Raw genomic sequence first — 117,333 nt, 5'->3', positions numbered from 1 at the left:
ACACATCTGGTGTTCATTGCTGCTTCCTGTCAGTAGAACTGTAGGTATAATATTCATTCACTGTAAGACTTCTGGTTAGACTACATGATACGTATGAGTATCAATCAACCATTGGTTTCCTTGGTAGTCAATGAAATTGGAATTTGGAGTTGAATTCCAACTAGGCAGAAAGTTTGAGGTACTTCTAAATTCTTTTTTTTTTAAATGTTGCATGTTTATGCCGAGTGATATATTAATGGGATAAAGTTACTGTGATGTACTTTGTGTTATTGCTTAAATGCAGAGAGATCAGCTCGTTTCTTTATGTCATTCTTGCCTCAAACTTGGTTAGATGGACCGCAAGGAAGTAGACGATCATTGCTCATTCCTCATAGAAGCAAAATACCATTATGTTATCACTCCATCTACTAGGTTGTTACTAATAAGCCTTCTTTTTTTTTGCCAAAACTCACATATTACAGATACGTATAGGAGCAACTTATGTGAGTGCAAATCAAGCTCTCTGTACTTAAAATGATGCATCTTGACATGGATATTCTTTTTCAAACAAATTCATTGGAAGACTGCTCTGTACATCTCATGTATCTTTGCAAAATTAGCTTGCTGATCTTTTACCAAACCTCATTGCAAGAGCCACACACCATCTTAGACTCATATCACGAGCCTGTTGGAGCTGTTGGAGCTCAGGACTATGTATGGATTTGGTGCAAACATGCTTCTGCAAGGATTTCATTCGGATTATGATTGTACTGGTTTTGGTTTTCAAATTGCGAACAAGCTGGGTTAATGTGGTACAATGATAATTTATATATTCTTATTATATTAAAATAATTTTTGTAAATGTAATTAGATTATATTATTTTGTAAATTTATATAGTTAAACATTATAACGTAACAAATGATTGTATTTATTACATTAAATTGTTATTTTACTTTATGAAATAAGATTTCATAGGTGACAATTCATTCCATGAACAATGATAATTTATCCAAGAACAGGTTAATTCTAATGCTCATTTGAATTTATCCTTCCAAGTAGGAATTGTATCCAACTCATCAGTGATGCCTCGAGCAAGCTGGTTCTCCATAGAACCTGATCCATGGGTGACAGAGTACCAAGCTTCGCATCGTTGTTCTGGATCTTGATAATGCTCATCAGACTTGATAGGAGAATCACAGACATGGTACCAGCAATGGTTTTTACAGTGGCTGGGCCTTTTCCCATCTTCACCTAATCCAAATTCTTTATAACCAGCTGCCTAAATGGACCAATCTTTACCAATAGGAGGAATGCTATAACACTCTCGGCAAGAGCCAAGAACAGCAACTGAATCATATCGGCTTCGAAAGAGAGAGCCACCTAAGACCAAAGAATCCCTTAATTTTCCTTTACTGGGTATCAATCTTCATGGGCAGAAAATGCGAACTCACCACAAAGAGCGGTTTTTAGCTTCCAAGAAAGAGGATTTCAAAGCTAATGGGTCCGCGGATTGAACGAAAACGTGAAAGAAAGTAGCATTTTCTTGTTAAAACCCGTTTTGTTTTTACATGAAACTGACCAAGTACAAGCGGATCGCCCCGGTTGCTAACACCGCAAGAAACTGAAGGAGGAAAACAAAAAAAAAAAAAAAACTAGAGCCACGGCACCGAGGCTATGATCTTTCCATAAAATGGGTTTAAGTTTAAGGAAAGAAAAAACCAGAACACATAATTCAGACCAGGAGATATTATCCAAAGAAAAATGAAGATTTGCAACTAAAGATATGCTTATTAATCCTTGAGCAGAAAAGAAGAAAGTTTTTTTTTTTTCTGGAGAAACCCATTTGTTCTTTTAACAAGATTCTTTCTTTACGTGTGTGTATATATACAATCAAATTATAAATAGGTAAAGATAGTAAAAGAGCTAAATTACTTAATTTATATTTAAATTACTTAAAATTTTAATTTTTTTCTGTTCTATCAGTAAATAACAAATTAAAATTTAATTTATTAGATAATCGTGTCTTGGGTGTTGAATTGGGTCCAAGATTCACTCATCTCTGGCTGATCCAAAGAAAAATGCTCAGTCCATCTCGGTGTGGCAGATTGGGCCGGACTAACCCAAAGGGAACCACCAAGTACGTTGCCTACCCAGCCTGATCCGTGAAAACTGAAAAGCCATGAGACCAGTTCAACATTTCCAGACCAACCCAATTGGACCCATTAGCATCTTTGCCGTCGACTGTTGACACAGACCATGGCTCTGTTTGATTGGGGAAGACTCTGGACCTTTTCTTTTCTCTTTGAAGTGATTGTGGGGGTTTATGTGGATTCACTTCAGACCCACCAGTCCAATTGTCACGAGACTTACTTGTCTTGCTTCATCGTAAAATTATTGCATGGTTTTAATTGTAGTAGATTAAGAACATTGGAGTTTTTAGAGAAAAAAACAAAAAAAACAAAAAAATTAGATTGAATTGTTATTAATTATATTTAATTGTTACATAATGTCGATTTCACCTTTAAAAAAATATAATAATTTACTAAATTTAAATCTAATTTAATGATTACAATTTCATCAATATATTATTTTATTTAATAAAATGAGAATTTTTATATTTTTAATAAAAATTTAGATTTATAATCTTTTAATATTTTATTATTTATTAGAGAATTATGAGTAACTTTCTAATATAAATTAAATTAAATTAATTTATTGCTATGGGTCAACTGCACTGTGCACATGATCCCAACTTGAGCAATCATTTTTTAAAATAATTTTTTTTCTTGTCTCTTCTATATTTTTTAAAATCAATTCGACAAACCCATTATTAAGTATAATTAATTTGAACGTGACTTTTATTGATCAATTTACTATAGAATATTCAATTTAATTCTTAATTACAGTGCAGAACATATTCATTGTAATATGTTTAAAATAAACTGATTTTCATAAAATTAAAGAATTTAACTTTAGAAATGTACAAATCTTTTACAAATTGACAACCTAAAAAAAAAAAAAAAAAGTTATATAAGATATATATACAACATAATTAAGAAAAAAATATATCTGACTTTTTTTTAATTATAAGAAAATTTCATGTACATTATTTAAATTTCACTCAAAATTAGTTTAGAAAATCATTTTTTTACCATCTTATAAAAGATTTATACTACCCAAATTATTGACAAACAATATGCAAAATCACATATATTAATAAATGTCAATATATACACACGTACATATATGTTTACAACTTGACTTTATTTTCTTTTACTACCTCTATATTTAATTATCTCGAGGAAGAGCTTGATTGATGACCAACATATATACATATATATAAAATTAAGTAGTGGTTGGCAAGTAGGCTTATTAGGTTGTAAGTAGGGCAAGCCGGCCAATATTCTGCAGGAGAAATTTAGATATATGTACATATGCATGTATGTACATGTCTCTAACTTCCGTACTAGCAGTATGTATGTATGTATGTATGTATATATGTATATGTATATGTATACGTTCATCAGCGACAACATCATGGTGAAATAAGAAATTGAAATTCCCAGATTTAACGAGTCAAAAGATGGGAATCATTGACATTGTAAAAAAATTTTAATACAAATAAAAAACGTTTAATTACGAGCAGAAAATATCAAACGCAAGCCTTTTCATTTTAACACCCGGAGAAACAGAAAGGCGGAAACAAAGACACAGCTTTGCGATCGTGACGTGTTAGCCGCCAGTAACTATAACGGCGTTATTTTACCCAGTCAACCAGCGTTTTGACCAAGACTTGTTATCACCCCTCCAACCATTTCCACTTCTTCCACTCTCCCTCTCTCTGGAAGCAGCAAAACGCCTTCCACAAGGAAGTTTTTTTTAAAGACTTTTGCGGTATAGTCAAGGAGAGGTGCATTTGAAACTGAGAAGAAACAGAGATTTTATTTTACAGAGAAGAGAGAACGGTCAAATATTACCGGTGGCGCCGGTCAATAGTTGATAAACTCCTCTCCGTCCTTCCCTCTCTCTAAATTCCCTATCTTTCTCTCTTTCTCTTTCTTAGCTCTCTCTATATTTCTTGCTGGGTCGTAAGATATTTTTTTCTCTCGACTGATCTTTGGCCTTTGATAGTAATCATTCGCAAAACTTGAATTTGATTGAAGGGTCTGCTGTTTCCAATTTTGGGTTCCGTTTTCAAGTTTGGCGGAGATAAATATGGCAGTAAGTATTCCTTTTCCTCCATTGTTTTGTTTACAGTTCGTTTACAAGCTTGTTTTTTTCCCTGCTTGGTTACTGAGACAGCTGTAGGAGAGAAATAAAGATGAGAATTTTGAATCTTATCTTTTTTTGTGGGTTTCCAAAGAGATCAACACAAGCTAGGCTATGTCGGTATTTTGAGCTCTTCATGATCTATACAAAAAGATTCTAGATTGTGGGACTCTCCATGTTTCTTAGCTTGTTCATCTGCAAATTTGCAAGCATACCTTAGTTTGTTTTCTGTTTTTGTCTTCTTTTAAGAGAATCGTTTCGCAGAATCAAAATTTGAGCTTTGGGTAATTTTTTTTTTCTATGCTGGGTTTTTCTAATTTGTTTCGTTTAGATTGAAAATGCCCGGTTACTTATTATGATATTCTCTCTTGAGTTATGAATTTCTAAAACAAGATTTGTATTCTACTGATATTTATTCAGTTCTCTTTAACATCAGTTATGGCCTTCTTCTTTCCTTTTTTTTTTTTTTTTTTTTTTGATGTAGAGATAATTACAACTGGGCTTTTCCAGATTACAAATCTTAATGTCATCTTACTTGATGAAGGTTAAAATATCGAATTTTTCAATTGAAGAATGTACCAAATGTAGAAACTTTTAAGTTGGAAATTTAGCTACATTTGGTACTTTGAAAATAAAAACAACATTTAGAAAATGAGATGCTAGTTAGAAAATGATAATAAAAAAGAAAACTTTTTCGTGTTCGTAGAATTTTTTTTTTAAATTTTATACTTATACCACATACTACAAATATTACTATACAATTTTTTTATGTAAACATTTATTTATTTAGAAATTAAAAATTAGAAACTGTTCTATGCCTTCGTGTATTCATTGAATTACTTATTTGTGGATTGAAGACAAAAGCATTCTAAATTTGGAAAGCATCTGTGGAACTTAATCAAATTCCTTCATCTTTAGTGGATACAATTATAATATAAAGGATAGGAAAATCCGTACTTTCTCAGCCCCTATTTTCTGTATTTCAGTTTACATTTATCAAAACTCTAGAATCTCCCAAACGTAATTTTCTCAGATTCTGGTAATCTAGTACAGCAACTTATTGGTTAAGAAATGTACTAAAGCCTTGGCTGGTATTAGTTAATGTATTGTATTTATGTCCTAGTGATTGATGGTATGTATTGGACAATGTACTCGGTTTATGTATGGAGTTGCTCTTTCTGAATTTTTAAGCATCTAAAATATGCCATTTGTTCTCTTAATCTCTAAGGTCTATACCTAGGATGTAAAACATTTTGATGTATAATTGTGTTCAATGAATATGGTATCGAACGTTCATGTTTCAACTGTCTTCTGGTCGATTGCGTGACTTCTTTGAACGGATCACTTTCTATCTAGTAAGTAGTATTTTACCAGTGCGAATGGTTCGTGCCCCCGATTCCTTCTACGGGGCTTCTTCCTCTTCATCAACCAACCTACTTCTGTAACTCAGTCATGAGAAGTAATTTCTCTGAGATAAGACAGATGTTGATTCAGCGCTCTTACGACACAGTAAAATCAAGTTCAGAACCTGTTTACTCCATTAACTACTTGCTCTGGAGAGGTTCTTGTTCCAAAACATTTTGAGGAATCCTGAATTTGTCAAATATTTTCAGAAAACAAAGAGTAAAGATGTATTGGCACCACTTAATGTGTATATACGCAATTATCTTAACATGATCTTGTACTCTTTCTCTGAGTTTTAGTTTCCTCACTAGGAAGCAATGGCCAAATATAAGCTTCTGGTTCTGTGATATCTGTGCCTGCCAATGCAGTTTACTGGGAAGGAATCCATTAATATTTTGAGTCATCCATCAATTGCTTAACAGCAACTGCAACAGGTGCCTTTTTGTTGTTGATGAACCTTGTGATTTCCTTTTTTCTTTTTCTTTTCTTAAATTACCTATTATGACTTTTCCCTTCCACACACCTAAGAAAATAAGGAAACATATTCAGACTATTGTTATCTACCACAAGCAGTATAGTTTGGAGCTAAGTGTCAAGCTTGCATAGTGAATTTTCATCCTTATCTTAGTTACATCTTTTAACTTGTCTAACTGAATTTTGAGTATTTTGATAAGGTATTTGTTTCTTGTTTCTATTCCTGCTCATTTTAAGGCCACTGTGACTCATCCAAATAGTGCTTCCATTTGTTAAGAGGTATCATCTTTGCTGTTTTTTCAAATATGAAACTTGAGATGGATTGGATTGTGTCTATGGATTAAAGATACTCTGTCAATAGATGGCATGTTTTCAAATTATAAACAAGCTCTTTTTATTGCACAGCAACGTTCTCATGTACCAAAATTTGGCAATTGGGAAAGTGAAGGAAGTGTTCCTTACACGGCCTACTTTGATAAGGCCCGGAAGGGTCGAACTGGACAAAAGATGATAAATCCTAATGACCCAGAAGAGAACCCAGACGTACTTTCTGATCATGCTCCTCCAGCTCGATATCATGCTTCTAAAGACAAACCTGAGGAGGAATCAGTGGGACGGGTAGGAGCTAAACAAATGCAAGAGCGCCAAAAGAGCAAGGAAGATGGTGAGCTCAAGTTTTTTGGTGAGTCTCCAGCACGTCTGGATAATGCAAACCGCAGAGCAGCTGCAGGAGGACGAGGAACGAGTTCTGGTGAAGCCCATAAAAGAAATGCAAGAGCAAGTGCTGGATCTGAAAACAGCTTTGAGCGATCGCCACTCCATCCACAGTCGAGGGTCACAGGGAGGGGAGGTGGGGTTTCATCCCCTTCATGGGAAGGAAGGGGTTCACAGGAAAACAGCCATGGCACTCCTGGAAGATCTCGACTCAGACCCAAGGGCGATAACAGTGTAAACTTCTTCCTCCTAGATTGTTCCATTTTCATATCTTATAATAACTTTGAGAGTAATACCTGGAACAGCTTGAAAAATTCTAAAGCATTAAGCATCTCACTTGCAATAGCATGTGCTTGCACACACATTAGGAAATTCATCTACACACAAAACAATGAAGTGTTTAAATTTCATGCTTTTTGGTTGGTTGGAGTGGGGCCAAATACCTTTACCAAAGATCGAATTTGTTCTGATTGGCAGCCTACACATGTTCGAAAAGTCTTTTCACGCCATTGAATGTTTCTGTAACTTCTTTTTTTTTGCTCTTGGGAACTAGCACTAGGTAATTGCCTTAATTTTCTTTTACATGACATCTCTTGTTAGTATTACTGAAGTACAAAGGCATTCTTCAAAATCATGCTTAAAATTTGTCCTTTATGTGCTACTGGTATTTTAGCCTGATAAAGGTGCTGCTGTTCCAAAATTTGGTGAGTGGGATGAAAGTAACCCTGCATCAGCTGATGGTTATACACATATTTTCAACAAAGTGCGGGAGGAGAGAAATTCTGGGGGAAGGGTACCAGGCATGCCAAATGAATCACCTTACTCACACGCCCGGCAGCCTCCTCAAACTGATGGTGTCAAGGTATGTCATCAATATATATTCCTGACCGAATATTTTTGTCTTTTAGCTTTTTTATTTTTGTTCTAATTCCATGAGTCTTATCAATTGTGTGTCAATGTTTTCAGAGTTGCTGCTTTTTTTGGGGCAGAAAATGAGGTCTTCGGTTTTGTGCATTATTATAAAAGCGAGTGCAATATGTAAATACCTCAAATGACTCTCCCATCTCAAGGCAAGAGTAACTAGTTCAAAGCCCTTTTGATTATCAACCACTTGTGCCTTTTGTCATGACAATAACTGTCCTTCATATTATTTATCTTCTTTTGCTCTTGTATGTTTTCTTTCTCACATTTCTTTGCAATCTCTAGTATACAATGTATTTTGTATTTGGCTGGAAAATATGAGAGATATGGATCTGTTTATTCTATTCTTACACATCTGGTGTTCATTGCTGCTTCTTCCTGTCGGTAGAACTTTTAAGTATGATATTCCTTCATAATAAGCCATCTGTTTAGATTACATGACATGTATATTAATCGATCCTTGGATTCCTTGGCTGTCAATGAAATTGGGATTCGGAATTGACTTCCAAGTAGGCAGATCGGTTAGAGGTACTTCATTGTTGAACTATGATTTTATTTTTACTCTGTAATCCGGTAGGCTTAAATTAGATCGATTTAAATGGACTTTATTCGAAAACAATTTATTCCGATAAAAATCACTTCCAAATTGTTTGCCAATGTAAAAAAATATCTCATTCCTCGTTATACAGCACGACGATTTTATTTCTAATTTAACACTTCAAATTTACGTTCAAATCTCAATCTCAGCCTGTCTTCAAAAAAGAAAGAAAGAAAAGAAATTTGCTTCAACAATGCTAATATACAGATCAACTCTAATTCTCATTTGAATTTATCCATCCAATTAGTAATACTATCCAACTCAAACATGTACGATCCATTATTGTCATCAGGCCAAGCCTTGTTCAACCCCAGTCTGTCCATTTGTCAATCAAGTGCTTTCATTAGGCCATCAGTACACGATACCCTGACATTTGATTTAGTTCTCCCGCCCTTTAGGGGTATACACCAGGTTATATACTCGGTCCAAACTTTCGCGCCTTCAATCTGGCAGCTCACTTTATTGATCAGAGTTCAAAGAGATTCTCTAGTCTCTTCATGATATAAAAGAGAGACTCGCAGAAAGCTTTAGAAGCCAGGAGGCAGGGAAAAGAGTTGCGTGATTAACAATCGTAGACAAAGGTGAATCGCAATATCAAGGATCCCTCGACAATCTAATGAAGTTCGATAATGCAATATGTATGGACGTTTGATGAAGAAGCGAAGCACAAGAATCGAACTCGAACAAGAATTTAGTGTTTGTTGCAACAACTGAATGCGCTAGGAGGAGAAGAATTAGGTGCTAGAATTTCACGATGAATGCCAGCAATGAAGCTGAAGGGAGGAAGCGGCTGAAGTTGGAGGAAACGGCACATGAAGAAGCCAGGGTTCTTCAGAGAGAGGGGGAGGAAATTTTGGAAAAAAGTTCCTAGATGTTAATACTGGAGATGGCTGCTGCTTTAAGAGAAAGAACACGAGGTAAGAGCAAAAGGAGAGGATTCAGGTTCCAAAGACTTGAGTGAGAAAAGCAGACATTTTGGGAGCGAAAGAGTGATTTATTTATTATTATTATTTTTTTTGTGTGTGTGTTTATTTTTCTGGTTAGGCTTGGGAAAACAAGGCCTGGAGGTGAGAGGAGCTTCTGTAATCAAAAGGATAAGACAGGATTCTGATTGCTATGGGTTTATGCTCCAACTGGTAAAGTCTCTTCACATCTTTTTTCCCCCTAAATTTCCCTTGTGATTAATGAAATTGGTAACAAGATTACTTCTTGATGAATTTGCTTTGTTTCTTTTTTAAGTTTGCATACGATCATTATATTCTCTTTAAACCTTGAGAAAATGGTGATTCGTGGTTGGTGGGAGGCATTCAATGGATTTTCTACATGCTCCTGTAAATCAAATCTGCTTGCATCAAAATACTTGGCTTTGATCTCTTCACTAATTGTTTCCTACCCTTCATCTGATAGTTACAAAGCTCTGAGGCAGACCTGGGAGTTGTTTGGGTGTATTCTTGAAAGTTTTGGGTACATGCTTCTGCCAAAAAACACAATCTTCCATCAATTTCACAGGTTATTTCAACCTCTTTTGGCATTTCTCAAAGGTGGATTGTTAAATCTGATGGGGGTAATAATGCCTGATCGCCTCTAATCTTCCTTGTTTTAGAGTTGATAGTAACAATCAAACAGGACCTTCTAGATTTTGATCTTTTCTTTAATTGTTTTAATCTCTTTAGGAGGTAAAACAAATTAGGACAATTGCAAAATGGGTTGAGAGGTGTTTAACAATATGCTTGTAGGAACCACTCATATTTATGTGTATTTATATATATATATATATATATGTTTGTGTATGTGCATATGCATATCTATTAAATCAATTCCAAAAATAGTTAACATACATGCATGTATTAGTATAAATAAATATGCTAATGTGGTTTAATATATATTTGAATATTCCTAAAATTAATTTAATACATGTATATATATTAACTGTTTATACTAATATAGTTTACTATGCAATTGTTAATAGTCATTAAAGTATTGACTTAAATAGATAATAACATTCATATATTAGTATAAATAGTTAATATATATTCATGCATTAAATTACTTTTAGGATTATGCAATATTAATTGGTAATGTGATTTAATATGTTACAATATTTGGGAATGATGTGGCTTGTGTGGTAACATTATCACCAAATTATATATATATATATATATATATCATAAGTAAAACAAGTCTCAACTTTTATTTTTTAAAAATATTATTGATATTATTGGTGTTTTTTTTAAAAATATTAAACAATTCTGAGACTAATTTGCAATAGAAATTAAATTAAATTTAAAATCGAGTTCAAACTTGAGTACTAAAATTATAATTTAACCATATATTTAAAATAAAAATGTATATATAAAAATCAGATTAAAAAAAAAACATGATTTTTTTTATAATCAAGATGAAAATGTGAACTTATTACCTTTCAAAGGGACTTCCCAGAGGTCCAACGGCACACGTGCGTCAAATCACGAGCGTATATCCAGTAAACACTGTACACGTGTTGAAATCAAACAAAGACGTGCCACGTGGACAATTTCTTGGCCGCACCGACCTTCGTGCTGCCATACCCAAAGGCTGTGTTTTTCCCTTCTCTGGCTTCTTCTCGTCATAAAATCTTGCCTATTTAAAAACCCTAGACACACAGAGATTTTTCACTGAAAGGCTTTCCATTTTCCTCTCTCTCTTTTGAATTTTATGTATCAGGAACAGAAGAGGCTTTCAATTTGATGCGGAATTGAACTGTTTTGATCGTCGAAGTGTCGGATTGAAGGTAAAACCTCCGTCTTGAAATCTAACGTTCGATCGGATTTCTGTTATTTTTTTATCAATTAGGGTAGGCTTCAAATTGATCGGTTCTTCTTGCTGATTTCGTTTCTGTTACTAGAATACTGTTTTTTTGTCTTCTTACTTGTCTATTCGGTGTGGGTTTCTGATTCGACTTTGTTTCCTTGCTTAATATTAATTTTCCTCAAGTTTATCATCACTTTATAATCTTAATCTCTACTTTGAGTTTGATATGCCGGGTTCAGAAGATGGTAATTTTGTTGCAATTTGTTTCTTAGTTTTTGGTAGGAATCGTAAACAGTCTTAAGCAAGCAAGAAAAACAGCTTTCTATAAAGTGAATTTAAAGTTTCAGTTATATTGTCGTTTTTAGGGTTTGAAAGCATGAACTTATCGACGAAAATTGTTACATCCAAGTATGTGTTATTCTCATGTTTGTTTTTGAACTTTTTCTTTGAATGTTAAAATTTGTACTTAAATACTAAACTCTTTTTTTATTAATTTTACTGTTGAAGACCAAAGCTTTCACAATACTTGCATCGAAACTGTATAGAGCTGTTCCTTGTTCATTTGAGCACTAGTTGTTCATGCTGGTTCTTCTGTTTGCTAACTTTTGAAACTGTGAAAGCTGACTGTTAATGATCAAATCATATGGAATGTAGCTTGAGATTGGGACAGGGTTCAGTGACCCCTTAACTCACATTCGAGTATGAGTACTCAGGGTGTGAAGGTGCCTCCATTGAGAGGTTATCGGCGGAGGAAGGTGGTGCTAGACTTGAATGTACCACCAATTGAGAACAGGGATGTAGAGGGAACATCAAATCTGCACGGGACACAACATGTGCAAGCTAATGAACAGGGGCAGCACGTAACCCCAACTGCAATTGATGTTGAGGCTCTTGATGATGATGTCATTGAATCATCTGCCAGGGCTTTTGCAGAAGTATGTGCATTGGTTTTATCTGTAAAATCAGCATTCATTATCATTTTTCTTTTTCTAGATTGCTTAAGTTGTGACAGAGCTAAGTTTTTGATACTTTTTTCTTCTCATGTTAGGCTAAAAGCAATGCCAGAAGGAATCGTGGCAGAGCTACTGTAGTTGATCTAGATTCAGGTAATTGAATTTTCAGTTATCGTTCCTAGTATATGTCTTTTGGTAATGTTGTGGCTATTCTCGTATATGTTTCCATATCTTTTTGTTATCTTCTTTTTGGCAGTCTTCATCTTTTATCATTCTGTCGCTTCTAGAATGAAAGGATCCCATATTCGTGGATTACCTTGTTTTGGTCATTTTAACTACTTGTTCCTGAACAATAGGTAATGCATTGAGTTGTAGAAAAAAAATCTTCTGACATTTCTGGATATGAGAGGATAAGAACAATGCCCAATTGTTATATCAAATTACTGCCTCTGAAAGCTTGTCATATCACATCATGTGACAATCATGTGTTTTCTTTTCTCCTTTTTCTTATTTGATAGTCAAAAGAAGAAAGCGTCCAGCTGGAAAGAAAATAAACTAGCTCTGGACAATTTCATAACAATCCAAATCTAAATCTTAGAGAAACTAAAAAATTAATGAACAGTACCTGCTTTCTAATTGCTGTTCTAGGCAGGTAAGTCATCAAATGCTTTATAAGAAAATCAGGGGAAAGTAAATTAAAAAAACTATATTGTGCAAATGATATCTCTTGTACCTGGTTTTGATCTTTGTCATACCTTCTGCATTGACAAATTGATCGCACCTCAGAGCTGTCTAACTGAGCTCTGATCATTGCAGGGCGAGTGGCTGGGTTGCCTAATAATAACCGTAGCAGGCGCATAAGAATTCCTCCAAACCAACCTGTAATTAATTGTGATCATTACGTTAATTTGGAAAGCGGTGATAACTCAGTGGTAATAGATGCTCTCTTCCTTTATGTTTGCTTTTTCCAAATGATATGTCATTTCCTTTGTTATTAAATAATGGTGTATGAATATTCACTAAATTGTGAATAGTTGCTAGACTCAAATTATTAGCTTTGCGGGTGGGTGTATCTTTTTTGTTTGTTTTGTTTTTATTATTGAGCTTAAATGTGTAAGTTATAGGACTTCTAATTGTTTAACTGGCAGAAAGAGATTGTTAAACCTCCAGCCCCAACTCCGAAGGAGCCAACATTCACTTGTCCAATTTGCATGGGTCCATTAACAGAGGAGATGTCGACAAGGTGTGGGCACATTTTCTGCAAAGGTTGCATTAAGACTGCACTAGCTACCCAGAGTAAATGCCCTACTTGTCGGAAAAGAGTGATTGTGAAGGAACTTATCAGGGTCTTTCTTCCGGCAACCAGTTGATTATAAGGTTCATACCCAGCAACTGCCGTGTAAGTTTTCCTTTTTTTTGGGGGGGGGGGGGAGGGGGGTGGGGGAGAGGGGGTTAATGTTTCAGTCTTATGGCTGAGTGAGCTGTTGAGTAGCGTTACAATTGTAATATCCTGTTATGCGTTCAGATTTTGATAAATTATTGTGGAACTCATCTCATCCTCGTACATTGTGAACTCAATGAAGAAAGCTATGGATAAGTTTGTGTCGAATTTGTGCAAGTATAATCCAACTCGAAAAATGAATAGGAAATGGTCATCTGATGCTGATACTGTTTGTGAACTTGTAAGACATGCTACCAATGATTATGTACATGATAAGAAAAGCAAAATTGCCCATCAATCTAGCTCTTTTTGGTTAGATTGTTCATGGATTGACTGGATGGATGATGAGTTGAAGTGAGAAGATCTGCTGTATATCCAAAACTCGCTGAATGAGCTTCTCCATTGAAAATTTTGCAATACAATTCAAGTTGACTACTTGAGCATCCTCACGCTATGTTTGGTCCTTACAGAAAATGCTTGATTATTATAAATTAACATGTTATGCTCTTAATACTTTGATGAGTTTGTTGTGCTACTCATGACAAAATCCTGTTCCAGGTTTACAGTGGCAGAACTTGTATGTCATATTTTTGGCCCTGGATATCGGGTATTCTTAAATTGTTATAGAAAATATTATGCGCTTCAGTCCATTTGAGCATGTGTCTATTTTTCAATTTAGTTCAGTTTATTGCTGCTGATTACATGTTTTTCTTTTCCAGTTTCTCCTTCATTGCACAACGGGGTGAATACAGATTGGCTTGGCCTTGGAGGAAAAGGAACAATGATCATGGCATTGAGTCTCAATTCTTGAACTCTGTAATGAAACTTTTGTATGATGTTGTTGGGTTAATATTGGAATATAGGTAAATTTCAGTTCGTATGGTCTGATTAACCATCCTAGTTTGCATTATCGTGGATACATCCAAATGTCATGCAGGTTATCAGACAACTTGGCTGTCCATCACTGGCTATGGGCGGAAGAAATAAATTATTTTTTATGAAACTTGACCATATTGTTAAAGTCTAGTAAGTTACTTTTAAGAAGATTTCAATTAAGAATAAAAAATAATATTATTCTAAATTTTATCAAATCAAGAAGTTAACAAAAGTAATTGATTTGTTCCAGACAGGTTTAAACAAACATATAAGATTACTTGGGTCCTAACTAAAAAACATTTTCTGATAGCTCGTTGGAGTTTGATTGAGAGCTATCGGTTCTTTGTTGCATCTTTTTGTTTATGGATTCTAAAGAAACGAAAAATCTGCCAAGAGTGAGATCTAACGGGAGAACATTTATTTAAGTAGCAGTTAATTCTTCAGTACAAGTAGAGGAGACGTTTATTCAAGTACACAATTGATAACTTGATCATGGGGATTTTGCAGTCTGTTTGGGGTTAGCACGGAGGAGAGGGAGAAAACCACCCCACCCGAAAGGACCCCCCAATAGGCCACCAATCCCTAGGCCGAGCAGCTGTGGACTATTGACCTCATCGTCTTCCTTCACACCCAAACCTCTGCCTCCTTCACTACCAGCAACCATTCCCAGAACCAACACACTTAAAATGAGTAAAGCTCTTAATGTTTTCCACTCCATTGCCAGTTTTTTTTTGCATGAAGAGAGTTGGTTCAGTTCTGCCCTGTATATATATCGGGAGTTGGTGAGAAGGGTATGTTTTCTTTTCCTTGTTTGGGACTGACACACAAATTGGTTCGTGGAAGAAGAAATCTGATTTTGAGCTAAACAGCAAAATAATATGGTGGTTCTCCATGGCGAGTTACCATCATAATTAATTTTGCCACTGCCCGTAGTTTCTTTTAAATGTTTTCTTGGCAAGTTCTTCTGATGCTCACATATGGAACGTTTACCGATGATCTCTGTGAATTCAATGGGTTTACCAGTTGCTTTTAAATTGAACATTGCCAATTTCTGTGAAGATTATTATTTTGTTGCATTTTGAAAAGAAAATACAGGCTAGAAATAGTAGAGAAATTGAGCAAAAAATTTCTGCTGGCCTAGCTAGAAGACTGAGAAGTGGGATGGTAAATATACAATGAGAACAGAAAGGCATAGAATTGCATGTCTTTGTAACGAGGTAGGTGATTAATCTGTTGGAGATCGAGATCAGATTGTCAAAGTATGCCAGGCTTGTAAATATGGAACAACAGAGGTGGCAAAAAATTATTTTCAAGCGTGCACATTTAATTTTTCACTAAATAGAATAGACCATTCACGAACAATCATCATACACATTGACTTCAGTTTTAACAGACTCTACTCCACGCCATCAAATAAAACAGTTGATTCGTAGAATTCTGAAGGAGATAATTTCCTTATCAGAAAGACAACTCCTGATTATCTACAATGTGATTCATCATATCCATCACCCAAACAGCACCAAATTCTGCAACCCGAACCACTTACCCTATATTAATCTTAAATATCAGAAATACATATTGAACATGAAGCCTCTGAAAGAGAACTACAACAAAAGATTCACTAAGTCTGAGGATTTATAGAAAGATTATGTTTAAGTTGCGTCTTCTTCTTCCCCAAACTCAACCAATGAATTCAAGTTCCTCAATCTGTCCCTTGCAGGCCATGAATTAGGATTGAAACCCGTTGCGAATGAAAAGGCAAAACAAATAGATAGAAAATCAACTTGGAAGAGAACATAAACTAACAAAAAGGTGTGGCAGAACCAAACAAGTTCCTTATCTGGTGGATTTCTTTCTCCATTCAGTCCGACCCCTGTTTATTTCTTGCCCATCTGCTGATAATCTCAACAAATGTGAGAACTGAAGGGTGTCTTGTTTATCTTCTCTTGCAGCTGCAGATCCATTACTTCCCTGGAATCCTGAAATCATTTCAGTATCCCCATCTTGCTCTGGACTTGTGAGGGAATCAACTATGTCATCCTGCTGGCATTCCCGCCTATAATCTAAAGTTATTGTTTGCAGTTCATGGGTGTCTATAATATCTTGAGGTATGCTCTGCCATAAATAGATATATTCCATTAGATCAGCAACAACAATTGGTACAGAACCACTTCAACTTTGTAGCACAATACTAATTTTGTCATCTGAAGTCTATTATTATATACAAAAACTGCATCATTAATTAAAATTAAATAGAAAAACCCCCACAATATATACACTATTATACACTTTTAACGCCTAGCTATCTACTATGTTGACGATTCTAACAATTTTTCTGTTACTCTACAATGTACAAATAATATTGAAGTATCCACCTATCATTTAAAATTCCTGAAAATTTTGAAAATTGATTATTAACAAAAGAAAAACTGTTGTTTTATTGCTTTTTTGCCAGTATAGCTCTTTTTTCATTTTGTGCCTACTGATTGTGTAATTTTCAAATTTTAGACATTTTTTAGACAATTTTCTTTCATAAAATGAAAGATGGCAAAAAGTTACATAATAGATAAGATGTTATTTTTTCAATTTTAAAAAAGTAAAATAGTTTTTTTGTAATATAGCAAACTTCATGAGACCAAATGTAATTTGCCCAAAAAAATTATCAATGCAAAGAACATAAACCTCAAAATGAGGCAATTCTTGTGAGGTGGGTTATGTTATGGAATAAGAAATGGAATGGAATTTCCACTCACCTCCAAAACCCATGCAATGTAGGTGACATTGTTAACATGCTGATTCATGTCAAGATCAGCTCTTCTAGGCTGCATGTTCAAGGAGAACACACTGAGAACTTAAAGGAACATCAAAAGAACTTAAAATATACTGTAGGATCTTACCTTAAGACCTAGCATGGAATACCGAGCAGGGTCCTCTAATTTTGAAATTTTCTTCAAGCTGTTATTGTTTTCCTCAGGAAATGCCAACCTAAAATATGCCATAATAGAGGCAAGCAAGCACAAGAGCACAAATGAGAATGAGAAAACAGAATTCTAGATCTAGGGGCCTGGCAGAACCAATGATGGTAGAAGATGTGCCTTAACTAGGATTTTGTGAATTGCATTCAGTATGATTTTGATATTTCCCGTTACGCTAGTTCTAGACCTCTCAAAAATTTCAATTTTCCATACAACGTATAAATTATGAGATTAATCTAACTTGAACCACCAGCCATGGTAGAAGGAAATTTAAAAGTCCTGTGAGTATTTGCAGGTCTAAATAATTGCTAATACATCCACTTATTCCAGTATATCCTAGCTTTTTGTACCCCAGACTCCAGAAATCACTTTCAGAGTTATTTATTTCATTAGTTTCTTATTTCCAAGTGCTCTTATGCTACTTTTTAATAAAGCAGAAAATGTTCCCATTCATTTTTAAAACTCTCAGTGGTTATTAGCACTTCCAAATTTCCTCATCCTCCATGGAATCAGCAGCAAATAAAAAAAGCTTCCAACCAAGTGGGTCATAGGGAACAGCTGAACTCGAACATAAGGATTAACATCCACAAATGAAGATGCCTACACCAGTTAGTAAATGAATAAGTTCAAGCTTTATATAATAAATTAGTAACTCTTGTAGCATTAACAATTTTTTAAGCTCTCCAGGTTTAGTTAAAACTTGTGATGCAGCATTAGGGATTAGAGAGAATGATTCAAACAAAAAGGAAAAGCCAAAACAAGCTAAAGAAGCCATCTCATAGAGCATAATATCATAAAGCATGCATCAAATTGCTTATGTAATTATTGACATAACAACATAAAACAGTTCTTGTTCAGTCTTGATGAAAAGAAAAGCACTCACCTCAGTTCTTTAGGACAGAAAACCAAATACTCTTCCTTGATTTCATCACTGACTTTCTGTAGACGCCTTGTGTCTTGGTTCATCATGACCCACTTGCTGTAATCATATCATATATGAGAATATACCTTGATTAGGTAGAACTGTTCAAATTGATAGACACTGTTAAGCAAACCTAATACAGAAGGAGATAACTGCAGTACCATCATGAGGGAGATCTTTCTAATAGGATAATAATTGCTTTCTCTTATTACTTTCAACAGATTTGTAAATTGATATATGCATATTACATCAAACAGCCATACGAAAGAACATAAATGACCATAATGCAAAAAAGTCTTAAAACTTTGAGATTATTCTACCAGCAACATATCTAATGTGAATTTGGTTTGCAAGTATGAAGCAAGGAATTTTAGTATATGAACCTTCAAAGACAAGATACTTAGGAGAAATAAAGAAATATCAATTTTGGAGGATTCTGTGTTGAAGGAAATATGGTGACCCATGGAAATTTATCAAATCCCAATTAAGTGATATGGTTACACAGAGAACAATATCAACTGCAGGGAGAAATATTTTTTTTAAATAATAAATATCACCATCAATCATTGATTAATAATGAAATGAACCTAGCTGAAGCAGAGGAGCAAAGAAAACAGGAGGCTTCATAACAACAATTTCCCTATCAGATAAAGGCAATGCATAGTTTGCTATAATGCATGTACAACCTGGTTATAGTTCCTGAAAATCCATGATTAATATGTTTGTCTTGATCTTTCGAAACCACAGGGCTCTGGAAGATACACAGTTCTGGATACAATGAAAATGCATGTGTATCTTTTCCCTCAAAAGACATATACATTATTGGTTCTATAGGATTATGTTCAGCACACAATCAAATGGAGGAAACAGGTTACTAACTTTGAATATATGCTTTGAAGTCCACTACAAAAGAGACCACCCAAATACCTATATCCTTGTGAATCTTAAAACATACTTCTTAACTATGTTCATGTTTAGGATTTATCTGAACACGTTTTGGTATGCATGAAATTCAATGGTACCTAGTAGCCCAAAATTGTACCTAGTAGCTCTTCCTATAACTTGACCAGTGGCATAGTCCTTGAGAATCCAATCACGCCTTGTTCCAATCCTTCCTTCACTTTGGCACCATGTTTCTATTTCAATCACATCACTCCTATACCACATCACCAAGGTACTAATTAGTCAAAGGGAAAACAAAAAATAAAAAATGATAAATGAGCATTTTCAGTTGATGCAAACAAAAAAGAGAACCCACCAAGCAGGGTATTTGTATATTTCAATGTGCATGCGTGCAGTTACCCATATGAGATGCAATTTCCGCATGGTGGGAGTTGTTGCAAATCCATCTGTCGAAAAGCCAACACTCTGGGCATGGTTACCCCCAACTTCCTGCCATGTTTATTTTCCCAGGTCATTAAATTAAATTTCTATCAAAAGTATTCCTGAAGAACACTAAGAAAAGAAGGCATTGCAAAAACTTATTATGTCCCATTTTACCCCAAGTTATAAAGTCTCATTAAGAGAAAATTAATTTTAACAACCTTAAACATACATAAAAATTTATCACCCCCTAGCAATCCACAAACGCATGATGACTTCCTAACTTTTTTTTTTTTTTTTTTTTTATAATGATAATCCAATAATTGTGTGTTAATTAATTGACACCGTGTAGTAATTACTTACTACATAAAGCTAATGGATTGCTACACAAAATTAGTGGATTACTAAGTTACTGATGTTTTCAGAGCGATTCTTATAACAAACTACAAAATTACTAAGAAATGTTATAAGATTACTTAAACTACTAATTACTATGCAACCTTATAAAGTAAGCCTCAGAGAGGCCATAGAATTTCTCAGCCCATAAAGGTCGATTGGGGTAAAATTCTGATTCTTTGATGTATAAAAAAAATTTCTAATTATGATCAAATGACGAGATAGTAAGAGAGAGAATATCCAAATGCTACAAAACCAGACCCTAAAACGTCAATGCCCATGGGTCCTGGTGAAAGAGAGGAAAACCACAAAAATAGCCAGATCCCAAAAATCCTCAAATTTGCGCAGAGTCCAAATATACAAAAAAGGTGAAAGAAAACCAGTATAGCAAATGAAACGCACCCAGAAAAGCCCAAAATAGAACTACCACCAAATGGATGCAGATGAAGATACACCATGACCGAATCGAAGTGAACACCATCAAACTTAAAATACAAACCTGCAAGAGATTGGCTATGGTTTCAACAGTTGCGGTCTTGTTAATTCCGACCTCATAGCACCTCACAATGAACTTTTCCTTGTATGACAAACCGTTTTCCGTCAAGCTCCCAAACCGAAGTCGGTCGGCCAAGCTCCCCGTGCCCACGTCGAAGAGGTTTGTGCTTCCCTTATCAGACACAACCGAACGGAGCGGAGCAGGACCCCTGGTCCGCTCAGGTGTTTGGCAAACTAGAGCTTTCCATCGGCGGTTGGGATCCGGCTTGGACTCGGGCTTCCGGACTCCCGGGAATCTGCATTGGGCCATGGCCTGCAGCGAATCCGCCGCATTGCATGGAACCTTCAGCATCTCTTCCTCAGAGCGTGCGCTTCCCTCTCCGTCCCGCTTCTCCGTTTAAGAACGGGAAGAAAGAAGCAAGAGTTCGTTTTCTGCTGTATGTCTGTCTGTTCTTTTTCTTTCTTTTTTGGCCCTTTTTAATTTCCGAAAAAAGAGCGTTTTATAGGGATCTCAGGCGATGCAACCAATGCGGAAGATGGAACGGCAGCAAATAATAACTAACAAACGCCACTAAACTTGGACTTAAATTACGGAATTGCCATTCCGATTTCTCCTACTCTTTTGAGACTCGACTGACTTAGTTCTGTAGAGACGAGTGAAGCACGTGGAGATTGTAACTTCCACGTGTACACATCACGTGATGGTTTGGTTTGGCTTGGCTCGTGGGCCCCATTTTCCCTGAAACCTTCAGTTTTAATGATGCACGCATTTCTTTCTTTCTTCTTTTCTTAAAGAGACGACGAAATCATTTCTTACACATATTTTCTCAAAATACTCGGTTCTTCAACCATATGAAATTTGTTCAAATAAATTTGTATAGAAAAATTTAACTATATTGGTAGAGAATTAAAATTAATTTTATTTATTTATCATAAGTTAGAATGATTAAAATAATTAATTAATTATAGTATTTTCTTTTACACTAATCATTCGGTAGGAAGACTATAATCATTATTTTTATTCTATTAAAATTATTATTACAATCGTCTGAATAACTAATTAATTGCTTACATTTTCGGAGAGAAGTCAAATTTAATTTATTTATAACTATAATTAATTAATTCAGAACATGGTTGGATAATCACAATAGAAATTGCACGTATTTCACTCTTATCGATCATTTTCATATTATTGTTAGGAAACAGATATCTTATCAACAATCACCCAAATGCAATTTATCTTATTAACCTCATCATCTCAAAGTAAAAAAATAATAGGGGTATGTATACCTCGCTTCACCTTCCTCATTCCTCCATCATTGATTCTGCCCTGCTACTTCCTGGGAAAGAAAACAAAAAATTAAATTTACAGTTATAGTTACTGTAACGACACCGAAAATTTAAAAGAAAATACATATAATAATCTAAATGCGGAAGCAAAATAAAATATTAAGGTTAATATCTCTTACACAATAACTTAAAAGTGCCAAACAATATCACGGAATAAGTTCTCTAAAAAAAAAACGATAAATAAGAAAAATAAAAGAAACTATAAGGTATCTAGCATCTACTCGCCGTCTTTTTATGGATCGGGCTCAGGAACCAGGTTCTCCTGATATGAAATGGTTAAATAAGGAATGAGTTACACTAACCCAATAAGTATCACATTAATCACCGTCAAAGAAGTAAAGGTTAGTAGAAAATTAAAACAACCATTGGAGCAGTAGATTTAAACAAATTCGTTTATCAATAATCAAACCATTTACTGTCCATTTACCGCAGTGAGATTTATAGAAATAACCTATGGAAACAATAATATTATAAATATCATGAATTCATATATCATCTGTAACATAGCATATATCACACTTTTATATTCAAATCATCAAACAACAATTGCCCATTTTTATCAGTCTACTAGTATCCATGGGAATCCATATGGGTCCCCGCTACACGTGAACAATTCCCTTAACAAACTTAATTCCAAGGCCGTCTCCATACTCCGTCCGGTATGAGCGCCAAAACAATAAACCTCAATATCCCGTCCGGTATGAAGGTGAAACAGGCCGTCCCCATACCCCGTCCGGTATGAGTGCCAAATGACCAAGTCTTCATACCCCGTCCGGTATGAGACAACGTTCACGGTAGGGTTTCCTATGAACTCGGTCCATTCACCATCTCCTAGGATATCTAGTGAGGCCGTCATCTTATCCACTTATCAAATCTCATCCCATTCCTATTTGTCCTTAATCTCCGTTACCAAATCAAATATAAATACATACACAAGTAACGTACATCCAACAAAGCAAGCATATCTTAGATTCCCAAAATCAAACAATAGTGAAGTAAGCAGTGATATATGCATTCAAAATCATAGAATAAATAAACCAGATACCATAATGCATTTAAACTGTAAAATAAATCAAACAGGAATTGATAGAGAAATATGTCCGGTTCGGGCTCCATTAGCAACCGTAATTAATTATGCATATGTATTTAATTTGTACAAAATACAGTATTATCATTTATTTAGACTTCAATTCCATGATAGAAAATAGGGTGAGGGGTCCTTACTTGATTTGACGCCGAAAACTATATTTTCACTGCACCTACGGGCGGTTCCTGGGTTTCTTGAATTTTTACCCGGGAATTGAAACGCACTTACGGTACCTATACATGTTCCAAATAACCTAAAAATCAGACCCAGGGCCTACTCGGCCAATTTCGGAATACTGGTACTGCGGCTCCGCCATGCTCCGGTGACGGTGTCGCCGCGAGTGGCGGCGATCCGCCTTGGGTTGGCTGTTTTCGGCCAAATTCAGCCAAACTTGCATCGATTCCTATGAAAAAACACACTTAGGGACTTCAGTGGGCCCAAAAAACACGAAAAATCGAAACTTACCGGCGGATGGGCTCTCCGGTGAGGCGGCTCCTCCGGCTCACATTGCGGTTGGGTGTTTTGCTCCGGTCAACCTGTAGAGGAGGAAACGGTAATCACAACGGTGGAAAAATCACATCGAACGAGAATTGGGAAGAGTCTCATCAGAGGCAAAAACCAAGACACCCCACGGCGGCCACTGAACTTCGGCGACATTTTCCGGCCAATTGGCCGGTACTTTCGCTCCGATTTGGCCACAGATGGGTTTAAAATCAAATATGAGCAAAGGGTAGAATTTTTACCTTGTTTGGCGACCAGAAATTGCTTCGGTACAGCGGCGAGTGGCGGCGGTCGGCTCCTTGGCGATTGGGCTGTCTTCTCCGGCGAGGGGCTCTGGCGGCTAGGGTTAGAGTTTGGGTGCGAATGAAGTTATTTATACTCATCTATTTTGATCTGAACCGTTCATCGCTTTTAATCTGAACCGTCCGATCGCGATTAAATAGAGAATGAATCTGGACCGTTCATCGCAATTTAATCTGGACCGTACGTGCGCGATTCAATCTGGATCGTCCATGCGCGATGCAATTTGGGCCGTCCGTGCACGCGGTAACGGACCTCAACCGTCCGATCGCGCGCACACAAATTGCCCACGTGGCTCCCTCCCGCGTGGCCTCCTGCGTCAGCATCTCCGCCACCTGACGCGTCCTGGTTGGCCAGGGCTGCTGACCGGACAGCTGACGTGACACAATTTTTTTAAATTACGTTTTGACCCTCAATTTTCGATTTTTCTTTTAAAAATACCTCCATAACCCAAATTTTCACCCATTTTCTTTAAAATTGTTTTCAATTAAATCCTTAAATAATTTTTACTCATTTTTGTTATTATTATTATTTTCATTAAAATAAATTAAATTAAATTAAATTCTATTAATATTTATTTATATTTATATAGAATAAATTAAAATAAAATAAAATAATAATAATAAAAATAAATAAAGAAATAGTTGGGTGTTACAGTTGCGATTGGCACTCTCGCTCTTTTTTTTTTTTTTTTTTTTTAAATTAGGAAAACAAATAAGAACCTTTTATGGCTACTACTTGGAGTCCCTTTTTCTCATCTTCGAAAAATTGTGATAAGCTCGCTAGTTAGAACCAACATCAACGCCTTTGTGCTTCAGATAGCCCTTGGCCTCATGAATGTCCTGCAGATAAGGTAATGCAGATCAGTAGACAGAATGACAAATATTTTTGACTCTAGTGGTTTTGTTTGACCATTGCGTCTGCCAGTCTACAAACATTGTTCAGAATGTCCAAGATCTCTATTTCCATTGATATTCATATTTGACATGCTCGGTTAACTGGTTGTTCGAGATAATATTTTCCTTGATTCTGAGAGAGCAAAGACCCTTAAATGAAGCATGTAGCCTAAACAACAGCCACAACCAGTTCTCTTCTCTTAGAGAGCTAGCCTTCAAGCCAATCAAGTCTTCTATGGGTAATTACTACAACAAAAACTAGAGAGCAAAGAACCTCATCTCTTACATAATTTTCAAGTAACCGGGACTATTCAACAGCAAACAATAAACAAGCTGCAGTTATAAATAAACAAAAAAGTAAAATACCTGCTGCAACAGCAGTGCTTCTTCAGGACAAGTTGGAAATCGCATCAGACCAATTCCAACCATTAATAAACCATAGCATCCTAACGACACTATAAAGTAGATTGGCAGCTGCAAAAACACCAAAAATTAAAGCTCACCTAGTAAACCAAAAATCAGAGGGAAAAGATGCAAAATGAAAATAACTTGACAAGGAAAATAAGACCCAAAAAAAAAAAAACACTCACCAACCAAGTGTGGCTCCGTGAAACTACTGATGCCTGTATGAGCCCAATCCAAAAGGCAGATATAGTCACAAATAGGGTCAAGATCTTAATTATATGCTTCATTTGAAATTCAACTTCAATGCCCTCCTTGGTCCTGATTACATCAAATAACATGAAGCATCTTAAATGTAGATGTAACCAACAAAGGTTGAATTTTTCTTGGTAGAAAAAAAAAAAAACTTAACTTTTAACTCCAAATGAACTAATATTCATGGGCAAAAATTGTGCCGCAGTGTTCTCTCAGGAACCTGTCCTGATTTGTGAAGAAATAAAGGAAGAAGAAGAATTGCAAAAGAAACAGAAAAGTATCTAGAAGAAGATGCGAGCAGAATTAAAATTTAAGGAGAAGAAAGAGTAAGAAAGATGAAGATAAAAGAGGAATTGCTGTAGAGAGAAGCTTGAAATTTTCTTTCACATTTTATGGATACAATTCTTTTTTTTTAAGACAAAAAGTATGACGTGATTCATGCATTCACCAGCACCAAGAGATTGTTGACCCATTTACAAAAAATATTTACATGTCAATCAAAACATTAATAAGGTCTCCAAAATTATCCATTGTATAAAGAGGATGACTCATAATAAAAAAATTTAGGATCTGAAACTATCTATCTCTAACTTTATCAAAATCATCTCTCAAGTCCTCAAAAGCTCTCGTGTTCCCAACTATACCTTTCATAGCTGAAACAAACTAATGAATTTCCAACTCAACCTTTTGTGGCTAAAAGAAACTAATTAAAACTAATTCTTACCTAATTTCAGTAATCCCAACAGCTCAATTAATTATTTCCAATAAACTCTAATTATTAATTGGGTCTTGCCATTACCCTCCCTATAAAAGCATCCTTGCCTTCAAGGATGTTTAAGCTGAAAACATAGTATCGGCAATGAACCGGAAAACAGAAAAAGGAAATTGGGTATTTCAAAATAGAAAAGAAGGTTCTGCCTCTTATCTCCTTTAATTCTCAACTGAATTGGTGCCAAAGTGGATGCTTTGCTGTATCTATTTCCTAAATCCTTGCTCACGTGTCCTCTCTAGCACAGGCTCTTGCAATAAGAAGCTCTTGATGCTTATTGTAATAAAATTGAACATACAACCAGACATCAACTAATATCCTTCTATTGTGTTGAATAAACTTGCCATTCCAAGTAGCCATCAAAAAATTAAACAAGTTACAACAGATCCCCCACTCACAACTTCATCTTCAACAATCAAATATTTATTCTGAATAAAACTCTTAACTTCTTCCCCTCTTATGTTCAACAGCCTCCAGCACTCCCATTTGAGCCTCATGGATGATTCACTTGGAACAAAGTTGAGTGTTCTTCGGTTATCAAAATGATTTTTTTTTTGAAATAAATTCACTTATCAAAATGATATTTAACAGACATCCAAACATCAATTGCTAATGGTATATTATTATCGGAAAAGACTAATGCACCCTCAAAGAAACCAGCAACTTTCTATTCTGCATAGTTCTCAAAGAAACCTATCAATTACTGAATCAAATGTACCAAACCAAAAGCTTTTAAGGGCCTGTTTAACCATATGCACATCCAAAAGCATGTTGAAACAAGAGTGATTTATCATGCCTATTTACCTCGCAGTTTTGCTCAATAAACCCAAAGCTGAGACTATTATGAAAGATAGAAAAATCAGAATCCTCTCATGATGAAGATATAATATGAAAAATTACTGAACTAAGGCATGTAAAAACATCAGGATCAGCATATCAAACTATTTTGTCTAATCTAGTTCCATGGCACCATACCCATTCTAAAACAATCAGGCCTTGATCAAACTAAAACAGCCCATCCATGTCAGATATAAGCACACAGACTAACCAGGTTCCTCAAGCAACTCATACATTTAGAGAAGAAACCGGCTACCTTTATGGCATTTTCTCAACCGCCTTCAAGGCATCATCTTCTTAAAGGCTATAGTACTCTATCAGCTCCTGTACTATTTGATATTTTTCCTCCAAACCCTTGTACTATTTTTTGGCATGTTTTAATCCATTACTTTCAAATTTTTACCCCATCCAGTCTCAGTCTTAACTGCTGTTTATGGGTTGTTTAATCTTACATACAAGGCTAATGATGAGTCAAAATTAGAACACGTAAGCGGTGACATGGGACATACCCTGACATTCAATGTGGCAGCCACATCATGTCAAAAACTCAAAATTCCATCTAGGTCCCTGATTCTTCCCATCTTCTTCCTCTGAGCCCCACTCTTTGTTCAAGCAACAATCTCATAAAACCCTAAATTCCAAGTGCCATCTTATTCCTTATCATCTCCTTCTACCTCCTTCCAATTGTAGTGCCTGAAAACCCTAAACTTCTGGCTGAGTCTGGAATATTTTTCGAATTTGCAGACATGTGTATCTGTCATAGGCACATGAACCAGTTAGTTGCACTAACTTCATTGCTCCTCCAACAGCTTTCTCTATCTCCCTACACTCATTGTGGTGCTACTATCCATCCACATTGGTAATCTAAAGGCTCCTCAGAATCCAATCAAGGTAATATTCAAGAACTCCCTTTCTTCCAATAGACACTGCCATGTTGGCCCACTACCACAAACAGCAGCAATTTCCCAAGACCAACACCTGATATTGGCAGTATTGACAGTTTTTGAAACATGAGATGCACATTCTGCCACTGTCGCTAGGATCTCTGTAAACTCCATCTTTGGTCTTGGATGGAGCAATTTAGACTCAAAATAAATCAGATCAAAGTTGACAATTTTGAGATTAGAGTTCAACACAGTAGCCTTCAAGGACCTTCACAGATACAAATGTGCAACAATTCACATTCCAAATACTCTTACCTTCTAAACATGATTCTCCAATAAAAATAAATTAACAGGATATAACCAAAAATAAATTAGTTCAGATATGACCATATTGATATAAAATTCCAACATGTTAGTCAATATTTTTTTAAATAAAAAGTATAGCATATATCATTGGATACAAGCACCAAATGGGTGCCAACCTATAAACAAAAAATATTTACATATCAATCAGGATATCCAAAAATTTTCCTAAATTCTCCATAGAGTAACATATTAGCCAATGCACAAGCAATTCGGATCAAAATATTCTTCAATCTCAAAAGACGAAGAGGATAGACATGAAGAAGCAGAAATCAGAGACTTTGAATTTTGAGTTTTTTAATCTAACATAACTGTCACGTCATATATCACACCATCACTTACATATTCTAATTTTTTACACATCATCGGCCACGTGTTCGAGATAAAACTGTCCAAAAAGGCAGTTAAGGTTGAGAGTGGATCGGGTAAGATTTTAATGTTAAAATAGACTAAAAATTAAGAGGCTCATACAGAAAAAAATCAAATAGTAGGGGGGATTGCCAGGGTATTTTGCCCTTGTCTTAAATGTTCAACTGCATTAACTCAAAAGCTAACTAATCCATATAATCAACAATCATGACATGAACCAAATTCTACCTCCAAATGAACTAAGACCTAAACAAGAAGCATTACGAACTTTCTCACAGAAACATCAAACAGTATCAAACAAAGACCAATAACCTACTGGAAAGAAAAGAAAGGAACGGAAAATGAAAATGGAAATGAAAAAGCAGCTAGACACTTCATCCATATAGAAATGAATACAAAAAATAAAGCCTGATTTCATTTATTCTCAAGTTCAGACGCAAAATGGAAGTAACAAAGCAGTAAAGGAGGAAGAGAGATTTGATTTAACCTTTATCTTCAAGCCTACTTTCTTTCTCAAACCCTATAAATTTGTTCTTTCTCTCCCTTGATTCTAACTCCCGATTATTCCCCTTTCGGTTCAAAAGAAGAAACCCAAAAAAGGCTTTCCTTTTTCACCTGATTTTATCTTCTCGCTCTCTCTCCAATTTTCTTGTGGTATGAACCTAAGGCCGCTGTTACGGCTTCGACGACACCCTTTTAGAAAATCCTAATTGAGAACCTTTTCCCGAGTTTTCTCTCCTTCTCCTTCGCCTCGTTTCTCTGACGCCCTAGATTCTCCGTTATCCTCTTCAAAATCGCCTCTGAGGCTCTCTTCTTATATCTGCGGGATCCGTTGTCCTCTTCGCGTGCTCCAGCTCGGCTCGCCGTTACCAGACTTGGTGGTTCTAGTCCTTCACTGCAAATTCTTGGCGATTACCACGGTGACCTCTGCATTTTGCTGCTACTCCAAAACCGCCTATGATTTTGCACGACTTGGGAGCTCCTTCTCGTCTATCCCGACAGTTTGCTTCTTCTATTTTCCTCCCTCTCTCTCATCACTCTGTTTCTCTCGCTTCCCTTGACCTCGAACAGAGAGGTGAGACGTGGATCAGCCTATTGCTTCTGTCTTCATTTAACAGCAAACACCCCCGTCAAAAAACGAAGCGAGAAACGAACGGAACGGGACGGTGACGTTTCTTACGTGGAAAACATGGGATTGGGGTTGAGATTTCGGGGTTAATAAAAAGGGTTGTTTGGATTAGATGGATTTGGGTTTAATGTGATTTAAGGAATAATATTCAGAATAATAATGAAATTTGAAAATATTAAAGTTATTTCTGCAGTACAAATTTTATAAATTGTCAAAATATTTACGAAGGGTGATGAATTTTGTCAAGGTTTATTAATTGATTGTTGACATTCAAAATTATCTTATTGAATTAGTGACATTCTCATTTCAAAACAAATGGCTATGGTGATCTAAAATTCATGGTAATTTTCTTGCAATAATCAGAAATCATATCAAAGAGAGAAAGTAATCAATTGAATTAGAAAAACAAGCAGAGGAGATTATAGTCCCAATTGGGCAGGACTAGAACCAAAGTCCCCATATATATTTTTGCTAAAAAATTAAGATTCAAAAAAGTGAATTTGAAATGTACATCATAATCCTCTTCGATTTTACTAGATCAAAATGTTATACAGGCATGCGTAAAATAAGGTGGCCGTCCATGACACTGCAATTGAAAGAAAAAAAAAAAAAAAAAAAGATTTAGACAATAAAATTAAAATCATAGATATAATTTTGTGCAAGCAACAACAGAAAATCAAAATGTGACTAAAATGAAAGAAAACAAAACAGTTTTACCTCTTTACGTAATAGTAACAAAAGTCAGCAAGGATGAATGTTTGAACAATTTCTGCGAGGAGAGCTACTGGGAACCAGAAGTATCCGGCAGTAATGAAGAATAAATACGTTCCTCGGGTTACATAAATCTGCATTTTCAACGGAAAGATGAAGTATGAACAAGCTGGAAACAAGAGTGGTATCACTTGAAAACCTAAAACAATTTTTTAGACATAAACCACGAATTCTAAAAGTTAAAAAGCTCAAGCTATTCTTTTGAGGCCTTTATCTCTTCCGATTAAAAAAAACAAACTTTCTACTGTTTTGATCATTAGAGATTCTTCACGGTAAAAGTTTTCAATGCCCCTTTCTCCTGTTGACTTCGTAGATGACTTCAAAAGACATGAGATAATTCTGAAGAATACAGGAAAGTTACATATACTCTGGAAAATACATATCATATGAGATAAATCTACAAGGTTATGTTGAGAATGCCCTTATGAAAAATACAAATGTTGAATGAATACTTCCGTGCTGGCGGCTTAAAAAACAAAAACTTACCTGGATTATCCAATGAGCACAAGCAAAGAATCTTGCAACACCAAGAGCAAATACATAATGCGCAGTAAATGGTTCTATCATCTGAGAAATAACGTAAACAAAGTTACTAGCTTGCGAAAGAGAATTAGCATAGTTTGAACTCAAGTGGTGGTATTTTACCTTTGCCTTCTGCATCATTCGAAGCTGAGGTGCGACTGAAACAGATTCCAAGAAGACACTGAATGCCCACATAATTCGACTAATCCTTGGATGATGTGTATAAGGGTGTATAATTACAGCCAGAATAGCACAAGGTACCAACTATCACATATTGAACAAACAAAATCAATGAAGTGAAGGAAGATTTTTGAAGTGTCTGTTTAAACATATTTTCTAATTTCCAAACAATAAACAACTGAATCAATAAAACAAAATGGAGATAAAATAAAAAAGAATAAGTCAATTAATTTCCTCAATCAAAATTGTACCAGGAAATAGTATGGATGCAGAACTAGCCGAGTGATGATACCATGTTAAAGAAATAAATCTACAGAGTTTTGTGTCATACAAATAATAAGTAATTGATGAGTAATTAATTGAACTAATTATTTTAAAATCTTGAACGAATTTGTAACGATTACAATGAATTGTTTATATTATAAGAGTAGTGATAATGAAGAATGCAATTTACCAAATAGTAGATGGGCATATCGTCTAGCTCCTTGATGTAAGTGGCCTTCAACTTACGACGTATCATATAAATAACCCACCCAGTCGAAACAATGGTGGTGAAATCTAGCACCGTGTGAATGTCTGCCTCTATCATGGTGCTGCAAGCCAATCGTACAGCTAGAAATATAGCTGTGAGTTCTTGAGACTTGAGTGAAAGACCTGAATAAAATCACACTCCTAAGTCAACAACTTGATTATCAGGGCTAATGAAAATTTTAGTTGTGACAAAATAGACAAGCTTGGTTTCTTTGTTCACTTGGCTCACCAAATTTATCACTCTGAAACCAAATTGAACTTTCTGTGTTCTCAATTGTCACCTTTTCTAATTCAACATACCTTTGATTTCATACGTAGTCTAATATTTTTCAGGACACGATAGTATAATCCGACTTAAACCCTATTTAGCCCCCCAAGTTTTTTGCTTATTTGTTTAATCTGCGATTATCACATCAATCGTGTAATGTCTCGCAGAATTGAATGCAAAACGTTCAATATTAACATCAAGTAAATTATGATTTTGAAAAGGAAGCTAAATTCTCTCTGGTTTTCCCCTGGCTGAGATGAACAAGATAAGACAATTCAGAACCACCGAACATCAAATCAAAGCCATCAATCGTACAGCACTCCATAAAACAGAGAGAGAGAGAGAGAGAGAGAGAGAGAGAGAGAGAGAGAGAGAGAGAGAGAGAGAGAGATTCAATACACTCTGGTAAATTTTTATATTACCCCTCGGGAAAAAAACAGAGAGAACAAAAAAAAAAACAGAGATATTTGACGATAATGGAAAAAAAAAATACCAGAGCAGGTCTTTGTCTTAGTGAGCTTGTAAATCAAGACCAAGATCCCAGCCGCATGAACCACCTCGGCTGCAACAAAGAAGTGTCTTATGTTGTCTTTCACCAACAACCTCAAACCCACCAACGCACATAAAAATAACGTAACTCCCATCAAAATTTTCACCTTCATCGACTGCCTCCTCACGAACCCAGACAGCATCTGCGCTCTTGACAGATCTCTCTTCTGCCCCATCTCTCCTCTTTTTTTTCTCGTGATAGAAAGCCAGATACGAGATACAAAAGCCTGTAAATGTATACAAGGATATCCGAATTGTTTAATTGAATCGACTTTCTCGAGAGAGAAAGAGAGAAAGAGAAAGAGGAGATTTCTGATTTTTGTTTCTACAAATGGCGGAGACGGGGAAGACTAGAGAGAGGCAGGCGTTTTAGGACGACACGAAGAACGCATGCAGTAGCAGAGTGGGGGGTTTTATTAGGTTACGTTGCGTTAAGTTTGCTCTTGAACACTCAGCCAATCATTTGGTGACACGTGGTTTTGGTATTTAGACCAATTAGATTTTGTAACGGATTAATTGGCGTTCTGTTTGGTAACAGAAGCTGATTTGATTTGGGGAGTGTTTTGACTTTGATTTCTTGCCTGCTTATGTTTTGGTTTGATCTTGGACTCTTTTAAGTAGTCAAGAGTAGAAATAGGTTGTATTAGTGGCTGAATAAAATCATACTAAGATTCAAATTATGCAAAATAATATATATTTACACTTTAGTTAAAAAAAATAAAAATAAAAATTCTTTGTATATTTTTAAATATATATTTTTTACTTAGTTGATTATTTTATTTCATTAGTAAAAGATTTATTATGTTAATTAAGTGAATCTTAATTGATAATATTCAATTTTGTCCTGACTAAATTCAATCCAGATCCTGTCCAAAATAAAATGCAATCCAAATCTCAATAAATTAGGGAAAAAATAATAACAATTAAAACGGATAATAATAAATTATGCCTAATCATTATTATTATTATTATTAAATTTTAACTAAAAATTTTAAAAAGATTAAATGATTAAAAAATTATGAGATTTCTTAATTAATAAGTAAAAGAAAGAACAATGAAGAAAATCTTCATCTTGACTAAAAAACTGGTAAGCAACCTTCCTTGTAATTTGATAATAAGAATAAGAATGATAATTAAAAAATTAACTAAGTAAACAAAAAAAAAAAAAAAAAAAAGAAACAACCTTATATGCGAGTAAATTAATGTTAGATTAGGACGAAAATCTAAATTAAGATTTGTGTTTTGTAAATTTAAATTAAAAATAATATCGCCATTAGCCGTATTAACTTAATTATTTAGTTTAAGATTAATTAGTGCGACGCGAGTCAAAAATGTTAAAATTGTGTTAAAGTTAATCGATTTTATTGGTTCGATTATGATCCAAAAATGTATAAACATAGAAATTAGTTAAATTAATTATAATTAGTAAGTTTAACCGATTCTATTACTTTATTTTGATCCTGATAAAATTTGATATTTTGACTTTCGTTCTTGATTTAATTTATAAATATAAGATTTGAATATTTCGAACAATATTTTTATATTAAAAATTATTAGTAATAACAATATTGGACAATGTTAAAAAATTCAATACTAAAATTTATTAGAAAATGAAATACAAGATCTAATAATTCAACAAATATGTTCTATTGGTAATGGAAATCCATTTTCATTCAAACAATTAACTATTGGAAGAGAAAAATTAAGAGCTTTTCCATGAGCATTCCAACAAAAGGGATATGCATTCTTCTCACCTGGAGCAGGATGTAACTCGATATCTATCAACTTAAGATTCTTACACGAAAGCGCATCACTACAAGCAAAATTGACAGGTGAACTCTCTCCATTTTTGTTTTCATACGTGCCTTTGATATTTTCATAGTAAATATCATGGATCATGACGGCACTAGATTCATTCTTACATTTCTCTGTGGAACAATAATATTGATCAATGATAATTGGAAAACGTACACTTTCAATTTGAATATAATTGAAAGTGATATTAAACGACCCTCCTTGCCAAGTTTTAATACGAACACCATTGATTATTGAATTTGTAATTGTAATATTGGAAACACAAGCATGAGAGTGATCCTCCCCGAGGCTACCAATACTGCGAATAATTAGTAAAATATTAGTTTAAAGTCAACTTAATAAATTTTTTAGACTTAATCTAAAAAAATTATAATCAAAAGTTACTCATAACTTTGCATATAAAAGATTATGAAGTCGGAGAAGAGATTAATATACCTTATTCCGTGGCCTAGACTACATGTTAAGTTGTTTATATTCACATTATAACAATATGTTCTAATTGATACGCAATCATCTCCTAAGAAAAAAAAAAAATCATTGATAAAAAATAAATAAATATCAAGAGCGTGCAAAAATTAAGCTAATTAAGTCATGAGAACGAAAGAAATAAATAATTTTACCGTTTGATATAACCGAGTTATTTATTTGAACATCTTTTGTTCTTCCCAAATGAATTCCATCAGTATTTAGGCTATCACCGGGTGATTCAATATGGATATTCTCACATTCGTCAAATTTGACATGAAATTGAGGACTATTCTTAATATTAAGTCCGTGCAGTGTAATGTTGGAGCTCTTAAAGAATCTAAGTGTCTGTATTGAGAAAAAAGCCTTGTGGTATTATAAATAATTCAAAACAAAATATGAATACATACTTACAAGGGGACTATCACATGGAACAGATTGTGTTGTCTCGTTGCTTCTCTGTTTAATTAACAACATAACATAGTTATAAAATCATTATTCTCAAAAGATATTTCATTACGTTTTAATATTTTTGAAATAGTGTGCATGAAAACGAAGTCATCAAATATCATACCCTGTGAGGTTTGCATGGCAGATCCCACCATTTCTGTCCTCGGCCATCTATGATTCCATTACCTTGTAGACGCATTCCATGAATACTCTCAAACAAAATCCATGGATCCTTGGGGTTAGCTTCCGACGGCCATTGATCTGGTCCACCTGGTGCCACTATAGTTCCATCAACCTTGTTATAAAGAAAAATGTTAACTAATTGCGGCCATTATACAAATATACAGACACATATATGTAAATATATATATATATATATATATGTATGCATTGCATGTTGGGACATTGTCTTAATTTTGAGAAGAAGAAAAACACACAACATACCTGAAATACAAGTTCCCCTTGACACTCTCCATCAAAGGTGATTTTGCTTACCATGAAAGTATTGTCTTGAGGAACCAAGAGTGTGGCTCCTTGGGTTTGACAAGATTGTTGCCAAGCATTACTAAAAGCTAGGGTGTCATCGGTGACACCGTCACCAACTGCGTCAAATGATTTCACATCAAAAATTTCTCCATGGCCCGGTAAGAAGGAGATTATAGTAAAGAAAAACGAAAGAAATAATTGAGAAGAGTTCATTTCAATTCAAAAAACAAAATCAACACAGATGATGAACGAACACGACCAGTGTGAAGCAAGAATAAGCCCGAGAGAAAAAGAACTCTGCTTCTGAACTCAAGACTTTCACTTAGTTTATAAGGAACAAGTGCGGGAGAAATAGAAGTTGGGTTAGTGCATATATATATACATATATATATATAGTAGAGCCAGCATTAAAACTGAAGTTGATTTTTGCACTGGCTAACTCTGTCAATAAGTGCTGCATATTCGTCACCATCATCTGTTTTCCTATTCACATTAACTTATAAACCTAAACCTACGGTGGATGTGTCCCATATTCTATTTATCATATTGCATATATATACATTCCTCCAGATCGTGCCTGCAAATCTATATATATATATATATATATATATGTATGTATTCATTCTCTTCTTTACATATGTACCTCTTTATTGCTTCTTGTAATCATAAGAAGCTTTTGAAATTTTTTTTAAAGATTGAAATTTCTTTCAAAATTAAAAGATTTTCTTTTAATTATTTGTTCAAAGTCTTTTATTTTCATAAATGCACTTGGACTAGTATTATCCAACATAACTTTTTTGGGAGTTACAGAAATAATAAGGAACTTAATTCTTTTAAAGATAACATTCATTATGTTTTAAATTTCTCCAATTAATCAGTCTCTGCATTCGCACTTCTCTTATTCTATAAGAAGGATATAAAGTGTATTGAAAAAATTTGTGGAACAGAACCATTTTTGAGTTTGATTCTTTAAATTTTCCTTTTCAATCTTTTTATGCCCATAGTTACCAGTTTAATTGGTATTGCAAAGTATTGTAGTAACTCAAACATATATATATATATATATAATATCTCGTAGCTAAGCTAACTCTAATACTAGAAAGACTTCTTATAATCACAAGAACAAATACAAAGTAGAACAGACTATATATGTATACAGGCATGATATCAGGTCTTATGTGCATATATATATATATATATTGATATGTAATATAAATAGGTTATGGGGCACATGCAGGTAGGTTTAGGGTTGTAGGTGGATATATATGCTCACAGTAAAAGAGATGATCATGGTTATAATACTATGTATCAGGAACTTATTTGCTCATCATCAGAAGAAGCAATACTAGGTAACAGAGAAGTGTACATGCTTGCTACATCTATCGATGACTAGGATGTGTGTACGTATGTATATATGTATACACGTAAGTGGTCTATGTGGCACATGTAAGTAGATAGGTAAATAGGTATAGGTTTGTAGTTTGATGTGTAACTAGATAAGTGTTGCCTGTACATATCATGATCATTAATTTTTTCGCATACACATGAACCTGCAAAACCTGTACGTACTTATTTACTTATATGTGCAGATATACCATTTATATACACATATATATATATATAGGTGCAAACATATACCTATCAAAAGTCTTAATAAATGGAGCCTGCTATGCAAATATCTCTGTTCACACCATACACATCTTAATGATCAATAAACAGAGCCTCTGTGTGTGTGTATATATATATTTGCATACCCTCGTCTTTCTAATTTTAAAATGTTTTCAACATTAAAATTAACAAAATTAAGACATTTCAAGAAAACATTAACTGTTTTTGAATACATAAAGGCCATTAGTTGTCATCATATTTGAATAACTTTAGAAAAATTCTACCCATAAAAAAGAGTTAATTATAAGTTCCAGTTAATTGTTCTAATTTTTTTATTATTATTATTAGGTAACTATTTTTTTGTTTTAATTGCCTACCATTAATATTAATTCTGTCTGTACCATACGAATTTATAATTACCAAAATAGTTATTTATTATGTCAAAATTTTAGAAAATATTATTAAATTAATTTATAAAATTTAATATTTACTACAGTTTAATTATTAATTTAAAAAATAAATATAAACTAAACTTTTGAAATAAATTTCAAAATGTTGAACTTCAAATTATAACAAAAAATATTAAGAATCAAATTATAACAAATAATAAATTTTAAAGGTTAATTTAATAATTTACTTAAAACTTTAATTTTTTTACATTTAACATTATATGTCTAATTATAATTAAATTTTAAATAATTAAAAAGTTTATCCTTGATTTATTAATATAACTTTCTTAGTACATATAATAAAGTGATTAAGTACGTCTCATGGCATAACTTGTAATTAGTGATAACAGAGCGAGATGACACTAATTATTTAGTGATAGAGGCGGTGATGAAGGCGTGGCGTGAGACAAACATGTAGTGGGTTGACCTTAGGCATCGAAATTCCTAATCCCTCTCGCATATCCACACTACTTCCCACGGCTGCTCTCACATGGAATCCCTGAAGCAATCGAGCAACCGTCAACTGCACAACCTGCAAACCATAAGTAGCACCGGGACACCCTCTCCGACCAGAGCTGAAAGGAATGAATTCAAACTTGTTCTGATGATCGCCATTATTATCTGCCATGAATCTCTCGGGTCGAAACTCACATGGGTTTTTCCACACGCGAGGGTCCCTCTGCAACTTCCATATGTTGACGATGACCCGAGTTCCCTTCGGCACCAAATACCCGCCGATGTCACAATCTTCCATGGCCTCCCGGAGGCCTGTTATGGGTCCCGGCGGGTACAACCGCAGAGTTTCTTTGACGATGGCTTGCAGATAGTTTAACTTGTTCATGTCTGATTCTTCAACCCATTTTTCCTTTCCTATTTCCCTGTCCAGCTCATCTTGTGCAACCTTTACCACGGTTGGATTGTTTATGAGCAAGGAGAGTGCCCATGTCAGAGTAATTGATATGCTTTCTGATCCTGTTAGCGTAAGAATCTGCAACAAATATTGAATTACATGTATAAATTTCATTTCTTTTATCATATAAAAATAAAATGAAATAAATGAGAATTTTGGGTTTGAAAAAAGAAATATTAATTTTCTAAGATTGGTGATCATCGTTTTCTATTTCTTCCTTTTTTTTAAAAAAAATTTGGAAAAAAACAAAGACAATTCCATTTCCCCCACCAGCAGGATGACCACATTTGAAATTCTTCCTAACCACTTATTCGTCCAGTACAATCACCTAGCTGATATCAGTCCGTTTCTGTCACCTACTATAAGATTGATATAAAAATTTAACAAATTTATTTATTTATCCATGAGCCATTAATGATGTTCGGTACCAGAGCAGTCGCCTTGACAATGATATGGCGAGTATAGCCGGAGATGACAGCATCTTCTGGTAAGGTGGAGAGCATGGCATCCATGAAATCACTGTCCTGAAGCTCCGCCGTGGCCTGCCGTCTTTTCTGCAGATGCTCATCTAGCCAGCCCGAGATGACACTATCCAGTTCCTTAGCAGTCTCCTTCATTGACCTCACATGTCCCTGAATATCCAGCCACTCCAGCCATGGAATTGCATCTGCCTCCACGAACACCCCGCTTAAATACTCCGCTTTCTTGATAGCCGACTTGTACCGCGACACTTCACTATTCCCTTCCCCATAGTCATCGCTCGAGTAACGCTTGCCCATAACCATTCTAAGTATCATGTTGAAGGTCAACCCCTCGAAGGACTTGCTGAGGTCAACTGCCGCACTCTGCTTATACAGCTCTTTGATGAACGTGTCCACTTCTAAGAAGCGAATGTGCTTGAGGAGCTCGAGTCGGTCGGTGGAGAGGAGCTCGACGGTGACCAGCTTGCGGATGTCACGCCAGTATTTGCCTTGCGGTGCGAGCGCCAGAATAGCGTTGTTGTAGCCCATGTACCTCCCGGCTGCTATGCTCGGCCTGGTGGCTAGAATTTTGTCATTGGTTGTGAAGCAGTTCTTAACGAGTTCTGGGCTGCTTACCACAAGCAGGCGGTGGCGTCCTAGTTTTAGCCAGAAAATAGGGCCTAGCATGTCGGCCATGGAACCCATCTGTCTGCAAATTGGGTCATGGCGGCCTAGAAGATGGAGGTGACCAATCAAGGGCCATGGTCTAGATGGTTCAGGGATTTTGCGAGCAGCACTGCTCTTATTACTCTGCTTAAACAAGAAGGTTTTTGAGAGAGCATAGATCATAAGCAAAGTCAAGAAAACAGAAATGGAGTGGATGTAATCAGAAGGAAAATCCATGATGGGGACTTTGGAGTTAGGGGATCGGTTAATCTTGTGCAGAAAACTGGTTTGACATCTTGGAAATTTATAGCCATCAACCTTGGATCACCTCACGTTACTCCTATACCATATAGAAACCTTTATATATATATATATATATATATATATATATATATATATATATTAATAAAAATATAGTTATAAGAAAATATAAAACAAATTTGTTTGATTTAATTAAGAAAGTGAACTTAAAAATAAAAGTAACAAAACATAGATAGTGTTATGAAAATAGTATCTGTAACACACAATTTTTTTTTTTTGGTGATTAAAAATTAATAAATATAAATTTTTATTATTTTATTTTGATTATTGTATTTTATTTTAATTTATTTAGAGTAAAAAAATGAAATAAAATATAAGGATGATTTAATTGAAAATAATTTTGCAAAAAATAGATAAAAATTTGGATTCTAAAAATATTTTTGAAAGAAAATACGAAAAATAGAAAGCAAAACGCAATTTTAGGAAGTTTCGTTACGTCAAACGCTGAGTCAGCAGCTTTGACCAACCAGAACGCACCAAGTGGCAGAGGCGCTAACGCGGGAGGCCATGCGGGGGACGGGGGGTCACGTGGGTGATCCGCGTGCGTGCGATCGAACAACTGAGGTCTGTTCTCACGCGCACGAACAACCTAGATGCGCTCCCTCCCAAACACAATCGAACGACAAAATTCAAAAGCAATCGGACAGCCCAGAGTGAATCGCGATAGACGGTTCAGATTCACTTTTTATTTAATCGCGATCGGACGGTACAGATCAAACACGATTGACTGTCCAGATCAAAAGCGAATGTATATAAATAACTCACATCCACACCAAACCCTAACCTAGCCGCCAGAACCTCTCACCGGAGAAGACGACCTAGCCGCCGGGGAGCCGACCGCTGTAACCTGCCGCCGCAACGGATCCCTTTCCGACTGCCAAAAAAGGTAAAAACTTTTTTTTTTGCATGAAATTCAATTTTAAGCTCACCTATGGTCAAATCGGAGTGAAAAGACCAACCAATTGGCCGGAAAACACCGGTGAAGCCCGGCGGCACAGTCGCGGAGAATTTCACAAACCGCCTCCGATGCCCTTCCCGATTCTTGTTTCGCGTAATTTTTTCACCGTTATGATCACTGTTTTCTTCTTTACAGATTGACCGAAACGAAACACCCAACCGCAACGTGAGCCGGAGGAGCCGTCGCACCGGAGAGCCCCGTCGCCAGTGAGTTTCGGTTTTTCGTATTTTTTTTCGGCCAATCAAGGCCCTCTAACGTATTTGCTCATAAGAATCAATGCAAAATCGGCTGAAAATGGCCGACCTGAGGCGGACCGCCGCCGTGAGCGGCGGCAATGGCGCTGGAGCAAGGCAGAGCCACCGTGTCGAAGTTTTGAAATTGGTCGAGTGGGCCCTGGGACTGATTTTGAGTTTATTTGGAATATTTGTAGGTATTATAAACGCATTTCAATTCCTACAGAAAAATTCAGAGAACCTAGGGATCGCCCGTAGGAGTAGTAAACCGTTTAGCTTTCGGCGTTAAATCGAGTAAGGATCCCTCACCCTATTCTCTATCATAGAACTGAAGTTTAAATAAATAATAATGTAGTATTTTGTGCGATTTTAGTAAACATGTATAATTAATTACAGGTTGCTAATAGAGTCGGAATCGAAAATTATCTACTGCTGTTGTTGATTGTTTTTACAGCTTACCTGCATTATGGTATCTTATTTATTTATTTTATGACTTTGAACGCATGTATGGTTTATTTTATATCTTTACTGCTGAATCGGAAAAAATGAAGTTTAAACGGTAAAAAAATTGTATGATTAAATGATTAGATGAAAAGGCAGTCTTATTAGATATTTTGAGAAATGGTGGACGGAACAGGTAGACAGGAAATCCTACCGTGAACACTGTCTCATACCGGACGAGGTATGCAAACTGAATAATTTGGCACTCATACCGGACGGGGTATGAGAACGGCCAACTTCACCCTCATACTGGACGGAATATTGAGATTTAATGTTTTAGTGCTCATATCCGGACGGGGTATGGAGACGGCTTTGTAATTGAGATTGTTAAGAGAAATAGTTCACGTGTAGCGGAAACATTCTTATGAATCCCTATGGATACTAGTAGGTTGGTGAAAAAAGAAACCGTTATGGTTTGGTTTATTGTTAATAGATGTGAATTTATAATATGTTTTATATTGTTGATGGTTCAGAAAATTATGATTTATATAGTATTATTATTTTTTATAGGTTGTTTTCATAAATTCCATTATAGTAAGTGAACGACAAAATGATTTTATGATTGATAAATGAATTTACTAAATTTAATGCTCCATTAGTAGTTTTTAATTTTATACCAACTTTTACTTCTGTGACGGTGATATAGTGTGATATTCTTACTGTACTAGTATATCTCATCCTTTATTTAACAATTTCATATCAAAAGCACCTGGTTTCAGAGCCCAATTCGTAAAAAAATTGCGAGTAGATATGGTAGATATTTTTTATTTGTTTTCTTATTTATCGTGTTTTTTTTAAAGAATTAATTCTATAATATTATTTAGTATTTTTAAGTTATTACAAGATTTATTCGAATATGAAATCTAATTCTGGAAATACAGCATCCCCCTTTTTCTTACTACCCAATGTTTCGATATATTTCGAAATCAAAAAATTTCTAATGAGAGGGGTGCTATCCGAGAACAACTAGTCAATCTAAATTTGTAAATTATTATAGAAAGTGTGAACACATGCTGTCCAGAATTAGGAATCCTGCATCAATAATTTTGTCTACAAAGTCATCAACGTGAAACTTGATTGTCAGTAATAATGCCTAAATTTTCAGAAGTGGCTGTCCTAACATCCACAAATATCTTAACACCGCAGAACCACAAGAAACTGAAATCTGGAGTTGTGGTGCATAATGTTATGGTCAGCTGACAAAGGTGTAGCACGTGTACTGGGAAGCTGAATTAAAATACTTTATTAAAAACAAATTTGTTATTTATTAAGTTGAAGAAATTAAAAACTAATTAAATTTAGCTAACTCTCAGCTTTTTTTTCTTAATCAGAATCAAGCACCTCCTTTCGTTTTAACTTCTCTTCCTCTCCTGGATTCCATTTGCCTGCCCTCTTTCCCTCTTCAACTCTGCAGTCTAGCACCCATATCCTGCAGTTGCCCTAAACCTGATCATGAAAACTCAGAAGGAGCAACTGAGTCAGCAAGAAAACTTTTTTGGCGGAGAGTATGAAACATAATTGATTCTAAATAGATGGAATTGAGCAATCCGAACAACATTAGGACCTGGGAGTTCAACCCTCATCAGACATGACATTGCTACCAAGTGCTGCTGGAAGAGGATGGCCTTCCTTCTACCATTCCATCGGATACAAGCAAGGCAAAACTCCCTCAGATAAGGAACAAAGTTTTTGGCATGTCTAAGATAAAATGTTCCAAAGAAACACGAAACTTCCAAATCAGTAAAATGCAACCCACAGTTCAAATCTAAGATCGATGGAGATGAAGATTGCATATAAAAGCAAAATAATCAGCTTAGAAGTAAATTCAGTGTTCAGTCCAGTCCCATTTCACAATTTTGGAATCATAAAGCTATTTTAATCACCAAAACACTAGCCAACGCAAAATACTTTGTCTGAAGTCAGGAATTAGAAGCCTAGTAACCAAAATAACAGTGCTGGAAACTTGAAGAAACATTCAATCAAGCATCATTTCACTTTGCTCGATATTTACCAATAAGCTATAAAATCATTTAGGAGCCAAGAGATTTATCCCTCAGACCATTCATGATCAGGCGGTTCAATCAATGACTGCCTATTTAAGTCTTAGCTCTAGGTAGCCTCCAACTCAAAAGACGACCCCTTGCCTGCTCACTGATGGTCTTCATATCCATGTCAGAAATGACTTGAGTAGAAAAAGTTGCCTACTTGTAAATATCAGATGGTTTCACCTTTGGCCATGGAAGCTAACAATTGCCTAGATTTGAATACAAACCCCCCAACTGAACTTCCTGATGCTGCCAGCGAGGCAGAATTTGACCTGCAATATGTTGAGCCAAGCTCACTGATGACCCACAGTGAGCAAGCCGACTTCCCCTAATTGGCATTCAGAAAACAGACCATTATGAATCAAGTGAATTGGTCTTTCCTGAAGCCTCACTAGAAACTGGAGCGATGCCTGATTAGGGATTGCTTGCAGGTTATCTCAAGAAAGAACTGCAGAATCAAGTGCACTCATCTAAGCTCAATGTTGATCCCAGTTGACCTTGGAAATATGTCTAGTGAGGCAGGTGCACAACTAACAAAGTTTTGTACAAAGATCCTTGATTTTGTTAACAGTTTGAGGAAAGAAATACATCGCCTCCAAACGGAGTCAGAGTCAAAACCATTTTAGAAACAATCTAGAATCATCAATTCTAGGCTGTGAGGATGAACAAAACTATAGTCTGTGGTTTCTGAGGCAGCTAATACAGTTGATGGACTAATCCATCTTAACTCTGTTGGAGATCCACCAACCCTTGCGCCGAACCATTCATTTGAGATGCTTGTGCGTAAGATATCAGGACTGGCAATACTAGCATGCAGAGCTTGGGTTTGAGGAAGCAGTACCAGCAGGCATCCTTGATTTTGACCAGGTATATTACTTGCTCTATATTCTGGGCTTAAGTAGCCAAAGATGCACTGGCACCAATGCCACCAGGCATGGCTTGAGGTGGTCTCATTTAGCGACTTTCCTAAGAAAGAAAATAATATTGGTTACCTGAATTCAGAAGCCCTGGTCTTCTAAACCCAAAATATTGAGAAGTTGTTTACCCAACCAAACCCTTCTTTTCGCAGGTACAGCAGCCACTGAATTGAATTGATGTCCACGAGCAACAGACTGCAACATGCACCAGGGGTCATAATGAATAACCATAATACACTGGACAAGCAAAATTACGAATAGAAAAACCATCTTGCCTTGTATCCAAGTACCTGCTTCAGGAATACCAGTGCAGAGGATGCAGAACATATTCACATTCATCGCTAGTAAACACATCAAAAGTGCCAGCCATTTGCACGCCAATATCTTCGGGCATTTTCATAACGACGAGCATCTTTGATTTTCAAAAATAGCTTGTAAGCGGTCTCCACTTTATATGAAGCTAGCAGTTTATTGTTTAGTTTGCTGTATATAAATCTGCTTGGACAAAACCCTTTTTGCAAAGATTCCTCCACGACTAGTACAGCATTTTCAAGGTGTCCTATGTTGCAAAGTCCATTAATAACGTACTCATAAACTTCCCTATCACAAGCATAACCACTTTCTTGCATCTCCTCCCATAAATTTAGTAACATTCCACATTTTCCAAATCTTGATAACCGCATGAGCAATAGCTTATAAGCACTAAGTGAAATCCTACAGCCAACTTTTCGTGCTTTCTTATAGACTACCATTGCAGCATGAGGTGGACCATAATGACACAAAGGTTCAATAAAAGAGGTTGCAGCCCCAGTTGTAGGAATAATTCCTCGACTTAACATCTCTTCAAATATTTCAAGCGCATCAGCCACTTTTCGGACCTTAAGAAAAGCACAAATAAGTTTGGTATAGGTACCCAAATCTGGTTCACATTTATCATTCAACATAGTCTTATAATACCTCCTACATTCATCTAAATTTCTAACTGAGACAAAATTAGAAATCATTGCGTTATAAACCCTAATGTCTGGAACATAACCTTCCTCTTTCATGTGATCAAAAATCCGAACCGCATCACCAATTCTACCAGCTCTCCCTAGGCCCTCAATAAGGTAACTGAATGTCAAACAGTCAGGCTTATACCCAACAGCTACCATTGCCTTCAGAATTCTCTCAATTTGATCTACTTTACCAAATCTTGACCACCCACCAATTATAATATTGTACGTAGTCGCATCAAATTGTATCCTTCCATTCATAGCATTGAAGAATGAATTTGCAGCACCCACATGAGATCGTCTACAGAAACATTGTAAAAGCACATTCAAAGTTTCAGTATCACATTCCAAGCCAACCTCTTCTAGATTTCTAAATGTTTGTATAGCTTTATTTATGTGATTAGCCCTAATAAAGCTGTCCAATACAATTGATATGGTCTCTAAGGTGGGTTTTTTGCCATGTGTCCCCATTTCATGCAAAAGCTCTACCATAAATTTGAAATACTTTCTTCTTCCTAATGCTTTAAGAACTAGGTTGTAACAATGAATATCTCTACATATGCTTGGCTGCTTAATTGCCCAATTGAAAAACGTAACTATTGCTTCCCCGCTTAAACTGTCTCTACTAACTACTTTAGAAACAATATCAAGACTCAACTCAACACCAGTGCTTGTCAAAGCATTCTCAATTGCAGTTTTGCCCTTCAGTTTTTGAAGAAATATACCTCTGAGTTTCTCTTCAGGCAACAAAAAAGCATCAACAGACCTTCTCTCTACTTGTTTCTCTGGTTCAAAATCTTTATACAAGTTAGAGATTGAAGTCTTAGGAGATACTTTTAATAGATCAGAGAGTTCAGTGATAACATAGCTTTCATCAAGAATATGCTGATTCCCACTCGAACTTGCTGATGGTTCATTATGCAAATAATTTGATTGGATGTCTGGAGTTAAACATGGAAATAATGAAAATGATGAGCCTAGGTAGGGCAAAGGGTACCTGGTCATCTTAAGCTGCAGGCCAAACCCTAAAATTCTCTGGCAATAAGATAACATTGGAGAAAAAAAAAATTCTTGGGGCTTGGGAACTTCTAAAATAATTAATTGTCTGCACCAAAATCAGCTCTACTGGTGCAAAAGAAATTATGCCACTGATTGCACACAATCAAATTAGCTCCAATGAGGCATGCATCTCCAACTCCTATCATCCATAAAGTAGAACCCAATAAACCTCAGTGCTTCACTATTATCTCTAACTAGACCACCCTGGAGTCACTGTCCTTTGCTCCGCCAGTGGGTATTCACCATTCCCCAGAGTCCTACACAACCACAACAACTGTAAAGAGCGAGAACTGAAAGAAAAACAAATGTCAAAGTAAAGAATAGAGATTGATGAAGAAGGAAAACTGACTTTTGCTGAAGAGAGATAGAAAGAAAAGAAAGTGAAAAAAGAAACAAGAGAAGCACTTGGGAGGACAATCACAGAACAGTAATTCAGATAGGTGAATCAAAGAAAATTTAAAGAAATTTTAGATTGGAGGAAAGAAAACAGACGGAGAACCGCAACATGCAAAACCAAACAAATGCTAGGTTGGGAGAGAAAAAATGGAGGGTAGAGGAAAGCACATAAAATTATTGTTTGAATGAATGCTCAATAACAAGTAGAATTCTTGGAGATACTGAAAGAAATCTACACAATCAGTAAAAAGAGAAAGGAAAAAGACGAGTTCTTTTTCTAAAACTTTTAGGAGTGGCTAGAAAGCACAAGGAAATATGCAACCCTCGCTCCATAACAGCCTAAAAAGGTTTTATATGGCCATAGAGTGCCGTTTGAGGTTTCAAGAATTAACTTTTACCCTTAAACGCCTGGTTTCAGTAATTGACACAATAATCGCTTAGCGATTGATAAAACACAAAAAATGAAGTTGAAACTATATCACTTAGGCAAAACCTAGTTCCAGCCTACCAAAAACAATAAGCTCTGCCATTGATGCCAACAGAAACATGATCTTAATCATATTCATCCCATAAGAAATAATCAAAAACTAGGAAACAAGAAACTCTATCATATGACCCTACACGATTTTGATCTCTGACAACAACTTCAGAAACAATTATGCTTGTTGCAACACTGTCAAAGAAGGACCTGTGAGTTGAGCTAATTAAAGTCTATTGCTTTCTTTTGCATTCACAACAAACAACAAAATTAAAAATAAAGTATGCATATAAATGTAACAGATAAGAATAAATCCCGACATTTCATAGGAAACTAACAAATTGCTCAGGCTCTAATAGATGGGTGGAACCGACAATGGGATAAGGGGATAAAGTCGACGACTGGGAGACGGGCAGAGAAGAATACCTGGACGTTGACGACTGGTGTTTATTTTTCCAGTGTCAGAGACGGACGACATGCTTCCGGACCAAAAATTGGCCTCTGTCGTCCGGGAAGCGACGGTGCTGATTGTCCTCGAGGACACTGAGCGGGAGAGAGTCGAGGTTGAGGGTGATGTGCTGAACGAGCCGGGTAATTCAGTCGTTCCTTATTTTACTACGGAAACATTTTAAAATATGTAAATCAGATTTAACTTTTTATAAAGTTCTAAAATATGTAAAAAAAATTAAAATAATATAGTATTTTAAAATGTTATTTTTCTAATACATCTGTGTTTAAATAAAAATTTTAATCAACACAATTTGTAAAGTATAATTTTTTTAAAAAGAATATGATATCATACTGAAATTTATTTTAGTAAGTAATAACCGGGTCCGAAATTTAGTTCGGGATTAAATTTAAAATTTGAAAAAATATATAAAATATAATTTTAAAATTAATAATTTTTTAATTAATATGAAATTATGAAAAAAAATAGATTGATGATGAAATTGAAAATAATTTTGAAAAAAAATAGTGAAATTTATGTTCAAATTGTATTTTTGAAAGAAAAATCAGATATTAGGAGGTCAAAACGAAATTAAGAAAAATTATGTCACGTAGGACCGTCCAGTTAGCAGCTCCGACGAACAGGAACACGTCGTGTGGCAAGGCACGCTGACTCGGTACCACACGGGAGGCCACGCTGATAATCTGTATGCCCGCGATCAGACGACCCGAATGTGTTCCCGTGCGCGTGGACGGTCTAGATCCGTTCCCTCCTCATGCACGATCGAATGGTCGCGATTAAACGTAATGAACGATTCATATTAGTTCTATCTTTAAACGCGATCATACGGTCAATATGAAATCACGATGAACGATCCATATTTATTTCTTCTTTAACTGTAATCAGACGGTCGAGATCAAACATAATAAACGACACAAACTTCAAAAAGATAGGTATAAATATCTCGCATCATACTGAACCCAAACCCTAGCCGCCAGCCTCCCGCTGGAGAAGATGAACCAGTTATCGGAGAAGGGAGCCGACCACCGCCCATTGTCGCACCGGAGCCACCTTCGACTGCTAACAAAGGTAAAAATTCTTTTATCCACTTAAAATTTGATTCCAAACACCTCCATGGAGAAATCAGAGCAAAAAGAACAACAGATGAGCTAGAAACAGCGAGTAAAGACCGGCAGTGCTGTCGCAGACAAAATCCGAAACCGCATCTGATGAGCCCCTTTATGTTTTCCGTTTCTACGATTTTTTTTACCGTTGTGTTTATCGTTCTGTTTTCTACAGGTTGATAAAAAAAACACTCAGTCGCGAAGCTGAGCGGGCAAAACTGCTTCATCGAAAAATTTCACCACTAATAGCTTTTTATTTTTTTAACTTTTTTCGATTAACCGATACTCCTTAATGTATTTTATCATAGGAATGGGTATAAAACCGGTCAAAAACGGACAGGCCGAGGTAAACCACTGCCACGGGCGATGGTGCCGCTGTGTCGGAATTCCAAAATTGGTCGAAAAAATTTTTAACACCGATTTTGAATTTTTTGAGATATTTTTAGGTACGTGAAACGTGTTTTAATCCCCGCAGAAAAATTTAGAAAATCCGAAGACCGTTAGTAGACGCAGTAGAAAGTTTGGTATTTCGGATACCAATTTGGGTAATAATTTCTCACCTTATTCTCCGTTATGGAATTAAAGTTTAATAATCGATAATATAGTATTTGTGTAATTTAGAAAATTTTGATAATAATTATATGTTACCAATGGAGCTGGAACTGTTTAGTCATTTATTTGTTGTCTTATTTAACTGATTGTTGAATTTACAGCTTTAAATACATGATGACATACTAGTATGGTTAATTGATTCAATTGTACTTCCTTGATATATATATATATTGCATGTCTTGCGTGATTTACGGTTGATTTATGAAACTGATAATTAATATGCAAACGAAAAATTGATTGATCATGTAAATTAATGAATGGTAGCCTCACTGGATATTTTGGGAGATGATGGACGGACCGGGTATATAGGAAACCCTACCTTGAACGTTGTCTCATACCGGACGAAATATCAAGGACTAATATTTTTAGCGCTCATACTGAACGAGATATGAGGACGGCCATATTCACCCTCATATCGGACAGATTATTGAAGGATGGTAACTTTGACCCTCATACCGGACGAGGTATGGGGACAGCCGATTAGTTGACAATGTTGAATGTTGGTTCACGTGTAGTGGGATATCCTTATAGACCCCTAAAGATATCAGTAGGCAAATAAAAAGAAAAGTGGTTGCTATTGCTCACTTGAAAATGAGATTGTAATGTTATTTAAGTTATTGTCTCTATAGGTTGATTTCAGAAATCTCGCAACGGTAAATATATGCAATAAATGATTTTTTTCTTATGAAATAAATTTACTTAAATTAAGAATTTTATTAGTTATTTTTATAATTTTTATCAATCTTCAGTTTTTGTATCGGTGAGTAGTGTGATATTTTTATTAGGGTAGTGTAGTTTACCATTTCATTATCTGTTTCAAATTAAGATGACAAAGATTCAGATCTCGATCAATAAGAGGGTTGTGAATAGTTTACTACCCGGACTCCCTTCAAAAGCTAGTGAAAGTCGTTCTAAAATGTTCAGTTATTGGTTTTTTGTTTATTTTCTTAATTTTCGTAATCTCTTTTAGAATGGTTATTCCAGTAACTCTATTGGGCATTCTAAATTATTGTGTAAGAAATGTAAATCCTAAGCTCTATTGTTTCGCTTTCGCATTTAATTCATGATTTTATTTTCTTTCAAGTTCTAAGTCTTTACAAGTAAGATATTATTTATTGAAATTTATTTTAATAAAATAAATTAAAATATAACGACTATCGCAAAATGTTACAAAAGATTTAATTAATTGCATATTTTTTTAAAGTTAATAATCAAAATAAGAAATAGGTAAAATCTCATAAACTAAAAAGTATGTTAAGATTAGTAGGACAGACATAGAAAAACGTTGTTTTTCGTATTAACATAATTAATCTAATGTTATGTTTTTATATTATTTGCTAATCGACATCATAAAAATAAAAAAGAAATATCATAGAATTTTATTATAAATATTTTGAGTTGATGAATAATTACATATGCGATGAATCAACCTTCCAATCACATGTTCATTGCATCATCTATGCAAAGTCTCTTAATTAAGTCCGTTGCCTAATAAGTTTAAAGCGAGATGTCATCCTAATTAAAATAATTAAACTTTTTTTTTTTCTGTAAATGACGTATAATTATGAATCTATGTATAATGTTTTAAAAATATTTGTTTAATTAAAATAATTATAAAAAAAAATGCGAATATACCTGGATTGGATTAAAAATTTAACTAAAAACAATTTAGGAAAATTTAGAAATATTTAAAATATAAATATTTTATTCCTTGTTCAGAAAAAATGACAGCTATATTTCTTGGAAACGAAAATAGCTGCTTCCTTTGTATTAGATTGTTTTAGCGGGGAGGTATTGAGTTACCAAAATCATAGTAGCCAGCTACTTTTTATTCTTTTTTAATTTAATTTATAATTAAACAGTAATCTGATTATTTATAAGCAATTAAATATAATCTGCTTACTTATTCTCCTAATCTCATCTGCACTGCTTCTAGAAACTTAAACCCCATATAAAACGTGTTTGCGCTTTCCATCCGCGGGCGGCCGCTGGTATTAAAATGATATATTCTCCTTTAGGAAACTTACCTTCTCCTGTTTTCATTTTCAGGAGGAACCAAATTAAGAATGTATGCTGTTATAAAAACCAAACACTCATCACAACAGCAACACGGAAAACCAGATGACGACACATGGAGCTATATCTATAGGAGCTAACCGAGCACGCTTCTATTGCCATCCATCTCAAAAAAGCTTCAACAACAACCAACTCCCAAAACACATCTTCTCTGTCAAGATTCCATCTAATGGGTGCCGCACAATGATCAGATCACCGCCAAAAGCCGCCATTAGTAGCGGCTGCCCCACCACCGAGAGCCTGTATGATTTACTGGGCATTTCGGAGACGGGGACGCTGATGGAGATCAAGCAAGCTTACAAGCAACTAGTCAGGAAGTACCACCCGGACGTGTCGCCGCCGGAACGCGTGGAGGAGCATACCAAGAGGTTTATCCAGGTGCAGGAAGCGTATGAAATTCTGTCTGATCGCAGAAGCAGGGCTCTGTATGATAGAGATTTGAGCAGAGGCCTGCATGTGGCATTTCCTTCCATTAAACAATACCATTACAGAGAGGTAGTAATATTTAGTGGTTTTGTTCGCGTACATTTGTATGTGTGATTTCATGAGCTGATCTGATAGATGGGTTTAAGTTTCAGGGACTGGAGGTTGAGGAGAAAGAAGAATGGAAGAGGCGGTGGTGGGCTCAAGTGACGGAGCTGAAGTGCCGGAGCAGGAGTAAGGATAGTCGTTCAATGGCGCAGGAGATGTCATGGGGGGCCCGAATGCGTACGGAAGAGAAAGGAAGCAAATGATTTTGGATTTGATTTGAGATTCTCATAAAAATTTTGCAGTTTTTTGTTTGAGGGAGAGGATTCTGCAAATTATTTTATTACTGCTAGTTCCAATCATGAACTTTTTCTATTTCTTTTTTTAATTTATAAATTAGAGTTTTGATTTTTTTTTTTTTTAGCAATTGTCTTTCCTTTTTTGATTATTCCACACACACATATATATATATATAAATAATTAATATATACCATATATTGAACCACCATTTAATACCAATTAACAAATAAATTTATTTTTCTTAATTAACTATGATAATAAATTTAATTATAATTACATTAAAACTGAATTAATTATATATTATAAAATTAAGTAGTAACTACATTAAATATTGAAATCCATGTATTTTTTTTTTCTCAAGAACAAATATTTTTAATTTTTTAAATAAGTTTGAAAACAGAATTCACAAATGCCATACAAGAGCTTTATATAGCCTTCGAGGTATTAGCTCTTGATGATTCATGATCGGAATTATATAAATGAATTATAAATTACTGTAAATTTTAAAATAATTATACCAAAGATCTACTCGATTCTAATTAAAATTAAATTTATTTCGTACTTAAATACCATACTCTTGCTTAGTTTTAAGTTATCGTTTTGAAAATAATATTTTATTATTTTTTAAAAATAAATGTTTTTTTAAATTTATATACATCAATATTTTTAATTTAAACATTCATATTATTTATTCTAATATGAATAATATATATATATATGTTTGAGAACCAACATTGACTATTACATATTTTTATAAGTGTTTAAAATAATGGGTTATCCAACTAATTATTTCATATAATATTTATATTAAAAGTTACGAAATTTAAAATACCCAAGAAACTTATATATGTGAATATTTTAGAATATAAATGATAATTAAATTATAATGCATCAATTTAAGATTTTTTTTTATCAAATCACTCAATTAATATTTTTATAAATTTATTTTGTGCCCCACTATTGAGGCCCTTGGATCTTGATGTGCCCTAATTGATCCTGGCCACTGAATGGGCCTTACGTCTTTGACTTTACGATGTTGTAATTCTTTTAGTCCGTTACCGTTATCAAGAAGCAAAACCAAGCGGAAATAAATTCTCAGATAAGAACATTCAGGAAGGACTGTCATCTCCTCCTGTGAAAACATGGCTGCCAATTTCTGGATTTCGTCTCACTAGTAACCATCAAACGCATAAACATGGCTGCAATTTTTGATTTTCTTTCCCTTGTTTCTAATTTGGATTCTGTTTGTTTCTGCAGTAAACAGCTCTTGGACCCCGAAGAGGTAGATGTGGTTGCACCTCTTGACAAAGAGAGGGGCATCAACATCGAGGATTTCAAGCTCATCAAGATGCATATGTCGAATTGTACTTTCCTTGCATACCTCGTTGGTTTGATTCGAATTTTATTTGGTTTTCACTAATTTTAGCGTCTTATATTGATACTTCTTGTCTGGGTTCGTTTAAATTTCGTGGAATACATACTTCGCGTTCGTGAAAGTGTGTTGATTTTTCTTATACTCATGTTGAGTTTCTTACGAGGCCGCTGCTTTTCTTCGTTGGTTCAATCTTGTTTATTTAGCCCGTCTGCTTCTTGTTGCTATCTCTATTTATTCCTTAGAAATCCATTTAAGAACTAAACCCTGAATTTACATATTTTGTGGGGGAAGTTCTACCCTGTCTTTTGGATGCTGTCAAAAGTGTGGGATAGTTATTTTAATCCAATGGGCTAGATACTTGAATGACTCTGTCTAGGTAGAGTCACGATCAATCTAATTGCTATCATCAATTACAAGGCGATGAATTGGGAGGGTAGATCCTCCAATGCGTTAGAACTAGATAGAGAGTCATAGATGTACAAGTTATTAGGTTACTATGGCACGTAGATAGATAATCAAGAATAAGTTTAAGTTACTTACCGGTGAGTAGGTAATTATATGATTTATTGTGAGTTTGCATGCAGTTATTTGATTTTCCTTGGGAAGCTGGCTTTCCCATATACATACTTCGTAGTTTCCTTTTGCATCACTGGATGACTTAAAATTTATTAATCCTGTATATGTCTCTTTACAGATGTATTGAAATTGGCTCAACATGTTAAAGTGAGGCAAAGGTTTGTTCTTTAACTCCAGATATATCGCACCTTAGCCAATTGGGCATATCCCATGGGGAGGTTGGGTTCAATCTCTCGTGTGAACATTTTTCCTATCAAAGAAGGAAAAGAAACACTATATACATGTAGCGGAGGAACGTGTTGCTTTTTTAATTTGTATATTGGGGTTTTGCTGGATTAGTGAAATGTCTGTGGCTCTGCCATGCCTGTGGTCTCAACAATATGTTCTTTTTACTTTTTTCTTACGGGTTGGGGTGTGCCATGGGATGAGAGGAGATGGCTGAAAGAGATAACTCTTTGAGGTAAATGCAGCATCACCAACCATCTAGAGTAGTTTATCTCAGCTCATGGATTTTAGCATGTATATACTTCTATAGAGCTTCTTCTTTAAGTTTTATTAATTAATATATGCCTAGGAAAATAACCTGTTCAAATTAATCATCCTAGCTTACCTAATGGTCTCTAGATAAAACATGATTAATAGGATTTCAATGAGACTTGTTTAGTTAATCTGGCCATCATATTAACAGAAATATGACAAAGAAATGAAATCATGTTTTACCAGTGTATTGTTAAGATATTCTTTGTACTAGTGGCCGTCTCTTGGTTCTCTCTTGTCTGCTTCCTGGGTAATTGGGTGGCAGTTCCTTTTCATTTTCTCAGTCATTATTTATGATAAAAAGTATCAGTTTCCTGTAGATATCAGTTTTCTTTGGGTATAATATTGAACTTGAACAGGGTCTGTTCATGGCTGATGAGTTGTCAGCGGTAAGTCCAATATTCATGGACTGCCCTGTGGCAACATCTATTTGTGCATCAGATGTGCTGGCCTTAAAGCCAATATGTTCCTATAGTTGGGCTCTAGGGAATGCATGAAGAAGAAAGTTAATTCTGTTTTTCTTTATGATCTTAAGTCTTTAAATGATGCAAAAAATTTGTTCATTCAATTTTCACCAATTTGTAATACCTTGCATTTTCAGGGTCGTGGCTACTGCAATTGCATATATGAGACGTGTTTACACCAGGTAAATACCTGATTTTAGTTACGTAATTAAGGTTAATTATCAGTTATCAAAAATCATAATTTTGATGCTGTTTTGAATTATTAACATTTTTTTTGGTCTTTCATAACCCAGAAATTAGTATTCCAACTGATAAACTTTCTGACAAACAGAATATATTTCTAGACTAAAATATTTAACATGATAGGCAAACGCCATGTTGTTTGGCATCTACTTCATATGTTTGCTTTTTCTTTCTCCCCTATTTTCACTTGTTAGTTTGCAGATAGTTAATGTTTTTGGAACAATATTGATTTAGAACAATATACATTCTATTTATTGAATTCCTGTGACATTAAATGCAGACTTCAATTGGATATTGATATCAGTCTCTAATCATAATTTTTCTTCATGCTTTCAGAAAGAGTATGACAGAATATGATCCACGCCTTGTTGCTCCAGCATGCTTATATTTGGCATCTAAGGCAGAAGAAAGCACAGTCCAAGCCAGACTTCTTGTATTCTACATAAAAAAATTATGTAATTTCTTGTTTCTGAAACTTGATATAGTAGCACAGTGAATTTCCTGCATCCTTGTTTTATGTGGGAACTGCTGATGACATGATGTTTTCTTTTACAGATGTTGATGAAAAGTATAGATTTGAAATCAAAGACATATTAGAAATGGAAATGAAGATTTTAGAAGCGCTTAACTATTATTTAGTTGTATTCCATCCTTACCGTTCATTGGCTCAGTAAGTGTTGTATTTCTTTTCCATTTTTGTTATTTACTTTTAGTCCATTTATTTGTTTGATAAATCTCCGCCGTGTGTTAATAATCTTATCTATTGTGATAGAGATACAAGGACTCATAAACATGCAACTTAAACATGATTTTGTTACTAAGTAATTTAAGTAAGATTATATTTTATCATCAATTAAATCACTACTCACGTTTTTTTCTTTTTTATTATCAATAAAAAGATTTGTTTGCTTGTATGACTTAAATTTTTCGAAAAAGTGATTCAATTGATAGTAAAGAAAAAAAATTCTTTATTCAGTTCTTCACTTTAATGACAGGAAAAAGATTGATCATATTTTATTAAATTTGACTCATTGTGATCATTCATCAAAAAATGACTCTAGTTATCAAATAATTAAACAATCAGGAACAAGTTACTTAAAATACTTAGTTGACATTCATAAAAAGTATGTAATGAATTATAAGTTCAATACGTCATATCTAATAAAAAGACGGATATTCCTTATTTATTATCAAACAATCACTTCTTCACAAACTTTATATGAGGCTAATAAATTTTATTTCCTGTCTCATGAAAAACCTTTTTTGCTCCTCTTAGTCCTATTGCTCCTTTAGGGATATTTTACTGATAGGTTATGAGAACGGGGTGGTCCTATTTGATCAAATACCTAATGACAAACTATTATGTTCTTTTCATTATAATATTTCTAAAAGTTCCTGGATAACAAGCCTAAAGATTTTTTTTTTATTAATGATATCAATATTGATGATAATGACGATATTAATGCTAGTGATGGATATCGATGCACACAACTTTAATGGTCGTAGTATCTTTCACATCCTTTCATCAAATTATAAAAGTTTTCTGCTACCAAATCTCTAGACTATTATAGTGTCCATTAAATGGATATATGTTCCCACATTTTTGTTTGATTTAAGCCAATTGGAAACACTGGATTTTTTTTAGTATCTTTTTCATTTTCGCAGGTTGTTGCAGGATGCTGGTGTCAATGACATAAATATGACACAGTTATCATGGTAAGAATCCAAAAGTCCTGGTTATTAGGAGGCACTTTAACATGTGCCGACTTTCACTTTGGAATTTTGTTGAGAACCTCTCTTCATACAGTGGTTATATTTTGAGATCCATGGATGTGGATTAGGGAATAGTACTTCTAGCTAACTCATCTAATTCTGCTAGTCTAGAAGTGGCTCCCTGCCTCGGGAGTCGCCTCCCCAAAATATGATGGCCTCATCAAGAGAGCCAGAAGCTGGGGCCTAAGCTGGAACTTCTTTCTATTTCGGGGGCTTGGCTTGAACTACTCCAATTTGTGGTTTCAAGTGATTGGGGTTTCCTTATTCATGAGGAGTCTTAGGAGCGGGGCAGGATTGCATAATGAATGTGACAAGTGTCTTATTATCTATTTCTTTTGATTGAATGAATTTAGAAGAATTCAAGTAAGAAGATCCCCACAATATATAATAAATTTATCAAGGTCTTGTGATAGACCAATCTTGTGGAGTTCTGACTATTACTTGGGTAATACATGAGGACTGAATCTTTGAAGTGGCTACACTGAATAAAACTTGCTACCAATTTTTTGTTGTGCATATAGGTTTTCCTATAGCTACTATGTGCAGCATCTACTGTCAGCATCAGTAAGTATTAACTGAGTTGAAGCTTTTGCTTTACTTGTGGCCTTTCGGTATTTAGCACTCATTTTGTTGCCGGTACTAGTCTTATTGTTAATGTTACAACAATTCTTTTTTTATTGTTTCTTTTGCACGTTTTATTTGAAAAATGATAGACATCTGATGTTGTTTGCAATTCTAATCACAGGGGACTTGTGAATGACACATACAAGATGGATCTTATTCTCATGCATCCGCCCCATCTGATTGCTATAGCTTGCATATATATTGCTAGTGTGTACAGGGAGAAAGATACCACTGCATGGTTTGAAGAGCTCCGAGTGGATATGAATGTGGTGAGTCCCATGAGCTAAATCTTTTCGTTATTGCCCTTCTCTGTTGAAAATACATGTTGAATCTTAAGATAAGGGTGTTTGGAAAATCTCAAATAGTGTAATTGGAGATACTGCGTTGGATTTGAAAGGGGTATGAAATCTATGTAGTTTGGATTTATCCTATGGGAACTGAATTCTGTGTGCATAAACAGCATTAGTTTGCTCATTGCATGTGTCAAGGTTTTAAAACAAACTACGGTGAAGAGGTTTGCATTTGAGATCGTTAGCTAATTTTGGGGGAAGAAAGCAAATTGTAGTCAAGATTTCCAGGTTTGTCAACTATCGCCTTATAAGGAAAAAAAATCAACTTAAAGAACAAGTATACTTCACATCAGTTTTTTGTCTTTTTTTTTATAAGTTTATAAACTCTATAAATACAACTTTGGTTCTTTACTTTTTAAGCTCAAAAATTAAATTAAATATACGTACTATATTTTTCTTTACTTATTTACAACTTTAATTCTTAACTTTTTTTTTTTCTCAAAAAATTATAAAGAAAGAAGTAAACCCAAACGACCTTGAACATATGTTTAAGGCAGTTTTCTTGTCAATTATGTAGGGACTGACTAAAATGCAGATGTCCAGTATGAGTATGGATCTGAGTGCCTAACTTGATAATATTTATAATCGAAGGTATGGGAACTCGGTCAATAAGAGTTTGTAAATCCAATGTGGATACTTGATTTCATTTGATGCAACATACTAAAACTAATATAAGCTTTTTGAAGGTTATGGTGATGTAATGACAAAATTAATGTTACCGATTTTAGTATTTATTATGTAAAATATCGAAGTTTAGACATTCAGTGAGAGATATTGCTGGTGTTTTTTCTTTAAACAATAAATCTAGGAGTCTTCATTTTTTATGCAATTTAAGAGTCTTCTTTTAGATAATCAAGTGTCTGATATACACAAGAAATGTGGACAAAGATACCAAATTCAATATTTTTGTGTCTGACATGGGTATGACAGTAAAATCAAAGAATTAATTTTATCGGTATCTGAAGAGAGAACTTCATTTTCGTGCATTGCTAATGGATAAAATTGTTACTTTGCAGGTAAAAAACATCTCAATGGAGATATTGGACTTTTATGAAAACCACAGAATGATCACAGAGGAGAGGATACATGCCGCTTTCAGCAAACTTCCTATGAAACTCTAAAGAATTTGCTGCTAATTGGAACATAATGCTGGTTAATTTGGGTATAACCAGAAAGCAGTTGCTTTCCTTGTTTTGAACAGTAAATGCTTGTAATGTAGGCTATGTTCACTTTTCTAGTAGAGCCAGTGTTTGGTGATATTTTTCTTGTAAGACCGCCATGGTTGTACATTGAGAAGTTGTCACAGGAAAGTTCAAGGTGATCTAAATTCAATCCAGTAATTTTGAGTTGTCATGACTTTTTTATTGTTCCAGATTGACATTTTATGGGTATTACTTGCTGCTCTAAAATGACTTCATACTTGGTGGGGGTTGGTGGTGGTGCCGACCCCGACAGACAAGTGGAAATTTTGTCTTTTTAAGAAAGCAAATTCGAATATCCAAAATATAATTCGAAGCAGAATTGACAAATGACAATCGGTGGGGGAACTTCTCCATCGCCAGATTTAGTAATTTGGTGGATCTTAAACATCTGATTCGTTTTCATATTTAATATGTAATGTCATAAGTCGCCATTAGGAAACCAAATTCTTATCACGTTAGTCGAAAGCTTAATTTTGACCAAATGCATGTTACTTCGCTTACAAAGAATCTAATCATGTTACTTGGAAGAATTGAAGTCGTAAGTATGCAATTTACAGTAGAGTGAGAGACACTGTCAAAAAAATAAGGCCTTACAAATTTTATTCCAATATTATAATTTTAACTCTCATGTCAAAAATAATTCCATCACTAACTTCAAATTTTATTTTTCGGAAATAATTCTTGCATCTAATGCTAGGGACATAAATAAATAAATTTAAAATAGGTGCTTACTATTAATTATATGGAACATTGTACAAGTATTATTTTATATAAATTAAATTATACCAAATTAAATAAATTTCTAAAAAAAATACAAAAAGTTATCGTACTTTAGTTTTTGATAAAAGATCCGCATAATAAATAAGATGTGAGAAGAAAATTAACTATCAAAAATTTATGTAATGTATAATGTATAATGTTAGAGTTTATAATCAACTATAGATAAATTATACAACAATTTAATCAAGTAATGCTTATATATTTCTACGATAAAATTATATAGCAAGTTCTAAGATGATTGCTAGCTTTGAAGAAAGTCCTAAGTTGTGTTTGAGGGTTTCGGAATAGTGAAATCAAGTAATGCTTATATATTGGATTGAATATTGACAAATAATGGTACTTGAAAATTTGTGACTAAAAATAATTTACCATATTGTACGAAGGACGAAAATCTATATATTTTTACTGTATATAGATAGAGACAGACGGAGAATAATTATGATAATTTTAAATCTAAATTTTTATATAATATTTAGTGATTTTAAAATAAGATAATTAAAGAATAAAAATAATTGTAAAAATTGAAAAATCTAATAAAAATAAGTACTTTTTGTGCTTGTATACGCACAATCATCATTTAATAAACATATTAAAGTTTAAGAGGTAGTGTGCCTTTACTTCATATGTAGTGCTTGAGATGAAGTAAATAAAAGAAATCAATTATGCATGTTGAGAAATAACCACTAATTAGTATAATTGGGATATGTTGTTTTTTTAAAAAAAATTTATGGTTTTAAGTTAAACTGTGTTTTAAAATTGTTTTTAGTTATATTATGATTGATATATATATATATACATGTATCAATTAATTAATTAAGACATTAATTTAAATTTTTTTAAAAGACGATGTAAATTAAGAGAGTGAAATATGTCAAATAATGTACGAAAACTTGCAACATCACGAAAACAACTCAAACTTGTTTATAAGAGTAGATGCATAAAGGTCTCCTATTGAAAACTTTCGAAGTAAAAAAAAGACGTTACGAATGTATCACTTCCATGCGATGTATCATAAGTATAATAAAAATATCCACGCAAATTAATGAGGATGAGAAAGTAGACAGAAGGTAGAGGGTCCTCCTATTCTAGGTAGAATAATTTGAACGTGTACGCTAAACTCTAAATTCATAAGGTTGATGAGATAACAATAATTTTTTCTTGTTAAGATTTATTCCCGACATAAATAATTTATCTTGATTAAACTAGAGAGAAATTTTTTCTACATGTATGAAAGTGGACTCAAGAATAATTAAACTATATTTTTTGAAAAAAAAAAAACTCTATGGTGGGTGTTAATTTTTTCCTCCTCAAACTTAAAAATAATGCCTTTACAACAAATGAGACATGATATACAATTCTCAAAGGGCAAAGTATTAAACTTTCAAAGTCCTTAATCTAGGGCTTTCCTTTCTACCAATTGCTCGGTTGGTGATATTAAGTATTCCTACTAGTAATTTTTTTTTTAAAAAAAAAGCAGCATAAATTGTTCCCAAGATTCTTTTCTACGGGGCTAATTGAAAAGAAAAGAAGAGGAAAAAGATACCAAAAAGATTCTGAGAGTAAAAAGAATTCAAAGAGATGGAAGGCAATTGGTAGAGGGTAAAGCCAGAATCCGACATTGACCAGTTGGGGTTGGGGGGGGGGGGGGGGGTAGGCCCCAAATGGTCAAAACGCCATCTCAGATCCGCAACAGGCGGCTTTTGGCTTTTTTCCCCTGTGGGTTGGTGAGTCTCTCCATCTTCATGCCATTTGGTTGGTGGGTCTTTCGTGCGTCCTACATCACCATGCTAAACCGCCATGGCTATTTCTCGAAGCATAAAATAATAAACAAGAAAAAGGAAAGAGCAAGAGGAGAAGAACCAGATCTTTGCCCTGTGGCGGTCCCGTTGAAAAGCGCAGCCTTTCATGAGAAGATGTGGTTATGGGTCCCACTCTTCAGTGTTTGAAAAACCTAAAATGTTATGGAGCATATCTTTCAACTTGATTGATTTTATGAATGAAATTATGAATATTTATTTTTTATAAGAATCCACAGATTCCAAAGGCCAACGGCAACCCTTCGTTTCCCTTCCACTTCTCCTCCCTGTCGCTCTTTCCTCAGCTTATCATCTATCCTACCCCTCATCTCTTTCCACTTCCATTCACACATTCATACACCTCTGCTTTCTCTTTCATTCACAACTAAATCTATTTTGCTTTCTTCATTTCCTTTTTCTCAAGATCCATTTCGTGTTGCCCCTCCTCAGATTTTGGAATTTCGTTCATTCATGGATGAGCTTTTTCATTTCTTCGGACTACGAGTTTACAACGGTTCGTGCTAACCCTCTTCGTTTTTAACTTTATTCTCAATCCGGCTTCGTCAAATTCTGCAGCTTCTCTGAGAAACGAAAAGGAAGACTCCATCTTTTTGCCTTCTCAACAATACATTCTTTTTCGCGTACGCCGCATCTGGGTATCGATAAGATCGATCTGTTCTTTGGAATATTTAATCTGATTGTTCTCTCGTGATTCTCGACCCGGCTGAATTCTGTGGGATTCGTGTGGTCTGTCAATGGGCGCGTTGGATGAGGGGCATTTCAACGCGGAGCTCGAGAATGGAGTGAAACCTGGATGCGTTGAGCTTGGTTTTGAGGACGAACCAGAGACCATAGCTATTAAGGATGCTGTGAAAGTTCTTTTACAAGGTTTAGGCGAGGATGTCAACAGAGAAGGTCTCAAGAAAACCCCTCTTCGCGTTGCCAAAGCACTACGGGAAGGAACAAGAGGTGCCTACTATTGCTTTCACATTTCTCTTGTAACTCTCTGTTCTTCAGCTTTTCTGTGTTGCTACGCTAGGAATTGTGATATTTAAGATTCACAATTTCTCTGACATCCGTTCTTTTTGCTTCTTTAGTTCATATACTCAACATGTTAAATCTTATTTCTTTGGCCTTTCATTAGATACGGATGGTAGTTTTTATTTACTTAGTTGGTTGGTTGGCTTGTATTTAATATCCACAGGTAGATTGTCAACGTCTTGGTAATTTGCATTTGGGTTTGTATTCCCCCTTCCGGGTTGTGCCTTGGATTCTTTGATCTGGCATCTAGATGCTTTTTGAGGCTGTTTTTTAACAGGTTAGCAAAATGAATTTTACTTGATTGCCTTGTGAGACAAGCCAAGCTACAAACGACAAGAGGGAAAAAAATAGATCTGCTGATGTTTTCTTTTTCTACTACGATGGGCTGGGATTTAGTTTTTGTTTGTTTGTTTTGACTCTATGCTTAAATAATTAACGTTGTTGAGTTTTTTAAACGTCTAAAATGAAGTTGCACTTGCAAGCATACATTATATATAGCCGATTTGAGTCTTAGAGTTCAAGATATTGCTTATGTAATACCGGTCCTACTCTTAATGTCTGTACCAACCAAAAAAGTTCAGCTGGGAGTTCTGTATGGCACAAAATAGCTTGTTAATGAGGTCTTAACTTGGAGGAAGCAATTGGTTAGAATTTTGTCCATAGCTATTCTCTGTACCTGATTTAAGAAAAATCTTTTTTGTTTTTTCTTTTCTTTTTGTGGGAGGTTGTGTTCCTTTGGGTTTGTTTTATTGAAGTGTTGCCCAAATATGTTACTTCCATAGACAGATTTTCTCTTCCTTTTAAATGTATTTTCTGAAGATCTGATATTCAGAAAACCATTTTGGTAGACCACAAGCCTTCAATATAAACGAGAGCAGACCTCCATAACATGCCAGAGTGGAATATTTAAAAATCCTTATAATCAAGTTCAACTTTGTTATCAGTCAAATGAGGTATTCCTTTTCGATGGCTATAAATTACTTCAACTTATAGCTTTTCTTCATGTCAGATATTGTTAGATGTATAAAATTGTTATTAAATAAAATGATCATATTCTTTAATTTTTCAATAAAATGTATATTATAAAAATTTCTCTTGTTTTTTCTTATTTGGAATTGTTGGTACAGAGTTCTCAATGGGGATTAAAGCCATTTCTTCTTTTGTCAGGTTACAGACAAAAGGTGAAGGACATTGTTCAAGGTGCTTTATTCCCTGAGGCAGGGTTAGATAGTGGAACTGGCTATGCAGGAGGAGCAGGAGGCCTTGTGGTTGTCCGAGATCTGGACCTTTTCTCCTATTGTGAGTCTTGTCTGCTTCCTTTCCAGGTAAAGTGTCATATAGGTTATGTACCTTCTGGTCAGCGGGTTGTGGGATTAAGCAAGGTTTCCAGGGTGGCCGATGTGTTTGCAAAAAGACTACAAGACCCACAGCGCTTTGCAAATGAAGTGTGTTCAGCTCTTCACCATTCTGTCAGACCGGCAGGAGTTGCTGTAGTACTTCAATGTTTGCATTTACAGTTTCCAAACATAGAATCAGTGTTTCTCGACTCAAACCATCATGGATGGGTAAAGGTACTGGTTTCTTCAGGTTCAGGGGTTTTCGAAGAAAAAAATGCCAATATTTGGGATGATTTTTTGAGTCTTTTGAAGTTCAGAGGCATAGATGTGGACAAAATTCATACGACAGATTCTAACAGACAGTGTTGGTGCCCTTCCCAGTTGTCGGCAGCTGCTAAACTCTCCTCCATGCTTGGAACGCCTAACCCTGCTATGGATGCTGCTGTTGCTTCAATTCTGAGATCAGTGGGTGAAGATCCACTAAGGGAAGAGCTTGTTGGGACTCCTAGTCGTTTCTTAAAGTGGTTGATGAACTTTCAGAACACTAATTTGGAGATGAAACTAAATGGCTTTGCGTGCAATAAAATGAATCTTGTGAAAACCAATGGTGAAATCTGCCACAGCAATGAACAAATATATTCTGAGCTGAACCTGTCCTTCTGGTCACAATGCGAGCATCATTTGCTTCCTTTTCATGGTGTTGTGCATATTGGGTATTTCTGTGCTGAAGGACTTAATACCTTTGGAAAATCTCTTCTACAGTCAATAGTACATTTCTATGGTTTCAAGCTCCAAGTACAGGAAAGGCTAACCAGGCAGATCGCTGAGACTGTTTCTTCGCTTTTAGGTGGTGATGTGATGGTAGTTGTGGAGGCCAGCCACACCTGTATGATCTCTAGGGGGATAGAAAAGTTCGGAAGTAATACAGCAACCATTGCAGTCCTGGGTCGATTTTCAACAGATGCTGCTGCAAGGGCCAAGTTTCTAGAGAGCATTCCAAAAAGTACTACTTAAAAACAGGAATGGTAGTAAATGTCAAGCTAGTCTTCTTTCTGTTGAAGGAAATCATTCTTTTTGCCTTTTTTTGGTGGTTATTTCAGACTGCAAAGATGCAGGGATAACAGGGATGAGTTCTACAAGTTAAAACAAGCCCATAACCCAGCCTTTTGGATATTGCTGGAGTTATCTACATAGGGACGTGGCAGATTCATCTTTAACTTTCGGACATTGCTGGAGTTAGGATGCGGTAGATTCATGTTAACTGGGAATGGTACCAGAATTGATGATTTGGAGTTCTTTTTTTTCCCTCCCTTAATTATTTTACTCTGTAGCGTAAAAACTTTGAGAGAAAATTTCACGAGCAGCCATCATCTGCATGATTACGATACTGTTTTGTAACTTCTTTTACATTGGCTCTATAGATTCATGAGCAATTGTCAAAACATTGGTGATACCAGTTACCAGATGGAGAAATAAGATATAGATCATTTTTAGATTTCATGTTATATTTCTTGCCTTCCATGATACAAAAAGATACTTCCAACTCTCACCCAATGACTGGGAAGCTATCTTTTCTTTGTGAAAATAGAACAGGGAAAGGCTATGTAATTCAAGCCTCTTATGATACTTCAGAAAAGCACCCTTGTTCATAAAGGATTATAACAAAATTAAATGAATAAATTTATTTGCAAATAAAAATTTAGTATTTGAAATTTATATTTAATTCCACAACTATTTTGTGAATTGTAGAAGCACAAAAGAGTCTAAATATTTCTTTCCCATCAAACCAACCTTATCTTTATAAGAAATAAAACTTAATATACACTTTAAATTAAAAATAATTCCAAACATAGAGATACAAATTTATAAATGATTTTGCACCCCAACTTGATTATGCAATGTGCATTCTAACACGTCTACAAGTCTGCCAGAAGTCCGGATAAGGCCGGTCCTTGGAGTCAATGAACATCAATGTCTTTTCATTATCCTCAACAGGAAATCCATATGAGACGATTATATACATCAAACAATACTTTTGTGTATTACTCGTGCATGTAGATATACATTGAATAACTGCTTGTGTGTGAATATGTATATACATATATACAAGTGTTCATCAACAAGTCTGTAAGTTCTGTGCAAGGAGAACTAGAAGGCATTCAAGCACTAGATAGTAGCAGAATATTGCCTAATCTGACCACAGATGCCGGATAGCATGCCAATCTATATGAGGCTCCGGTTTTGGAATCATACGTTTGTGTGCATGCTGGATACAGCATGCTGCAACCAAGATCCCTAGGATTATAACGAGATAAAAACTTGCTGAAAGACAGGATCTAGAAATCTGCACGTAAAATAGCATCATCAGAACAGGTTTCCAATGTATAGACTGCATAAGATACTATAATGGCACCCAGGATTTAGTGAGACAGGGATTTTCCCAAAGAGAGAATCGAGGAATCGTCAAGCAATGTAGCGTAATCAGCATAGTTTTATATATAGGCTGCATAAGATACTGTAATGATACCTACAAAATACTAGAAAAAGAGGCTGCTTTGAGCATAATTAGGATAGTAAAATGTTTATAAATTGATATGTTAAAGATGATGATTCATAATGAAAGAGAAGAAAGAAAAAAGTAGCATCTGAAGGATCCTATGAATTCACAAATTCAATGGAATTTCAATCAGATAAGATCATATGAACAGAAAATCTTAACCTTCACAGTTCAGTTTTACCAAAATTTTACTCTAAACTACCTCATCTGAGTGAAAATGGTTGCCACTTCACAGACCCTTAATACAAAGTATATTCATCAGCACCAAAGAGGTGCCACCTGTACACAATATTTATATGTCAATCAAAATGTTTATAAGATCTCCAATATTCGTACTTAAATAATATGGATGACCTCTTAATACAAAACTCAAGTAGGAAACCACATTTTTTATATTGTCAAAGTTAGATTCAATGCCACCGAACACCCTTCTATTCTGCTCTTTCCAAATCATCCTAAAAAGATAGCCAACAATATGAGTCTCAATCTCTTATCTCCGTGAATAGTGGTCCAAGCACATAACTCCTCCTTCACATATCCAGCAATGAGTCAATCCCAAACCCAAAATACTCCGAGCCAAACACCATAGTCAATGAGCAAACAGACACCATAAAAGAATATGATTTTAGGACTAAGCTTCTCTCATACATAGGTAGCAACCATTTACAAGAACTTTCCCTCTCTTGATGAGGTTGTCCAGAGTTAGAATGCATCCTTGGATGGCCTCCCATGTGAAAAAAGTGTTCCTTGGAGTTGTTTTTACTTTCTAAATCAACTTGGCAGAAAAATTCACCTCCTCTGGCTTATCCTTACGAAAATGATCATAATCAGATTTCACCAAGAAAACGACCTATTACCTGTGGACCGGCCCCTTCATAACAATAATAGCATCTCCAAAAGGTTCATATACGCTGGGATTCTCGATCATTTAAGTTTCAGTTCAGCTTAGCCCACCGGTCCTCATTATTGCCTCGCCCTATCACATAATCCTTTTCGGTGGCATCCCTGTCAAGTGCAACTGTGTAAACACAAAGCACCCCTCTCCATCCAGTCATCTCTCCAAAACCTCACTCTGTCCCAAGCACCACGCTGTACCTAATACACTCACAGAAATCTTCCTTCTCCCTACTGATTCTCTTCCACAGACCCACCCCTGGGAACTCTGGAGAACAATCCATGCCCATCCACCCTGTGTTTGACCTCAATAATTCTCCTCCAAAGACCCTCCTGCTCCATCATAAACCTCCAAAGCCACATTCCTTTAAGGGCTCTGTTCAAATCTGTCAAGGATCTCAAACCCAAACCATCCTAGTGTAGTGGTTGTTTCACCTTGTTCCAGGTCACCAAGTGATAGTTCTTGTTTCCTACTGTGTTGTCCCAAAGGAAGTTAAGTTGGATTTTCTCCAGTCTTTTAGGCACTCTGACAAATGTTATTGAGATATAAACAGCAATGGAGAAAGTGGATCTCCCTGTCTCAAACCTCTAGATTCTTTAAAGAAAGCAGAGGGTCCTTCATTCAACATATTTGCAAACCATACAAATGTATCACAAGCCTTAATCCAACTACACCATTTATCACTGAAACCCAGCCTATCCAACACGTAAAACAAAAACCTCTAGGCCACATGATACTAAGCTTTTTCCATATCCAACTAGCATAAAACACCACTCTTTCCATTTTTAAGAGGCCATCAACAACCTTATTAGTAATTAAGGCTGCAATTAGAATTTGTCTTCCTCCCAGAAAAGCAGGCTGACACTCACCCACGACCTCCCCAACACTTTAAAGTCAAGACTTTTGCTATGATCTTGCCCACCCTACCCACCGAAACTATCGACCTGATATCCTTGATATTTGACGCCCCTTCTGTCTTTGGGATTAGTACCAGGAAGTGGAGTTCAAACTCTTAAGAAAGGAGCCTGTGCTATGAAATTTATTAAATAAGTCAATGAAATCTTCTTTTATGGTCTTCCAATTGCTTTGAAAAAACACATGTTGAAACTGTCTGACTTCCGGGCTTTCTCACCCTTGCAATTCATAAGCTCCTCAAGAATCTCCTCCTCCACAAACTTCCTCGTCACAGCACATTATCCTGATCGCTCAAGCGATCAAAATCCAAGTTGTCGAGAGAGGGCCTCCAAGGAGAAATCTTTGAGTACAAGACCTTGAAGTGTGACATGATTTACCGTCTCAGTTCCTCATCTCTTTAACCTTCCCACCACTCACCTCCAGCTCCTCCATGTAATTAACTCTCATGTGATGACTAGTCACACTATTAAAAAATTTTGTGTTCTTGTCCCCCTCTTTGATCCATCTTGCTCTGGCTTTCTACTTCAATTCCACTTCCTCCATAATCAATAAATTGGCCAGTTCCTGCTGAATCTTCTCCCTGTCTCCAGCTCCTCTCTCCCCGGATCTCATCCTCCAGACTATCTAATCTCTTCAACTGAGAGAATAGTTCGTCTTGTTTTCTATCAGCTTTCCCGAAAATTTTCTTACCCCACTCTTTCAATCTATTTCTTATCATGGATAATTTCTGGGTCATCCTGTAACTAGTATTGCACTGTAACTAGCATTTCTTCAGCAGCCATATGACATAAGTAGGTCACTGACTGGAGATGGATGTTCAATTTTTTTCTATCGAACCTTCTAAATGAATAGAAATTGACTCAATCTCTAGCACATGACGAAAAACAAAAGAATTTAGCCATTCAAAGCAAAGCAGCAACCCCTATATTTCAGTTCCTACAAATACCAAAGGAAAAGATGGCACTAATCTCTGCGGGTTGAAATCTAAAAAGAAACACCAAACCTTATGCATGGCCCAGATCCTGCCAGGAAGATTTCTATCAGCACGCTCAAGGGAATAACGTAACATGTCTACTATTGTCAGTTCAGTGATTGGATCATAGCTTTCTGCAAGAACATGCAATTATAGATAACTCCCCTAATTTATTAATCATGCCAATTTTTGGCATAAGAAATTGAAGAAGTACGATATAATTTCTTAATCATGCTAATTGTTGCCATAAGAAATTGTAGAAAGTACAATAACAATGAAAAATGAATCAATAGCATCACATAATCACCTGGAATGTCAAAAATTTGTTCTATAGGTGGGATACCCAGCAGCTCTCCTAAATAGACACGGATATGAGAACGGTCAGCTAGTGAAAGTAGATCACCGTGTGTGAGGATGACAGCAGGTTTATCATCTGCAGAATAAAGAAATTACCAGCAGTAAATCAGTCACAATAACTGATGCTCACAAAACAAATTGAGAAAAAATGATAATGAGGGATCAAGATACTGTAGAAAAACAATGTTTTCATTTCAAATGGCAGTTCCAATTAGATGAAGCATTTGATGACAGTTTACGTATTGCCAGTGTAGGCTGACATTTAACAGTTGAAGCAACAAAATCTTTTTAATTTTGAAAAACAAAATTTCTCCAAGCATTAGTTACGAATTGATCTTTCCTATGGATTGTATCTTATGGATGCCTGGGGCAAGGGAATCTGCTTAATGCTAAGTGGGGGCAATTAATCCCACTTGTTGAAGAAAATGTATATGTGATTTTTTTAATCAAAGATACTTTTTATTCATAGTTTTCATCATTTTGATCATTTAGTAGTAATTTTGATTGTATCAATCATAATAAAAAATGATATTGACCATAATAGTTTTTGGTAATCTTGAGCCTCTTGATAATTAGTTTTATTTATTGTCCTCACTATTATAATGTTCTACCTCCACAGCCATGGCTGCTCAGGTTCTCAATTCACTCAATATCAATGCTCAGTAATTAAAAAGTCATACGCATGAGTTCCACTAAGAATTTCGTTAGTAAAACAAAGATGTTCTTATACCTTTAAATGATAGGTATGGAGTATGGAAAGCTGATGAAATCATCTGGGTATATGACATTTCTGCGCCATTCGCACTCTCCATGGATTTCAAAACCTCAAGTCCATTAATAACAAAAATGACAAAATTAACCATCCTGATGTCACTGGACTGACAATGGTGACCACGGGCTTTGCATTTTAGTCTTTCCTTAAAAGTTTGGCTATCCGATGCCCTGACAAGTAAATTACATAAATATAGCAAATATTTGCCTCACCCTTTGAAGATTAGTGAAAATAAGCCCCTTGGTGAGCTTTCAATAAGTTGTTCAATCTCCAAACTTTATAAAGCCTTGTTTGAGGTATACCCAAAAAACATGGAAAACTTCTAAATCTAAAAAAGAAAATGCCAATTAAGTTTCGAAGATCATACCAGATGACAGGTTCTCCATGGCGTACACCTTTTGTCATCCATCGCTTTATCATATCAATGTTATCAGAAAAGCAGTTGTCCAACCCACGGGTATCATAAAGACAAAAAGAGCCTGAATATCTAGGGATCACATATTCATGTAGAAAGTATGTCCCTTCTGTAACTGATGAATTATCTGCATTGTTAAAGAAAATGCTAATTAAAACCTTTCTGATAGTAAACTGGTGAATTTACTCCACATGAAGTAGAACATCTAATTTGAGGTAAAAATATAAGAAAATCAGCAAAGCAACAAGTACATGATACTTGAGCTCTCTCTGATGCAAACTTGTCATCCTCAAACACCTTTGAAATTCGATTGATAAGACTACTTTTTCCAGATCCTCTTGGACCAATCAAAATGAGGGTTGTTGTATTTGGAACTTCATAGTTACTAAGCTTCATGCCACCAACTTTCTCAATCCACTTTCCCGGAGTGTAGCTGTATCTTTCAAACTATCATGTTAATCTAGGCAAAGCACAATACCAAACTCTAGCTTTATAAAGAGGAAAGCATAGTGCCATTAAAATTTGTTCAGAACTACTCTGTTTTCTACCAATGACAAGAAACCTAAGTCACATGATGCATGAAAATTGATTTTTGAAGACTACCTAAAGCTCTGAAAATCTAGTTGTGGCATCAAATTATATATGTAGAACAGTGTAGGCCTGGGGTTGGAATATACAAGGACACAACCCCGAGTTGCAACACTAGACTGGTTTCAGGCGAAATTGAGAATTTGATATTAATAAATTCAACTTTAGATGAAACAACAACTGAATTTTCAAATAGTTGTTTCAGTGCCTTTTTCACCTCAGAACCAATTTGTACAGCGAAGATGCAAGAACCACCAAAATAAGGTACATCATCTTTTGTAAAACAGCACTCCACTTTCAATAAGATATGCACAAAAATGAAATTCTCTTAAATCTTTATTTGAGCATAGAGTTTGAGAAACCAGGAAGATAGCTAGACTTTACTATTTTTGCATAGTTAATCTCTGTGCCATTTCTACATACCACATAAATTACCTACCTTCATTCTAGAATTAATTGCCTTTACTTCACATAGTCTATGATGTGTTTTAATATCTTTGTTCACTGACTAATTTGATAGCAAAGAAATAGCCTAGATTACAAGCTATATATCATCTATCATACTTACACTTACCAATAGAGCTTAAAATCCCAAAGTACTAAAGCAATTGCAGAACTTGAATGTTAGAAGTCTACTAAGTTCTTCCTCAGAAAGGAGAGAAAAAAATCTACTGTGAGTCTAAAAAGACTTCAAGACATCAAATTTTCGACTTAAAAAAAAAAAATATTTTTAAGACCTCAAGTTAATATGTATATACTCCTACATTTCAATTTAATCCAATTCATGGTTATACATACCACAAAATCACGGCAACAATGCAAAAAATGGAATTGTGCTAAAACCAATACCTCAATATTTTGCTCTTTGCCTCACTCAAACTTGAGCTTTGCATCTCATAACTCTGCAAGATCTTTTCATAAAGATTGCGTATTCTCCTCTGCTCAGCTTCAGATTGCAAAGGAGAAGCACGACGTTGCAGACTCAGTTCATCAGGTTTCCCAGACACCAAAGCATCATAATCATCTCCGATTATTGCCCTATTCTCACCTTTTATTTTCAAGTCATCCCTAGCCGTCAAAACACTACACCACTCAATCAATATTTCAACAACAGTATATAATATTTTCAATAAGCACATTTTATTTCCTTCATATAAGAAAAAAAAAAACACATTTCACTTTCATAGAGAGAAAAAAAAAGAAGAGAAATTAGCCCTTGAGTTCTTCATGTTATAGGACCTAAAAAAGTGATCCTGACACGACACACACTATCGAAACAATACACAGCAACCCCATTTCAAAAGGTTTGAATTTTCCGGAAACCAACCAGAAAAAAGTAAAAACTCACCAAAACATTGACCTTTTTCCATATCATCACTCATCAGCCCTACTATTTCCAATCAAGTGTGAGGGGGGAACAAAAAAGAAAATCAGCAATGAGTACCTGACGATAGAGGAAATTTCAGAGAAGTCTTGGTCCGGCAGAAATTCTTCGTCTGAAACTTAAATGTGGGTTAGGATTAGCACACAAAATACAAGGGTCAAAAGAGAAGAAAAAAAACAAAGAACATAAAGACAAACCGTGACTGAAAGAGAGATTGGTAACGGTGTCACCACCCATAGGCAGTAGCTTCGTTCTGGTTTGATTTTGTTGATGATCTCCTGATGATGAGAAAACTCTCCTTTTTCTCTCGGCGAAGATGACGAGAACCTCTCCTGAGTCTTCTTAACCCAGAAGCCAACTCTTGAGTGATGAAGAAGACTTTGCCAAAGTCCAACACCTAACATGGGTTTCTGCCACGTGTACTGATGACCACGTGGCAGCACTTTTGGTGTTCAGGGTTCATATGGTTCCATATTTCAGTTTGTATTTTCTTTTCTAGCCCATTTTTGTTTTGAGATGCTTGGGCCAAATTATAGAACTCCTGTTCATAAAATATACAGAAATTTTTTTACTTCTAAAAACTAAACAGAAATTTCTCTTATTTTTTAAAAATAGCAATATATAACACTAATGTATTGTCTCTGGGCAGGTGGGTTTCATCAAAGATTCAACCTACCTATGTACGTATAGACATACAGGAGTGTAAATATCAACTCCATATGTACGTATACACGCTGGCCTATTTAAGTTGGCTTGGGCTTTTATATCTGATTAGCTTGACATATAACGCATAACCCATCTCCAGCTCACCTACATGTATTAGCAAACTGCAACCCAAGCTGGCATCCCATCTCCAATTAATTCTACAAATTATTTTTGATGTCGACTGTGCATTATGATTGTTTTTATCAAGAACTTGTATTATTATTGATTATGTTGTGTTTTCATTTACATATGTATACATGTATGTATGTATGTAATAGTTCGCACACTTGGCTAGCTGATTCTCGTGATACTTACCAACATTTAACGGAACGGTCTTAGGTACATAAACCGGCTGGTACGTGGTTGGTAAATTTTGTGCTGAAAAACAAACAAGGAGTGTGTGTATATATATGTATAACGTCGTAGATTTTATGAACAAAGATTTGTAGGAGGAAGAAAAAGGTAAAATGCAGAGGGAAGAGAAGAAGAATCAGCTTCATATAGTGATGTTTCCATGGCATGCTTTTGGGCATATCAGCCCATTTATACAGCTCTCTAACAAGCTCTCACTTCACGGCCTTCAAATCTCCTTCTTCTCCGCCACTGGCAACATTCCCCGCATCAAATCCTCCCTCAATCTCCTTCCAAATGTCCAAATCATCCCTCTCTCAATCCCTGACGTTCCTGGTCTCTCTCCAGATCTCCACAACACTTCTCAAATGACCCCTGCCATGGCCGAACTCCTCAAGCAAGCTTCTGACCTCATGCAGCCTCAAATTCACGACATTCTGTCTCATCTTAAACCCCATTTTATCATCTTTGATCTCATTCTAGACTGGATTCCGAAAATCGCTGCCGAACTTGGCATTAAAAGAATCTCCTTCTCTGTTTTCTCCGCCATTGCTGGTGCTTACCTCACTGTTCCTGCCAGGCTGATTAGTGGACATACTCTTGATGATTTGACCAAACCACCCGACGGGTTTCCGGCAACCTCTGTTACTTGTGTCAAACGTTTTCAGGCTCGAGATTTTTTGTATATGTTCAAGAGCTTTGACGGCCGCCCTGGTGTCTTCTACAGAGTCATTGACTGCTTGCGTAGCTGTGACGCCGTGGCCATGAAGACATGCGAGGAAATGGAGGGTCCTTACGTGGATTTCATGAAGACCCAGTTTCAGAAACCGATTCACTTGACCGGTCCCCTTGTCCCCGACCCACTGTCCGGCGTGCTGGAGGAGAAATGGGCAAACTGGTTGGGTCAGTTCCCGGACAAGGCCGTGGTTTTCTGTTCTTTTGGGAGCGAAACGTTTATGAACCAAGAGCAGATAAGAGAAATAGCTCTTGGATTGGAACTCACTGGGTCGCCATTCTTTCTTGTTCTGAACTTTCCCGGCGGTGTTGACGGGCTGGCGGAGCTTGAGAAGGCTCTGCCGAAAGGGTTCGTGGAGAGAGTGAAAGGGAAAGGTTTGGTGCACGTAGGTTGGGTTCCACAGCAGCTGATTCTGGCTCATAAAAGTGTGGGTTGTTATGTGTGCCATTCAGGGTTTAGTTCGGTGATAGAAGCATTGATGAACGATTGCAGGCTAGTACTGTTGCCATTCAAGGGTGACCAGTTCCTGAACTCCAAGCTCATAGCTCTGGATTTGAAGGCTGGTGTGGAGGTAAATAGGGAAGAAGAGGAGGGGTATTTTGGGAAGGAGGATATTTGTGAAGCTGTTAAAACAGCAATGGCAGATGATGGATCCATTAAAGAGAATCACGAGAAGTGGAGGGAGTTTCTGGTGAATGAAGAAATCCACAAGAAGTTCATTGCTGATTTGGTTGAGCAAATGAAAGCCATGCTTTAGTTTAATTTAATTAAGCCTCTTTCCACTCCTTAAGAAGGTTTTAAAAGTTAAATGTTTTTCTTAATCTATATTTAGTGAAATTAATAATTTCTAATATGATAAGTGTAATAACAAAATTCTCAAACATTTTATTACGAAATAAAATTTTATTAAATAAATAGAACATTGTTGGAAGTTGTGTTTCTCTAACAATTACTCCAATTAAATATACATATATATATATATATACATATTTTATTATAAATTTTCAATTAGAATCTAAATAAACGGAGAATAAATTATGAGATCTAAAGATATTTATGCTTTTATAAGACGTATAAAATATTTATTTTAAAATTTATTATTCTTGTAGTTATCGTCCTAATAAATACTCCTGTCTGGTGTCTCCCTGCGTGAGCCCACATTAAAATTGCTTTGAATATATCTCTGTCGATTTCTCCAATTTACTACGACTTCCCATTTTTCCTTGTAGTTGGTACGTTTATAAATGTTCTTTTATTGATTCGTACTTCATTAATTAAATTGTTGAAATGTAAAAAGTCTGACAGAATTCCAGATGCAATCAGTTGATTAATTCAAAGGTTTTTAAAATCAAGTTTTAAATTCCAAATTTTTTCAAGTGAGAGTTCTTGATGTACAATGAATAAATAAAATTAATTTATGCTGGTTGGTTTCTTTATAAAAAAAAAAAACCAACTAAATCTTCTTTTTTCACCCTTCGTAATCACTTAAGACAGCAGCACGATTTTGGTTTTGTGGGAGCCATAGCCAAACATTATTCGACTATTCATGGTGAGCTTTAAAAAACTTTAGGTAGTCTTTTTTCAGAGATGAAGACAACATTAACACCAAAATGAAAAATAGGAACGACGTGGAACAGAAATGAGAATCTGTCAACGTATTTTTTCTCCAAGATACACGGTTTCTCTACTCCTTGCTAATTATAAAAATGCAAAAATAAAGGAAATTTCATTCTCACTGTCACATTAACCAGACCATATATTTCTGGCTCCGATGTATGTATTGTTTTGGGACAACAAGTTACTCAAGTTTCAGTATAAAATGTGTATTTGTTGATTATAAAAATGGGAACCTACAGATTCTGTCAGAAGCTAGTCCCAAGCAAAATTGAAGTGATTGCTTTGGACGACAATGGCACAATGGGGCGGTACTAAAATTAAGCTTTACAAGAAAAAAAAAAAAAAAAGAAATTAAATTACAGATACTTTCTACAAGAGCCCTCTTTATTGGATATTTCCAAATTAACCGAATCAAAGGTAATGACCTTGTCGGAAGGGGGAGGACATGGCCAACAATGGACGATCCAAGATATTCGGCTGCAGTGATCCAATTGTGAACCCAGCTGATTGCGGAACTCCTATTGATGGATGTGGAATGGAACTGCTGAGGAGGTTAGACAGGTGCAAACAACAAAGCAGTAAGTCAGGTTACTTGATAATGCTAAAGTGATTAGACCATGTAATGAACTAAAGATAACCTTCTGGTATGTACAGGCAGTAACATAAATAATCAAAACCCCACCCCTGACCCCAAAGTTTACCATTTGTACCATTTTTACTGTAAAGGATATACTACAGCCATGGACTGACCTGAACGACAGAGACAAGGATGATTCAACTGGGGTGTGAATTCTATTTTGATCAGGAGAAAGCAGCGACCAGAAAACTGTGACACGAAGAACCAACAGCTAATTAGTAGCATATGCTAAAGAAGAAAAGTCAAAACTTTCTTTTATTTTTTTCTTGGTAAATAATTAAACTAATCTGCAGAGTATGTTCCTGGAAATTCGGTAAATATTCTACTTTGAACAGCACAATTTTTCACCCATATGGAGCTCAATGCCCAGTAATTTCCCTTGAGGGTTTAATTTGAGTCATTATTGTGGCTCAGCCATTGTCATCATCCACATTCTAAATACCCCAATATAGCATCTGTTACATTGTATTTTCCATCAACATCCTCAAAATTATTCCTAACAACTACTATTATCTCCAGGGAGGACAAAACCTCCTCCCCCACCCAAGCAGGACAATAATTTGTATGGGAACAGAACATTACCTGATTGTTCTCGACGATCTTTCAGACCAGAGCAAAACAGAATATTCTGCAGTTTGGAATTGAATAGGTTTCAGAATAAAGTAAACATATCTTCTTTTATCTTATCTAAACAATAAAGTTCTACAATTGAATGTTTGAGAAACATTTCTTTATGGCAGCGGGTAGACTTACCTCACCATTTCTACAGGATACATTGTCAACCATTTCTACAAGAGAGTTTCATAATCAGATTCTCATTCAAGAGAAAGAAAAGGAACAAGAGAATAAATGACTATCAAGCGAAATCTAGAGAAAATAAGCATAACGAAAAAAACCCAACTGGTACAAAAGGCTCTAGACAACACACTACACAAAGTGTGAGTTTTGTACTCATTAACTTCTATATGGAGGAACCTCTGTTAGGCAAACCAAGTTGATCAACCAAAGAGGAGAAAACAGAGCCAGGAAGAAGACAAATGAGTATCCATACAACATTCAGAGAAGTTTTCATGCACCATGCAGTAAATATAGAAAAGAGTGACACATGAATACAAACAACTCGTTCACCCGGTTTCATCAAAAGAAAATGTTGCTGTACTAAACTAGACACCAGAGGAATAATAAAGCTTACCCAAGTTTGGGACACTAGGTTTTACAGCCAGTGTTAAGCCAAGAAAACAGTCATCAGGTTCAGTGTCGAAGTCCCAGAGATTCAACTCAAGATTTGGAGTTGCCCCTGGAGAGCAATACAAAGAGAAAATGATATGTTGAATTCAGGAAAGAAAAAAGTGAAATAATTTATATGCAACAAATACATATGATAGCCAGCAACAAACTTCAGAAAGCTCACCCATGTTATTTAGCCTCAGCTCAAGTGGATCTCGGAGTGGATACGAAACCAATGCACCCACCTATTCAGCACATGTTAGTGATTTATCTAATATAAAAGGAAAGCTGGGAACAGACTTGAGAACACATGTTACATTAAAAAATGGATGCTGCAATGCTTGATCAGCAGTTGGCCTCCTCAGTGGATCCCATGAACAAAGTTGCTACAATCAGTAGAAAAGATGTAAGAAACCAAAATACATCAAAACTAGTTAACCCAACAGAACAACTGCAACAACCTAGTACATATAGACACCCACCGTGATTAAACTAATAGCCTCTGCGCTAGCATTGGTAATTATATCAGAAAGGTTGGTAGGCAAAATCTACACAGGAGATAAGAACAACATGCGCAAAGTGAGGAAATAGGTAAACAGAGAAAATTAATGAACAGTCCAAGGAAAGAGCTTACATCTGAATAACTAATATTGATTAACCGAGAGGTGTTCTTTGCTTCAGGAAATGCAGTCCAGTCTGGTGTACCAAGAACAGAACATATCTTGTATAATTGATCTGCTTCACTGCCCAAGAAAGAACTAAATTTATATGATATTTTGAAGACTCAGCTACATTCCTCTCCTTTAACAGAAGTAAAATTCAATAAATGCCAATCTTATATATCTTGATACCAAACTTAAAAAGAGTACTGCATGACCATAAGACATTTAAAAAAAAAATGTATGAAGCTCCCAGAAAATTATTCAGGCACATATGAGATACTTTGTATGGAAAAACCAAAATATTTTCCAGGTAGCTTGGCAAGATATACATAATTAAACATACTGGGAAGATAGAATAGTAAGAATGGAAGAATTAAGTTCATGTCAGTCCAGAAGAATAATTTCCATTTATGCATAGAAATACCAAAATACTTTTCCAAGTAAAGTTTGCAAAACATACACAAAAGAAAAGAAACAAACAATTAATGAAAAGACATGCTGGAGAAGTTAGATCAGTAGCCATGGGAAAATAATTTTCATCCACTCGGGGTGTCAAGTTACCTTTCACCAGGAAAAATAGGACATAAGGTGAAAAGCTCAGCTACTATAGCCCCAACTGCCCACATATCTGCAAATACAGTCAACAGTGATGACCATTCAGATTGGGAAAACAGGCATGAAGAAATCCAAAACAAATATATTACATGAAACTCACTGGGTCATAGAATAAGCATGTGTACAGGCTTTAGGCAACATGTACAACCACACAGAGATCTCATGGTATACCAGACGACAAAAGAAAAACAAAAGCATAACGCAACATAGAAAATCCATAAATGCCTCCAAAATAGTCCATATTATATTTCATAAACCAATATTTCCCAACAAAAAAAACACAACTATGCTTCCTAATAGATATTCCCAAGAGTGAATGCTGTTCCAAATTTTCATACATTTGCTATGTCCTTAGCTTCACAAATCAAATAAAAATCTATAATTATATTCAAAGACTACCTGCATACCTTTTTCATGTCAATAGCATTTTTTTCTTTTACATCCCAAAACAAGGATATCAGGGTCATTTTGTCCACAAGTTAATGATGAGGGAATGTTACTTTGTGCAAAAAGGAGGGGCCACAATCTGTTCTTTAAGATAAATTTACTGGAAAGACATAAGTGTGGGACCCATGGACAAGAACAAAAGGAAGGAGATCGAATTTGTACTTGGATATGAAGTCAGTTTCTTTAATGAACCCAGAAGAGTTAGAATTCTTCAGGAACTTATACTACACATTTAAATTTAGATTAAGGAATTGAACTAAAACTGAATTCCTGTAATCGTAATAAAGATATAAACCAATTAGTTTCCATATAAATATGCATATTATCATAAATAAAATCATCAACTATTAATCCAAAGAGTTCTTCTAAAAACTTGGAGATCATCTTAGATGAGCCAGAAAACTGGAAGCAAGCAGCTTGCTTGCTTCAAGACTTCACTTAGAATGCCCTACACCATATCCAAGTCCTCAGGCCATGACAAAGAAGCATAAATTCCAATGTGGACCAGTAAATGAACATGTGAAAAAACAAGTTAAACAATGTCAAATCCATCGTTCATACTATTCATAACATCAATAACTTAGCTTTTCTAAAGACTCAAAGAAACTTGCTTTCTATAAAAATGTCATTTTGCCCCTAAAATAGAAAATGCTTATTCACATTTGGGATCAATTTCTCTTTTCTTGCAATCCCTCCTGTAGTTTACTCTAACAAAAAAATTACAATCAACACTAATTGCACTCTAAATTTACTTATTATGACTAAGGAGCACTTTACCTCAGAGTACAAAGAATTCTCACAACTGAATGTAAAAATTAATTAAAAATAATAAGAATTAGGAACAGGCTCAAACATCAAAACTTTGTCAAGCTCAAATTTAAATATCTCAACTTACTTCATTCATAGGCCAGTTGATTATGAAGGAAAAACTTGTAACAAATTAACTTGGGATGAGTAAAGCCGATTCATGCTAGAAAACTTTAAGAATTAATGAAGTTCTTAAATGGGCTAGAACATAATTTATACCAATTGCAGGGGTATAAACTGAGGACTGCAGCAAAACTTCTGGAGCTCGGTACCTGGCAAACAATTGGCACAAAAATAACATACGATACCATCTGAATAGTATTGAAATTAATTGACTGATTGCAGTAGTATTGTGAGTTCATTCAGATATAAGGTGGATGAACCATAACACCAGAGTAGATGATCACTCACCAACGTGTAGAAACATATTCAGTATAAGGAGGCATTGATGAAACTTCTCTCGCCAGTCCAAAGTCAGCAATTTTAAGAACATCATTTGTCACCAGCAAATTCTCTTTAAAAAGAAACAAAATACTGGATTTATGAGCATAAAGTGACAGAAGCAAAAGTGCCTTGAAGTTCTAATAGAGATTTCAAACCAAGAAACAGAGAAGTATATAATAATGTTAAAATTGAAAACTTTACCAGGTTTTAAATCCCGATGAAAGTATCCATTTTTATGCATGTGAGCAAGTCCTTGTAGCATCTGAAACATAAAACTTCTTATCTCTGCCTCAGAAAAGGGTCTTTCTCGTTCCCTCATTATTTGGTAAAGATTATATTCCTAATAAGAAATCCAAAATCAATGACTGACCAAGCAAGATATATAGTTCCATTAAACCATGAACTTCAAAAGATGATAACAACTCCTACAAGTAATTGAGTGAAATTCTGGCCACTGATCACTCAATTCAGAATTGACAAGTCAAGATGTATACAAGTGGAAATGAGTAAAAAAAAATTACTCATGGATACATTTATGCCTCTATACATCACAATCCAGATACCACATAATCTAGATGTGCCCAAATATTATGCTCCGGGCCTCCGGCAGGATCATTAACAAATAAAAGAGAAATTAACCAACCTAAAATGAGTTCCAAGCCACTTTTAGACTACTGTCCCAACAAAATGGAGAGAATGGATAATAAGAAGTACGAGCATCAATAATGAGAAGCTGACCTATTTTAGCCAATATCATCTAAAGAACTCTAAATGTAAGTTATTCATGAGAGACCAGTTAAAAACAAAAGTCCATACATCTGCATATAGATGCCTCCGCTTATGCTGATGACACAGCATTGCAGAAACCAAGATGAAATTTTCAGTTGTTAATATCTTCCTCTCTTAACATACACATTAACTTGAAAACTTTAGCCATCACTTTACCCTCAAATGAACATTCAAAACAAAATCAAAATCTAGTAACATGCATCTATACCCATACTTAGCACTTCTTATAAAAGTCAGTTCTACATTTTATACCTAAGAATAACCAAACTAGAGCCTGAAACTCAGTCAAACAGAAATGCAGTTTTCTTTTGCCCTCCCCAGAATTGTTCCCGCGGAAACCCTCCACCATATTTTCATGTAGTAAGATAATGTAGCACATGAGGATTGAGCTTCTGTAGCATTCAGAAAATGATATATCTTGTTATCCATAGAACCGATATTAGACTTTTTTTCTTCTGAAAACGTGAAAGAACGACTGAACTGTCATTCCAAATTCATCCTCTTTTGTCCTGCATTTATATAACTTAATAATTTAACAACTATGGAAAAGATGTACCCAACCAACTAAATAGAAAATGCGGACTGAAAACATACAAAAAATTGAATGATTGCAAGAAAGCAAATCAATAAGGTCCAATTTAGTTGAAGAAGAATGGAAACCCCAAACTTCTCCTAGGAAGTCAAGATTTATATGGAGCGGAACACTTCAGTCCAGAAATGAATAACCTTGTTCCACTCTATCAAAGCACTTCACAGTGTCAAAAATCCAGTGTCCCTATTTGCTTACACACCAGACAATTAAATTGATCTAAGTTACTTTTTTATATACTAGAGAATAAACTAAAACCTTTCTAACAAATAAAGTTTGTATGGACGCCATGTAACAAAAAGAATCGACATAAAAATAGTAAAAATTAACAGCAAAGGCTCTTTACCATGTATTCAAAAATGAAGAACAGCTCATTGTTTTCCCGGACAACCTCCTTCAACTTTATGATATTGGGATGATTTAGTTTACGAAGGGCCTGATAAAAGACAATCCCACCAATGCCAATCAACACAAGGTGTAGAAGATATAGTAACATATTGATGAGGTAAGTATGTTAAACCCACAAAGAATACAACAGAACAAACCTTAACTTCTCGTAGATTCACACATTCTTCCCAAAAATAGAACTTTCTTTTCATTTTCTTGACAGCAACCTAGAATTAGGCATAGAACAGAATTCATAATATAGAACAAATAAAACTCTATTTGGTTTACAGCCAAAATGAACGACATATAGATCTAACATCAACATTAAGCTATACTTGGAAAAAATGTTCTGTAATACCTATGCTGTTGATAGAGTTTTGAGCAATAGAACTAGCTTACCCCTGATTATACGTTCAGGAAAATTTTGCTATACGCAAATAAAATAAAAGACTTCTTATATGAGAACACGGACTTTGCAAAAATAACTCACAATCTTCCCATGAAAATTGATGCTCATGAATGTTCATAACAGTAAGGATCCAGGGATACATTAATGCTTAGAAATATTCAGAGAATTGTTGCACATCCCAAACAACTTTAAGCTGGGAAATATGCCCATAAATTCTTGTCCAAGCTTGAACCTCACTAGGAAAAGCATCAGGGCCAAGTTCCCATCTCATCCAAGTTCTCACTCCGTAGGCCAAAGAAGAGATCGCAGAAGAAGTTCAAATATGAAGGACGGGAACTAAAAGACAAAGGTAAACAGATAAACAAAGAGAAAAAACCGATACTCGGGCATGCAAATCCTTACAATTTCATATGTTTCTATATTGAAGGCCTTATATACACTACCACAAGTACCATCTCCAAGCTCGTCCAAAATTTTATACCTGCAGGAGGAAGAGTGAAAAGAACACCAGGAGACACATGCCATAAGTCTAGCAAATAGAAGCTGGACAAAATTTGCAAACAGAATATTGAAAGGAAATCTGAGGAACTAACTTTTCCATTATTGAAATTGGAGCAATGACAATCAAAAAGTTGTCAATGAACTTCTAACAACCTCCAGACAGAGGTGTTTACTGTATCAAAGCAATATTGATCACTAGCTTGCACAGGAAGTTTAGTGCTAAACTGAGGCATGAAATGTATGATGTTGATAAGTGTCCAGTTTTCATTGTAGGAGTGACTGAATATCAGCCAAAAAATTGACAACATTCTTTTGTGCAGCTCCTACAGCTGCAATCAGCTAGTATCATCTAAAAACAACCAGCCCACGAGCCCTCAACCGGGAGTCCGGCAGAAGAAGTAATTAACTTAGATCAATCCATTTTCTTTACATTAGCTTTGACAATGCTCACTGCAGAAAAACTAGGGCAGAACTACAAACAACAAAAAGGAATAATAAAGTCAGCAAAGCAAATTTTTTTGGATGAAGACAAAATATGAAGAATACCAATATACAATATAACATGGATCTACAGCCTCTTTTATAGAAAAAGAGATATATTCATTGAAGAAATGGGAAAAACAACCTAGAGGGGAATAAACTATCCTATATAAAATAAAAAACACAAAAAATAACAAAGAAAACCAATAGAACAAAAGCTTCAATACAAGATCGGCACGGTCTGCAGTCCTTAGAGAAACCTTTGTATAGTGGAGCTACAGCTATTGCACCTCGCACTTAATTGATAAGGAAAAAGAGAGGACCAAAAATTAACTTTGTTTTTCATGTTATGCTGTTTATCAACAAATAAATCCACCTCAACGACAATGAATTAATTACGCTCATCTCTTTGGAGGTGAGTTCTTCCAGCTCCAGGACACTGACTAAAGATGCAGAAAAGTAAGGGAAAAGGGCTCAAGCTTCATTCTTTAAGAGAAAATCAATATCTTATTTCTTCCCTTTGTCGTGTATTGGAAGGAAAGCTGTTGCTTTTTAATTGTCCCACCCAATAATCTTAGATCATACAAAAATTCTATTGAAGCTAACAGATTTAAAGTCATCACTCCATTGATTTTTGTTAGAATAACCATTACGGTAATATATGATCTGATCATGACAACAAAAGCTGCCAGCTTGCTGATTCCAGTCCTCAACTTCGAAAATATCAAACAAGAATACTTCAATTTCCAAATCCAAATATCCTGGAAACAATGATTGGATACCTGGAAGGAACATGACTAGACCAAAATTCTTGAACTTTTTTATAAGCTATTTAATTATCTCACTGGAACCAAATAAACAAACTGTTCAATTACATACAGAGAAAAAAAATACCACTCGTCCATAAAACATTTGCTGTCCGTTAAATCACTGAGAAAATTGATAAAAAGAGAGGAGACAGGAAATACAAATCTGAAGCAGACAGCCACCTGCGTTACACCTTTCACTAGAGAAGACTAATTCAACCATTTATCTCAACTGACTAGGTCCCATCCATTTTTCCTCAATTTTAGTTTCATGATGCAAAGCAACAAAGAAAGAAAAGAAAACGCTCAGTTATTTTTTTCTTCACATCCTTGGAAACCAAACAAACAGAGCATGAAGCTGGAAACTCCAACTGCATTTGGATACACAACTGACAACAGCTCACAATTTCCACAGAGAAACGCAAAATTAAAAATTCAGAAATCATGTGACCGTGCAAACAAATAGAATGGAAAATCGATGAAGATCATGCTCACCATTGACGCCTGACAGATGGAACCAGAGGGAATAAAGATCTGATTGATAGGCTTCGAAAATCACCAATGTGTAAGCAATTTCGTCGGGAAAAAAGAGAAAACGAAGAAACAAATGCAGAGAGTTCTAGAGAGAGAAGAATTTTGGATTACTGGTGAAGCCACGAGAGAGAGGATTCCGCAGAAGCAGCGAAAGAGAAGAAACCAAATATGTATTAAACAAATAATAAAACAATTATTTTATTAAGAATATTTTATGAAGATAATGATTTTTAAATTTTATTTGCGAAAATAAAAAATAATAAAAAAAAGAGAAACGAAAGAAATGCTTGGTTGTGGTGGGGAAAGGGGTGGTCCCCACCTTGATATGATATCGATCCGAATTGAATTACATAAATACCCCCTCAACCACTTGCATATTACAGGAATATTATTTTCATTTGACAATAATGTCCAGAATACCGGATAAGGATTGACGTAAACTGTGAGAGGCCCACGAGGGGTGTAAACGTCATTAAGTCAAAAAAATACGGGTAGTTTCGTCAAGCAAAAGAATTTCATTTTTGAGCGCCATCCCGTTCTTTGGCTTGGCGTGCGCGTGCAGCTCACACGGTTCGGATTCGGGTTACCCGCGTTTTGATTGAACCGAGCGTTATTCGGGTCCGGGTTGGGAAATTGTAAAGTGACGAAATTACCCCTGTGTGAATGCTCAACGATATATATGGTATGTGGCGAGGTACCAGTACAGAATATTCACGTGGTCGTTATATTTATTTATTTTTTAAATTTTTTTTTTATTTTTTTTTTATTTTTAGGCAGTTAATTTGGACATTTCCTTTGAAAAAGCTTCATATTCATATCACAAACCAGAATATTCATGCCTTTTGTTCGAGTCAAAATTCTCTTTTTACGTTTTTTTTTTTAATTATTTTAATTTGTTTTCAGCTTATTTTAATGCAATTAAAGGATCACATCCAGTGCTATGACCAAAATTTTTCTTGGGGAGAAAGAAAGATATCAACAATTTCAATCAGATTGCATATGTTTATGTATTATATATGATGGGTCCATTTGGTGCATCAATTTTTTTTTTTTAATTTTTTAAAAATAAATTCGTATTGTATTCATAAAAATAAATAATCAATTAAAAATTAAGAACATAATATATGTCTTTTTTAGAACAATCTCTATTATAAGATTAGATATTAATTAAATTTTCTATTATGGGCTAATAAGCTATATTGCGTGATCTCGTATCTTAAAGTTTTCCTTTGTTTTCTGACATATATTCTTCTGCTCATTCATTTCTTGATTCTGCTCGAGTTGTTTGGGTTTAAGTTGGGAAATTACTGCAAAACCAGCACTTGGTCTTTCAATTCACCGATTGCACTATATTTCATCTCTTTATTTGGTAGCCCACTTTCACAAACAGTTGGTGTATTAAGTGTTTTTTTTTTTTTTTTAATTTTTATTTATTTATACCTAATTTCTTTCTTATTGAATTCTCTTTTCACTTTCCGTGTATATTAACCTCATTTTCCAATGCTAGAGTCGTCGTCTCAACTTGCTGCTTGTTTAGAATTCAATGCATCGAAGAATATCTTACACATTTTTAAATTCGGCTCATAGGTTAAACTTTGTTAAAAATATGAATTTCAACCTTGGGTACATTATTCTAATTGGCGCTATGGTGTTGATTGATATTACTACTTCCGCAAGTCACTTGCACTCTTGGTGTGGGCAAAATGCCTTTACTAGTTAGGTTTGACCGAGTCTAAATACTCACTAGAGCACATACGAAATTGGAGCATTTCTGTAACTCCAATATGTGATCTCTGATCAAATTTGGAGTTGATTCTGCTTTTGCATTTTGTACATTTCAAACAAACTTATTGAGTTTTTGATTGAGATTTTTGCCCGATTTACCAATTTGTTACATTCTCTGTTCATTGAACGGTGTCGATTTATCTTTGTTTATTGCCATCAAAACAAGAATTGTTTGTGTTTCTTCGGAGTTGAACTGCTTTAATACTATTTTTGAAGAGTTTTAGACATTAACTATTGATTTCAGATTGTAGATGAGGAACAAAAGAAATTAGAGTAAGATAAAAGGAGAAACAAAATAGTAGAGATGAGGAAACTCGGAAATCATAACGACTTCCCCATACTGATTGCTAATTGCATTCAGTCTTTTGAGTTTAAGATTGAACACACTTCATCTACTCACTTACAGTTTATCTATAATGATGTCTTGCATCTAACAGAAAACAAACAACTGTTTTAACAACTTCCTAACTAAATTTTAACGATACAATAATTTTAACTGACTCGAAAATTAATTACGTAGAAATTAAACAGAACAATAAAATTTATAAAAGTAATCATACAACTATTTATGGTTAAAAATATTTAGTTCCAAGAATCGACCTAATAAAAACCAGATTTATGACCGTTCGTAAGGGAAAATAAGAGAAAGAACTACTATGCTACAACTGCTACTAATACTGAGCTTGATTATTATTATTCAAATGATAGTATATCTGAATCTTTATCCGGTGAGGAACTAGATACTGTTATTATTTTGGTCTGGGCCAAAAACAATTATGTAACTATTCAGTCAAAGCTACCATGGCTCATGATCTAGTAACTGTACCAGGGCCAACGGTTGCATGGAATTATGTTTTAGTGTAGGTAATAAGATACTGGATCAAAAAGAAGTCAAGTAAAAAGAAGATTATGGAGATGAGCATATATATAAAAGATTGGCTTGATGCAATAGAATTTTGTAGAAACAAAGTACAGATGAAAACACAGACTCTGACTCAGATTAGGAGCAGAAAATCTAAAATTCACAAGATCAAGCTATACAATTGTGTTAATAATTGCATCTGAATAATATTTTAATGTAGATGATAAGATCCTGGATGAAGAAAGAAGTCAGTTAGGACTATAATATGGAGGCATGCGCATGTCCGAAAGATTGGCTTGATGGAGAAAAAAAGTTGCAAAATAAAAGCAGCAATGACGACTTGGACTCAGACTTGCATTTTCACAATTAACAAGCTCAAGTTATAAATTGGGATTTGCATTTTCCTCTTTATATAAATTTTTTTGGGTAAAATTCTAGAGTTTGATATTTGATGTGATTTTCATAATTTCTTCATGAAAAATGGGTTCAACAATAAAAATTGAGGCATTTTAGCTTCAAAAAATTTCATGTAGTTTGTAAAAGAAAGAAATCATTTTGCTTCCTTTTTCTTCATCGTTTGAAAACAAGACTGAATGAGTAATAAAAAAATTGAGTTTATCTTATAAGAAAATAAATGCAAGGTCTTTGATACCACCACAGAATCATTTTTCAGCTATCAACAAATAAAAAACTAGTATATCTATCTAAAAGGCATGGATAAACACAGGCAACAGGTATACCTGCCACAATACTTGCAGTTAAGCAGGCTTCAGGAATGCCAATCATAATTTATGAATTTAAGGCTCCATAACAATCTTTCCAGTAGCCTGACTGTCAATACTCTTTACCAGGCATCTTCAGCTATGCACGTCGATACTCAACACATGCATCTTCTTAGCGTTGCTTGAATCTATCACAGTCTTAAAAGCTTCCTCTGCACCAGTTTAACAAAATACAGGTTTTCATGTTTGGGAATCATGAGAAGGAGCAGAAGTCGATTTTTGGAGAAGGTAGCTTATTTCATAGCAAAAGTAAGGATGACCCTTGTCCCAGGATTAATATCTATTGACTTCCCAGTATTAGTCAAACAGGCGAAAAAGAATGGCAAGCACAACATACGAATTTAAGGCTCCACAATGATATTTCCAGTAGCCTGACTGTGAATACTCTTTGCCTAGGCATCTTCAACCATGCCCGCTGATACTCTTCGCCCAGGCACCTTCAGCCTTGCTCGATTCTATCAGTCTTAAAGATTTCCCCTCCTCCAATTCAACAAGATACAGGTTCTCATTTTTAGGAATCATGAGAAGGAGCATAAGATGATTTTTGCAGAAGGTAGTTTCTTTAATAGCAAAAGTAAGGATGGCGCATAGCGGGTATATCTAATACCTTCCCATTATCACTCAAATTAGGCCCAAAGGTAGACCAGGGAAATCTGGTTTGCATCATATTTCTGACCAGATGGACTTCTCAGAGCTGCCCCTTCTGGAGTATTATAGTCCGAAACCTCTTCAGCTCCCAAGCCCTTTACCAATTTAACGTTGCAAGACCTGCAAGTGGCTGTCACTGTGTGTTTTCACTATTCGCCAGGTGAACAGCACAGTGATGTTATCCTTTTAAGCTGCAGTAACAAGAATGTTTAACTACTTGCCACTTCCATCAAGCTTGATGCCAGTAGATATGGTGAGAGCTTGCTGACTGTCAGACCAGCTATAGGTAAACTGGCACCATCACCTGCTGAACTTCTGAGGTCCTTGCTACTGTCAAACTTTCTAGCCACTGCAAATTCAGCAAGCACACCTCCAGTCTGTGATGCAGAACGGAAAGATGTTAAAGAGATAAATTGTGATATTTATGTATTACAAGGATATTTAACTTACATTAATTATAGGCTTATCATTAGTATGAATTTATTATTTCCTATTTAGTTATTCTTCATTATAGCCTATTCAATAATTAGCTATTTCCTATTTGATAGAAGTTCTACATAGATTTCTTATTTTGATTGTGTTGTGGTGACTTTAAATAGGGTATGCTAGTTTAGTTATTAGGTAAACTTGAGATTTGAGATATCGAATTGTAGTTCTTAATAAAATTCTCTAAGTGCTGTGTTTAAGCTTTCTTTATCTTTCATCATTCTATCATTCGTCAACACAAGTATAGAGGTGAACTTCAGGAATAACCATAATTTGCATGCATCCGTCAACACAAGTATAGAGGTGAACTTCAGGAATAACCATAATTTGCATGCATCAGATTTGCAACATTGAGATATTTAAATACAAAATTAAAATCTTGACATCCCAATACATATCATAGACATGTATAACCATAAAAGCAGGGAAGGATAGAGACTGGAATGTGTATTAATTGGCTTTTTCAATTTGAAGAAAAAATTTTCCCCAGGAATTGATCATTCTAATCCTCCTTGACAGAAGTATTTGAAGAAACAAAAACCATCCATCTGAATCACTTTTCCCCACGAATGCTACGGAAATAGAATGCATCATAATCTATTTGGTCACTTAACAGATGGACCAAAAATGGGCTAAACAACAAAGCTATATTAGATAGATATTCGAGAATCTCTTTTAGGGACTTTGAGGACATCAAATAAGCAGTTACTTAAGAATTAACACCAAGATGCAAATTTGGATAATTTCTGGGCATAACTCATTTGGACAAAAGTGAAGATAAGGATGCCAAAATGTTTAACCAACAAATCACAGGACAATTTAAATTACCAGGTATTAAAGGAAAACTACAAGGAAGAAGACACTGCGACATTCCTTGCTTTGTTTCCCAATCAATAGGATTCAGGCTAGTTGCTTCCAATTTTAGTAAAATCTCATCTTTGTTTGGTCTGAGAACTCTGGAACTTTAACATGCTGCAGCACACAAAATTTATATTACAAAAAGCCAAATGGAACACTACCTAAATACATTGAAGTAACAATTAATGAAATACACATAGATTTTTATATAGGCAAATTCTGACATGGGTTTGACCTATGTGTAAGAACCAAGTGGACTAGAAGACAATACCTGACATGTAAGTGGCCTTACTGGTATTCTACTACTTCAAGTCACCCACCTTCATCCCGTCACCACCAAGGTGCACAACAATCCCTACCCGACCACCATCATCAGGCTACGTTGCTCGGAGTCTTCAATCTCAATATCGAACCCATTTTGGACATGAAACTTGTATCAGACACAAACCATTACTTACAGGATTCCCAGATATGTGACTCCACAAACTTACATTATTGCAGCATGATACTATTTCATATTCTTCTCTAGCAAATGTCAATGGAGAAGAAGATCAAGTTTGAACTAAATAACTGGTCTTCCCCCGTGATGCCCTCGTTCAACAAGATTTTGAAGCTCAAAATATTTGCTAGATAATTCATCTCCCTTTAGTAAGAATTCAATATATGGTAAGGTTGCAGCTTCTTCTTCTATCCCACTTGACCTCAGGAGGTCAGAAACTACCCTTTGCACTTCTTCACTCTTGCCCTCATTATAAAGGCCTTGAATCACTAAACAGTAGGATTCAAAGGATGGAAGAAAGCCACTACTGACAAGTGAAGCTATGAACTTGATGCATTCATCATATTTCCGCTCCGTGCAATACCACTCAATGAGAGAGTAAATGGCCTTGTCAGGAAACACGCCACATCTGACAATATGCTGGGTAAGATAATGAGCTTCAGAAAACCTCCCCTCCCTACATAAGCCCACAACTAAAAAATTGTACAAGTCAACAGTAGAACCCCCAAACTTCTCAATTTTATTTTGAAGACTGAGAGCATGCTCAACATTCATTTCTCTGAAGAGATTATTAGCACACTCATCAAGATCTTCTTCCGAAGAATCTGATGCAGTGGTGATACTGTAAGTTTCTGCTTCAGCAGTCTTCTCTGACAAAACAAACCCGGCTAATAGAGCAGAGTAGGTACGGTTATTGGGTTGACATCCATTTCTAACCATGGAACTTGTGATTTCAAGGGCACGGTTTATTCTACCAGCATTCACATGTGCGTTCACCAATACAGTATATGTAACTTGATTTGGAGATACTCCTAAACCAGACATACGAAAAAGAAGTGCTTCTGCTTCCTCAACTCTTCCAAGTTGGCAAAGACCATTGATGACAACCGTGTATGTATAGACATTTGGGGGACAGTTGTTTCGTTTCATCATTTCTATCAGGTTAAAGGAACGAGTGACATCACCAGTTCGAATAAGCCCATCAATTAATATTGTGTAAGTCACCACAGAAGGAACTAAACCATACTTGAGGATCTTCCCAATCAAAGCATACTCCTCTTTCAACTTACATAATTTGCTGAGAACATCTAGAAATATATTTAGTGCATGAGAAGTCTTCATATGGATGGTTGTAACCAAAACAGCAAAAATCGCCAAAGCATCTCTTGTTTTGCCTGCTTTGCAGTAGCCATTAATAAGGGCAGTGAATGTTATTTCATCATGTGAGATTCCCCTCTTTACCATCAAACCCAGAAAAGCAGAAGCTAGTTCAAGCTTCTTTTGCCTACAAAGCCCATCAATTATTGTGGTGAAACTATAACAATCAGGATCAAGACAAAACGTGTTCATCAAGTTGAATACTTTGTAAGCCATATCAAGTTTGCCTTCTCTGCAGAATCCATCAATAAGAATGTTATAGGTTACAGTGGTAGGCAACAATCCACTATCAATTACCCTCTGCAAGAGGAACACTGCTTTGTATGGTTTATTAACTCTACATAACCCATCCATGAGCTCATTGTAGGTTCTTATATCAGGCTTGCAATTCCTCTTTTCCATCACGCTAAGAAGTTCGAAAGCAGAAATTATCTGCCCTTGTTTGCAATATCCATTTATCAGTGCATTGTAAGTTACCAAGCTAGGAAATAGGCCATCTTTCACTATCCTTCTGACCATCCCATTAGCCTCGGCAACCTTTCCTTCTCTGCACAATTTGTCAATCAAAACCGTGTAAGTATGAATATTCGGCTTGCATTCCCCTGCAACCATTTCATCGAGCAAGCATAAAGCCTTATCTATCCACCCGTTATCACACAGAGCTTTAATAAGCACCGTGTATGTGCGAGTACTCTGCTGGCATCCCCTCTCACTCATTTTCTCTTTCAAGTCAAAGGCTTCATCAAGCCTCCCCATTTGACATAAGCCATGTATAAGTATCGTCCACGTAACAGAATTAGGAAGACAACCATCTTCTTTAGACATTTTCTCAAACACCAGGAAGGCACGTTTAAGGTCACATACCCTGCAATAACCTAACACCAGAGAGGTGAAAATATGAGTATCTAACCTAAACCCAAGCTTCAAAACTCTACACAAAAACATCTCAGCAGCTTCTACAAGTCCGTTCTTGCATAAAGCATTGATTATGGTTTTGTAGTCTATATTCCCAATAACAAATCCTTTAGCTACCATTCTTTCATAAACCGAGTAGGCTAAAAAGCCCATATTCAATTTAGCTAAGGACATCAAAAGAGTGCTGTAACATGGGTAATTTAGCCTAAACCCGCTCTCGCTCAAGCAATCAATCGCATCCATTAGCTTCAGAATCTCTATCTCGCTTTTTGCACTGTCTTTAATCAGTGAAAATATAGCCCCATGTGCAACCCCATATAAATTGGAAGACACAATCAAGTTTACTAGATGGATTCTGTGCTCTATATCGTAGCAGTAGGTTGATTGTTTACACACCCACTTGAAAAAACGAACACCGAGCTGAGGGTTAATATTATGAAGCGATATAACGTTTGAAGCAACATGCGGGGTCATGTGAGATACTACTGATTTGAGGAGGTTGTCCTGTTCCCAGTTGGGTTTTCTAAGCAAAGCCGATACATTGAAGGCCGAGTGTTCTATGGTTTTTGGATCGGTCTGCTTGTAAGAAGAGAAAAGAGAGAGAGATATGAACAGGGAAGGAGAGCAAAACGCATGAGCTCCAGAAAAGACTTTGACAACTTTGGTTCCGTGAATCAACATACAGAGAGCGAGAGAGAGAGAGCGCGTGGAAGATACTAGAAACAAAAAGCCATAAAAATGAAGGAAAGAGAGTAGAAATGGAAAAAGATACTGGAGGCAACAGCTCTATTTACAAAAAAAAATATTGGCGGGTTATCCTTCTTCGAAGAATCATTAATCATATGGGTAAAAGACAGAAAATGAATCAAATATAAGAGAAAAGGTCTGTCATTGGGCTGAAGGTTGAAGCTGCACAAGACACTCCAGATGGGCCATAACACGGTGTATTTAGGCGGCCCACATGAAGAATTCAACGTTGGCGGCTAAAATCGGTCAAGCTGACAAAGGACAAAACACCGGGTAAGTTCCGCTGCTCCGCGCCTTTTCTTGAATATTCAGAGGAGTTAAACAGGAGATGGAGTTTAGCAAAATTTATTTTCAAACCCAAGCTCCTACGTTCCATAGTAGAAGAAAAAGATCTGCTTTCCTCTTCGAAAAGTCATTGAACTGGATTTGCATCCGCTTCTCTCAAAGCTACTGTACTTTCATCAACATCAGTGGAAATGGCAGGGAAATTCATGCCTGCGGTACAGTACGATAGCTATGGTGGAGGAGCCGCTGGTTTAAAGGTAAAACTACTTCTTCTTCTTAGCTCGTGTTCTTTAATGTTTTCTTTTTTCCTGAAGAAAATTTCCTTTTCGACTGTTCTCTCTGGTTCGTTAATTTCATATCCTAAAGGTTTCCTGTCTTGCTTTTTTCTTTTTTAATGTTTTACTTGTAAAATACTGCTAGGAGGAGGTTGAACATTACGTTATTTGTGATGAGGCGAATCAGGTGATTGAACAAAGGGGACTTTGATTTGAACTTAGTAGCTACGAAGATAAGATTTTGAAGATGATCAATTTTCATTTAGAAAAGGATATTCATCCCTCATAGTTAAAACTAAGAGTGGATTTTGAAAGGATTTTGTTAAATGAAGTTTATTTGTTTCGAATATAGCCTTAGATAGTTTAATGAAGGTTATAAATATAGCCTTCGGCACAAAAAATAGCAGTTTCATTTTTGTGGAGATTTGGAAAAAGAAAAAACTGATACTAACTACAAATACATACCATTAACTATTACTTGTATGAAAGTTCAAGGTTTAGGTCTTCAAAAGGTCCTGTCTCTGTGATGTATTTTAAGTTCTAGCATAAGATTTATCATCCCTCGTCATCAGCTTCACATTGTCATATTTAATTCTGGATGATGTATTTCAAGTTCTAGCATAAGATTCCTCATCAGTCATCATCAGCTTCATATTATCATATTTAATTTTGGATGATGTATTCCAAGTTCTAGCATAAGATTCATGATCAATCATCATCAGCTTAACATTATCATATTTAATTCTGGATTGTCACATGTATTACATGCACATGAGTAACTGACACAGATCTTGCACCCATGCAAATCTCGTGTCTAGCACCAATGCAACATCAAAATTGAGCAGTTCAAGCAACGTACCCTAATGGTGGTAGTTGGTTAGGAATTTTTATGCACATTAATGATGATAAAGATTATGTTTATTTAAAAAAAAAGGATAGGATGAAGATGAGCTACTCACATTGGTGGCTTACTAGAAAGGCTGCTGGCATGTCAGTTGAGTCCATAGTCCACTTCCTGCTCACAGATAGGTCAAACCCATGCGTTTGAATTTGCATATATGAAAAATCTATCATTAAATATCGTGCTATTATTTTAGTTGGTACGGAATTTGGTATTTTTGTAGTAATAAATTTAATGTCTGCTGCAGCATGTTGAAGTTCCAGTTCCAGTTCCAAAAAAAGATGAGGTTTTGATAAAACTAGAAGCAACTAGCCTGAATCCTTATGATTGGAAAATGCAGAAAGGAGTGATGCGGCCTCTTCTTCCTTGTAAATTTCCTTTCATACCTGGTAATATAACTTTTCCACTGATTTGCTGATCAAATACTTTTGAGAGACTATCTTCACTTCACATGTCTGTTCATAAGTAAGTCTCATCAAAATGTCCAAATGAATTATGCCTAGAAACTTTACAGATTTGTGTCCACGTCTTGACTCATAAGTAATCACTTATTTGATCTCCTTTTATTGCCCATCTATTAAGTGACCAAATAGGTCATGCATGTTGTTTGCATGATAGTACTGGGGAAAAGTGATTCAGATGGATAGTTTCTATTGCTTCAAAATACTTTTGTTAAGGAGGATAAGAATGAATATCCCTCGTCACATTTTGAAAAGCCTTATCCATGGACTTGTGGAGAAAAAGATTTTGGAAAATGTCATGCATGGAATGTCAATCTAAAATCCTATATCTTAGAAATTTTATGAGTGGTTTTATCATTGGAGTTACCTGCACCAAAACATTGTCTCCCATGCTCAGGCATGGTTGTTTCTTTTTCTTTCTAGCTTGGCTTGAATATTGGGCAAATTCTGGGTAGCAAATGGGCTTCTTTTATGCTTTTCTTATTTTCCCTTTTTTCAAATTTTTATTGCTATATTGTTTGATTTTGGGATAATGATTTTTTGTTGGAGTAGCCAACGATGTGGCAGGAGAAGTCATGGAGGTTGGATCTGCAGTAAAAAATTTTAAAGTTGGTGACAAAGTTGTGGCTCTGCTAAGCTCTTTGGTAAGTGATTACTGTTATTCATTTTAATTAGTTCTCTTTAAGGAGCTTTGAATTTAGATTATTCACAACTGCAGAATTTTTCCCTTAAATATGGAGAATTTTCTGATACTCAGCAATGATTTTTCTTAGATTAGGAAAGAAAAACAAAACAAATGCTAGCTGCTGCTTTAGAAATCATGGTACACTAGGGCTTCACCAAGTACCTAGAAAAGCAAAAACATGCTTTCAAGTGATGGCTAAGCGTCCTGAAGGATTGCTGCACTTCTCCTGAAGTTCGAGCTGTCCACTTACGATTAATCTTGTCATTTCTCAGAGTTTTGCATAAAGCAGAAGGTCTAGCTTCATGGTGTTATGACTCATTTCTTAAATCTCTGAGTAGTCTTCCTAGAACATATAATTGCAGAGTAGTTTGATGCAAAATAGCTTATTGATTTTCTTCATACAGCTCTTGTTTCAATAATTTACCATCTTTGGAAGAAAGGGGGAAAGAATAATAAAACAAGCTTATGTTATATCCATGCATGTCTATGGTGTTCTTGAGATGTCAAAGTTTCTGAGATTCAAGATCTAAATACTGCAAACCCAAAGCATAAAAATCATGGTTATTGTAAATTGATCCTCTCTATATTTGTGTTATGCAATGACAGAGTGGAGGTGGCCTTGCCGAATTTGCTGTTGCTAAGGAAAAATTAACTGTGGCAAGGCCCCCAGAAGTTTCAGCAGCTGATGGTGCAAGTTTACCGGTTGCTGGTCTTACTGCTCACCAAGCTCTCACAAAATCTGCTGGCATCAAGCTTGATGGAAGTGGCAAGCAGGTAAACATTCTGGTCACTGCAGCTTCAGGAGGAGTAGGTCATTACGCTGTTCAGCTGGCAAAGCTCGGAAACACACATGTGACAGCCACCTGTGGGTCTCGCAACATTGAATTTGTAAAGAGCTTGGGAGCTGATGAGGTTTTGGACTATAAAACCCCAGAAGGGGCAGCTTTAAAGAGTCCATCTGGTCGGAAATATGATGTGGTTATACACTGTGCAAACAGCATTCCCTGGTCTACCTTTGAGCCTAATTTGAGTGATAACGGGAAGTTAGTAGATTTAACTCCTGGGCCAAGAGCCATGCTTACTTTTGTTCGAAACAAAGTTACCTTCTCCAGAAAGCAACTTGTGCCTCTTCTCATGAGTCCCAAAAAAGAGAACCTAGAGTATCTACTTAACTTGGTGAAGGAGGGGAAGATTAAGACTGTGATCGACTCAAAGCATCATCTGAGTAAGGCTGAAGATGCCTGGGCGAAGAGTGTCGATGGTCATGCTACTGGAAAGATCATTGTGGAGATGTAAGTTCATGTATGTTGTGATTGTGATTATGATTGCTAAAGCTGGCTTGACTTCTGAAGGCTGCTTGTGTTATTGTGTAAAAAATGATACCATGTAGAATAAATTAAATGCCGTGCTTTTAAGATATGTTGATAGTTGAATCGTATACTAAGAAGACATACTTCTCCATTTATATTCTTGTAAGATATGTGGATTTATAAGATTTGTGTTATGTTATTAAATTTGTAAACAAAATATGTTCAGGAGTTGAGTGCCCTCAATCCTTAATTAGAGTAACTATCAAACTGATTTTTTTTAATTTCTAGATAATTTTATATAAAGCCATAGTTTAATTGAATTAAAACAGTCATGGCTACTGAATTGGATTATAAAATTTAAAATTTAAATCTTAAAATTTACAATATTAAATAAGCTTATAACTTAAATTATCTTTTTATAAGTTGATGTTTTTTTAAGAAGATGGTCCTACCAATATTAAAGAATTAATTACCATGCCAGATATGATATCTTTAGGAGCTTCATTCCATTACATTTATTATATAAAAGATAAAAAGTAGTAAGCCCAACTCATGGCAGTTGCTGATGGACCAGCTCTATATTCTTGAAAGCTGTAGAATTTAGGTGGGTCTTGATGGATGCTTGTTACTGTCATTTTCCATCTCACATTCTTACCCAAGTCCAAACTTTGTTGATTCCATTGTTGGACGCAGTTGAAATTCGTACATGACTTTCATTGTGGGTATTTGTGTCAATTCAGCCTTCAATCCGCCATTGTATGGTTGCCGATTGCTTACTATTTATTTCCCTCCCGAACAGGAACTCCTCTTCGCATCCGCTTCTCTCGAAAGGACGGCGCTTTCATCAACATCAGTGGAAATGGCAGGGAAACTCATGCGTGCGGTTCAGTACGATAGCTATGGTGGAGGACCCGCTGGTTTAAAGGTAAAAACTAGTGCGTTCTCCTTACCTCATGTTCTTTCATTATTTTCTTTTTTCCGGAAGAAAATTTCCCCTAAAACTGTTTTCTATGTTCGTTAATTTCATATTTTAAAGGATTCCTATCTTGCTGCTTTTTTTTGGCTGGTAAAAATAGTGCTAGGAGGAGCTTGAACATTACGTTATTTCTAATTAGGCGAATCAGGCAAATAAACAAAGGGAATTGTGATTTGAATTTAAGCTGTAAAGATAGGGTTTTGAAGATGATCAATTTTCATTTAGAAAGGATATTCATCCCTCATAGTTAAAACCAAGTATGGATTTTGAAATAAATTTGTCGAATGTAGTTATGTTTCTCTCCAACATAGCCTTAGGCAGTTAAATGAAGGCTACAAGAAATGATCATTATTAATATGTGTAATATTAGGACAATTTCTTGTCATGGATTAGTTGCTTGCATGTGAAAGTATAAAAATCTATACGTGAGACACCAGAAAAACTATAGGTTGTATGAGGCAAACAGTCTGAAAGTAGCCTAATATGTTAAGAGCTTTGTCTCTATGCTGAAGCTGGAGCAGGTGGCTCATGTTATAGCTATATGATATCCATCAAATGTTATTTCACTAGACAAAGCTAGTAACTAAGGAAGTTGAAGGAGACTGAGATGGCAGTTCTAACTGAGTAGATGATAGTGCAAATTCCCAGAAAGCATAGTTAAGTCAGATTCAGAGAGTTAGGGAAGTGACAATCTTTACTATTATTGTCATATTGACATATATATTTAGGATAATTTGATGGTGGACCTCTTTGGGTAGCAGACGGGTCGCAGTCAGTTAGAAAGGAGTATGGTGCCCCTGATAAGTGGGAATGTCAATTTCATGTTGCTCAAACTTTAGGTGTATTTGTTAATGTCCATGGGGAAGCTAAGGATGATTACATGCATGAAAAGATATAGCCTTTGGAACAAAATATAGCAGTTTCATATTTGTGTTGAAATTGAAAAAAGGAAAAATTGATACTCACTAATAATAATACTATTTCTCTTTTATTGCAAAAAAAAAAAGGATACTCACTAATAATACATAACGTGACAATTACTTGTACACAAGTTCAAATTTTGGATATTCAGAAGCTTCTATCCTTGTGTTGTATTTCAAGTTCTAGCATAAGCTTTGTCATCAATTATCACGAGCTTCATATTATCATATTTAATTCTGGATTATCACATGTCTTACATGCACATCAAGTGACTGATGCAGTTGCATCTTGCAAGTTGCATGTCCTGCACAGGTGTATTCGAAATTGAAGAGTTCGAGCAACATATCATCATGGTAGTAGTAGGTTAGGAATTCTTGTGCCCATTCCATTGCAATGGTGTTGTGCTGGTAAGGCGGCTGATGTGTCAGTTGAGGTGTTTCCTACTCCACTTGATGCTCGCACGTAGGCTAAATCCATGTGTCTGAATTTGCATATATAAGATATCTTTCAATAAATCTCTTGCATTGTTAATTTAATATATTTAAGTTGGTATGGCATTTGGTATTTTTTTAGTATAAATTTTATGTCTGCTGCAGCATGTTGAAGTTCCAGTTCCCACGCCAAATAAAGAGGAGGTTTTGCTAAAGCTGGAAGCCACTAGTCTGAATCCTGTTGATTGGAAAACACAGAAAGGAATGTTACGGCCTCTTCTTCCTCGTAGATTTCCTTTTATACCTGGTAATTTAACTTTTCCATTATTTTTTGTCAAATGCCTTTGAGGGACTATCTTCATTTCATGGATGTTTGTTCATCAGAAAATCTCATCAAAATATCCAAACGAAATATGCCTGGAAAAGATTGCATCCACGTGTTGATTCATTGGTAATCACTTGTTTGATGTACTCAGAAGTGCCCAATGACTATCTTGGAATATACATCTGATATAGTTTGTTGCTTTTCCTTTTTCTGTCCATCTGTTAAGTGACCAAATAGGTCATGCATTCTGCTCACATAATAGTAGTGGGAAAGGTGATTCAGATGGATAGCTACTGTCGCTTCAAATACTTCTGTCAAGAAGGATTAGAATGATTAATTCCTCATCAGATTTTGAAAAACCTTGTCAGTGTACCCGTGGAAAACAGATTTTGGCTAATGTTATGGATGGAAATGTCAGTAAAAGTCTGTACCTTAAAACTTTTTATGTGTTTGGTTTTGTCATTAGAGTTTCCTGCATCAAACCATTGTTTCCCGTGCTCAGATGTGATTGTTGTTTAATTCTTCTTTAGCTTGAATATGGTACAAATGTTGGATCGCAATATGGGGTCCTCTTGTGCTTTTTCTTGCCCTATTTTCAAAATGTTATTCCTATATTGTCCGAGTATGGGCTAAAGCTTTTTTGTTGGAGCAGCTACCGATGTGGCAGGAGAAGTTGTCGAGGTAGGACCAGCAGTAAAAGATTTTAAAGTTGGTGACAAAGTTGTGGCTCTGCTAAGCCACTTGGTAAGTGATTATTGTCATTCATTTGAATTAGTTCTCCTCTTCAAGGAGCTTGCATTTTAGACTACTCACAAGTGCAGAATCTTGCATTTAAATCTTGAGAATTTTTTATGAAAACAACATTTTAATAGTCTGCACTTGACTTTGCTAAAATTAGGAAAAAAATAAAACAAAAATAAAACAAAAGCTGGCTGGTGTTTTAGAGATTTGGTAACAAACTTCACGAAGCACGTAGAATAGCATAAACATGCTTCGAAGTGATGGCTATGAAGACTTGCTGCTTATTTCCCAAATGGACCCAGGCAGAAGTTTGAGCTGTCCAGCCATGATTTATTCTTGTTTTTCCCAGGATTTGAGTACAGCAGAAGGTTTGCCTTCTTGGTGTTATGCTTTCTAGGCTGTTTGGGTCAGGCGAATAGAATCAGTTTCTCTTAAATTTCTCAGCATTTTCCAAGAAGCGAATGTGTTCCTTAACTCCCCCCCCCCCTCTCCAAGCTCTACTTTTATGCATATGCATGTCTATGATGTGTTTTGAGATGTCAAAATTTTGAATTTTAATTTCAACATCTAAACATCGCAAGTCCAGAGCTTACAAATCATTGTTGTTGGTAGTTCATCCTCTATATTTGTGTCATGTGATGACAGACTGGAGGTGGCCTTGCCGAATTTGCTGCTGCTAAGAAAAGCTTAACCGTAGCAAGACCCCCAGAAGTTTCAGCAGCTGATGGTGCAAGTTTACCGGTTGCTGGTCTTACCGCTCATCAAGTTCTCACAAAATCTGCTGGCGTCAACCTTGATGGAAGTGGCAAGCAGGTAAACCTTCTGATAACTGCTGCTTCAGGAGGAGTGGGTCACTACGCTGTTCAGCTGGCAAAGCTTGGAAACACACACGTGACAGCCACTTGTGGGTCTCGCAACATTGAATTGGTAAAGAGCTTGGGAGCTGATGAGGTTTTGGACTATAAAACTCCGGAAGGGGCAGCTTTAAAGAGCCCATCTGGTCGGAAATATGATGCGGTTATCCACTGTGCAACTGGCATTCCATGGTCTACCTTTGAGCCTAATTTGAGTGATAACGGCAAGGTAATAGATATTACTCCTGGGCCAAGTGCCATGCTTACTTTTGCTCTGAAGAAAGTTACCTTCTCCAAAAAGCAACTTGTGCCCCTTCTCATGATTCCGAAAAAAGAGAACCTAGAGTATCTAGTTAACTTGGTGAAGGAGGGGAAGCTTAAGACTGTCATTGACTCAAAGCATCACCTGAGCAAGGCTGAAGATGCCTGGGCGAAGAGTATCGATGGTCATGCTACCGGAAAGATTATCGTGGAGCCTTAGATTCACATATATTGTGATTGTGATTACCATTCCTGAGGCCAGTTAAACTTCTGAGGGCTGTCCGTGTCTCGTGTAAAACAAGATACCATGTAGAATAAAGGTAAGCTTTGTGTTTTTTAGATATATTCATAGTTGAATTATATGCTAAATAGACATAGACATAGTTCTCCCTTTTTTTGTTTTTTTTTTTTTCTTGTAAGATATGCGAGTATATGCTACTTACATGTCTTGTTATCATATTTGTAAGTGAATGATGTTTTACTAGTTCAGAGCTCAAGCCTCAGCACCAAAAGTGAATTTCTTTTTAATTCCCAGATAATTTTAGTGAAATTGTTTTCCAAGTCAGAATCTTAAAAACTGTTTACATACATTTCAAATCCCGAATTAATGAAAAATCTATAATACGAAATTCTGTATAACTTTTCCAAAATGAATTTTATAATTTATACAAGAGGTTCTATAATTAATACGTTAGTTAGTTTATGAATAGAAATTATAATTTTTAGTGGAACGAAATTTGCAGTGCTTTTTCTTGACAAGATGCATTTGAAAATATATCAGGCATCAAATTTTGAATATAAGACTATAATGAGAATTTTTGAATGACCAAGAAAAATTCCATTATATTAATTTATCATAAATTGTACAGTTAGTTTTATTTTAATTAATATTAAATCAATATTTAAATGTTATTTGCTTAAAAGTGTCAATTTTATAAGCAGTTTTCTTTTACTAATATTCTGAAAATAAACACAATTTGTTTTGGAAGCAAATATTTTTCTTAATCATCTATTATACTAGTGTAAATTTCATAAGATATTTTACCTATTTTTTTGGCTATATAATACATATTTTCAAATGATTACAATTACAAAGTACACCACTTTCTTTCTTAATTGCTAATTAATCAACTATACAAAACATTATGTACAGCAAAACTTGCCCAGTGCCAAAACTGTTGGTTTAATACAGGGTTTTTCAATTACAAACAAGGGAAGAAAAAAAAAAAGATGAACTCAGAGTTCTAGGCATTCTCTGTCACGTACCCAATAGCATCCCTGTAATTGTTCCACAAATCTTTGACCACAGTCAACGCCATCTCCTTTAACCCATCTCCAATCTCTGGAAAATCTGTAAACAACCCATCAAACGCACCTTTTGTTTGCTCCACCAGTCCTCCAATTGCTGATCCTGTAAAAGAAGCAGACCCCAGAGCAGCCTCTTTAACCTGCTCAAACACACTAGACATCACAGACCATATTATTTCCATGGCAAGCTCAAATATAAACTGAAAACAACCTCTGATGAATCCGGCAAATTGCTCCAGTACGCTCTGAACGGCCACTCCCGGAACTCTAAATGCCTGGATTACCAACACCACGATGCAGGCCCCGACAGTGAAGACTAAGCGAGTAATCACAAAGGATATCACGCTAATCACGAAGAAAATTATGTTTAGTAGGAGGACGATCATGTTCGTTTGATAAAATTATGAAGAGCACGGAAGAAAACTTGACAGGGAAGGCAAATAAGTTGCAGGTTTTAAAATTAATGTGGTCGAAACTTCCAAGCATGACCTGTTTGCTTCTTGTATTTTAAGGATATGTAGTTGTTGTATCCACACTTTTTCATGGAAATTCAGAAAAATAATATATACAGGATGAATTTGTCAAATTTAGTTCTGATTAGTTTATTGAAAAATAAAGCTTAATAAATCAAAGATGGTTGATCAAATAGGACGTGTTTGGATCAAAAACTGGAGATCATGCAATTTACATGTAAATTTAGGCGTGCATTGTTGGGTTTGTGAGTTCATGAGATTCCCAGAGGTGACGTAGAAGAAACTTAAAATATATGTGTTGGTTAAAATATGTAAGTGTTGGTGTATACGTGATGTTTGGCAGTTGAATAAGACCTGAACCCAGAAAATTTAACCTGGAAGTAGCTTTCAAAGTCCTGCTGATTTGTATAAACAACCGCGTCTGATAATTTAACTCTTTAAAACTGATTAAGAAGTCAAACTTGTTTTCTTTTAAATTTCGATAACACAGATCATTGAATGTTTCTCAACTTCGAATTCCATGAACGTATTTGTATTTGTATGTCTGTTTCCCTTCTTTTTTTTTTTTAAGCTTCATCTTGGATAATTTTTTAATTTTTTTTAATATATCTGACCTCACCTAGGATTGCATGCGTGATGGAACAGAACAAACAAGAGTTGTCTTCTAGTGACTCTAATAACACAGTTTTCCCATGTTGCTTTGTAGCAGAGCAATTTTAAGGAAAGCAATTTTGCTTGCAAGGCTTATCGTGGCAATTCAAAGGGACTACGCAAGTCGTGCAAATGAGCTGTTATATATATTTTAGGTTACAAAACAAAAACCACACGTGTGCGTCACGTATATATATGCGTATTGTAAAACAATGATGGTGGCTGCACATTAACAAGTAATAGTCCTGCATTGCAAGGAGATTTCACTTTCATCATACAATTCAAAACAGAACACCTCCGGGCCTCCTAAAACTGTGATCAGTTGCTTCCAGATCAAAGCTTTTATGAATTAGTATTTTATAATGAAGGCACCAACATAGTCTTGGAGCATTATGTTATTTCTTCACTCCTTTAGCACGATTGTCATTACAATTTCCTACTCTGTAAAGAAAGCTCATTAAAATGAGCTGCCTCATTCTAGTAACAAAGAACACTCTAAGGGTTCCGAAACTGTACATTACTTTATAATACTGACTATTCTATACAGTGGAAAAATGCTGATTCTCAGCAAACCGCAGTGAGGAAACAGCAAAATCTCACAAACCCATAATATAGCACGAAGCTTTTAATTTTGCCACAGCTTACTTGCTAACTGCCTCAGAGTTGTCCTTGAGCTTATACACAGTATCAACATATTCTTCTACGTCCCAGAGGAAAGAACCAAAAGCAACAGCCTCCAAGACTAATCTCTTCATGCTCAAAAATGATGTGGATATTACCTCATTGGCATCCAGCATACCCACGTTTTGATCTCCAAAGAGGGCACAGCTATGCTTCTCAATCAAATTCAGAACTTCCTTACTTTTAGGTTTTGCACATATCTGCAATGCCTCTGAGTCAAATCCCATAATGTAACTCCTCAAGCTTTCACTCGGTTCCTGTTTACTTGAACCCTGAACCAATGGAAGAGACTGCACATTTCTGACGCAACCAAAGGCCAGAGTGTTCGGTCGAGGAGTCCATAAGTCTGGAAGTTGAATGGAGGTCCTATGAGTGAGATGGAAGTCTTGATGAGCCAAAGTTAGACATTGCTCAAGATTGTGCCTCAGTGATGCAGATTTCAGGAAGTAACCATATAAAATGGAGGCCACGTAAACTTGACCAAGCTGGAATTGGTGGATCTGAGTTCTTGCCCAATAATCTGCAACACTAGAATTTGCTCTCAAACCAATAACAGTACTTACATGCTCTCTTACCATTTCTAAAATCTCAATGCTGTGAATGGACTCGAGCTCAAAGTCCTTGGAAGGCCATATCTCTAGTCTCCCGTTATAAACGCACCTTGAGAGCCTAGGAACCAATGGGACTCTGATCTCAGAAAATTTGTAAAATATCAACATATATATGACATCTTCAACAGCAGCTTGGCAGTCACGCTCTTTCAGTTGGGCAATCCTTCTGGCATTCAGGAAAATCATCTTATTAGATCGTGAAAGAAGATTCGTTAATCAGCATGCATGAATTGAAAATTCAAATAACAAATATTTCAGTTCACCAGAAGGTAACTTCAATTTTTGTTTAACAACAGTTAAAATCTACTTTTTTTCTCCGTTCTTTTTGTGTGTGTTGAGAGAAGAGGAGGGGTTTGAAGTACCAAAGGTAATACTGCCAACTTTAGGATAGTGAAAGCACCCTGCAACTGTGTTACAGTAATCACACTTATTCTTGTTTTTGACACCAGCAAGAAGTAAAATTTGTGAACACCAAGGGTAGAACCCTATACATCCCACAGGGAAGACACACTTGGGAAGACGGCAGGGTCCTTTTTCTTCAATACAATATAAATGTGTTTTTTTCTTTTTTGGTTTTCCATACAATTTTTTGGAGGAAGATTTCCCATATGATTATCAAAATGTTGATGAGGAAAAGTAAGGAAATCAGTACTAGTTAAACTTACCCGTGCATGTTGAATAGAAAGGGGGAAACAAATGCACCATTAAAATCCACAAGCATATGGAACCTAACAAAAATCTTACTGAAGAATTGATTGTGGATCTTATAGTTTATAAATTCTTCACTATATATTTTCAGCAGCTTCTTAATAAGAAAACTATAAGACCGACTGGTTGACTGGATTTATCCGATCAATATATTCATTTAGAAACAACCAAACTAAACAAATGGATTCCAACAGAGAGATGACTTCTCCTGCGGGTTAAGGCTAACGCATCAAGCAATTGTTGGCTGTTTATATCATTGAAGAACTTGGGGGCTGCAAGACAAATATCTAAGTAAGCTTCTTCGTCAATCTAGTATAAATTTTCCCTGATAAATCTATCATCCTCCAGTTCAGAGGTTATCTGATTTTGGCAACTAACTTTACTATAGTCGCATCACTATGTACCTAATGGGCCAAAAATTGTCGACGTCTTTTCAGCGAAGAAACCATTCTGAACGAAAGAAGTCATTGAAATGGAGATTAAAGTGATACAGGATGGAAAATAAAGCATTTGCAATGAGAAAACAACCTGAAAGCCATCCATACAAATCACAAGATAAATATATCAACTAAAAATTACTAAAACAAAGCATATATATGCCAACTGAGAATCACAAGCGACACTTCATTGGGTATACTCCCTGCACCTTCAGTAACAAGAAATTCCGAGGCTTGAGCTACATAAGGAGGCTAATATTCTAGCATCAACCACACAGCAAGTAGACACTTCTAACAGCTAAAGGCAAAACAATAAATACAAAAGGCACCTTCATGAAGGTTCTCAACTACCCAATAAATAACCCAACGCTGAAAATAGTAGCAAGATGTGGGAGACTAAGTTTCAAGGTAAATCAAACTTTTAAAGTTCAAACAATTTACGTCTACACAATGAAAGATATCAAAAGAGCATATATGCATAATTATGTCTTGCAACCCTTCACAGATATTTCAAAATCCCTTTATAAGAGTAAAATGAACTAATTCTGACAAGTTATCATTGGAGGGCAATTTGTTGAGAAAGCTTCTGGGAACAAGCGGGGCCCAGTTCCTTTGACAAATATATCAATAGCAAATATAATTTGACTAATCTCACATACTGATTTAATTCGAAACATTCTTGGAAATTGACCTTTTCTATCAAAAATCAAACAGCAGAGTCATCAATCAAGCTGACCATCATGTTGCAAATAGGATAACTAATTGAATCCCACCAAGATGTTATCCTCAATCTTACTCGAGAAGCAATATGTACACATGATCAAGGAGCCTCAAAGAATCGTCTCCTAATTCTCCCAATTTTTTATTTTTCAGATTACCCAATGCAACAAGAAAACGAAAAACCATCCTGGCAAGAAATTGAAACGTACAGAAACGCCTCTAGGCTATGACAAAGACAAAAATTGAAAGCCCTTTGTCTTTCTCAGAAAGCTCCAAAGACGGCGAGAAAACCAATAGAACAACTGGGTTTGGAGATAAACCCACTTCTAGAAAACAAACTTAATCTTGATCAGGAAGGTTTCTTAAGAATTGAGCCAAAAAAATCAAAACATGGGTTGCTATAATACACAATGAATTAAATGCGATAACCCAATAAAAAATAAAATAAAAAAACAGAAGGTAGAAGAAAGTAGTAGAAACCGCGTGCAAATACATACAAACATATATACGTATGCTTGTGTGTATATACACTAGTGGTTATACATTAGACTAAAACGACAAACCTATGGAGGCACTCTTCATCGGAGCCAGTGCTGAGGAGCATACGATTAAGCGCGGCGTCGCGATCATCGGCCAGGTGTTTGAGCTCGTCCCCAGCGGCAAAACGAAAGAACTGACGCTGGTTCAACAGGACACTGCTGAGGAAACGACCCGCCTCCGAGCGCGGTTCGAGCGGCGCGTTAAGACTACTACCGGACTCGCAGTGGCTGGCTCCAGCGGCTGCTACGACGTGATTTGATCTCCGCAATCTTAAGGTAGTATTATTAGTAGGAGGAGGAGGAGAAGAGGGGATGGTGGTCCGGTGAGCGAAGTTGGGTGAGTTATGGGGCGCGATGGAGCGGAAAGTGTGGGGCCGCTTGGCGATAAGGGTGCGTGGTAAAAAGGAGAGGGTGTTGGGGTGAGTGTGAGAGAGACTATATTCCATTAACAGTGTGTGAAAACCCTAAGAAAGGAATTAATGGTAATTGGTTGCAGTGGGTTATGGCGAGTGGAGAAGAAGGATCAGGAATCAGTTGACGGAAGATGCCATTCGGATAAGATCATGGGTGGGCTGAAAGGCTTTTGTCTTTTTGCGGTAAAAGATAAGATCTGGTAGCAGAGTCTGTGTATTTATAAGTACAAAGTAGTTGTATATGAATATAATACGTGAGTGAGCGGAAGAAATATATACGTACACAAGTTGGCAATTGGGAATTGGGTTGGAGATCATTGACTCGTATTCGGAAACAAGAGACTGCCAACGATTTCTCTTTTTTTAAATATAGAGTTGTGATAATACTAAGTTTTCAAATCCAATAATTTTTTAAAAAATAAAATAAAATAAAATAAAATTTCATAATTAAAAGAATAATATAATCAGTCAATTAATTAATTAAATGGAAAATATTTAGGTGATAATTAATAAAAAAAAGTATTTGGAACAACGAAAGTAGGTAGAAGACAAACTTTGTAGGATGAGAGGAGTTGAGAGGACTACAAATAAAGAAAGGTGATATATATATATATATATATGTACATAAAGTGATAACAAGGACGAATAGCCCTGCAGACTTATCTTATATATATATATATATGTGAAAAGATAAGACCACTTATATTTTTCTCTTACTCTATAAAAAAGAATATTCGTGAATATAATATATCGGTTTTATTGCTAAACCGGCCGGCCAATGAAAATTATTGGAGGAGATAATTAAAAATTAATTATTTAAAATTAAAATTCCGTTTATTAAGGATGGGGTTCACCCATTATAAATAAAATAAAATTGCCAAACTTTGAAAAATGCTCAAAATGCGTGCTTTATTTGGTCCACTTAGATTTTTTTAAATATTTTTTGGAGCTTTGTATAGAAATTAAGTGAAAAAATTAAATGAGGGCAGATCTCAACCACATTGCAAAGATATTTGAAATAATGCCTAATAATTATAAAAGATTTATACATATATATATATAGAAACATACCGTGTGTATATTTAATTTATATGTGCCGTAAATTCTAGAACTCATAAAAGATATTAAAAATTGGAGTTACTATTTCGTGTACGATTTTTAATTTTTCTTTTTTAAAATCTTTTATGATGCATATATATAAAATTTTGAATGATCTTTTATGATACATATATATATGTATGTATATTGAACTTTGCATATTTATATGTACGGATGTATATACTAGAAATATGTATACATAGATATAACAAATAGAGAATAATATATATTATATTACGTTTCTCATTCACAATAGTAACATAAATTTATACACGTGGTGAACATTATAGTTATCTTGGCTATGTATTTTTGGAAGCTTAACTCTAATTACTAAGCTTTAAAATATAAAGAGTGTATTATCATATAAATAACATATAATATTTCATATTAATTTAAGTTTTTAAAATAATAAGTTATCACATTATTTAAAAAATTAATATATTTAGAAAATAAGAAGTTAATTTAGAGACGATAATTTTCAAAATTAAGGTATTAATTACAATAGTAATTGTTGTTGTAAGAACAAGTAATTAATTAACAAATCAATCGCAAATTGATTCTTCACTAGCTTTAACCAAATTTCTCAATCCTCGTATACCACTAAATTTGAATCTTAAGCCACCAACTTATAACCATTTTATCTCACGTTATTCTTTAATCTTCCTAAAAAATCATCGCTTTAAATGGTTAACATTCTAATTTGATGAAAAATGGAAGAATATTTTTGTAAATTTGAAAAAATTATTATGAATTCGATAAGAGTATTTTAGTAACATAATCTAAATAAAAAAATTTGTTTAAAGACTTCTAGCACCAAAATCAAATCAACCCTATATATATAAATACCCCTTAATGAAAATTTAAAATTAGATAAAAAAAAATATGTACATATTCGTAAAAAAAAATAAATAAAAGGAGACTATTTTTTTAGTCAAGACTTAAAAATGAGTGGTCGTCTTTTCTTTACCAAAAAAAAAAAACCCACAATTTGAAGTTATTTCCTTAATTAGACCAATGTTTAGAAGTTATATAATGCTAAGATTGTTGGACCTTGGCTTAGTCAATCAATCAGTCCTTGATCAACACAAGATCAAAAAGGAGAGAGAGAGAAGACAACCCACGAAGAAAGGAAGAGAAGTGACGTCAATAGTCATAAATGGCTCTCTCATCAACAAGAAAGACATGGATCTTGTGTTTGGTTTTGATGAGCATGGTGGTGCTCATGGCTGATCATGCGGAGGCTTCAAAGAAAATTCAACCGTGGGTGGTCGATCCCTGCCAGAAGCCAGGATCACCTTCGCCACCCAATTGTTCCAACAACAAAGCTGGACACCATGGTCCTCCGACCCCTTGGCGTCGCATTTGCAAAAAATTCTCTATCTGTCGTGGAATTAATTAGTTGCCAATTTATGCATCATCGTTCATCCTTTCTTGAAAACTTTTTCCTCCTCCATTTATGTAATAATCTTTTGGAAATTTTATTTATATATATATATATATATAAACTCGGTAACCTAGTTCGTTTCCCTAATGAATCTTGTATTGAGCAAATAGAAGATTTATGGGAATTACAAAATGGCTTTATTCACCCTTTTGGGTCCATTGATTCTCAAGTATTTGTGTTAATTATCTCATAATTTTTGGTCTTTGCGGCTCGAATCAACTGGAACATCGACATTAATATTATTTACTTCAACTAAAGTTGACAGAGTAAGTTAACACAATGACCAGATCTAATAAGTACGTGCATCTACGTTTCTGAATCCTCCTTTCTTCTTCTTCTCTTCTGAATGCTTTCTCCTTCTCATTCTCTCTCCCTTGTTCTTCTATTCATATATACATATATTTCTTATGTTAACTATTCTACGATGCATGAATACTTATGTCACTGGTTCCATCAATTTTATCTTTTGCTTTCTAACTTTTTGCTTTACTTTCTACTTTGAAGATTTTAACAAGTTTATTTTTTCTTTGCTCCTTTTATTTTTATCTAGTTACTTAAAAACTTTGTTATGTATGAATATATGTATATTTGAAATATATAAAAGATCATTTGACTATCAAAAAACATATAATTTATTTTTTATTTTCAATTAAATATATTAAAACTAACTGTAAATGTAAAATTCTGCATCTAAAGATAAAATACACAAGAACTGCTTCTAACACCAAATAAAAACAGTGAATTTCATCAAACACTCATTAATCAGTACATGATCAGTATTTATATATATATCACCAAAGTTAATGATGGAGTAAACTTAACTAATTAGTAGCTAACTAATTGATTAACAGAAAAGAAATTAATAATTTAATTAATTAACCAATTAACTAATATTCCCTCTCCAGATGAAGCAAATATGCTTTTGATTTCCATCTTGGATAGTAAAGGAAGTTTATCATGAGAAAATAAAGCTTTGGTGAAGATATTCACAAGTTGATGCTAAAACCAAATAGGAAGAAGCTTGATGTGCTATGTTAAAATTTGATTTTTGAAAAAGTTACGATCGATTTTAATATGTTTAATTTGTTCCTGAAACACTAGATTGGAAGCTACATAAATGGTGGCTTGACTGTTAAAAAAAATTAATGCAAATTATAAATATATAATATATAGAGCAATTCACTAGTTGTTAAATTTAGGTTTACAGAAAATTAAAAACTGTGAATTGTTCTTTGGCTTTTTAAGATATCATAAAATCTCTTATAAATATATAATATCTAAAAATAGAATTTTTAAAGTAGGATATAATGTCCAATCAATATCAAAAAAGACCTTCAACTGCAAGGAACTTTATGAAGACAAAAAAAAAATATCTTGTATAACGCCCGGAAAATATAAAAAAAAAAAAAAATTGATTATATTATTTTAAATATTTTAAATAGGTTTTAAAAAAAATGTCACGTCAGCAGCCACGTCAGCAGATCCAGTCAGCAGTCCTGGCCAACCAGGACCTGCCACGTGGCAAAACCACGTTGACCGGGGACAGGCCACGTTGGCGATCCGCGTACGCGCGATCGGACGGCACAGATCAAGCGTGCGTACGGACGGCTCAGATGCAATCGCACGGACGACCCAGATTCAATAAAAAACGGACAGCCCAAATTAAAACAAAATGGACGGCTGAGATCAAAAGGCAAAAGGGTATAAATAGAACCCCCAAACCTGACCACAAAAACCCTAGCCGCCTGCCCTCGCCGGAGAAGACGCACCAGACGCTGAAGACGCCGGCCGCCGCCACCTGCCGCCGCACCGGAGAGATTTTCGACCGCCGATTGAGGTAAATTTCATACCCCCGACTCGTTTTTCCACGCTGATTTCCCCTGTGGCCAAATCGGAGCCAAAATCCCGACCAAACGGCCGGAAAACACGACCGAAACCTAGCGGCGCCGCCGCGCCCCTCCTCGATTTTTGCCTCCGATGAGGCCCTTCCCAGCCTCCGTTTGATGCAATTTTTATATCACCGTGATCACCATTCTTTTCTCTACAGGTTGATCGGAGCCGAATCACCAAAACACGAACCTCACCGGAGAGCCGCCGCACCCGAGAGCACCGCCGCCGGTAAGCTTCGGTTTTCCGTAATTTTTTGGCCCCCCGAGGGCCCTAGGGTTATTTTATCGCAAGGATCGATGCAAGTGTGGCCGAATTCGGCCGAAAACGGCCAAACCGAGGCGGATCGCCGCCGCAAGCTGCGGCGCCGTCGCCGGAGCACGACAAAGCCGCCGTGCCGGAATTGCGATATTGGCCAAAAAGGGGCCCTGGGCCTAATTTGGGATTTTTTGGAACACATGCAGGTACCAGTAGTGCGTTTCAGTTCCCCGGAAAAAATTCAGGAAAAATTAGGGACAGCCTGTAGGCGCACTGTGAAGCCATGTTCGGACCCCGAAATGAGTAAGGACCCCTCACCCTATTTCCTATCACGGTATTAAAGTTCAATAATGATAAAACGGTATTTCTTGAATCAACGAATGTATGAAATTGCTTAAGGTCGCTAATGAAGCCCGAGTCTAGTGTGTTTGTCGGTTAACTGTTATTTGGCCTATTTTACAGTTTTAAATGCAGTATGAGGTTTGATGTTTTCATTTTATAGTTTCATGTGCATATTTTACTGTTTTATTGATTATGAATTGAATGACTGAGATATTGATGCTGTATGTTGCCTGTTTGGCATAAATTACCGTTTTACTTATTTGTATGTGGATTAATGATGCTGACTGAGGAAAAAGAGAATGAAAGATTATGTAAATGGGTAATTGTATAAATGTGGTCAGCCTGAGTAGATATCCTGGGAGATGGTGGACGGACCGGGTTCGTAGGGAACCCTACCGGGATTGTGGTCTCCCATACCGGACGGGGTATGAAGATCTTATGTGTTTTGGCGCCCATACCGGACGGGGTATGGGGACGGCCCGTTTCACCCTCATACCGGACAGGGTAATGAGGTTTATAGTTTTGACGCCCATACCGGACGGGGTATGGGGACGGCCCTGGAATCTGATTTCAAGTGTTAAGGGTTAACGGGTAGCGGGACCCCTATGGATCCCCATGGATACTAGTGGGCTGGTAAATGAGGAAAATATGATGTGTAACGATTGAATTACAAAAGGCTTGATAAGTATTATGTTATACAGTTTATATATGATTTCATGATGATGATAATGTTATTGCTTTCGTATACTGTTTTATGAATTTCACCGAGGTAAGTGGATGGTGAAGAATTTATTATTGATAAAAGAATTTGTTGTAAATTATGCTCCATTGGTCTTTTTGTGTTTTCTACCTATCTTTACCTCCGTGACGGTGAGATATCGTGATGTCTTTACTGGGCTAGTGTAGCTCATTCCTTATTTAATCATTTCAGATCAGGAAGACATTGTTCCCGAGCCGGTTCCGCAGGAAGACGACGAAGGGGACGCCTAAAGACTCCATAGTCATATTCGTAGCTTTTACTTTCAAGTTCTCCTTTAGGTAGTTTGATCTTTTATATTTTGTGAGCACGTTTTTGGTTTTAGTGTAAGGGATGTTAATCGAATTTTTGACTTCGCTTCCGTATTTGAGATTTTTAATACACATTTCATTTTAAATTTCCGGGGCCGTTACATCTTAGCTAAGTGTTGTTTTAAGGGAATAAAGTAATATGTGTGCTGCATGTAGACGAGGAAGGTGTGGCTAAGATACAAATTGACTAAGCTTATGTATAACAAAAGAAATATCAAGTTTAGAAATGACTAAATGCAATAACATGTTAATACGCATTTATAATTAATTGTGTGATATAAATACCTCTCATAACCCTATATTAATTACTATTTTAATGCGTCAGTTTCTATTCGAAATCAATAGTTTTTTAATTAGTTCTAAAGGAGAAAAAAAAAGTACCGTACATTAATTAAAAAAGATAACCGTAGTAGCAGAATATCTTTTTGTACTACTGAAGATAACAACAATTAGTTTTTAAGATTAAAAAAACGGCTATCTACTAAATTTAAGTTGTTTCTTTGAATTTAGACCAACAAAAGCATTCAAAATATATATAAAATGAACTAAAATCGTTTATAAGAAAATCAAACAACAACAATTAGGAATAAACAGAGAGATAGAGAGAGAGCCTAATAATCGTGGACAAATGACGGCAGTGTTTGACAAAAAAACGACGTTGATTGTGTTGTTTGTTCTTATGATGAGCATGTTGCTGGTGACGGAGGCAGTTAAATGGATCGATCCGGGGGTTATGGATCCATGTTTGAGACCAGGACCAAAACCTCCTGGTTGCTACCAAAATCCTTATGCTCCTCCGGTTGCGGCAAACCCTTATCGTCGGGGTTGCTCCAAAATCAACCGCTGCCGTGGTTCTAATAAACTAGTTCTTGGTCCCCTTTAGATATTATGTATTAAATTTTTAATTTTGGGTTCACTCTCAATAACCTTATTATTATTAACTACAAACTTTAAAGTAAATGAAACCTAGTTTTGTTTGCCAATAATAAATTTTGTTGCCAATGACAAATTTTGTCTCCATCAGCTTTCTTGTATTATTATATAATGTTCTTATATTTATTTCAACGATTAAGTATTTTTTAACTAATAATAGTATT

The 117,333-nt window shown here is 35.4% G+C and overlaps 18 protein-coding genes and 1 pseudogene across 43 annotated transcripts; 8 read left to right on the top strand and 11 right to left on the bottom strand.

Annotated features, from left to right (window-relative positions):
- The first annotated feature begins 3,832 nt into the window (after positions 1–3,832).
- LOC110821697 (RPM1-interacting protein 4 (RIN4) family protein) lies at positions 3,833–8,114 on the top strand. Its single transcript, XM_022051616.2, has 4 exons — positions 3,833–4,201; positions 6,533–7,075; positions 7,515–7,703; positions 7,808–8,114. The coding sequence occupies exons 1-4, from the start codon at positions 4,196–4,198 to the stop codon at positions 7,835–7,837; spliced, it is 768 nt and encodes a 255-aa protein (XP_021907308.2). The 5' UTR covers positions 3,833–4,195; the 3' UTR covers positions 7,838–8,114.
- Positions 8,115–10,942: 2,828 nt separating this feature from the next.
- LOC110821561 (RING/U-box superfamily protein) lies at positions 10,943–14,420 on the top strand. Of its 3 annotated transcripts, XR_015817805.1 has the most exons (7): positions 10,943–11,130; positions 11,805–12,085; positions 12,199–12,256; positions 12,920–13,035; positions 13,252–13,502; positions 14,103–14,151; positions 14,264–14,420. XR_015817805.1 is itself a non-coding variant. In XM_088215870.1 (6 exons), exons 2-5 carry the CDS (start codon positions 11,852–11,854, stop codon positions 13,471–13,473), a joined length of 630 nt encoding a protein of 209 aa, XP_088071996.1. In that variant the 5' UTR covers positions 10,943–11,130; positions 11,805–11,851; the 3' UTR covers positions 13,474–13,502; positions 14,264–14,420. The 3 variants fall into 3 exon arrangements, 2 of the variants coding, with proteins under 2 accessions (XP_088071996.1, XP_088071995.1); XM_088215870.1 differs by lacking the exon at positions 14,103–14,151; XM_088215869.1 differs by having other exon boundaries at positions 14,103–14,420.
- A 1,293-nt stretch (positions 14,421–15,713) lies between these two features.
- LOC110823410 (oleoyl-acyl carrier protein thioesterase 1, chloroplastic-like) lies at positions 15,714–21,024 on the bottom strand. The gene is made up of 7 exons (XM_022053787.2): positions 20,536–21,024; positions 19,576–19,709; positions 19,360–19,473; positions 18,279–18,374; positions 17,318–17,405; positions 17,174–17,242; positions 15,714–16,535 (listed from the first exon to the last, which is right to left on the bottom strand). The coding sequence occupies exons 1-7, from the start codon at positions 20,881–20,883 to the stop codon at positions 16,257–16,259; spliced, it is 1,128 nt and encodes a 375-aa protein (XP_021909479.1). The 5' UTR covers positions 20,884–21,024; the 3' UTR covers positions 15,714–16,256.
- A 590-nt stretch (positions 21,025–21,614) lies between these two features.
- On the bottom strand, positions 21,615–29,771 carry LOC110823445 (dolichol-phosphate mannose synthase subunit 3). 3 transcript variants are annotated; one of them, XR_015817806.1, is made up of 5 exons: positions 29,032–29,763; positions 25,256–25,388; positions 25,032–25,139; positions 24,492–24,611; positions 21,615–21,871 (listed from the first exon to the last, which is right to left on the bottom strand). XR_015817806.1 is itself a non-coding variant. In XM_088215871.1 (4 exons), exons 2-4 carry the CDS (start codon positions 25,355–25,357, stop codon positions 24,552–24,554), a joined length of 270 nt encoding a protein of 89 aa, XP_088071997.1. In that variant the 5' UTR covers positions 25,358–25,388; positions 29,160–29,771; the 3' UTR covers positions 24,368–24,551. The 3 variants fall into 3 exon arrangements, 2 of the variants coding, with proteins under 2 accessions (XP_088071997.1, XP_021909519.1); XM_088215871.1 differs by lacking the exon at positions 21,615–21,871 and having other exon boundaries at positions 24,368–24,611; positions 29,160–29,771; XM_022053827.2 differs by lacking the exon at positions 21,615–21,871 and having other exon boundaries at positions 24,368–24,611; positions 29,032–29,762.
- Positions 29,772–30,039: 268 nt separating this feature from the next.
- Positions 30,040–32,894, bottom strand: LOC110823453 (ER lumen protein retaining receptor family protein). The gene is made up of 6 exons (XM_022053840.2): positions 32,439–32,894; positions 31,601–31,800; positions 31,090–31,230; positions 30,931–31,011; positions 30,391–30,518; positions 30,040–30,259 (listed from the first exon to the last, which is right to left on the bottom strand). The coding sequence occupies exons 1-6, from the start codon at positions 32,668–32,670 to the stop codon at positions 30,220–30,222; spliced, it is 822 nt and encodes a 273-aa protein (XP_021909532.2). The 5' UTR covers positions 32,671–32,894; the 3' UTR covers positions 30,040–30,219.
- A 2,078-nt stretch (positions 32,895–34,972) lies between these two features.
- On the bottom strand, positions 34,973–36,048 carry LOC110823436 (polygalacturonase At1g48100-like). Its single transcript, XM_088215868.1, has 3 exons — positions 35,669–36,048; positions 35,349–35,519; positions 34,973–35,233 (listed from the first exon to the last, which is right to left on the bottom strand). Exons 1-3 carry the CDS (start codon positions 35,921–35,923, stop codon positions 35,150–35,152), a joined length of 510 nt encoding a protein of 169 aa, XP_088071994.1. The 5' UTR covers positions 35,924–36,048; the 3' UTR covers positions 34,973–35,149.
- Positions 36,049–38,017: 1,969 nt separating this feature from the next.
- On the bottom strand, positions 38,018–40,153 carry CYP82G1 (cytochrome P450, family 82, subfamily G, polypeptide 1). Its single transcript, XM_022053777.2, has 2 exons — positions 39,106–40,153; positions 38,018–38,755 (listed from the first exon to the last, which is right to left on the bottom strand). Exons 1-2 carry the CDS (start codon positions 40,039–40,041, stop codon positions 38,138–38,140), a joined length of 1,554 nt encoding a protein of 517 aa, XP_021909469.1. The 5' UTR covers positions 40,042–40,153; the 3' UTR covers positions 38,018–38,137.
- A 2,884-nt stretch (positions 40,154–43,037) lies between these two features.
- Positions 43,038–48,327, bottom strand: LOC110823420 (Pentatricopeptide repeat (PPR) superfamily protein). 3 transcript variants are annotated; one of them, XR_002541389.2, is made up of 4 exons: positions 48,134–48,327; positions 45,070–47,090; positions 43,382–44,974; positions 43,038–43,263 (listed from the first exon to the last, which is right to left on the bottom strand). XR_002541389.2 is itself a non-coding variant. In XM_022053807.2 (2 exons), the coding sequence occupies exon 2, from the start codon at positions 46,825–46,827 to the stop codon at positions 45,133–45,135; it is 1,695 nt and encodes a 564-aa protein (XP_021909499.1). In that variant the 5' UTR covers positions 46,828–47,090; positions 48,134–48,327; the 3' UTR covers positions 43,038–45,132. The 3 variants fall into 3 exon arrangements, 1 of the variants encoding a protein (XP_021909499.1); XR_002541388.2 differs by having other exon boundaries at positions 43,038–44,974; XM_022053807.2 differs by having other exon boundaries at positions 43,038–47,090.
- Positions 48,328–51,923: 3,596 nt separating this feature from the next.
- On the top strand, positions 51,924–52,858 carry LOC148266711 (chaperone protein dnaJ 20, chloroplastic-like). 2 transcript variants are annotated; one of them, XM_088215866.1, is made up of 2 exons: positions 51,924–52,462; positions 52,540–52,858. In XM_088215866.1, exons 1-2 carry the CDS (start codon positions 52,013–52,015, stop codon positions 52,699–52,701), a joined length of 612 nt encoding a protein of 203 aa, XP_088071992.1. In that variant the 5' UTR covers positions 51,924–52,012; the 3' UTR covers positions 52,702–52,858. The 2 variants fall into 2 exon arrangements, with proteins under 2 accessions (XP_088071992.1, XP_088071993.1); XM_088215867.1 differs by having other exon boundaries at positions 51,928–52,462; positions 52,546–52,858.
- Positions 52,859–53,753: 895 nt separating this feature from the next.
- On the top strand, positions 53,754–60,030 carry LOC110823393 (cyclin-C1-2-like). Of its 7 annotated transcripts, none has more exons than XM_088215865.1 (10): positions 53,754–53,909; positions 53,993–54,099; positions 54,805–54,844; positions 55,825–55,869; positions 56,267–56,385; positions 56,486–56,600; positions 57,596–57,646; positions 58,449–58,596; positions 59,195–59,268; positions 59,694–60,030. In XM_088215865.1, exons 1-9 carry the CDS (start codon positions 53,878–53,880, stop codon positions 59,243–59,245), a joined length of 708 nt encoding a protein of 235 aa, XP_088071991.1. In that variant the 5' UTR covers positions 53,754–53,877; the 3' UTR covers positions 59,246–59,268; positions 59,694–60,030. The 7 variants fall into 7 exon arrangements, 6 of the variants coding, with proteins under 6 accessions (XP_088071991.1, XP_088071987.1, XP_088071988.1 ...); XR_015817804.1 differs by lacking the exon at positions 53,754–53,909 and adding an exon at positions 58,816–58,905 and having other exon boundaries at positions 53,916–54,099; XM_088215861.1 differs by lacking the exon at positions 59,195–59,268.
- A 2,308-nt stretch (positions 60,031–62,338) lies between these two features.
- LOC110821738 (GTP cyclohydrolase I) lies at positions 62,339–66,338 on the top strand. Its single transcript, XM_022051673.2, has 2 exons — positions 62,339–63,424; positions 64,664–66,338. The coding sequence occupies exons 1-2, from the start codon at positions 63,211–63,213 to the stop codon at positions 65,845–65,847; spliced, it is 1,398 nt and encodes a 465-aa protein (XP_021907365.2). The 5' UTR covers positions 62,339–63,210; the 3' UTR covers positions 65,848–66,338.
- Positions 66,339–66,795: 457 nt separating this feature from the next.
- Positions 66,796–74,844, bottom strand: LOC110821586 (uncharacterized). 5 transcript variants are annotated; one of them, XM_022051462.2, is made up of 10 exons: positions 74,710–74,844; positions 73,887–74,230; positions 73,750–73,801; positions 73,155–73,388; positions 71,969–72,156; positions 71,670–71,844; positions 71,261–71,472; positions 70,481–70,606; positions 70,204–70,307; positions 66,796–67,177 (listed from the first exon to the last, which is right to left on the bottom strand). In XM_022051462.2, exons 2-10 carry the CDS (start codon positions 73,924–73,926, stop codon positions 67,022–67,024), a joined length of 1,287 nt encoding a protein of 428 aa, XP_021907154.1. In that variant the 5' UTR covers positions 73,927–74,230; positions 74,710–74,844; the 3' UTR covers positions 66,796–67,021. The 5 variants fall into 5 exon arrangements, with proteins under 5 accessions (XP_021907154.1, XP_021907155.1, XP_021907156.1 ...); XM_022051463.2 differs by having other exon boundaries at positions 71,969–72,150; XM_022051464.2 differs by having other exon boundaries at positions 73,155–73,373.
- A 17-nt stretch (positions 74,845–74,861) lies between these two features.
- On the top strand, positions 74,862–76,412 carry LOC110821584 (anthocyanidin-3-O-glucoside rhamnosyltransferase-like). The gene has a single exon (XM_022051461.2). It carries the CDS (start codon positions 74,862–74,864, stop codon positions 76,236–76,238), a length of 1,377 nt encoding a protein of 458 aa, XP_021907153.1. The 3' UTR covers positions 76,239–76,412.
- An 876-nt stretch (positions 76,413–77,288) lies between these two features.
- Positions 77,289–86,608, bottom strand: MHK (Protein kinase superfamily protein). Of its 6 annotated transcripts, none has more exons than XM_088215853.1 (18): positions 86,394–86,608; positions 84,705–85,084; positions 84,514–84,592; positions 83,861–83,929; positions 83,662–83,751; positions 82,139–82,277; positions 81,905–82,007; positions 81,713–81,765; positions 80,186–80,252; positions 79,597–79,720; positions 79,445–79,510; positions 79,280–79,348; positions 79,147–79,207; positions 78,928–79,032; positions 78,489–78,523; positions 78,318–78,363; positions 77,849–77,924; positions 77,289–77,642 (listed from the first exon to the last, which is right to left on the bottom strand). In XM_088215853.1, exons 2-18 carry the CDS (start codon positions 84,710–84,712, stop codon positions 77,510–77,512), a joined length of 1,323 nt encoding a protein of 440 aa, XP_088071979.1. In that variant the 5' UTR covers positions 84,713–85,084; positions 86,394–86,608; the 3' UTR covers positions 77,289–77,509. The 6 variants fall into 6 exon arrangements, with proteins under 6 accessions (XP_088071979.1, XP_088071980.1, XP_088071981.1 ...); XM_088215854.1 differs by having other exon boundaries at positions 77,289–77,639; XM_088215855.1 differs by having other exon boundaries at positions 79,597–79,705; positions 86,394–86,607.
- A 3,072-nt stretch (positions 86,609–89,680) lies between these two features.
- Positions 89,681–92,179, bottom strand: LOC110821657 (chloroplast envelope quinone oxidoreductase homolog pseudogene; annotated as a pseudogene).
- LOC110821591 (Pentatricopeptide repeat (PPR) superfamily protein) lies at positions 89,681–95,365 on the bottom strand. Of its 4 annotated transcripts, none has more exons than XM_088215851.1 (3): positions 92,125–95,365; positions 91,824–91,967; positions 89,681–90,886 (listed from the first exon to the last, which is right to left on the bottom strand). In XM_088215851.1, exon 1 carries the CDS (start codon positions 95,104–95,106, stop codon positions 92,416–92,418), a length of 2,691 nt encoding a protein of 896 aa, XP_088071977.1. In that variant the 5' UTR covers positions 95,107–95,365; the 3' UTR covers positions 89,681–90,886; positions 91,824–91,967; positions 92,125–92,415. The 4 variants fall into 4 exon arrangements, with proteins under 4 accessions (XP_088071977.1, XP_021907171.2, XP_021907172.2 ...); XM_022051479.2 differs by having other exon boundaries at positions 92,146–95,365; XM_022051480.2 differs by having other exon boundaries at positions 92,174–95,365.
- Positions 95,366–95,467: 102 nt separating this feature from the next.
- Positions 95,468–99,317, top strand: LOC110821592 (chloroplast envelope quinone oxidoreductase homolog). The gene is made up of 4 exons (XM_022051483.2): positions 95,468–95,714; positions 96,881–97,022; positions 97,647–97,738; positions 98,386–99,317. Exons 1-4 carry the CDS (start codon positions 95,649–95,651, stop codon positions 99,073–99,075), a joined length of 990 nt encoding a protein of 329 aa, XP_021907175.2. The 5' UTR covers positions 95,468–95,648; the 3' UTR covers positions 99,076–99,317.
- Positions 99,318–99,648: 331 nt separating this feature from the next.
- LOC110821718 (chloroplast envelope quinone oxidoreductase homolog) lies at positions 99,649–104,126 on the top strand. The gene is made up of 5 exons (XM_022051639.2): positions 99,649–99,807; positions 99,889–100,014; positions 101,583–101,724; positions 102,395–102,486; positions 103,129–104,126. The coding sequence occupies exons 1-5, from the start codon at positions 99,796–99,798 to the stop codon at positions 103,816–103,818; spliced, it is 1,062 nt and encodes a 353-aa protein (XP_021907331.1). The 5' UTR covers positions 99,649–99,795; the 3' UTR covers positions 103,819–104,126.
- Positions 104,127–106,356: 2,230 nt separating this feature from the next.
- LOC110821637 (phosphoserine aminotransferase, putative (DUF760)) lies at positions 106,357–110,405 on the bottom strand. Its single transcript, XM_022051558.2, has 2 exons — positions 109,751–110,405; positions 106,357–107,488 (listed from the first exon to the last, which is right to left on the bottom strand). Exons 1-2 carry the CDS (start codon positions 110,170–110,172, stop codon positions 106,672–106,674), a joined length of 1,239 nt encoding a protein of 412 aa, XP_021907250.2. The 5' UTR covers positions 110,173–110,405; the 3' UTR covers positions 106,357–106,671.
- Positions 110,406–117,333: the final 6,928 nt, after the last annotated feature.

This window comes from Carica papaya, chromosome 3, assembly GCF_054855325.1.
Source record: "Carica papaya isolate Zhongbai chromosome 3, ASM5485532v1, whole genome shotgun sequence".
In the NCBI taxonomy this organism is placed as follows: domain Eukaryota; kingdom Viridiplantae; phylum Streptophyta; class Magnoliopsida; order Brassicales; family Caricaceae; genus Carica; species Carica papaya.
Note: the sequence above shows the minus strand (reverse complement) of the source record. Positions and strands in the feature narration are given on the sequence as shown.

What these genes read in the sequence shown, in the direction of transcription:
- LOC110823393 (XM_088215860.1), top strand. Translation starts at nt 53,931, where the DNA reads ATGGCTGCAATTTTTGATTTTCTTTCCCTTGTTTCTAATTTGGATTCT. An exon ending in CATGTTAAAGTGAGGCAAAG is followed by an intron (nt 54,845 to 55,824) that starts GTTTGTTCTTTA and finishes TTGCATTTTCAG; the next exon opens with GGTCGTGGCTACTGCAATTG. An exon ending in AATATGACACAGTTATCATG is followed by an intron (nt 57,647 to 58,448) that starts GTAAGAATCCAA and finishes TTCTAATCACAG; the next exon opens with GGGACTTGTGAATGACACAT.
- LOC148266711 (XM_088215866.1), top strand. Translation starts at nt 52,013, where the DNA reads ATGACGACACATGGAGCTATATCTATAGGAGCTAACCGAGCACGCTTC. An exon ending in AACAATACCATTACAGAGAG is followed by an intron (nt 52,463 to 52,539) that starts GTAGTAATATTT and finishes GATGGGTTTAAG; the next exon opens with TTTCAGGGACTGGAGGTTGA.
- MHK (XM_088215853.1), bottom strand. An exon ending in GAATATGTTTCTACACGTTG is followed by an intron (nt 81,766 to 81,904) that starts GTGAGTGATCAT and finishes ATTGTTTGCCAG; the next exon opens with GTACCGAGCTCCAGAAGTTT. An exon ending in CCTATTTTTCCTGGTGAAAG is followed by an intron (nt 79,721 to 80,185) that starts GTAACTTGACAC and finishes ATATAAATTTAG; the next exon opens with TTCTTTCTTGGGCAGTGAAG.
- LOC110821637 (XM_022051558.2), bottom strand. Translation starts at nt 110,172, where the DNA reads ATGGAATATAGTCTCTCTCACACTCACCCCAACACCCTCTCCTTTTTA. An exon ending in GATGAAGAGTGCCTCCATAG is followed by an intron (nt 107,489 to 109,750) that starts GTTTGTCGTTTT and finishes CCTGAATGCCAG; the next exon opens with AAGGATTGCCCAACTGAAAG.
- LOC110821591 (XM_088215851.1), bottom strand. Translation starts at nt 95,106, where the DNA reads ATGTTGATTCACGGAACCAAAGTTGTCAAAGTCTTTTCTGGAGCTCAT.
- LOC110821738 (XM_022051673.2), top strand. Translation starts at nt 63,211, where the DNA reads ATGGGCGCGTTGGATGAGGGGCATTTCAACGCGGAGCTCGAGAATGGA. An exon ending in ACTACGGGAAGGAACAAGAG is followed by an intron (nt 63,425 to 64,663) that starts GTGCCTACTATT and finishes TTCTTTTGTCAG; the next exon opens with GTTACAGACAAAAGGTGAAG.
- LOC110823410 (XM_022053787.2), bottom strand. Translation starts at nt 20,883, where the DNA reads ATGCTGAAGGTTCCATGCAATGCGGCGGATTCGCTGCAGGCCATGGCC. An exon ending in ATATACAAATACCCTGCTTG is followed by an intron (nt 19,474 to 19,575) that starts GTGGGTTCTCTT and finishes GATGTGGTATAG; the next exon opens with GAGTGATGTGATTGAAATAG. An exon ending in ATTCCATGCTAGGTCTTAAG is followed by an intron (nt 17,243 to 17,317) that starts GTAAGATCCTAC and finishes TTGAACATGCAG; the next exon opens with CCTAGAAGAGCTGATCTTGA.
- LOC110821561 (XM_088215870.1), top strand. Translation starts at nt 11,852, where the DNA reads ATGAGTACTCAGGGTGTGAAGGTGCCTCCATTGAGAGGTTATCGGCGG. An exon ending in CTGCCAGGGCTTTTGCAGAA is followed by an intron (nt 12,086 to 12,198) that starts GTATGTGCATTG and finishes TTCTCATGTTAG; the next exon opens with GCTAAAAGCAATGCCAGAAG. An exon ending in TGTAGTTGATCTAGATTCAG is followed by an intron (nt 12,257 to 12,919) that starts GTAATTGAATTT and finishes TGATCATTGCAG; the next exon opens with GGCGAGTGGCTGGGTTGCCT.
- LOC110823436 (XM_088215868.1), bottom strand. Translation starts at nt 35,923, where the DNA reads ATGAACTCTTCTCAATTATTTCTTTCGTTTTTCTTTACTATAATCTCC. An exon ending in AAGGGGAACTTGTATTTCAG is followed by an intron (nt 35,520 to 35,668) that starts GTATGTTGTGTG and finishes CTTTATAACAAG; the next exon opens with GTTGATGGAACTATAGTGGC. An exon ending in TGCCATGCAAACCTCACAGG is followed by an intron (nt 35,234 to 35,348) that starts GTATGATATTTG and finishes TTAATTAAACAG; the next exon opens with AGAAGCAACGAGACAACACA.
- LOC110821592 (XM_022051483.2), top strand. Translation starts at nt 95,649, where the DNA reads ATGGCAGGGAAATTCATGCCTGCGGTACAGTACGATAGCTATGGTGGA. An exon ending in GAGGAGCCGCTGGTTTAAAG is followed by an intron (nt 95,715 to 96,880) that starts GTAAAACTACTT and finishes TGTCTGCTGCAG; the next exon opens with CATGTTGAAGTTCCAGTTCC. An exon ending in TAAATTTCCTTTCATACCTG is followed by an intron (nt 97,023 to 97,646) that starts GTAATATAACTT and finishes TTGTTGGAGTAG; the next exon opens with CCAACGATGTGGCAGGAGAA.
- LOC110821586 (XM_022051462.2), bottom strand. Translation starts at nt 73,926, where the DNA reads ATGGGTGGTGACACCGTTACCAATCTCTCTTTCAGTCACG. An exon ending in CAATCTCTCTTTCAGTCACG is followed by an intron (nt 73,802 to 73,886) that starts GTTTGTCTTTAT and finishes TTTAAGTTTCAG; the next exon opens with ACGAAGAATTTCTGCCGGAC. An exon ending in TCCATACCTATCATTTAAAG is followed by an intron (nt 70,607 to 71,260) that starts GTATAAGAACAT and finishes TTTATTCTGCAG; the next exon opens with ATGATAAACCTGCTGTCATC.
- LOC110823420 (XM_022053807.2), bottom strand. Translation starts at nt 46,827, where the DNA reads ATGTTATCTTATTGCCAGAGAATTTTAGGGTTTGGCCTGCAGCTTAAG.
- LOC110821718 (XM_022051639.2), top strand. An exon ending in TAGATTTCCTTTTATACCTG is followed by an intron (nt 101,725 to 102,394) that starts GTAATTTAACTT and finishes TTGTTGGAGCAG; the next exon opens with CTACCGATGTGGCAGGAGAA. An exon ending in TGGCTCTGCTAAGCCACTTG is followed by an intron (nt 102,487 to 103,128) that starts GTAAGTGATTAT and finishes ATGTGATGACAG; the next exon opens with ACTGGAGGTGGCCTTGCCGA.
- LOC110823453 (XM_022053840.2), bottom strand. Translation starts at nt 32,670, where the DNA reads ATGGGGCAGAAGAGAGATCTGTCAAGAGCGCAGATGCTGTCTGGGTTC. An exon ending in ATATGCCCATCTACTATTTG is followed by an intron (nt 31,231 to 31,600) that starts GTAAATTGCATT and finishes AATATGTGATAG; the next exon opens with TTGGTACCTTGTGCTATTCT. An exon ending in GAATGATGCAGAAGGCAAAG is followed by an intron (nt 31,012 to 31,089) that starts GTAAAATACCAC and finishes GTTATTTCTCAG; the next exon opens with ATGATAGAACCATTTACTGC.
- LOC110821584 (XM_022051461.2), top strand. Translation starts at nt 74,862, where the DNA reads ATGCAGAGGGAAGAGAAGAAGAATCAGCTTCATATAGTGATGTTTCCA.
- LOC110821697 (XM_022051616.2), top strand. An exon ending in GACCCAAGGGCGATAACAGT is followed by an intron (nt 7,076 to 7,514) that starts GTAAACTTCTTC and finishes CTGGTATTTTAG; the next exon opens with CCTGATAAAGGTGCTGCTGT. An exon ending in CTCAAACTGATGGTGTCAAG is followed by an intron (nt 7,704 to 7,807) that starts GTATGTCATCAA and finishes CAATGTTTTCAG; the next exon opens with AGTTGCTGCTTTTTTTGGGG.
- CYP82G1 (XM_022053777.2), bottom strand. Translation starts at nt 40,041, where the DNA reads ATGGATTTTCCTTCTGATTACATCCACTCCATTTCTGTTTTCTTGACT. An exon ending in TTGTCAAGGCGACTGCTCTG is followed by an intron (nt 38,756 to 39,105) that starts GTACCGAACATC and finishes TATTTGTTGCAG; the next exon opens with ATTCTTACGCTAACAGGATC.
- LOC110823445 (XM_088215871.1), bottom strand. Translation starts at nt 25,357, where the DNA reads ATGAAGCATATAATTAAGATCTTGACCCTATTTGTGACTATATCTGCC. An exon ending in CACGGAGCCACACTTGGTTG is followed by an intron (nt 25,140 to 25,255) that starts GTGAGTGTTTTT and finishes GTGTTTTTGCAG; the next exon opens with CTGCCAATCTACTTTATAGT. An exon ending in AAGCACTGCTGTTGCAGCAG is followed by an intron (nt 24,612 to 25,031) that starts GTATTTTACTTT and finishes CCTTATCTGCAG; the next exon opens with GACATTCATGAGGCCAAGGG.